Source organism: Chionomys nivalis, chromosome 1, assembly GCF_950005125.1.
Source record: "Chionomys nivalis chromosome 1, mChiNiv1.1, whole genome shotgun sequence".
NCBI classification, from domain to species: Eukaryota; Metazoa; Chordata; class Mammalia; order Rodentia; family Cricetidae; genus Chionomys; species Chionomys nivalis.
In genome coordinates, this window is record NC_080086.1 from 96,762,212 (window position 1) to 96,906,390 (window position 144,179).

Consider the following 144,179-nt stretch of genomic DNA (forward strand, 5'->3'; position numbering starts at 1 on the left):
AACTGCAAAGCTAGCTCTAATAAATAGAGTAACATAAAGGTTATATGCACCGCCATAAGAGTTTTGAAGAAAAGAAGCAGGCCACAGCATCTACCTAAACTGATCTTAAGACTTACTAGAGCCGGGTGGTGGCGGCACACACCTTTAATCCCAACACTTGGGAAGCAGGGAAAAACAAATTTCTTTGAATTCGAGGCCAGCCTGGCCTACAAGAGCTAGTTCCAGGACAGGCTCCAAAGCTACAGAGAAACCCAGTCTCAAGAAACGAAAACACAAAAACAAAAACAAAAGACTTACCCTAATGCCACAATTGTTAAGGGATTGGGATATTGGCACAAGCATAGCAACAGAACATAACAGAAGGTCCATAAAAAGCCACACATGACAAAGACAAAGTTACATAAGACACAGTGTCTGCTTTCAAGAGGTTTTAAGTCTACTAGAGATTATGAGTGAACTAAAAACGATAATGTAGTGTAATAAATGCTACCAGAAGCCAGATAGGGAGCCTCTTACACACCAGAAAGAACCTGGGGAGTTTCACTAGACTAGCTGAATGAAAGAGTGATTGAATTTGCCAGAAGAGAGGGTGAGACAGCTGCATTCTGGGGAGCAACATATGGGCAAGAGAAGAGGCACAAATGGGCACAAGACGGTTGGGTAAATGCATGTTGCTATACAAAGCACTGCAAGGAGTGGAAAGAGATTGCATGGGAACGTGAGAGCTACCACACAAGCGTTGCTGAGCTAAAGGGAGACTGGGATTTGTTCCACAGATTATCAAAGCCGTTAGGGAAATCTGGCACGGGCCTTTGACATGCTCGTATTTGTGTTCAGAAATATTACTCCATTAGAAGGATTAAAATGTGAATTTGGTAAATTAAAACTGGAGGTAGCAAGACCAAGCAAGATGTTACCCTAACTGTTTTAGGTGAGGAAGCACTGGAGGCTTCCCCCAAGGCAAAGGCAATCAGGGAGAGGGAGATGCTCAAAAGCTATATTGGGGGTGGGGGTTGTGAGGGGTGACTGGATGTGGGGTGGCCAAGGAAAAAAGGAACCAGTGACAAATGTTTCTCTCACCTTCTTGGGTTTAGCCTAAATAAAGTTTCTGCCTTCATTTAAAGGTGAAAACCTTCAAAGGTCTCTTTCAATAAACAACCTACCCGAGAGCAGAAGCTGGGGGATAACGCTGAGTAGGGTGTTACAGAACCGCCTGTGCCGTTGTCATGCCACTTACTGAGTCCAATGCATGTTCTCTTTCCTCCTGGCGTCCTTATGCCATACCCACCAAGTACTTGGGAGAACACATGCAAACAGAAGGTGCAGAATGTGATTCTGGCATTGAGTCTCAACTGGGGTTAAAATGAAAGCCCTCTCAACCAGTAAATGAGACATGAGTCCACCCCAGTCCATGCTCCCTTTCCCAGTCATTTTTTTTTTGAGGCCTTCGCTGGTCTACAGATGATTTATCAGCTTCGAGTCCTGCCAAGCTTGAGCCTAGTACTTTCCAGACACTAGACCATAAATGGCTGAAGAAATAATGGGAAAGGAGCAGAGTTGAAAGGCCAGTGGGCAACTGTTTTTCTTTAGCTTTGTCTGGACTGAGTAACCAACCAGCTGGGGTCAGGCCACCCCACCCTTCATTACTCAGCAAGACAACTCATGTGACCTTATCTCTGAGCTGTCCCTGGAACCAGAAAAGTCCTCGAGAGCCCACAGCCCCATTGTACATAGTCTCAAGACCCTACACCACTTATGTCTTGCTAACACATCAGAAGTATTCTACTCTATAAAGTTAGCTTGCTTAAAAGGCTGGCTTTGGTTTTTAAAGGAAGGAAAACAGAAAGCTGCCAACCCTATTGTGATACAGATGGAGGAGGCAATGTTCTGTGTGCTGGCCTAGGTGGTCCCTGAAAACATGGGTTCTGAATATGTGTTGCTAAATCCCTTCCCTGGGGTAAGACATAAACAACATCAACCCCTCTTCCAAGACTCCCAACTTCATGATGAGATAAGATCACAGCAGAGTTCACTCTGAGGATCCAGAAAATTTACTAGACTGACTTACAGAACAATGGAGGTAACCTTAAATCAGTCACTCTGAAAGTCACCCAGCATGAATGATGACTCCCCCATGACCGCGTGGATGGAGCCCTCCTGCAACCCTTCCCAGCTTATATACTTCAAGCCCCTTCCTGAGGCCACATGTCATTACAGCAGAACTGAATACACCCAGTTGAGATACCCTAGTGAGGGCACCATGACTGTCCCCACCCCCTCCTTTCTATGAGAGAAGGTCAAGTGTCAGTAAGCCATGATCTGGTAATCTTTCACAAGTTGGTATTGCTGAACTCATGAAGATGGCTTCGAGGACAGTATGGCACAATGCTATGACAGTGAGGGAACACTGTGGCAGCTACCATACAATCTCTAAGTAACAGTGACACCATGAGGGTTTACAAATAAAACAATCAGTTATGCTAGTTTCTCCCCCCAAATCTCACTCACTTGTTGCTCCCTGATAACACTGAGGTGCATATTTTCACGATTCAACAAAGATGGGGTTTTTGGAAACACTTAATTCTTCCATATAATCTCACTTTTCATAGAATTTCACAAAGTTTTCACTATGTAGACCAGCCTGGCCTCAGATTCACAGGGATCCACCTCCCAAGTGCTGGGATTAAAGAGCTGCATCACCATACAAATGTGGAAGTCATTCTTAACTTACACACTTGGGACCTGTTCCCAGTGGGGAGTCAACACACTCATCTTGAAAGCTTGTTCCAGCTTCTTGCTCCAATCCCAATAAAAAAGGCTGTGGTCACAGCCCTTACCCATTTTGGGGAATCCCTGATGTCTAAGTCAGTGATAAATGTTGATTTAATGTCTATTTATGTACAGCGGGAAGGGCAAAGGAAAGGATCTAAACATATGCATCGGCAAGAGATGTGATTAGATGAGGCTGGGCCCTAAAAGGGGCAAGATCTGTTTGCAAGCTTTGCGTGTTGTTCACGAGACAAAAAAGTCAAGACAGAGTCTAGGAAATGAGAAGCCGAACCAATCAAAACTAAGCGCAGACCAGTCTCAAAACCCTGTGTCTTACTTCAGGTTGCTATGGGAAAACTGCCACCTAGTAAGTAGTCCAAACAGTAGGAAGTTGTGTTTCTATAGTTCTGGAGATCTGAAAGACCTAGACCAGGGAGGAAGCTTGGTGGGTCCTGAAAGACCTAGACCAGGGAGGAAGCTTGGTGGGTCCTGATGAAAGAGCTCTCGTGGGTGTGTGGATGCCAATGTCCTTGCTGCATTCTCCTAGTGTGGAGTAGGGAATGAGGAAGAGGTAGGTGCTCTCCTGTCCCATCTCAAAAGGACACCTTCTCCCGAGGAGAAGGCTCTGCCTCAGCAAATGCCTCAGGTCCTGTCAGCCCAACCTTGCCTTTGTTATTGGTTGACTTTTCATTCTGTTTGCTATTTTGTTGTTGTTGTTGTTTTGTTAATTGTTGGTGGAGGTAAGATTTAGGGATTTGGTTTGCATTCTTGGGTTTTTTTGGAGTAAGGATCTCTGATCACCAGGCTGACCTCAAACTCCTGGCAATTCTCCTACCTCCACCTCCCTAGTGCTAGAATAACAGGTGTGACTCACCAGGCCTGGCCACCATCAGGTCTTAAATTAATGGATGAGTCTGCTAATTCACTGACTTACTCGAATCTCTGGGTTTTTTTTTTTTTAATATTAAAAGGGAATCCGCAGATCAGCTTTCACCATTTGGTCTTTATAGTGTAACAGTGGCTGTTTCCACAGTAGAAAAGCTAAGGAGCCAGTAGCTGTTCACACCATGAGGCTGCCTGTCTCAAGCAGTCACAGTCTGGTACTGAAGGACTCGGAGATTCTAGAGAGCCACTGGCCTACAGCTTACATTGGAAACCTCAGGAGCTGGATTCTGGAGTCGAGGAGGGATGTTCACAAGCAGGAACAGTGGGACAGATGAACACACCAGAGAGACATGAAAGTCTTAACGAGGCAAAAAGTCAAAACCCTCATTTTCAAAGGCCATACTTGGGTTTCCTTGAGTCTTGAATTGGTTTCATTTTGTTTGGGTTAGGTTGGGTTTGTTTGTTTGGTTGGTTGGTTGGCTCGTTGGTTGATTTTTTTTTTTTTTTGGTCTTTTTTGAGACTGAGTTTTTACTCTACAAATCATTTACCCAGGCTAGTATCAAAAATCATCAGAAGCTTTCCCCAGGGCTGAGATTACAGTTTCTAAACTATCACACCTTACTTTGGATTTCAACATGTGGATTTAGGGGATACAAGTGTGCACTCTATATTAGTTATATACGATACCAGCAAAGTTTACTGCCAGCTGAATCTATGCATGTACCTAAATTCTCTAATACTCTTACAGTTAATAGACAAAATATATATTAGTCCAGTTCAATGGATCTTAAGAAGATGAGGTATGCATTATCTCCAAAGCATTCAAAAAATGGTGCTCGACCCTGAAGCTCACTTGTCTTCTTTGTGGAGATTGGCACATCATATTTTTCAAATGGCAAAGATGAGACAAGAGACTGAGATCTTTAAATGATGGCTTGACAGGGAACTGCCTTCGGCGACTACCCAAATAACGAGTGAGAAATGGATGTTTATGCATTAAGCTACTGAGGCTTAGGGATTTGCTTGTTACCACGCTAAAGCCTAGATTAGCCTGACTAACAGAGATAACAAGCAAGAAATCAAATCAGAGGCTTGGGCCTGTGTGCTTACAAAATAGATTTCTTCACTGAGTCAGTGGTTGAACAAGAACTGAGGAAGAATTAAAGCCAGAGCAGAGCAGGCCCGAAGCCAGCTTCCTGTGTGCGGAGTCTCACTTCACTACAGGATTTCTCCCATGGTTCAGGATAGGGGCGAGCTAGCTTGGAGGGTGCTAAACAGCCCATAGACTTGGGGGTGCGGTGAAAGTGGAGCAGGAAAAGTCGGAACTGCACCAAGTTTCAGAGTGGGCTTTTCTGTGTACTACTTGCTACCCTGAGTGCTCAAACACTGTCCCTTTGTCCACAACCAAGAACTCTGAGTGCCACACACTTCTGGTAGATGTAAGAGTACCTATGCTATGGGTGTCATGGGAGAGGGTAGAGGGAAAGAGGGGAGGAGAGTAGAGAAAAATGTATAGCTCAATTGAAACAATAAAAAAAAAGCATTCCTAAGGTAAATCCACCTTACTTTTGTAAGGCTGTAACCGAATATGCCACAAGAAGCAATATAAACAGGAATGGTCTATTTTGGCTTATGGTTTGAACTATGATACATATATAGCAGGGATATCATACATGCATGCATGCATACATACATAGCAGGGAATGCAGAACAGTGGGTGTGATTAAAAGTTTTGCAGGCAGGGGTGTATGGGTGCCTGCTGACATCCCATCAAATCAGGAAACAGAGGACAGGAAGTTGTACAAGACTATAAGGCTCAAAGACCTGCCCTCTAGAGACCCACTTCCTCTAGTTAGCCCCTTCCTTCCCTTCCAAAATAGAGCCACTATCTGGGGACTAAGTGTTCAGACAAATGATCATGCAGAGAATATTTTCTATACAAACCGTAAGTATTCCACTCTGCCTTGAACTGACATCCCAGACATGCTTTGCACTAGCAAGTTGTCCATGTGGTCCACAGCTTCAAATGCAATGTCTGAGTTTGAAAACTCCAAAACACTTTGCAAACTAGGTTTCCTTTGAAAAGACTACTTGCTAACATTAAAAGAAATTAATTAAAGGGTCGGGGCTGGGGAGATTACTTGGTGCAGACCGGCATTTGCTCTGGAAGCATGAGGATCTACATGGGATAGCCAGGTCACACGGAAAAAGCTGGGCATAGGCAGCCATGTTGGTGAGACTATGGGTTTGGAGGGAGGAAAAGTGTGAAGTGCTATGATTATATTATAATCTCAAAATTGGCATTCTTTTTAAAAGCTGGGCATAGTTAGGCATACCTGTGTTCCAACCTGGAGACAGGGGGATCTGGAGAGTTCACTGGCTAGGTAGCCTAGCTGAAGCAGCGAGCAGCGGTTCCATGAAAGCCTATCCCAAGTCAATAGGTGAAGAATGATGGAGAAAACACCCAGAATCATGATCTGGCCTTCATATGTATATACAGGGGCACATACATACTCACATGCATTGCCATGCCACATAACACACACACATGCATATGCACACATGCAAAGAACTTATAGGACTGTTGAACAGAGAAGCCACGTGCTAACATTATGCAAAAATTTGAAATATCTCTGAAGCCAAATAACACTACTGGTTCTTTTAAAAATCTATAGGAAATAGCCCCAAAATGAAAAATATCCCCCCCCCCACGCACACACATCATAAGCTGACTGACTTTGAAAACATCTATTCCTGCCACACACCCGAGGAGGACACCTTGAGGAAACACATGCTCCCGCTGGTTATATCAGATAATTGGCTACAGAGATGGGCTTATCTGTGCTAAACGAGAATTACATGCCCCGGAATTCCTTTGCCTATTGACTGCTGCGCTCATCTTCAGAGACGTTTAACAGAAAAATACATGGCCTCCATAAAATGTTATGCTATTATTGATCTTTTTTTTCTGTTTGTATGGAAGTTCCATATTTCTCTATCACTCGCGGATCAACCTGGTCCTTTTTTTCTGTACCAAATGTGAGAGTAGATCAAGGGCTTCACATCGAATTTTGTTTATGTTCCTCTAAAGGGACATTCTGCTGTTTATTAAGGGAGATTGCCTATGAAAATACAACAAGGATGGCTCTTATAAGTGAGCTACTACCGGAATTCAATTCGCATGCAGCCCTGTACCTATCCTTCTTAAAAGCACCGCATGGTACAGAATAAGATAAAGGATATGAGCTCTGTCACAAAGTAAATCCAGATTTTTAATTTCCAGTTCAGAAACCCATCGGCTCTATGAATCTTAGCACGACACTTCAGCACTCTCGATCCAGGGAAAAGCAGGGTGTCGGTACCCTACGGGATTTTTATGAGACTGGTATACCCACCACATATTCAGTGATACCTTATCAGACGGTCAGGAATGAAAGCATCGTAGTGACCTCGGACTAATGTCTTACAGAACTACTAAGAGCAGAAAGGGACTCGCTCAGCTCAGTGGTTGGCCTTAGAAGCTTTTGAATTCTGCTTCTGTGGTGCTCTGGCCCCCACCACTTACTCTTCTGTCCCAGATTTTATCAAAGACATCCTAATTAGTAATGCCAGGGGAGGCGTTTTGATGGCTAGCTTCCTGGGCCTCCTACAGACTTTGTAGGCTCAGTATTTCTAAGACTTCCTGCCCTCTACACACCCAGGATCCCCTACTCTCTCACAGCGCCAGGTCCAGCTGATAAGACCTTGTTTGCCTCCTTGATTTTACTGTCCCAGAATATTTCCCCAGGCCATTTTCCCTTCCATTGGTATAGTTACAATCATTCCCAGATTTGAACCTCTCAAACTAGACAGACAGCTCCAGTCTTTCCTGACTGGATGCCCCTTGGCTGTCTCATCTTCCATCCCCAGCCCAACCAAACCTTAATTCTGTGAACTCTACCCTAAGTTCACCCATTACCCTTCCTGTGGGTAGAATTACCATCTACCCAGACACACAACAAATAAACAGGATTTGTGTGCTAAGCCTGGTTTCCCCCAGACTCCACCCCTGTGCTTCATACACCTAGAATCAGTCTGCGTTGTGCATCAATATAATACCACCCTGTCCCAGCTTAGATCTTCATCGCAAGCCCCGAGAATCACTTCCCCATTCAGCTTGTGAAGTCTCCCAGTCTCTGAAGACGCAGCCTTCACACAAGCAGAATAAATGGTCAGCAAGAAGGCTACTCCAAGTGTGACCCTCAGACCAACGGCCTGTTTTCTAAACATGACAAAACAAGGAGACTGGGCCAAAAGGCGACTCAACCACATCGCTAAGCTTGCTTCTCGCTCAGCTGACCTTTGAAAATAGCAACGTTTACTTGACGAGACAGGCAGAGCACTGACAACCAGCATTTAGTTCTTCCAGCACTGCCGATTCGCCTTTGGAGTGGGCCTCCATTTCTAAAAGTCTCGAGCCCCAGTAGGTGCTGTAAAACACCCTGATCTGTAGGGCCTCCTTCCCTCACCATTCCTGCCTGTCACTATAATCAGCTCCATCATTTCGGTCTCATCAGTCCAGATCTGTGACTGGTCCTCTCTGTCTATACAAATCACATGACGGGAAGTACTCCATGATGTGTTTTCATCCTTCCTGTGGTCACACCACTGTTATCTCCGTATGCCCTTCCCATCATCACATTTCATCACATGCACATCACAAAGGAGCCTGACATTCTTCTGCTCATGTTTCAGATTCATGCGATCACAGGTCTCTAAGGATCTGGAACTCCTGGAAGACAGGGGATCTGCGCTGTCCTGGTCTTACTTTCTGCTGCTATTTCTTGGAGACTACTTCAAGAAAAGCAAATGATAGAAGAAAGTGTTTTTTTTTCTTTTGGTTTGGTTGGGTTTGTTGTTTGTTTGTTTTTGTTGTTCTCGTTTGCTGTTTTTAGCTTACAGTTCCAGGTCATAGTCCATCAGGGTGCAGAAGTAGAAGCAGGAACTTCCAACTGCTAGTCACAGCGCATCCACCGTCAAGAGCAAAGAGTACTGACTGCATCTGTGCTCATTTCCTGGTGTTCAGCGTGGTCTCTCCACTCTGACACAGGCCGGAACCCCTGCCTAGGGAACGGCACTGCCTACTGCGAGCTGAAACTTACGATGTCAATTAACTTAATTAAGAGAATTCTCCACAGTTACAACCATAGGCCAACCCAATGAAAACAACCCCTCACTGAGACTCCTGCCAAGTGACCCTCTTTTGTGTCCTGTTGACAAAGTCACCATGCCATGCACAAAACGGCTGCTCCAGGGGCAAATAAACTCTCAAATCTCAGTCACTTGACAACATTGAAGTTCATTTCCTGCTCACTGGAGGCCCTGAGCATAAGGAACAGGTGACTATCTCCAATGGCTCTAAGGCATGGACCAGATTCTGCCATTTTGAGATGGCCCTGGCATGTAGGGCCTGGAATTCCTCATTTGGAGGTTGGGTTTTCCCCTGATGATGACAGAGGGAGAAAATGCAAGCTCATTTCAGGAGGCAGGAATGAAGTGGGCTACACCCCTTAGCCAGAAGTCAGCCATGAACTCAGAAGACTAGCTACTCGTCTGGGTTTAGAGGTGGAGAAGAAACTGCTTCCTAAGCACCAAGCAGAGCCCTCCCCACACCATCCCTTGACCTGATGCAATTACCAGTGGTTCTCAGATGACTTCCTTAGTGAGTAAACAGCTGGCCTCTTGGGTTTAAGCAGCTGTTACTTTATTGTACACCAGGTCTGTGTGAGAGAGCAGGGAGAGTGACTGGTGGCATGAACACATGGAGGAGAGCGGCCTTCCACGAGTGCTATCAAAGGCCAAGACAGACACAGGAAGGGATAGGGAAACACAGAGGGGGTGGGGCGGGAAGCGAGGCTCATTCTTTGTAAGGTGAGCCCATCTCTGTTCTTCATGAGGCCTCCATCTAACCTCCCTGGGATTTGAGACAAGTTGACTATATATGAAAAAAAAATTCTAAGGCCCCTCCCTCATCCATCCTTCAATTTATAGGTTTTGTTTCCATGAGCTTAAAGATGAGCAATAAAAAGTCTTACGTTCCATTTCTAATGTCACATTTTTCCATATATTTCAGATCCCGAGAAAAATCTTTAAATGTTCTCGTTAAACCCAAATAACTTTCTCATTTTTTAACTGAAACCATTCCCCCGTAATCCCTTGATTTCAACTTTTTATAGCACCCTCTAAACAAAATGTAAATTCAGAGCTCACATGGCTTAACAAGCATCCCTTTAAAGGAAGAATATTTAATAATACGACCAATTGCATAATCCAAGTTCAGAACGGTATTAATAGAAGATGGTATGAGATTCACCAAAAACATATCACACCACTGGGATGTGAAATGGTCCATTTTAAAAGTTAGAAATACCCACAACCCACTTTTAGGAATGGGATTGAAGCACTCCTTTGTTTATTTCCTGGTTGAAGATAACTATTAGATCTTTGTTACCTAGTAAGTGTAACATGATAAAACAGATCATCAAATGACCCACAACAGATGAGTTGTGGGAGCATGCAATTAGCAACTTTGAGCTCCCAACTTCATGGGATACAGACTCCAGCTGAGAGGACTCAGCATCCTCGTCTTCAGAATCACAGGGAAACAGGAGCTGAGCAGACTGCTGTAACCTTTCCCAAGAAGGCACCAATCTTCCCTTGACCACGTCCTCAGTCCACATACCAGCATCAGGCTCAGAAGACAGGCTTACCATGCTTCATCTGCTTTTTAGTGACAACACAGCGGGATTTATGAAGCCAAGGATCATACCAGGGTTTGCCCTCACCCTCCAGCCTATCACTGATGACATGTAGGTAGTGGATTTTTCCTTACACCTGTGGTCTGACCTGTCTTCTTTTAACCAGCATTCAAGAAGTGCTTTCTTTCTTTTTTTTATTTTTTTATTTATTTTTTTTTGACACAGGGTTTCTCTGTAGCATGGGAACCTGTCCTGGAACTAGTTCTTGTAGACCAGGCTAGCCTCAAACTCACAGAGATCCTCCTGCCTCTGCCTTTGGAGTGCTGGGATTAAAGGCATGCACCACCACTGCCCAGCCCCAAGTAGTGCTTTCTGTGCACCTGTCATTGATGCACCGTAATACTAGTAATACTCAGTGCACTAGCTTGCATTCTTGTTGGCTGCTATAAGGTAGAAAATACACTTAAGACACTGATAAGTTGATTAAAAGATATACCTCAAAAAATACTTACTGAATACCTGCTGATGCCAAATATTGCACTTAGCCTGAGGATTAAGGTATATGAAATAAAGCATCTTAGTTAGACTTACTATCACTGTGATGAAATGCCATGACCAAAGCAACTTGGGGAGGAAGGGGTTTATTTGGCTTGTGGTTCCACGTCATTGTTCATCATTGAAAGAAGTCAAAATAAGAACTCAAACCGGGCAAGATCCCAGAGGCAGGAGCTGATTCAGAGCCTGTGGAGGGGTGCTCCTTACTGACTTGCTCCTCGTGGCTTGCTCCATCAGCTTTCTTATAGAATCCAGGACCTCCAGCTCAGGAATGGCACCACCCACCATGGGCTGGGCCCTTCCCCAGCAGTCAGTAGTTAAGAAGATGCCTTGTCAGATCTTATGGAAGCATTGTCTTAATTGATGCTTCTCCACTCAGATGACTTTATCAAACTGACATAAAATTATCCACCACAAAAATATGTGAATATAATCTGTATAAATAAAGCACTTGGGGCATAGATGTGGTAATAATATTGGCAGGAGGGGTAATACATTATAACAAAAGTATAAAAGCACTTTTTGGGTAGTTGTATGCTTTATAACAAACATATTAATTGTTTTATCTCCATAACAATTATATAAATGATAGTATGATAATCTTCTTTATGCAATTGAGAAAACTACCTCAGAAAGATCAAGTAACTTATCCAAGGTCACTTGCATCAAGTAGTAGGGACAAAATCCAGTAGGTTACAGATATTTGGGCGTATGAACAACATGGAACCAGGAAAGCATCTGCAGAAGAGATGATACTGCTAGCTCTTGCAGAAGAGTAGAGGATTGCAGAGGAAAGAGAAAGCCAACATTTTCCAAGAGGAGACACAGCGTGGGCAAAGGCAATGAGGAATGGGAGGGTGTGTAGCTTTCAGGCTGAAATGTTGGAGGCTGGAGTTCAGAGCAAGGCGAATACAAGGGAGAGAGAGAAAGATACACAGAAAAGAAGTGGACAGAGTTCTGAATCTGTTTGGACTGCCCTGGGGAGTGTGGACATTTGCTTGCAGCAAAGTGATGTCCATTCTGGGCTTCCAGCAAACCGTTTCTTTTTTCTTTTTTTTTTTTTTTTTTTTTTTTTTTTGGTTTTTCGAGACAGGTTTTCTCTGTGGTTTTGGAGCCTATCCTGGAACTAGCTCTGTAGACCAGGCTGGTCTCGAACTCACAGAGATCCGCCTGCCTCTGCCTCCCGAGTGCTGGGATTAAAGGCGTGTGCCACCATCGCCCGGCCCCAGCAAACCGTTTCTGCCATTGTTGTTAAACACCGGTCTCCCCTCAAAACTCTGGCCCTACCCATTTCTCATTTCCATTCAACTGCTAGTGATATTTTTCATTCAACTAATAAACTTCCCTTGAAGTTCTTTCATTCTTTATGAGTTTGTTGGAAATGGTTATAATCTCAAATATTTGCCCCCTTCAACGTGAGTTGAGAGGCGTGATATTGATTAAAATTCATCAGAGCTTAAAATAACAAAAACAGCTGCACATAGACAATCACCACACTTTACAAAGCTTAAGGTAAAATAAAGTTAAAGCCTCAATTATGGGATGGAGTCTCCAGATAGGAATTGCATTTATTGAAAAGAGGTGGAGTCAGGTGGTGAGGGCGCAGGCCTTTAATCCCAGCACTCGGGAGGCAGAGGCAGGTAGATCCCTGTGAGTTTGAGGCCAGCCTGGTCTACAGAGTGAGTTACAGGACTGGCTCCAAAGCTACAGAGAAACCCTGTCTCAAAAAAACCAAAGAAAGAGAGAGAGAGGAAAAGAAGAAAGAAAAAAGAAAGAGAGGGAGAAAGAGAGGGAGAAAGAAAGAAAGAAAGAAAGAAAGAAAGAAAGAAAGAAAGAAAGAAAGAAAAGAAAAGAAAAGAAAGAAGGGTAGAAAGGAGGCTGAAGAAGGGAGAAAAGGTAAGATGAAGCCAAAGATAAAGACAAAGACAAGGGTGGCAGTGTTTGGCTATAAGCACTTTAGAAAAGCAAGTCGGAATTTCAGATAGAGACAATACAAGCAGCTGACGCACTCTAGACCCTCTGTTTCTACCGTGGGATTCTTGTCATTCTAGGCCCGGCTCCCCTTGTCCAGAAAACACCATATGGAATTGTTCCCTGGCCTGGCATAAGGCAATATCTTCTGTGCCCAACGTGTACACCCGACCCCTCTCTTTGTTGGCTTTATATTGAAATTCCCACATAGGGAGTTAGGGTCTGCTACTCACAGGGTCACCAAATAGCCACATATCAGCCTAATCAACCTTGTATTTTATTTACTCTCTTATCTTTAACAAAGGGAAATTTAGTGAATGGCCACCATGTCATCCTATGGTGGACCAGAGAGGAGAGAAGGAGCCAGTTTGCCACATAGGAAGAGTCTGGACATGATCCAAGCAGTTAAAAAAAATAGAACATTAAAAACAACAATTTAAAAATCATCTGTTATGCTGATTTTTTTAAATAATTCCAGACAAAATCGAGCTCTCTAGTCTGGCAGCACACTTCCACTGTAGCCCTGCCCCTTGGGAGTCACTGGGGTGTCCAGCTGATGGCTAGGTTTCAGTGGGATTTAACTTCTCTGCCTTTGTCACGTTGGTTACTGTTACCAATCAAAAACAATTATCAGAAAGCAGTCCTGTCCACTGTCTTCTCCTGAGCAGTGTCCTTCTGAACTTGAGAAAGACTCCACACCATTCTCTGGTTTCAGAAGATGTGTTCAAGGACATCAAGCGGCACTCTAAGCATTCAGGAGGGCAAGCTGCTTTTGCGTGTTTCCTCCGTGTGTATACCGAAGTGAAATGCTAGAAGCTAAGGGCCTTGAATCACTGGGGGAAGGAGTGATTAAACATGGATCAGTCTGACCACAATGTGAACCGCAGAACTCATTCTGTTGGTTGGAAAGGGACCCTCTACTGCACAGGAATGGGTAGGGAGGAGATGAAGTGAAGGAAGAGGAAAATAACTGTTGAATGGATTAAATATTAAATGAATTAAATAAGCCAGTATCCTACAGTGGTTTATACCCATGATCCTCTGAAAATTGTAACTATGGTGTCCACAGCCCATGAAGAACCAGGGGGACATCTGAAAACCATTTTGAATGATTCCAATTTATTTCTCTGTTATATACTGGGGACTAAACCTAAGCTCTTGTATATGCTAGACAAACTAATTCTCTCTCTCTCTCTCTCTTTTCTTCCCTCCCTCACCCCATCCCTTTCTCTCCCTCTCTCATTTGCAAATTACCTGAAGAAATGTCTCTCCCATCTCTCCTCACCCCCCTCCTCTTCCTGCCACCTCTCTCCATTCTCCACCGTAGACTTTAGTGCGAAGGAAAACTTCTAGGCAGCAGATTGGGAGGTGGGTGTCACACTCAGAGCCAACAGCAGATTTCATCTGCGAGGAAGAGGTCTGAACACTCCCAAGTTAATCATTTCTAGCCTTTCCCATCCTTCCTTAATTACATGCTAACTGAATAGCGGAAGAGCAAGTGCCCTGGGAATTCTGAGAGAGAATATCAATGGAACTGAAAATGCTCGGTGACTTGTGCTAGTCCTACTTCAATCAAAATTTTCCCAACTAGTAAAACTAAGGGCCACTTTCAGGGTCCTACAGAAACCTAATACTGTAGAAGGTTCCTAAAATACACACATACATGAAGGTGATCTAAATGAAATCACCAAAGGACAGGACAGCAACTGGACAACTCTAGTCAACAAACAGAGCTTCCGGTACCAGGAATGAATCACCTCTAATTGAGTTGTTGGTCAAAGAGGTCCCAGAGGAACCCCCAAACAACCCAAGATATTGCCTGGGTTATTGCTTGCTCTCCACAAACTTATGGCAAAGACCTATTATTGCTGGAGAAAACACTTATACAATTCATTGAACATGGAGAAGTCAAGCCGGTGCCTAGCTACCTAGGGCCTTCACATCTGCAGCCCAGTGTTCACGGTATTGGAAGGCACTCTGTATGCTGCTGAAGGACAATGGTAAACACCAACCCAGCTCCAGACACTTCAAGCTACAATGATGACCTGCCTGCAGGATAAGCTGATACACCGGCGACACAAAGTTTGAGGGGATAACCAACCGATACCCGGTTTTACTCAAGGCCTACTCTAGAGATGAAACCCATACTTGACACTGTTCATGTGTCCAATATAGGTGTCTGCCTAGTCTTGGAGAGGCCATAGACTTAAGGGAAAATCAAATACTATTGCTGTGGTAAAGACAGACAGACAGACAGACAGAGAAGAAAGAAAAAACCCATTGCAAAAAAAAGACTCCTAATGATATTCTGCTATGCTCATAGATCAGCAACTTGTTCAGCCGTCATCAGAGACACTTCCTCCCAAAGCAAATGAGAATAAACTAAACAAATAAACAAGAATAGAAGTCAATGAGACAGCACACTTTTACACACACAGGAATCCCATAAAAACACAAACCAGAAGCCATACTATATTCACAAAGGATCGGCCAGGTGGGGGGAGGGAAGCCCTGACAAACTCTTATGAGATAAAAAAAACCAAAGATGCCATTGAATTTGTTCTGTGTTGACTGCCTACTGCTGGTTTGTATCCCCAGTTAGACTGCGTTGGAGAAAAGCAATTTTTTTTTTTTGAAAAATGGTTATCAACTGGAAATAGTTTCCGAGTAAGAGATGGGGCTCATGTCCTCTTCTCTCTGCTCTGAGACCCCACCTGGTGTGGACCAAGACACAGGCCCTGAGCGTGCTGCCATAGTCTCTGAGAGTTCATATGTGCACTGGTCCTCCTGTGTTTGGAAGGCCTTGTTTCTTTGGTGCCCTCCATCCCCTCTGGCTTGTATGCTCTTTCTGCCTCCTCTTCCACAGAGTTCCCTGATCCCTGAGGAAAGGGATTTTATGGAGACATCCCATCCAGGACTGAGTGTACCAAGTTCTCTCACTGTCTGTACATTGTCTGGGTGTGGATCTCTGTACTTGTTCCCATCTGCTGGACAGACACCTATTGTGGACACCTGGACAGTGTCAGGTATGTGCTCCATCTGCGGGAATGAGCCTTAAGTAAACTAAGATATTGGTTGGCTACTCCCTGCCTGGGTCAAGGTCAGAGAACCAGAAACGCAGCAGAGCTATAGAACAGCAAACTAGTCTCCCCATCCCTTATCTTCAGTGTCCTAGTTGGGGTTTCTATAAAAACACCATAACCATAAACAAGTTAGGAATGAAAGGATTTCTCTTGCGTACACATTCACGTCAAAGTCTATCATCAAAGGAAGTCAGGACAGAAACTCAAGCCAGGACCTGAAGCAGAAGCTATGGACCAGTACTCTTTTCTGGTTTGCTCAGTTTGCATTTCTTCTATCATCTAGGACCACCTACCTGCGTAGGAGTGGCACCTCCTCCAATGAACTGGACCCACCCACATCAATCTTCAATCAAGAAAATGCACACCAGATTTGCCTAAAGAGAGCCATTTTCTCAATTAAGAGTCTCTCTTCCCAGAGGGAGAAGGGATTATATGAGCAAAGGGATCAAGACCATGATGCAGACACCCTCAGAAACAGCTGACCCGAGTGAGTGGGAGCTCACTGACTCTGGACTGACAGCTGGGAGGGCCTGCATAGGACTGAACTATGCCCTCTGAATGTGGGCGAAAGTTCTGTGGCTTGAGTAGTCTGTGGGGGTCACTGGCAGTGGGACCAGGATTTACCCCCAGTGCATGAACTGGAGTTTTAAAGTCCATTCCCTATGGAGAGACACCTTTCCTTGTGCGGGGAGACCTTGCTCAGCCTCCAGAGGGAAAAGGCTTGGTCCTGCCTCAACTTGAAATGCCAGACCTTGTTGACTCCCTGTGGGAGGTCTTACCCTTTCTGGGGAGTGGATGAGAGAGGGAATGGAGGGGAAGGTAGGGAGAACAGGAGGAGGGGAGGGAAGGGAACTATAGTTGGTATGTAAAATGAAAAAAAAAACTTTTAAATAAAAAAAATTTTAACAAAAGTCTTCCTAAGTGATTCTAGTTTGTGTCAAGTTTATATAAACTAACCAAATAAATCCAGCTTTGAGGGCTCATCGCTTTTAGATTTAGCTTCCTCTATACTACCCACCTAGTTCATTTTTCTTTTGATAAGATTTTTTTTTTTATTTAACCATTTCAAATTATTTTTACACTTTAGGGCAAGGCAATGTGTTTCAGTGCCCTTACCTCAAAATGAAAAGTCACCATTTGATTATCTATGCAATTATGTCTCAATAAAATAAAGTAAATGAGATCATGGTTAAAAACTAAAAATAGGACTCACAAAAGTTAACACTAACATTATTATTATTGAAACATGTTTTATTTTCCTAAAAAAAAAAACTAAAACTGATATTTTTTTGTATGTTGCTCGCTTTATGAAAATGTCACCAGTTGGTACATTTTCTTTAAATCCTACTCTCATTTCTTTATTTTAAATTTTTTATTCATCTTATATATCAACCACAGCTCCCTCTCCATTTCCTCCTCCTGATACCCCCACCTCCCATCCACTCCTCAGAAAGGCAAGGCCTCTCATGGGGAATCAACAAGGACTGGCATGTCCAGTTGAAGAAGGACCAAGTCCCTCCTCACTGCACCAAGGCTGAGCAGAGCATCCACCGTAGGAAATGGACTCCAAAAAGCCAGCGCAGGCACCAGGGATGCATCCTGACCCCACTGCCAGGGGCCCCACAAACAAACCAAGTCACACATCTGTCGCCCATATGCAAAGGGCCTAGTTGGATCCCATGCAGGCTCTGGTCCAGAGTCTGTGAACGCCCATGGACTTGGGTCAGCTATCTCTGACCACTTCACCTAGTTTTGATTCATACATCAGAAAAATGTTCATGAAGCACCAGCCCCATGGCTTGCACATCTGTAGAGGGTGCCAAGGACGTCTTTCCTCAAAGGGGACCAGGAAACTGGGTTTAGATCCCTTACACCGGTGCTCTCAAATCACCCATTTGGCTTCTGTCTCAATGATACTGAGGGTCTTTGTAAATAGATTTTTGTTTTCAACCAAAAACAAGAAAAGCTGAGTTGTGGGTGTGGAGATGACTCAGCTGGTAAAGTACTTGTTATCTATGCTTGAGGACCTGAATTCAGTCCACAGCAGCTAAAAGGCCAAAGCACTGTGGTGTGAACGTGGAACTCAAGTGCTGGGGAAGTGACAAGACCTAACTCCCTAAGGCTCTCCAGTCAGTCAACACAGCCTAAATATTGCTAGGTCCCAGTAAGGAACCCTGGTGCACAGCTCCTGGAGAATGGCGCCCAAGCTTGACCTCCTGCCTCCACGTGCACAGATGTCTGCACATCTTCACTCCCAAACATACACATTTTACACACGCGCACACAAGCAAGAAAGGGGGATTCTGTAGCCTTGTAAAACTGCACAATAATCCTGCTGGAGAAATATGACATGGGCGATACTCATACTGACTGCTCCTCTGAAGACTTGTAGGAAAAATAATCCTAGCAGTTCCAACATCCAGCCGCAGCCCAGACTTATGTGTACCTCTTCTTTTCTTCAGCCACTTTGAAACGCTCAGGGAGTTTTACTCGAGAGAGCCAGGCATTGGGCACTGAGAGGCTCATTCCAGGGCATCTCAGGAAGAGTGGACTGCTTTAAATATTTACAGCTGAGCTAAGACGCAAACCCCACAACAAGGGGTCTGTCAGATGCGTCTTCATTTGTCTGCGGTGAGACACAACAGAGGAAGTAGTTTTCAACTAGCTGATGGCACAAGCCATGCCTGTACCCTCAGTGATCATCACTCAGAAGTAAATAAGGTTTGCATGATGGGCAAGATGTCCCTCCGCAAAGCCTGTTTGGAGTGAAAGCTGCTCTATATTGATGAAGCCACATCCTTGTGGGCAAAAGCGTGAAAGTGTCTGCACTGATTTGAATGAGAATGCCAGCCCCTATAGGCTCCTGTATTTGCATCCTTAGTCCCCGGTGAACCACCTCTTACAATTAGGAGGTCAGGCCTTGTGGGTAGAGAGTGTGCCACTGTGGATGGGCTCGGAGGTTTCAAAAAGCCCACACCAGGTCCAGTCATTGTCTGTCTCTGTCTCTCTCTCTCTTTCTCTTCCTGTATTATGTATCTCTGTCTCTCTCTCTATGTATCTCTGTCTGTCTCTGCTGCTGCTAGCAGACCTGGATATAAAGCTGCAAGGCTGGCAGCTACTGTATCAGCACCATGTCTACCTGCATGCCAGCATGCTCTTCTCTGAAATGGACTAATCCTCTGAAACTATAAGCAAGCCCCCAATTAAACCCTGTCTTTTTATAAGGGTTGCTTTGGTCATGGCATTTCTTCACAGCAATTGAATACTGACTAAGACAGTGTCCTCCCCTCACCCTGGGCTGCTGATTCCAGGATTCAGAGTCTGAGTCACAAAGAACAGAGACAGGGAAGAGTTTGTTGGAGGCAAAAATCATATTGGGGTACAGAAGGGGCCCCGGAAGTCGGAGAGAGTTAGAAAGAAAACAAATACATCGATCCCAAGGAACAAATCTATTGATCCCTCGTTCTCCAGGGAACGTTAGTTCACGAGTGGGTTAACAGAGGCAGAGAAGACATACAGAAAACCAACTGTCAACAAACACCACACTGCCTTGGAGCCCTCCTGGCTTCTATCCCCAGAGCAGAGAAAACCTTCCACTTGGTTATCCATCCAGTGTGTCCAATCAGGATTCTCTTTCTAAAAGCATAGAGACACATAAACTTCTTGAAGGGTTGCCATAACACAGCCAGCATTCTTCCATAATAAGCATGGCCTGTCGCCTCTGGAGATTTTCCATGGGCAGGTCACTTTGCACCAAGGACTACTTCATGGCCAGCTAATGGCTCCTTTTGGGTTCTTCTGTTCAGAACTGATTTCTGATTTTTGCTTGAGGGAGAGTACTTGACCCCCTCGAAGGCATGATGGGAGATGTCTCAGTGGTAAAACACCGACCACACAAAAGTGATATCCGAACATAATATATCACAGTGGTAATACAACATAGTGGGAGCATAACGGGGAAGGGAAGAAGGGAGTAATGAAAGGAGGGAGAGAGCAGGGGGAGAGATTGCATGAAGCTTCTCTATTGATTTTTAGAAACTAATTTAGGGTCTCATGAAAACTGCCTTACTCTTTTACCGAGGGCATGCCCACAATGATCTAATTACCATATATTCACTATCCATAGTGGTGGGTTTCATGGAGATATTTTCATGCTTGAATATGCAATTTAACCATGTTAAATTCACATGCCCACTCTCTTTATTCATAGCCATTCCCCCAGAGAGTTCTGCTTCTACTTTCATGTCCTAAATATCACGTATGATTGCATATATATATATATATATATATATCTTGGACTCCAAAACAAGACAGAACACGACATATTTGTCTTTCTGAGTCTCAATTTTGTTAATATAATCATCTCTAGTTACATGTATTTTCCTGAAGAAAACATAATTTCATTCTTTATCTAAATAAAATTCCATTATGGAGAGTGACCGGATTTTTTTTCTCCATCCATTAATGTATACCTAGGCTTATACCATAACTTGGTTATTGTGAACAGTGTAGCAATAAACATTAGTGGGCAAGAACCTCTGTTCTACATTGGTTAAAGAGCCTGTTAGGTACACACCTACTGTGTTGACTACTTTTATGTCAACTTAACACAAGTTAGAGTCATCAGAGAAGAGGGATCCTCAATTGAGAAAATGCCACCACAAGATTGGACTGTAGGCAAACCTAAAGGCATTTTCTTAGTTGGTTAACTGATGTGGAAGAACCCAGTCCATCCTTAGACTGGTGCTATTGCAGTTCTATAAGAAAGCATGCCAAGCAAGCCATGGAGAACAAGTCAATAAGCCCAATTCTTCCATGGCCTCTGCATCAGCTCTGGCCACCAGGTTACAGCCCTGATTGTGACCCTGCCCTGACTTCCTTCAGTAAGGGCATATGATGTAGAAGTGTAAGGCAAATAAACCCTTTCCTCCCCAACTTGCTTTAGTCATGGTATTTCAGCATAGCTATAGTGTCCCTAACTGTGACACCCAGAAACAGTATTGCTGGTCCATAGGATAATTCTAGCTTCATATTTTTTAGCGTCTTTCATACTAATTGACCTTCCTAATATCAGTGTATAAGGTTCCCTTTGCCCTCTCATCCTTGCCAGCATTTATTGACATTGCCGCCTGGAAGATCAAACTTTCCAAAATGAGTTCTTGGGACACACACTATCCTACAATAGATAACAGCATGAATCCTTGGGACACATATTATCCCACAGCAGTAGATAACAACATCATGGACCATGGGGACACACACACTATCCTATAGCCATAGATAACAGCAAGATGAATCCTTGGGGCACAGGCTATCCTACAGCAATAGATAACAAGATGAGTCCTTGGGGCACACACTACCCTATAGTAATAGATAACAAACAAGGCCAGGAAACCAGCTGAGCTCCAGAAGCTCAGTGTCCCCTCAAGCCTGACTTGAACTATCCCATTGTCTACAGTACCAGCAGCTGGTGTTGCTGACTCTGCACTATAAATGCATCTGCACGTCTGTGTGGACCAGGATGACTCGGTTAAGTTGAGATGTTTTTAAATGCACTTCCCCTCTCCTCATCCAGTCTGGACTAGCCACCGCATTCTTTCATTGTCTCTGTGTGGAGCATGTGAGGAATGGCAATTATGAGATTTTGAAAGATCCATTGGCACCATTAGAATGAAACTCATCTTCCGAACAAAGAAGACTGCCTTGCTTTTGCATACAAATAAAACCTGCACAAAAGCCTGGGCTAGCTCCCATTTTTCTCCTTGGTAGAGTTCCTGTCTTCGAGAAGTGAAATTTATTTTGAGAGATAGCTTTCAAACTTTGTCCTTTGTTGGAAATACCCTGAGCCCTGTGGAGGAACAGATAGTGCCATGGGAGGCTGAGAATCAGCCATGCGTGTCACAATAATTACAACATTTATGCAATGCCTACTGTGTGCTGGGTGCATTTCCTTCATTATATCATTCAATCCTCCAGTAATCCTATAAACTAGGTATTATTGTCATCCCCATTTCTATAAAAATAAATAAATAAATCACAGACACATGCTGTGATCCCAAGCTGCCCCATACCCCACAAACACAGAGAACCTTCTCCTAGCAAGAAAGGGGAGAAGACTTGGGTGGCATTCCCCACTGCAGTGTGCCAGGCCATCGGTGTCTAAACTTCACAGATGGTCAGGCGGGGCTTGCTTTGGGGCTCCCTACATGGACCAATCTGTAAGAGCTAGCAGATGAGGCATCTTTCAGAACGACTTCTTTACAAACCAATGCAATCCTAGCAAACTTCAGCTAAGTGGCAACGTTGAGTATGTTCCTCTGTCTCTGTTAAGCGGTAAGCTTAGGAAATGTCCCCCGACATGAAGGCAGGCAGACAGACCTCAGCTCCAACTGTCTATTAGCCACATGACCTTGGGCAAGGCACTTAGCTTTCTTGAGTCTTACCAGGGCTACGGGAACGATCAACTGATCAACCTAGTTCATATATCATATAGCTCCAAAAGGGGTCCGGAGAAAGGGGGCTTGTGAGATATATCCACCCCACAGGGAAGGACATCTTACCCAAGCCCACCCATGTCGTAGCTGACTCTCAGAAGCTAGCAGCAAGGGCACAGCATGAACATAAGGACTCTACCCAGTCTTAAAGAGTCCCCAGACACTCATTAATTCATTCTGTCACCACAGGATAAGGAATTTAATATTTTGGTGAGTTATCGCTGAAATCCAAAGCCCAGCACTGACAAAATAATTTGGAATGGCAAATAAAAGACAACTAATCTGGCTTTTCCATTAAAGTAAAAGTTAGGAATGATTTAAAAAGTGAGGGATCACCTAAGTCACCCTGACTAAGGACACTTTGACCCATCTATCAACCCTACACATTTAAAACCAGGAGCATTGCATTTTGAGCAAATCATCTGGGAGAAGAAGAAATAAAAGCATTCTTCAACTTAAGTATTTCCTAGTTTTTCTGTTAGTTGTAGTACGGCAAATGCCAGAGAATGAGAGAGAGTACACATTGCTTTGACAGCTTGGGGTATTTGAATATATGACACAAATAACCTGGGACTTGAAAAAGGACAGGAACTCTCTCGCACACGAGATGAGACTGTGGAGCAACGGAGCTGCTTCTAAGTACATCCATCACAGACTTGATTTTTGACTCTTAGGCAGCTGCTGTCTGGGCAGGTTTGCCCTGCAATAAGCTACAGCTGCTTAGAGTTTCGGCAACATCGTGGCTGATAACTGCCTTTCCGCTCTCTTTTCCCATTGAGAGACGCCCCATTGTAGTCGGGGTTTCCATTGCTGCAATGAAACACCCGACCAGAAAGCGGGGTGGGGGGTGGTTTGTTTTACTGCATTGCTGAGCATCACTGAAGGAAGCACAGCAGGAATTCAAACAGGGCAGGAACATGGAGGCAGGAGCTGATGCAGAGGTCATGGAGCGGAGCTGCTTACTCCTTTGCCTCCCCTGGTTTGCTCGGGCCACCACCTGCTTACAGCAGGGCCAGCAGCCCAGGGATGGCACCACCCACCCACGGGCCCTCCCCTCTTGATCACTAAATGAGAAAATGCCTTACAGCTGGACCTCAAGGAGGCATTTCCTTCGCTGAGGTTCTTTCCTCCGATGACTCTAAAGCTTACAGTCAAGTTGACACACATAACTACCCCGATACACTCCCCCAAACTGCAGTCTCTGGTCAGCTTCACACCTCCCTCCAGGATGCACTGCACCCAGTTAAATGGAATTGGGGTAGCTATTCCATTCATGGCTGTACCAACATTGACTAAAGCGCGAAACAATCCCACACCAGTTTGGACTTATTATTAAAAAGGTTATTTGAGGGAAAAAAAACTTACAGAACGCCGTCCTACACGACCACGAAAGGAGTCTAGCCACCGGAACCAGAGTCGGAAGCAAGAGAGGGAGAGGAGGACTGCGGCTGCTTTTTAAAGAGAACGAGACCACGCCCCAGTGGGTTGGTATCTCAAAGGCTATTGGCTGAAGGAGCAGCGGGAGCTCCCGCAGCAATTGAGCATGATTGGACCCCACATCAGATGAGGGCAAATGTGCATTGCTTTTGTTATTTAACTTTTTACTTTGAATATAACTAAATTTGCAGAAACAAAAAGCATTTCTTAGACAATAAGAAAAGTTTCCTTCACCCTGCTTACCTGAATGTTAGCTTCTTACTAACACACACACACACACAAAAAAAAATAAGTATTATGTATGTGGGAAATTTACATGGATAAAATATTATTAATTAAACCCAAGGTCAGTGTCTTAAAGCTGAAAACCATATTGCAATGAAAAACTCATTTCACAGGTGATTCCACACTTAGCAGCTGCATCCACAGGTGAGTGTGCATGATCCAAAAAGAAAAGGACAAGGGCTAGGAAGACAACTCTATGGGAAGCAGGCTTGCTGTGCAAACATGAGGAGACTCCCTGTCTATGAAAGATAGGGAACTCTAGGTTTAGTACGAGCCCCTCCCTTAAAAACTAAAGTGGAATATGACAGGCACACAGGGACAATCAGACAACACAGCACATGTCTCACATATGCATACACATTCACACACACGCATGCATGCATACAGTGAATGTACAGCTAGTTCTTTCTGTGTGGTGCTGCCAGCTTCTAGCCTAGTGACCTGTCCCAGCTGCCTCCCACCAGCAGCACATTGTACCTGCCCCATCCTTCTTGTTAAGGGGTTATGTTGCTACACTTCTGAATCTTCATTCCTCTGATACATATGAAGAAGTATTGTGGGATTTCATTTCCATTTCTCTAATCACGAATGAGTTTGTACATTTTTCATCGCTTGAGAACCATCTGTCCCGCTTTAATTAACATCCTAAGGAATGGCACAAAAGAGACTTGGTCAGAACATCCACTCACCCCAGCTGCACGTAGGCAGAAAGTAAGGATCACGGGTTCTCTGCCCCAAAGGTAGCCCTTGTTCTTCTGGCCCTCTGTCTCGGAGCCCTGGAGTGCACTCTGCTACCAGACGCCAGGCCCCATCTTCTCCCTCAGGAAACTCTGTATTATCCAAGGTAGCTGAAAGTCCAGGAGCTACATTTGGCTTAGATGTGTCAGAACAAAGGGGTTTAATGATGTCCTTAAGAGCCATTGGTGTAGTGATATTCATCTATAATCTCAGCACTAGGAAAGTGGATACAGGAGGATTTGGAGTTCAAAACTACCCTCAGTTACATGGCGAGCCTGAGGCCAGTCTGGGACTACATGAAAATTTGTCTCTAAAAATCAACACCAAATAAGATTTGCTTTTCCTCCATCTCCTAGCTGTGCTTTTCTCTGTCTTATTTAATCAAAGTTTGTTACTTAGTCACTCCTCCACTAACAAGAAAGATTCTCATTGTTAATGAGCCAAGAATAACAGACGGAAAGAATCAACACAGAGATATGATGACTCAGTCGTGATTGAACAACAATTTTCAAAATATAGCAACCCGACCTTGCACCAGGCCGAGGAAATAAGATAAAGTCTAATAACCCCTTATTCTGTCTTCCCAAAACAACTATGTAGGAAAATATCTTTATAATTTGCTGGACATTAAAGAAAACAAAATGATCTTAAGATTCTATTAGTGCCAATAACCAAAACACAAAGGTATTATCATGTTGAAGGAGGTGACTGAAGCTGTAAAATTCCAAGAAAGAAAGCAAGTATGTGTCTGAACTCTTCAAGATACCCTTGCTTTCGTAGACACATACTCTACAGATGTCCGGTTTTTCTAAAGTGGTCTTCTAACTTAACAGTCATATCCTTTGGAGATTTGTCCAATCTGAATGGAAGAATTCTATAATTAATAAATGCTGTAAGCTTAAAATTACTTACTTTAATGGGGGAAGAAAAAAAACATGTCTGGAGACCAGTCAGCCCTGAAAACAAACAAATAGCTTAAAATGATGGCTAGACATAGACGCTAAGATAGAGAGAAGGGAGTCATGCCTCTAAAAGGAAAGATTGATGGGAACGGACAGTAGAACCCAGGCAGGCGATTGTGCAAGTCTGATGTACAGAAATCCCTCTAGAAGAAGTAAGGAAAGTACCCAGAGTGTCATCAGTAAAGAGCATCACACAGAGCAAAGCCATGGTGCACAGAGCAAGCACAGGAACTCCTGAATCACCCTGTGTCTAAAAGCTCAGGTCTCCTTTGCTTCTCTATTGCTGAGAACTCTTTCTCTATAGTAGTGTTTGGGGTATATGAAATCAAACAGAAGGCAAGAGTTGGCACAAGTTCCTGACCCCTACTGCTCAGAAAGATAGACTGTAGGAGATGCACTTTATAACCAGGAGCATAGTAATGGGCTTTTGAAGTTCAATAAAGGGAAAAGTGGGTGAAACCACATCTCCAGGTACCTCAGCAAAGCTGTTCATAAGTTCTGAGGAGCCCTACATGGGCCATTCTCTGCATGGAGTTGCATTCAAAGGAAATGGAAGCAGAATCGTGGTAGCATCAAAGAAAGATGCAAGTCTTTAAAGTGAGAGATGAGCACAGGGGTTCCGTAGAGATTCCTCGCCCAAAACCTTCCCTGAACCGTTTGTACCAGCCATGTAGGCTCACAGCACTCTCAGTCACAAATGCCAACCAAGGCAACCAAAGTAATAATAGACAGTTAACCACTCCCTATCTGCAAACTGGCTCTGCAGATTGAGCAGGAATGACCCAGAGTTCAGATCTCAGTATTGGCAAATCCTGCAGGCACACATGCTATAACACCCTAATATCCTTGTCCTCTGTGGGTTTGCAAATCAACCAGTCATGAAAACAGCAAGTGACCCTTTCATGTGGTTAATTTCAAACATTATCCATCATGGTTATAAAGAGTGATCCAAGATCTAGGTGCTGGGAGTATGTGTCCTCTCACGACAGATGGAGATGCAAAGTTCTCTGGCTCTACTTACAGAGACATTAAATTCTGACGTGAAGGTCCTACGCTCCTGAGTTCCACAAGCCCTGACTGCCTCCAAAAGACCCTGTCAACAGTGACCACAACATTGTGAGTCAGGGTTTCAACATGAGAATTTTTGTAAGACAGAAATATTGTGTCTATAAACAATATGTGTATTATGTGTGTGTGTATATATATATATACATATATATGGTTAGTATATATATACACATACATTGGTTTTTCAAGGCAAGGTTTCTCTGGATATCCCTGTGATGGAGGAAGGTGATTGGCTAATAAAGAAACTGCCTTGGCCCATTTGATTGGCCAGCCTTTAGTTAGGTGGAGTAAACAGAACAGAATGCTGGGAGGAAGAGGAAGTGAGCTCAGATGCAGGGCAGCTCCTCTCAGAGCCAGACACGATGCAGCCAGCCGCCAGGTCAGACATGCTGAATCTTTCCCAGTAAGCGCACCCAGAGGTGCTACGCAGATTATTAAAAATGGGCTAAATTAATACATGAGAATTAGCCTAGAAGAGGCTAGATATAATGGGCCAGGCAGTGTTTAAAAGAATACAGTTTGTATGTTGTTATTTCAGGGCATAAACTAGCCAGGCGACCAGGAGCTGGGGCGGCAGGAACACAGCCCGCAGCTCCCACTACATCCCTGGATGTCCTGGAACTCACTCTGTAGACAATCCCGAGGGCTGGGATTAAAGGCATGCCACTAACACTACCCCACTATAAATAATAATTTTAATTCACAGGGTGGCAGAAGTACTCATTAACCATGAAAGTCCTGACTTAATCTTTAATAGATAAGAATCATTGTAATGATTATTCGCATTGTGTGTGTGTGTGTGTGTGTTGTGTTTACAATCCCAAACCTGCACATGCATGTGGAGTTCAGAAGACAACCTTGGGTGGCCATCTTGCCTTTAGCCTTGTTTGAGACAGGATATGTTTTTGTTGTTTGCTGCTGTTGGCTATGACAGGCTAGGTAACCTGTGAGTTTCTGAAAATTGTCTTTTCTCCACTTCTCATCTTTCTATGGGTGCCCTGAAGATACTGATACATTGTGCCCAGCTCCTGGGGATTCTATCTTAGGTCTGAATCGGTTTGAGCAAACACTTTACCTACTGACTCATGTCCCCAACCCCATCACAGTGTTTCTCTTCTTTAGCATGCTTAGAGTTGATTTTCAAGTAAGAGCAAGAAAGAGAACCTCATGTATAATATGGATCCCCAAAACCCCTCCAGCTGGAGGCAATCAGCACATCGGCTTCTCAGACATGTCTTCCTGTTCACCTACAGCTGGGGCTCAGCACCTTCATCTATGCATTGCCCACCACCATTTCCTGATGAATTCCTCTTGCAGCTTTTGTCAGCTGGAAGCTTTTGTTTCCCTTAGAACCAGAAGAATCTCACTGGGTACAGGATGCTTCTTCTTCGTGTCCACTAAGGCTCCTAGACCTAAGAATGTGAGCAGAACTCGGGAGAAGCGCACAAAGGGAAGAGTCCTTTGTCCTAGGGATGAAGGATAATCTAGTTCTCGCTTTTTCCTGAGAAACAGTGACGCCATATGATACCACTCAGTGTATCTCGGGTTCCTCGTCTGTGAAACACTAAATGATTCTGCAAGGCTTTCCGATGCTGACAGCTTATAATTTTATTTTGAGCTCAGAAAGGGCTGATGGATGTGTTTATTTAAAATTGCTCTGCTCATGTTCCACTCGTACCCTGCAATCCTATGAAGCTCGGTGCCAACCCCGAAGATCTAGCCAGAAACGGAGCAAAGAAACAATCCAGACATCGGCATAGGTTTGGAAAGCAGGGTGTCTGGGCTTCCTCGAGCCATGCTTCTGTCTCTCCATCCCTATAATACATGAAGCGACCTAACTGCATAGGCAGGACCTTGAACACCAGTGGAGAACATCTGCAAACTCAAAGCAGAATTACTCCACAGGACATAGGGAAAGACACCCCTGACATCTTTTTTATTGAATCGCTCTCTCTCTTTCCCCATATTTGGAAGCAAAGGTGTCTACTCATTTCCCACTGTGCTTGCAAAGGAGCTCCTAATGTCATTCCTTTTCTGGGTACCACAAGTAAGCAGTGCCCACCAAGTCCTTCATCAGATTTAAGGTTTTCCCAGTGGGCTCTGAGTCCATTTGTCCTCTACTTGCTGGTTCCGCATACGTTCTACAAGGTTTCCTGAAATAAATGACATACTAATTCAACCAAAATTTACCAAGGGTAATGGTTCACTTTGTCAACTTGACCCAAGGTAGAATAATATGAGAAGAGTCTCAATGAGTAACTGTGTAGATCAAGCTGGGCTGCAGGGGTGAAGAGCAATGTTTTGATCAAGCTAACTGATGCGGGAGGACACAGCCCGGAGTGGCCAGTGCCTTTCTCTAGGATTTGAGTCCTGAACTGTATACAGAGAAGACAAACTGAATAGCAGGCAAAAACGCATGCGTTCATTTCTCTCTCTGCTCTCAGCTGTGGAAACGATGTGAATAACTGTTTTCAGTTCCCGCAACTTTGACCTCCCTGCTGTAGTGGGCCATGTCCTAGAAAAGGAAAGTAAAATAAACTCTCTCTCTCTCTCTCTCCTGAGTTGCTCTGTGTCAGAGTATTTTATCACAGCAATGGAAGCAAAGTGAAGATGCTGAGCTCTTTCTTCCCTTATCCATATGACCAGGGGAGAGAGGGTACCACTGGGAAAATGTGAGAAACCACACTTCAGTTACAGAGTTGAATGATTATAAATGCATGCACTCATCAAGCATGTCATACTCCCTAGGCTTGAAGTTAAAGGTGATCTCATATGACCCAGACTGCCTGTGACTCCCTAGCTGGACCAGTGGTGTCATTGTATGGATGCAAAAGGGGCAGCTACTCATCTTGCCAAGGTCAAAGAGGGTCTCCAAATACTGGTGCTATTCAGGGTGCTTTTCTTGGACAGGGGAAGGGGCAGGGAGGCTCTTCTGATCCTCTCCAGAAGCAGGTTAGTGACTGACATCAGTCACTGGTCACTGGCTCAGTCAGTCTGACGTGTGCCATAGGTGGTAGAGGAATAACGAGAGAAACAGATTTTTATCATTGGGAATTCCATAAAGTCCCTTATTCTGAGGAACAGAGCTTTTCCATAGATGAAGCCTGAGTTTGAGACGGCACAGTACTCCCCACACTGCCAGGTGCTCAAGTGACCTTCAGTCTCTGTTCTTGGTGACTGTCCTGCTAAAGGACCATCCCATCTACATATCCACCTGATCTCTGCCTTTCACTGTTCTTCACACTTGAAGGAGAAATTAAAATTCTGTCGTGTGACTTCCCAAATGCTCACAGGATAAAGATCAGGATGCTAACTCATCAGACTATGTTCAGTCTGCCTGGCCACCTCTCAACCTCACTCATTCCTATTCCCAGGCAGTCACCCCAATCTGACTCAGCAATGCCCTGGCTTCTCCTGCCCAGGCCCTCTGTATGTGCTGTTGCCTCTGCCAAGAACATTCCCCTTTAACTACCGTTAGCTACCTCTTAACTCATAGTCTTCCTTCCATCTGGTTGTGCACCTCACTTCTTGTGGGAAGAATTGTTACTGCATGTTTCTCGTGCCAACAGCGGTCATAACTGAACTGCTTCATTTATATTTACGGTCCCTTGATTGCAGCCCATCTTTGCCATAGAAGAGCAGAGGTCGGTACATTGTTTTGTGCTTCACTCCGTTATCCCGCTCACTAGTACAAAGTGTAATAAATACGAAAGAAGGGGAGGGAAGACTGGAATGTCGATGGCGGCTACAGTGATGTAAGAGGATGCAATTGTATAAGGAAAAGTGAACAAGGAAACAAGAGCAGCAGCCAACAGATGGAAGCTGGAAGAGACCACTGTGAAGCACGGCATAGAACGTGAATGACCAAAGCACAGAAAGAACGGGCAGGCCAGGGGAGATGAGTCAGCCATTAAGTGCTTTCTATGCAAACATGAGGACCTATGTAAGCCTAAAGCCCTATGTCAGATGCTGGGCCTGAGAACGTGTACTAGAATGCTAGTACTGGGAGATGGAGACGGGAGACTCCCACGGGCTGGCCTGCTAGACAGCCTAGCTGAATCAAGGTAATTGTCTCCTAGTATCCACAAGCACATGCACAAGCATACACAGGTACATACACAACACATGCAACTGCATACACACATGCAAGGCAATGACCAGACGATTATAAGGAGAGAGTACAGTTATTGCACAGGTTTCTATGAGTATGGGCACAGATGTATTCAGATGTATTCAGGGGTGAGACTTCAGGAGAGTGGCAGAGGTGAGGACTAGAAGGGCCCATGAAGAGAGGAAGGGAAGGTTTTCACTGCTTCCCATCTTTGGGAAGCTTGAGTTAGCACAGAAAAGCAAAAGTGATAGGGGTAGCCGAGACGGACATTTTTATAGCTGATTTGAATATATCAAAAATAGAAAGAGGGCACATCGGTAAGAGGAAAGGGGAGAAGTAAATGTGTGGTGGAAATGCCCAGGGGAAGGCAGGTGGCTAGTACCAAACAAGATGCAACTATTCTTCAAGGCCTGGAAGACTGTCTGGTCACCAAGCACTTGGTCAGTAGAGAATGAATGAATGAGTGAATGAATGAATGATAAGATGAGATGAGATGAGGTAGGATAAGGTAAGGTAAACACGAACAGACAAAGGTGCAGGATCTAGCTCTGCGATACACTGAGTGCTGTGGTTTGGCTCGAGACCACCCCTCCCACTCCAGGCCCAAATTAAAGGTTTGGTTTTCTGTTTAACACTATGAGGAGATGATGATGCCTTTAAAAGGTGAAGTCTGGAGAGATGGCTCTACAGTGGAGAGCGTCTGCAGAGGGCCCAGGTTTGATTCCCAGCCTCCACATAACAGCACAAACCCCCATCTCCAGTTATTCTTTCTGGTTTGTTAAATACAGGATCATGTCATCTGCAAATAGGAATAATGTAATGTCTTTCTTTCCTGCTTGAATCCATTTTATCTCTTTTCCTTAGCTTACTACTCTAGCTAAGACTTTAAGGAGTGTATTGACTGATGGAGGAGGATCATCTTTCTATCTGTTGCTTTCATCGGTTAATTAATAAAGAAACTGCTTGGCCTCTGATAGGGTAGAATTTAGATAGGCGGAGTAAACAGAACAGAATGCTGGGAGAAAGAAGCCGAGTCAGTGAGTCTCCATGATTCTCCCACTCCAGACAGATGCAGGTTAAGATCTCTCCTGGTAAACCAGCTCGTGGTGCCACACAGGATATTAGAAATGGGCTAGATCAATATGTAAGCGCTAGCCAATAAGAGGCTGGAACTAATGGGCCAGGCAGTGTTCAAAAGAATACAGTTTCCGTGTAATTATTTCGGGTAAAGCTAGCCGGGTGGCGGGACGCAGCCCCGCCGCCGCCTCTCCTATTACAACAATTGACTAAGGGTGGGGATAGTGGGCATCCTTGTGTTGATTTAGCTAAAGTCAGATATGCATATAATAATATTATTATAGTACAGCTGCCATTCCATATGTGGCACACTGCAAAAGATCCAAAGTCCCTAAAGACCCCTAAAACTGTCTTCAAATGCACCATCAGATGTCAAGGATTTAAGTTCAGCTTATGTCATGAAGCCTTACCTGCAGGCGTATTAGTAATTAATAAAATCAGGGGAAGAAAGTAGCATGTTTTCAACTCCGTCAGTCAGATTTCTCTCACTTAGACAAAATAGCTGATTATTTTGGCTGAATTTCAGAGACTTCAGAAGACAGTTGCTTGGAGCTATCACTTTGGACCTTGGTGAGGCAGAACACCATACCAGGGACCATTTGGTGAAACTGAGTGACTCACCTTGTAGCAGTCAGGAAGGTAAAAGAGAGCTAGTGGGGGATGTGGAGAGAGGGAGGGACAGAGGCAGGGAGTGAGGAATCGAGAGAGAGAGAGAGAGAGAGAGAGAGAGAGAGAGAGAGAGAGAGAGAGAGAGAGAGAATAGAGACAAGATATGCACTTCAAGGGCATGCACTCTGTGATCTACGTTGTCCAAGTAGCTCCTCTCCCTGACAGTTTCCATGTCCTCCCTTAATCCATTCAATTATGAACATATCAATGGAGCAATGCATTAATATCATCAGAGATCCCTGTTGCCAATCAGTCCCAGTCAAGTCTTTAGCTGTCAGGAGACATTTTACATTCATACGTAATTAGTGCCTACTAAGTACTTGGTATATGAATTACCTTAACCTTGAGAACTGGACCTTGATAGCCTCTTCCCTAAAGTTGAGGAAAGGGAGACTTCAGAAAAATTAGGTAACCTAATCTTAGCTATCTATTGAGAGGGTGGGAAAACCCGACCCTGAACCACCTGACTCCCAAGGCCCGTGCTGGTTTTATTTGACTCACACACATCAACCTTATAACCACTCTATCATATTCTAAGTTTCTCATCCACAGGCACTGTTTCCTTTGCTCTATCATCAGAGCAACACAGCAGCATAGAGTATAGGCTTCTGTTGTAATAGGAGGAGCGGGGCTGCGTCCCCATCACCCGGCCGCCCACATGGCTTGGCTTAAAATAATTACACGGATGCCTGTATCATATTTCTGTTGAACAAAGGACTTGCTCAAGCCCCTTTCTACGGGGCTGTAGCAGATTGAGCTCAACCCCTGCCAGTTGGGGAACCTGGGGTTGACACGAAAAGACTCCTTAGGGCGGAGCCAAATAGTGATCTAAAATGGGGCCACAGGTAGACTGTAGACTGAGGGAATGAGTGGGAACCGGAGTGAGAAACAGATGATTTGCCCACGACCCAAGGGCAAATGATGGATGAAAGGTGGACTCCAGATCATACCCAGATGAAATGGACACAGTAAGGGGCCTGTGAGGAGAGCTTGGCTTCATTCTGTGAACCTTGTGGAGAGCTTTCGGTTCTTTTGTCATTATGCTGCAAAACTATGAAGCAGGCCCAGAGACTAAGGGTATGGGTAAACATGAGCCCCTTCCTACCAAAGCCAACACCCTTGAGAACCTGGGAAGGGTTTAGAAATCCTACAGACTATATGTTTTTCCTTGGGTTTGCCCTCTTGTTTAGCTTCTTTAGGACCACATATTATAGACTCAGAGGCCCCCTATCCATAGCTAGAAACCAATTATGAGTGAGTACATCCCATGATCTTCTTTTTGGGTCTGGGTTACCTCACTCAGGATAATATTTTCTATTTCCATCCATTTGCATGCAAAATTCGAGAAGTCATTGTTTTTTACTGCAGAGTAGTACTCTAATGTGTATATATTCCACACTTTCTTCATCCATTCTTCCATTGAAGGACACCTAGGATGCTTCCAGGTTCTGGCTATTACAAATAATGCTGCTATGAACATAGTTGAACAAATGCTTTTGTCATATGATAAGGAATCTGGCTATGGGAAGTAGACAAGAGTGCCGGGCAAAAAATTGGAATCTTGGGGGTAGGGTGGGATGGGGGTAAGGGGAGATGGAGAAAGAAAAGTGTGAAGGAGAGGATGAGGGGAACTTGGGGAAACGGGATGATTGGGGATATAGGAAGGTTGGATAGGGGAGCAGGGAAACTCATATCTTAGTTAAGGGAACCACCTAAGGGTTGGCAAGAGACTTGAACTTGGGGTGGCTACCAGATGCCCAGGGCAATGTCCCCAGTTAGTTCCTTGGGCACCTGAGGATAGGGAACCTGAAATGATCCTATCCTATAGCCATACTGATGAATATCTTGCATATCACCATAGAACCTTCATCTAGCGATGGATGGAGATAGAGACAGAGACCCACACTGGAGCACCGGACTGAGCTCCCAAGGTCCTAATGAGGAGCAGAAGGAGGGAGAACATTTACAACGAAGTCAGGACCACGAGGGGTGCACCCACCCACTGAGACAGTCGGACCGATCTATGGGGAGCTCACCAAGGCCAGCTGGACTGTGACTGAAAAAGCATGGGATAAAACCGGACTCTCTGAACATGGTGGACAATGAGAGCTGACAAGAGGCCAAGGACAATGGCACGGGGTGTTGATCCTACTTCAGGTTCTGGCTTTGTGGGAGCCTAGACAGTTTGGATGTTCAACTTCCTAGATCTGGATGGAGGGGGGAGGACCTTGGACTTTCCACAGGGCAGGGAACCCTGACTGCTCCTGGGACTGGAGAGGGAGGAGAAGAGGAGCGGGGGGAGGGGGAGAGGGGCGGGAGGAGGGGGAGGGAAATGGGAGGCGGGGAGGAGGCGGAAAATTTTTTTTTCAATAAAAAAAAAAAAAGAAAAAAAAGAAATCCTACAGACTCCCAGCTATGAGGTGATGCTGTGCCTGTACTGTCTCTTTGAGATCCAGGTACTAGGCAAGAAAGGATAAAGATGAGGATTCTGAGTACTCTGACTCTCATGGATCCTTTTCTCTGTGACACCATGCTTCTTGCACCAGGACCCTTTGCATCTAGAATCAGCCAAGTTGACTCAAAGAAGGATGGAGCAAGTATCCGACCCAGGGTCTTGCTTTCTGCCTAGCCTAAGATTGAAATTGCACATGCTGGAATTGTCATCTACAGAGAGACTCCCCAGCAGCGGTGGAGCTGCTGACAGAACTTATGAATCCATCATTAACTCTTCGGAAACAAGGAGGCTATTTCTTACCGACTCTGGGCAATGAATGTGTGCACCACACATGCTGACAAGCATCTTTCTCAGTTTATAAATACCAGAGCACATGTTCCCATTCCAGTGGGAATAGAGCCCGTTTGCCCGCTGCAGACGAAGCACAATTTCATCAGCTAATTGCTACTGGAGCAGCAGCTCTGCGCGTGCTCTTGTGCATCTGGCTGTACAGTACCATGAACTTCTCAATACAATGCACACTCATGCTGGTGACTGGCAGGATGCTCTTGAAAGAAAAGCTGGGCTCCTATGCTGCACATGTTGCAGGAACCACATGCTCTGTTTATTGATAACTTTTGTTTATTTGTTTTCAGTGATGCACTGAAGTCCACTGGGAACCCAACATATAGCTGTTTCTCTTCTTTGTCTTTCTTTTTTTAAAAAATATTTATTTATTTATTATGTATACAATATTCTGTCTGTGTGTATGTCTGCAGGTCAGAAGAGGGCACCAGACCTCATTACAGATGGTTGTGAGCCACCATGTGGTTGCCGGGAATTGAACTCAGGACCTTTGGAAGAGCAGGCAATGCTCTTAACCACTGAGCCATCTGCAAAGAAAGCCTCTGATGGAGTAATACCAAGTGTTTACAAGAATACACTAGAAGTATGATCTTATCTTCACAACTATGATCCGTTTTATATATTAAGACACAGAAGCTTGGAGAGGTGAAGGGGCTACGCTGAGCCTACTCAGAGAAAAAGAAACACATCTAGAACAGAAATAAAAGATCAAAAGATGTTCTGACCCTTGATTGAGTGATCTTCCCCATCTTTAAATCTATTGCATTTCTAACGTTTTTTTGGTTGGTTGCTTTGCTTTTTAAATCTTTCCAATTCTCTCTACAGTATATATATATATATATATATATATATATATATATATATATATTTAGTTTTTCAAGACAGGGTTTCTCTGTGGTTTTGGAGCCTGTCCTGGAACTAGCTCTTGTAGACCAGGCTGGTCTCGAACTCACAGAGATCCACCGATCCACCTGCCCCTGCCTCCCAAGTGCTGGGATTAAAAGTGTGCACCACCACCGCCTGGCTAACAGTTTATATTTCTATAATGGTATTTGTGATTCTGCTCTCTGGGGTTTTATATTTTGTAATTTAAAACCTGCATCAGTGGCTTTTCATACAGTTAAACCTATTCAGTTATCTTTGTCTTGATGTCTGTAATAATTTCAACAGGTCCTGAGCCTTCATGAGCACCATCTGAGATAAGCTAACTGAAGCTATGTATTATATCATGTAAAGCCATTTATGGATATATACTGTATGCCAAACACTACGCTGGGTACTATAAACAGGCTACCCCTTTAATTTTTTTCTCATTCTTATAAGATGATTGGTATTATCCCTATATACAAACCAAAAATACCGGCTCATAGAGGCTAAAGAACTCGCCATCACTGTGCCCACTGGTGTAACAGAGGCATGACTATTATGGAGTTAACCAACTGCTTTCTGATTGAATTTGAGTTCTGCTTCACAGGAGTACACACACACCTGGTCAAAAGCCCATGGCTGGGGATGCCACCAGCATGAGGCTCCTGCTTTCCTAATAGACAATCAGTCTAACTGCTGTCTTAACACTCACACTCAACCCATAGACTAGTGCCGCTGTCGGCCTGGACCAGAGAAGCTTCTTTCTGCAGGGGGCAATCGCTGATGGAAAGACTCACAAGTGCTCAGATGCTGAGGACAGGTGACAACCGAGTGCTCAGCCCTAAACAAGACATCTGTATTACCCCCTACAAGTCAGGCCAGGAGGACATCACAGAAAATGGGTTAGAGGCTGGGTGGTGGTGGCGCACGCCTTTAATCCCAGCACTCGGGAGGCAGAGATAGGCGGATCTTTGTGAGTTCAAGGCCAGCCTGGTCTACAAGAGCTAGTTCCAGGCCAGGCTCCAAAACCACAGAGAAACCCTGTCTCAAAAAAACCAAAAGAAAAAAGAAAAGAAAAGAAAATGGGTTAGAAAGACTACGAGAGCCAGAGAATGGATATGAGCCCAATGAAATACTGCCTTCTGGACATGAAAGGACCATTACAATCGGGAGCACGCAGAGATCCTTACCTGCACAAAACCTGCACACACAAAAAGACACAGGGGAAGAGGAGAAACTGGTGGGGAAGACAGGAGTCAGAGTGGAGAGGAGTAAGGGTAATGGGGGTGAATATGATCCTAATCAATCCTACTAAATAAATAATAGCAAAGTTTTAAGGAGAACTTGCCCATGATCAAAGAGAGAGCAAATATTCAAATTCAGTTTGTGCTATACAAAAAACTGTGTTCTAATTATCACTACTCCCACTGTTTGTCGTTTCTAATGATTAAGATGCAGAGATGCTAGCGCACCCCTAGAATGCAAGCTGCTTAGTGGTTGTGTTTCTACCTTGAGTTGTCCTCAGCTCTGGACGTAGGAGCCTTTAAAGACATCCAGGTCCTGGTCTCTAGTAGCTGTGACTGTCACCCTATATCACAAAAAAAGTGCAGATGGGATTAAGGTTCTTAGGTAGGAGAAGCAGCAAGGGGGTGTGACACAGAGATGTAGAGACAACTCAGCCATGGAGAAATAGACTAGTGGCACATGGCAGCAGGCCAAGGATGCCAGCAGCTGTTGGAGGCTGGCAGAGGCAAGAAGCAAATTGTCCTCCTAAAGTCTCCAGCAGAAGAGCCACCTTAGTTTTAGTTCCTACATCTCAAGTTCAGAATCAGAAAACAAATCTCCATTGCTTCAAATCACCCAGTAAGTGGTAACTTATTATAGCTGTAATAGAAAATACATAGGCTTGGGGAAGTTGAGAGGGGCTTAGCTGAAGCACTGACTTCACTTGGGTGTTCAGAAAACTGGGGGAACTTGGCACTTTCTCCCTCCTTTTTGAAAAAAGAATGAAGATACTGGACATCAGCTGTGAGGCACGACACATGTGTGCAAATATGTGCACACAAACACACACACAAGAACATGAACACATCAATGTATAATGTGTGTTTGTGTGTGTGTGTTTAAATAAGAAAGAAGAGGAAAGACAGGAACTAGAGCTGTGTCTATGAAATAACTAGATAGTAAGTGTCATACACTGCCTAAGACTAGTAGTCACAATACCACCAAGGAATTATTACAGTGTTCTGTTTTATTGATAGCATTGCAATTTTGTTCAGACCAAGAGAAAAGAATTCTTTACAAGAAGTTCACTCAAATGCTTATGGATCAAAGGATTCTTGCTTCAAAATAAACATGGGAAGGAAGAAGTGTTTATTTCGTACCATGGGAGGTATGAAATAAGTTTCTAATGAACTGACATGACTGCTGAAGTTGGATAATAGGCATGAGGAAGTATTTCATGTCATTCTTGATACATCAAAACATATGAAATTTTCGTAACAGAACGAAAAAGGTGGGGTGGAGCGATAGCTCAATGGAAAAGGCACTTGCTGTACAATCATGAGGGCTAGAGATTGGATCTCTATAAGCAGAGAAAGTATGGTAGGTACCTGTAATCTTACACTCAGGAAGCAAAGACAAGGGACCCTCGGGAAATCTGGCTAGCTGGACTAGCCAGAACTGGTGAGTTCTGACTTCAGTGAGACATCTGCCTCAGGAAACAGAGGATAATTGAAAAGACACTGGACGTCAACTTTGAGACCACACACATATACAATATATGTGCATACAAACACACAAGACCATGCACGCACACTTATACCATATATAAACCTATGTGTAATATTAACTTAAGATGTGTTATGTTCGTTTACGCTGTAGAATATTTGTTTAATGATGCAAAGGTGTATTGCATTCTTTTATTTTGCATTTGTTTAACTGTGAAGTTGTGTTACTTTACCTGTCTAAAACACCTGATTCTTTCTAATAAAGAGCTGAATGGCCAAAGCTAGGCAGGAGAGAGAAATAGGCAGGGCTGGCAGGCAGAAAGAATAAATAGGACAAGGAGAAGAAAGAAGGGGAGGAGTGAAAAAGGAGGAGAGGAGGACACCAGGGGCCAACCATCCAGCCACACAACCAGCCACAGAGTAAGAAGGAAAGAAAGGTATATAGAATAGAGAAAGGTAAAAGCCCAGAGGCGTAAGGTAGATGGGATACTTTTTTAAAAAGCTGGCTAGAAACAAGCCAAGCTAAGGCTGAGCATTCATAAGTGTATTTATTTGGGAGCTGGATGGTAGGCCCCCAAAGAGTTAAAAAAAAATCAAATAAAGTGTGTGTGTATATGTGCATGTGCGTGTACATGTACATGTGCGTGCGTGCGTACATGCGTGTGTGTGTGTGTGTGTGTGTGTGTGTTAAGTAGGAAAGGACAGGAAAAGACAGGAGCCAGAGCTGTGACTATGTTCTAGTATGGACTTGGTCTTTATGTTGCTACATGATCTTGAGCATTTCATTCCTCTTCCTCACTATAAAATTAAGAGTGGTGTGACCTCTGACCCCCTCCAAGCTGCCCCAAGTAGTCAAGTCCCATGGCCTTAAGTAGTGCTTAACCATCTAAGACCTTTTCTCTCCCAGCTCAGCCCTCCTCTCTCCTACTCCCCTAGATGCTCTGGCACCCTACCTGCTAAGGACAAAGTTAGCAGATGCAGCAAACGACCAAGGTCAAGCTACCAGTGATGCGAGAGCAAATCTAAGTCATATGCACCCATGGTTTCTCAGGAAACCTTTCACCCAGCCTGGCTCCCAGAACTCCAGAAGCCATCACTCCTGCTGCCAGACACAGAGGTGGGCAACCTTCTGCAAATGCTTTTGACAGCTGAAGCTTTAAGGTAGCCAACTCCCAGGGCCCCAACGACCGAGAGCAGACCTCAAGGGCTAGGATTCCACTGGCCAAGAATGAAAGATTAAAACTGATTCTTATTATGCAAATCTATAATGTAAACAAAGTTGGAAAGAACAAAGCCAGTTTGGAGAGAATGTAAATTATCAAGTGCACAGATAAGAACTCCCCTCCGGATAAGAACACAAGCCCTGAGTGTTCCTCATTTCCCCATAGGACAGCTACGAGCCATGGGGTAAATAGGAGACTCCAGGCTCACTAGGCTAGCACCCACACTTTGTCTAAGAACTTAAGAAATACTTTTTTTCCTAATAGAAGGCAAGTTCACAACACTAAATTGAACCATATTGAAACTGTTGCTATCCTATATCAGAAATAATAGATATTGACAATTCCATAAGGTACAAACCACCCTTTTCTGGATGTTGGCCAACATTGCTTAACAGTGCCATGAATCAACCCTTAAAAAAATAACAGCAGAGGTCTCCAAGCCCCAAGGCAATGACTAGCGTAGTATGACCCTCCAGATGGGGACAGCAGCAAGTGCTCCCCCAAATCGGTAGAGTTAAATATGAAATTAACACAAGATAGAGAACCGACATGCACATAGCATGCGAGAGACCAAATAGTTGTGACAAAGCAAAAGCAATCAAAACCAGCAGGCCGAGCAATCAAAGCTCTACTACAGCTGCACAGCTGATCCTCCACCAGACAAAAAGGGGTGGGAGGTAGGCACACCGCAAGGTGAAAGATACCGCCACAAAACCAGGGGTTCAGAAAAGGGGAAAAAGAGAAAAATGGAGGAAGAGATTAGCAAGCCATGTATGCAGTGGGAGGCAGCCTAGGAGGGAACAGGGACATTTGATGACACCAGTAAGGGTTTGGTTGCCAATTGAACTCAGCCAGGCTCAGGACAGACACCCCCAAACAGCTCTGGTGTATCAACTCCTCCGGGAAGCTGCCCCCTCCCTCCTTCCTCCTCTCTCACCCTACTCATCCTTCTTTTTCTCTGCCCCCAGGGTGAAGGACTGGGGAGGAGATGGGCCCTTCATGGCTATTCACATCCCTAGTACTGATGATAAAACAAACCAAGCAGAAAGAGTTCATAGAGTAAGAACAAAAAAAAAAAAATTGAGTGAGTTATAAGGTCACAAACACTCCCTGAAACCATCAGCTCAAATGAACCCAGAAACATCATGGAGTTTGTCTGGTTTCCTTTGCTGCTAGCTCAGTCCCTTGGTCATCCTGTGAGATGGGTGTTTAACCACCAAGTCCACTTTTCCAGAGAGAACAGGCCTGTCTCTCTCTATGGGAACGGGGAGATAGGGAGATGTCTGAGTGATGTGGCAAGAAGGGAATGAATGAAGTGAGGGGGTACAGGGGAGCTGGACAGAGGGCCAGAGAGGAGTCCCAGCAGACACTCAGGCCACGGGGTAACCACTGCAGGATGCCTCCGGAGCGCAGGCATGAGCAGTTCAACTTCATAGAGACTCAGAACCTCCCCTCGGCTCCCGCCGGCTGAAATCTACTCAAATTCCCGGAGAACTAGTCTTTTTCACTGTGTCTCCTACTCGGTGCCCCTCAGGGCCTGTTGTAGTGTCACGATTATTCTAGAAATGCCTGTAAATAACTCTGTCTGGTTTCAGGATAAGCAACGGAAAAGTGCACAGGCCAGGATGCGCCTTTGACTCAGGCCCGGGTAAAAAGCAAACTCTGGGGGCACTTGCTGTTCCTCTTCTCTTCCCTCTTCCGGAGCGACCGACAGTTCTGTGGTTATAGCAAATGCGCTACCCCACCCCCGGGGGGCGTGGCAGACTACGTCACCCACCATAAAAACTTACCAAGCCAACCTCAGCTTCTGCATCTTGAAACGAAGGCAGCAATAAACTCTCTAGGTGCTAACAAAATTGCAAGAAGATAAAATGAGATTACGTCAGCAAAATATTCAGGTTTCCTGTTTTTGCTGCTTGATGCCGCTTCTCCTACCATTACTGCAACAATGGCCATATAAACAGGCTTCGGTTACTTCACTATTAGTCAGAAAATCTTTCATAAAACAGGATCCCAACTCCTATTTTTATGCTATAAAACTGTATTTATGACATCAAAAAGGCATTTTGGTTGAAAAGGTTTTCCCAAATGAGTAGAATTCTGACAACACACTCATGTAATAAACATCAAGTTCCGAAGCAAACTATTTCTTTGTGTCTGTCTCAGACATCACAGACATAGTAAGTAGAATAAGGAGTTCTATAGGTTCTGACAGACTATAGATAGGCTTTCAATGAGATGCATCTCCACACATAAAATGCTGCCCAATAAACCCCTGTGGCTTCCCCATTTGAAAGATTTCAGCCAGCCTGCCAGGACCAGTTAGCTTCTTGTTACATCTCCAAAATGGAGTCTGAGGTTCCATTCCCTCCACGTGGGATGGAACTATGCTGTTGGTCTGGCAATGGTTAGTGTGGAGTTTCCATATAAAAGCGGTCATTCCTTTGTCTATGGCCCTTTGAAAATGCTGGCTCATTTTATGGCTGCGGGCACCCCTGCCTTAGAGATCCGGCACTTACTACTCTGCATGATGATGCCCATCTGTGTGTTTGTGTACTCCTCCCTTCCCCCAGGTCCCTTTCATTTTCAAATTTTATCCTGAAAATACAAATTATTATGGAATTCAAACTGCACTGGAAATACCCTAGATAATGTATATCGTTCATTTATATAGCTCAAGCACCTACGTGTTTAATCATTTTAATTACTGTACATGTGGCAGAACAATTTGATTATTAATGCATTTTTTCTACCTGCCTAACATAAGCATCTGGAGCAAAAAAAAAACTAGCATATCATTGGGTATATTCAAAACAAAGCACACATGCACATGCAGATACACATGTGGGGGGGTGCACATGGGTACATATGTATGTAAAAGTCAGAGGACAATCTGGGGCTTCATTCTCCAATGCCATCTGTCTTTTTGACACAAGGTCTTTCACTGTTCTGTGGCTCGTCAAGTAAGCTAGGCTGCCCAGTCAATGAGCCTAACTTTGCAATCACACACATGTAATACCATGCCTGGCTTTTTTTTTTTAACTGTAGGTTCTGAGGCTAGAACCCGGCTCCCCATGAGAGCACATTACTAACTGAGCTATCATCTCAGCTGCCATGAAAACATTCTTGATATCGCAACAGGAGCATTTCCCTTCTGTGGTGGTCGGAATGAAAATGGCCCCATAGGCTCACAGGGAATGGGAGGTGTGGCCTTGCTGGAGTAGGCGTGGCTTTGCTGGAGGAAGTGGGCTACTACAGGAGCCGGCTTTAAGATCAAAGAAGCTCAGGTCTTGCCAGTGTATCTCAGCCTCTTTCTGCCTGCAGAACAAGATATAGAACTCTCAGCTCCTTCTCCATCACCACATCTGCCTGCATGCCGCCATGATGATTCTGGACCTAAATCTCTGAACTGTAAGCCATACCCAATTAAATGTTTTCCTTTTTAAACATTGGTCATGGTTGTGTCTTCACAGCATAGAAACCCTGAGACACCTTCCAATATTTACTGGGATAATAGAATATTTTATTCCGATATTTATGGGATAATAGAATATATTTACTTGACATACAAACACAGCATTCTCCATACTGAATTAGAAGTTTATTGAGCTCCCAATTCCCATGTCTGGAACATGAACATGGATTTACATGCATTGTCTCATGTTGTAGATCTCACATGCATGTCGTCTTCAGTCAGCTGGGCCTCTGCTCTATCGTCAGTAATTTAGAGTTAGCTCAATGTGAGTGAATGGTAAGTACAGAATGATGCATAAGCCGTAGCAATAAATCCTTCCCAATATCATTTACTTTTTTTCCCCAAAAAACCATATTACAACTCTCTCTTGTAAAAAATAAATTTCAGAACAAGGCATTTAATTGACCCCACTTGAGAAAAATAAAGATAATTCTATCAGTTCAGAATTCAGCAATGAATGTCCAACTATGGCTAAAAGGTACACCCTGAGAATTAAATGATTTATTTGAACAAACCCATTAAGGTTTATAAAGCTGTGTTAACCTAATGTCAGGAAGGGACACAAGATATCGGTGCAAATGCCCCTGCTCACTTTGCGGTAGAGTTCTCCAGGGATGCGGTATTGTAAACATCCTCATTGTCTTCGATGCTAGAAGCATCTGTGGAGTCAGGCTCGCTGACCACAATGCCAATGGAAGACAGACTGGTAATGAAGGCATGGACTTGCTGTGCATAAACATCCCTGATGTTAAAGTAAGGTAGCTCGGGACACTTCTCCGGTGGGTCCTCACTGCACTGGTCCACATCCATGTCCTTCTGCTTCTGGTAGTACTTGGAAAACTTGTTGAAGATGATGGTGATGGGAAGGGCTACCACCAAGATGCCACAGATAATACACGTGCTTGCAATGATCTTCCCGGCTAAGGTGATCGGATGGGTGTCTCCATAGCCCACCGTGGTCATACTGATAGTAGCCCACCACCAGCAGATAGGGATGCTGGTGAGACTGGATGCAAGTTCATCCTTCTCCACAGAGTAGATGAGCACGGAGAAAATGGAAATACCCACCGAAAGGAAGAGAAGCAGTAGCCCCACCTCATGGTAACTGTGCCTCAGCGTGGCCCCAAGAGACCGAAGCCCTACCGAATGCCGGGCAAGCTTCAGAATTCGAAAAATCCTCATGAGTCGAAGGATTTGGACCACCTTGCCCATGTTCTCAATGTCCTCACTCTCTTCTTCCTTGGTGTCCACAGCCAACGTAGCATAGAAGGGAATAATGGACACGAAGTCGATGATGTTCAGAGGGTTTTTCCAGAACTTCTTTTGAGAAGGAGCAGCGACCAGCCGGATGGCCAGCTCACCAGTGAACCAGGCGATGCATGCAATCTCTACTCCCTCCAGCACAGGATCATCCACTTCTCCATCCTCATTCTGGAATTCTGACATGCTGTGCACACACATGGCCACGATAGATGCCAGCACCACGCTCAAGGAGGAGATGGCGATGAGCTTGGCCGACAGGCAATAAGCTGGGTTTTCCATTCGAATCCAGATTTTCTTTCGGAGCTGACCAAATCTCAGCTCATCAAACTTCTCCAGCTCTTTCTCAAAGAGAGAGGATTCTTCGAAGGAGGAGTCCGTGCTCACATCGTTGCTTTTCTGGTCCCAGTCCTTGTCATGGCTTTCTTCCTTCCGCTCCTGGTACCGGCTGCTGCAGCAGGAGTCAATGAAAAGCTCATTGATACCCCAGTACTCGATCTCCTGGCAGAAGGAGAACACGCACAGCTCCTCCATGACGTGCAGCTTCCCCGTGTAGTAAAAGTTCAAGACGTATCTGAACAGGGAGGGGTTCCGATCAAAATAGTACTCTTTGTCGGCCACACTGTAGTCATCACACAGCTCCAGTATGGCCTCCTCAGAATGGCAGGTCAGCAGCTTCCCCAGCCTTGTGTGAGGGAACCGCAGAAGGGTACTCTGGTCCACAGACTGCTTAAAGCCCCCCACGTTCAGGTTGACAAGTTCCGCGTCTTGTCCAGGGCGATGGAAAAACTCACCAAACACCATGATGGATAGAGGAGGCAGAGTGCTGGCCAGGAAGGAAGATGCCCAAGATCACATTGCACCTGGAAGGAGCACAAGACAATATTAGCCTGTGCCCAGTCCTGTCCCGTCAGGATTATTTTTAATCTGCCCTTTCCAGAATGATGAGCTGCACTGAAGGCAAAACAGGAAGTGCATTGAGAAGAAGAAAAGCACATTCTGGGGGTCTCTGGAAGGGCTTCAAAAACTTGAGCTTAGAAATCTAGTTTTATAAAAGAAAACCTACAGCATCATTTCATGAAGCCTAATTCCCTTTTCTCTATTAAACACTCAGATTTCATCTTTTGTCTCCTTCTCATGCACTCTCTCTCTCTCTCTCTCTCTCTCTCTCTCTCTCTCTCTCTCTCACACACACACACACACACACACACACACACGGGAAAAGAGAGACACTAAAAAGCAATTTACTTGCACAATATAAACACATCTACAGTCTCGACCCTGATGTTCTTGATAAGTCAGTTGCCGTAGGGCGTGTAGCCTACATCTGTCCATCCTAAACTTAGCTGCCCACGCAGAGAGTGCGCTTCTCTTCTCCACATTTGATCCATGAGAATCAGAGATCAGCTCTTACAAAGACTGTGGGTTTCAACTTTATGCTCCAGCAATGTGCTGTTTTAGGAGAGCCCATTATTTATGTTTGGACACTGACACTCAAGAGGATATAATTATCTCCCCGTAATTAAGCACCTTATATCTTGCAGATATCATTACACTTTCCAGAATAGGGTTTCGGGGCTATCAGTGTGGAAAGAAACCCAGCAAGTTAAACATGCTCTCTGTTTCCTGAAACACACAGTTTCTTCTCCCGTCTCTGCCCTCACCTCATAGTTACCTGCAGAGCATCATCCAGAACTATCGCTCCATTGATGGTCTACACTTGTTGGGCTCATGACTTTCTTTCAGTTCTAACAGCAAAGTATATCAAATCCATTCCTCAGAGAAAAAAATATGAAGGAGAGCTAGAGGAGTAAAGATCTGATTTTAAGTTTAAGAATATGTGTATGTGCCACAAGTGCACCACAGGCCCCCTTGGGAGCCAGAAGAAGGCATGGATGGCCTGGAGCTAGAACATCAGGCAGTTGTGCGCTGCCTTCTATGAATGCTGTAAACTGAACCCAGGTCCTCAACAAGAGCAACACAGCTGATTAAACAGAATGGGAAGGGGAGCTCTCAGCAGAGGGTTGTCAGAGGTGGGCAGCAGGAGGGCTTTAAGGGGACCAGTCCATCAGTCTGGAGAAACTGGATTTTGTTCTGTTGGCAAGACTACAGTGAACTGAGTTCCCATTACAACCTGACGCTGTCACCTACAAAGTTTATGCTCAAGAACCATGTAACTGAGTTACAAGGAAAAAAAATCTATCTCAGTGTTGGTATAGTCACTCATAGCTGTCTTGAATTGCACGCAGCCAACAGACTGCAGGTTGGACATGCCTACAAGTAAAAGGTCTTGACAAGTGTGTTTGTGACCGTGACTTAGACCCACTCAGACTCAGCCTTCTGAGCGCAGTTCATGACACTGTACACGGCCCTCACCATGCTCTTTGGACACCAGAACCATAAGTAAAAACAGCTTTCTTTAAAACTTGAAAACCAGTAATAAAATATCGGTTCTACTGAGGGAAAATTGGAAGACCTTAACGGGGAAAGGTGACGTACATGAGAAAGGGGTGCACAGCAGCAGGGTAAAGCGGGGACGCGAAATGGATGTGCTGGGGGCACTGAAAAGAGAAAGCATCAAGTTTGGAGTCTACAAAACAGAACTGACAGGACACAGCACTTGGTGGAAGAGATGAGAGAAATACATAGGCAGGGTAAAGGAGAATATACTCGCTAATCTACTACCACTTGGGAACAGTAGTGCCATTCAAGTAGACAAAGATAGGGAAGGAACGTCTCCTACGGTCAGCAAAAGCAAAAGAAAAGGTTTGTGATGCTGAAAGAGAGAAGGATTCAGCACAGGTCATGTCACAGCCTTGAAACAGGGCCTCTGCCATCCAGTCCAAGAGAAAGTCCACAGTCGTAAAAAATACTCAGGTGTTTGCCTCCAAGACACAAGCGCTTCATGAAGCCAAAGACCAGGGCATGGCTAATGTATCTTTAATAGATCTGCTGACCCCTTCCAAAAATTCAATTTGCCTTCCTCGGCTTGCTGTTTTTAATTAGAGATCTTCTTTGAAAGGCCTAAGTCAGGGCTGTTGCCTTGGTCCAAATATTTATGTAACGTTAGGTGTCCGCTGGCCAGGGCAGGCTAATGGCACATAGAGTTGGAAAATGTTCCCAGGAGCTAGTTCAGCTAAGCTGACACTAAGACTTTAATGGAAGCTGTCTTCTGACGGATTCTTTTTCATCTTAGCTGTCCTGAAATCCCACAGTGACGTAACGTTTCATGACACCATGGGCATATAAGGGTCCCTTAATCAGGACCTGTAATTCACCTCTCTAGACTCTCCCTAGTGACTTTTCTAAAGAACATGATCATTCATGATGCCCATATTCCCACCATGCCCTTCTGCTTTGTCCTCCCTGGTGAAGGACACCTTTAGTCCACACTGGTAAAGGAAAGGTCATCGGGAAGTCCATCCATCCACTCCACAGAGTCTTGTCATTAAGAGCAACACACGCCATAAAACCAAAGATCTCACGGGGGGGGGGGGGGGCTTTCGAAAAAGAGACAGAAGAAAGCATTGCGGAACCAGCTCTAACACTGAAACTCTAAAGGCAAGTTCGGTTGTGCAGAGTTAGGACTGGATTCCCCGACTGCAATCGGACCCACAGCAGCCCACTTGGAGCAGGGAAGATGAAGTTTCTACCTTTACAAACTGAGAAGCCATTGATAAAGGCACTGGGACTTGTTTCTACTGCACTTACTGACCTTTTGGGACCCTAGTCTATTTGGATGCAAAGCTTCCATGGCCTGGATGTAGGTGGGGGGGGGGTCCTTGGACTTCCCACAGGGCAGGGTTCCCTGCCCTCTCTTAAGGAGGGAGGGGAGGGAGGAGGGTGAGTGGGGGAGCACGAGGGGAATGGGAGGAGGAGAGGAAGTGTAAATTTTTGAATGGAAAAATAAAATAAAATAAAAACAAATTGCTCATAGTTAGAGTCTCTATGTGCAGACAGTCTTTCTTCCAATTATGGCACATCCTTAAAGGCTTTTGTTTTCTCATCCTGGGAATTAACAGATAAGGAAACAAACGCTCTGTGTTGAGAAGCAGAGGCCTAAACAGGGAACTTGGTACTCTCAGTGCTTCCACATTCCTGCTCGCACGCTCAAGATCAGGTGGATAAAGCATGCTACTGTACAGCATCACTCCAAGGATGCTGTATTCAGGCTAGCATTTATTATTATAATTAACATTTTTTTCCTTTATTTTACATACCAACCACATTTTCCCCTCCCTCCTCTCTTCCCGTTTCGTCCCACGACTCCCATTTCCCTCCTCCCCATCCACCCTATGTTTCTATTCAAAACTGGGCAGGTCTCCCATGGGTTTGACTATAACATGACACATCAAATTTGAGGTAAGATTGAGCTCCTCCCCCTGTATAAAGGCTGGGCAAGAATGGGAAGCAGGTTCCCAAAAGCCAGCTAACCACCAGGGACAGGTCTTGATCTCACTGCTAGGAGCCATACAAATATACCAAGCTACACAACTGTCACACACATGCAGAAGGTCCAAGTCGGTCCCATGCAGGCTCCCTAATTCTTGGTCCAGAGTCCATGGGCTCCCATGGGTTTAGGTCAGCTGTCTCTGTGGGTTCCTCTGTTGTGACCTTGAACCCCCTGCGTGGTATAATCCTTCCTCCCTTTCTTCAGGAGGACTCCCAGAGCTCAGTCCAGTGCTTGGCTGTGGATCTCTGCATCTGCTTCCTGGATAAAGGTTCTGTGATGAGAATTAGGGTAATCACCAATCTGATTACAGTAGATGGCCAGTTCAGGAACCCTCTCCACTACTGCTAGGTGTCTTAGCTAGGGTCATTTTTGTGGATTCCTGGAAGCTTTCTTGGTACCAGGTTTTTCCCTAGCCCTCTGTCCCACCCCCAAATTGCCTCTTACTCCCAGCCTGCCCAACCTGCTCCCTCAAGTTCCCATGCCCCCACCCTTGCCCCCAGTTTATCCGAGAGATCTCTTCTATTTCTCCTTCCCAGGGAAATCAATGCATCTCTCTTTGGGCACTCTTCATTATCTCAGCTAGCATTTACTAAAATCCATTCATTTGCTCCTTTCAGAAAACATTTAGTGAATCAAAGGTATACCTCTGTACTACGTGATACAGCTCATGTTTATATACATAGGCAGTTACATACACTTGGCTCTCCACATCTGTAAAGTTCCACACTGGAGAATTCTACCAAGTACAAATCAGTGGGTGAAAGTACTTGCTGTTAAGACTGGCAATGTGATTTAATCCTTGGGACCCACATAATAAAGAGAATCAGCTCCCACAAGTTGTCTTCTGACCTCCATCTACAAATGATGGCATATTTATGTGCACACACTAAATAAATAAGCCCTTTTTAATTAAGAAAAATGCATGTATTCCAGTGATATACACAATGAAAGATAATTTAAATTTAAGGTAAATATAAATTATATAAATATAAAACTCAATTCAAATATATCAACTTGAACACATTTCCATTTTCTTTTATCTTGGCACAGTAAAATGTCAAGAAATATGTTTAAACATGTAAGATTTGGATTTTATGCCCAACTAGTAACATCTGCTTTCTTCTTGCTTTTTTTTCTTTTTGTTTGTTTATTTGTTGTTGGGGGGTTTGGGGGGGTTCAAGACAGGGTTTCTCTGTAGCTTTGGAGGCTGTCCTGGAACTAGCTCTTATAGAGCAGGTTGGCCTCGAACTCACAGAGATCCACCTGCCTCTCCCTCCCGAGTGTTGGGATTAAAGGTGTGCAGTACCACTGTGTGGCCAACGTCTGCTTTCTTAACCATGACAATGTCATCAAGGTGCTGGGTTTCGAGATTGAGGAGATGGCTCAGCAGGTAACGCACCTGCCTGAAAAGCACGCGTACTCAAGTTCAGATCCCAGCAGCCAAACAAAAGCCAGGTGAGTATGGCAACCCATCTGTAACCCCAACTGCAGGAGAAGCAGACATGGCGGATTCCCCAGAGCAAGCTGGCTAGCCAGACTATGTGAAACAGTGATCTCGGGGCTCAACACGAGATCCTGACTCAACATATAAAGGTGAAATTTCATAGAGGAGGACACTTGGCATCAGCCTTGGGCCTCCATGCACACACCAGTGCACATGTACCTGCATATATGAATCACACACATAAACAAGTATATACACTCACACAAACATACACACACATAAAAATACATGCAAAAGAAGGAAGAAAGGAGGGAGGGAGGGGGGAGGGAAGGAAGGAAGCAAGCAAGTAAGCAGTTCAGTGTTTTTGGTTCTGTTGGTTTTTGAGACAAGGTCTCCCTATGTAGCCTTGGCTGGCCTGAACTCACATGGACCAAACTAGCCTTGAACTCATGGAGATCCACCTGCCTCTGCCTCCTGAGTGCTGAGATAAGAGGCCTGGCCCAGAAGGTAATTTTTTTTTCATTTAAGAGTAATAGTATCTTATAATTAGGGAAGTGTGAATTTTGATGTATGGTTGGGAATTAAAACATAGACTAAGAAACTTAAAACTGCACGTACTGGATATGTGCACAGCTTTCTCCTGCCATTGTCCTCTGAGCAATAGAGCAGAACAATGATTGACACATCACTCACAGCATAGGAGGTGTCAATCATCCCCTAAAGACCATGCAAGGCATTCAGGAGAGCATGCATGGGCTTTATGCAAATACTACCCCATTGGTGAGCACCTGAGGATTTGGGTACCCAGAGGGGTCCTAGAAACCAATGACTGTCATTATACAGCGTCTATGTGCACACGTAGATATATAGTGAACCATACATCCACTAAATACAAATACGGAACAACTAATTTATGAGCCATACATAGGTAAATTTTTCTGATTCAAAAATTCTAGTTATGTGAAAGTAATTTTGTATGGAGAACCACAGCAACATAAAAATGAATTATAGGAAAGAATGCCACATACCTCACACGGAAGAGATGTAATGTGCTTAATATATGAAGAGGGCTTATTTTTTTAAGAAGAAAATGAACTATGACAATGTGGGATATGGACAAGAGATGGGAACAGACAGTTCATGGACGAAAACCACACACGAGACTGAAATCAGGAAAATACAAGTTCAACCTTCCTCAGGAGTACATGTGAAAACCACACTGAGGGCTGGAGAGATGGCTCAGTGGTTAAGATCACTGGCTGCTCTTCCAGAGGTCCTGAGTTCGATTCCCAGCAACCACATGGTGGCTCATAACCATCTGTAATGAGATCTGGCGCCCTCTTCTGGCGTGCGGGTATACATGGAGGCAGAATGTTGTTTATATAATAAATAAATAAATCCTAAAACAAACAAATAAGCAAACAAACAAACAAACAAAAAACCACACTTACACATCACATCTAACACACCAAACTGGAGCAAGATCCAGAAGCATGTTGTCTCCATGGAGTGTGAGCCAGTCTATGAAGCAGGCCTCTTCATGTTGTGTTGGGAATCCAAAATGAAGGGGAGCCCCCAGGGAGGGAAACTCTTCAATATGTGACAGACTCGTGTAGGCTTTTACCCTCTAACCTGGTAATCTTGCTTCTAGAACTCTCTTCCTGAAGTTAGACAAGCAAAGCACTTGTGTGTAACTGGAAACAGTCCAAATGTCCATCAATAGAGTGATGTGGGAGGGTCTTCTGTTTTGTGTTGATTTCATTGGTTAATAAAGAAACTGCCTTGGCCATTTGATAAGCCAGTCCTTAAGGTGGGTGGAGTAGACAGAACAGAATGCTGGGAGGAAGTGAGGCAATTGCCATGCCTCTTCTCCCTGGGTCAGACGCGATGGAGCCAGCTGCCAGGTCAGACATGCTGAATTTTTCCTGGTAATTTTTCGTGGTGCTATACACAGTTTAATAGAAATGGGTTAATCAAGATGTGAGAGTTAGCCAGTAAGAGGCTAGAGCTAATGGGCCAGGCAGTGTTTAAATGAATACAATTTGTGTGTTGTTATTTCGGGTGTAAAGCTAGCCATGCGGAAGCTGGGCGGGATGAAAAGCAGGCCTGTCCACCTGCCCGCAGCCCATCACTACAATAGAGGAATGACGGAAAATAAATTATGGTCTACTTCTACACACACAAACGCATGCACGCACACACACAAACACAGTTTAGATGTTTTAGGTAGGAGGGAGAAAGCAAAGCTTAGAAAACAGTAATACGCAGCAATTTATCTAAGAAAGAAGGTCAAACTGGGCCTAAGAGATGGCTCAGCCAGGGGAGTCACCTATCACCAAGTCTTATAACCTGACTTTTGTAGGTAGGTAGGTAGATAGATAGATGACAGATAAATAGATATTTTAATAAAGAAATCAAGAGAAAGTAGTGTAACTATATACATACATGCATGTGTGTATTTACATAGTGCTTATAAAAAAGGAAACAATAGTAATGTAAACAAAAACATAAAATGCCTATAGGGCATAATGTGAGAAAGTAAACTCAGGAACCATGTTAATGTCTACCTAATTATGAGACAAAATTAATTTAAAATGAAACAGACTTTTTTAAAAAATCAAAGATTACTCTATATCAATTTGGTAGCTTAACCTCATATAGATGAATTACTTCAACGAACTGACTGTACATCCTATTGGTGTGTAGTCTAGGACCAAAGGAAATACAATTATTAAAATATTTGTAGCAATCACAGTTATATACTTATTTTTTTCAAAAATATTTTATTATTATTTTATGTATACAGGTGTTTTGCTTGCATGTATGTCTGTGTACCCAGTGTATACCTGGTACTCCCAGAAGCCAGAAGGTTCTTGGAACTGGATTTTTGTGGGTGCTGGGAATTGAACCCAGGTACTCTGGAAGAATAGCCAGTGCTCTTAAGTCTTAATCACTGAGCCATCTCTCTAGCCCTATATACTTATTCTTAAATATTATATATACATAGGATCAAGCACAGGAAGTGTTCTGTTAATGTCCTTAAGCACCCCAAGATTTTAGGTACAAAAATAAAAATGAATATGAATATAAGGATAAAAGAAATTAAATAAAAGCTCTCTGCTCCTGAGTTTGAATTGGAAATGACAGCATAAACACATGATTTACTTTTTGTACATGGAGAGTCTTATTTCTAGCTCTGTCTACCAAGACAAAACAACAACAAGATGAACAAACAACAACGACAAAACAAATAAGAAACCAACCTAAACAGATGACCGTATGATGGAAGCTACTTGGGGGCTCATCTCTCTCTCCTTAAAAGTGAGGTACGTGGTCTCACCTCTACAGGTGTGCTAGAAGTTGAGTTCTCAGCTAAGTCAGTCCCCGCTTGGGAATCACCCTCAGCCAAAAGAGAGCTGCTTCCCAAAGCCAGTAACAGCCAGTGACTTGTCTAGAAGAGGCTTGTTATAACCCAACATCTTATTATATAAAGGTGGTCCACCCAGGTCCAGAGCTCTGTGATTACTAAGTGAGGTTTGTGTTTAAATCCCGCCAAAGTTCGACACCTCGCTTACTGAAGACTTCCTTCCTCACTTCTTCACAGATGCTGATCCCAAAGACGCCTAACAAATTCTTCTATATCTCTGCCTCTATCTATTTTAAAAAGTCCATCTAGAAACACTTAGAGGTATTCTAATTTAGTGAGACTGAAACAAGTAAATACAATTTCTCGCTAAAAGAGCAAGGGTTCCTTGGATGAACAACCAACTCCCAGTCTGGGAATAGAAATATACAAGATGAGCCTGGAATTTCCTTCTATACCAAGAAACAAGGGAGGCAGGCTGTCAAAGACAAGGGAGAGTCAAAAAGATGAAGAAGAAGAAGAAGAAGAAGAAGAAGAAGAAGAAGAAGAAGGAGGAGGAGGAGGAGGAGGAGGAGGAGGAGGAGGAGGAGGAGGAGGAGGAGGAGGAGGAGGAGGAGGAGGAGGAGGAGGAGGAGGAGGAGGAGGAGGAGGAGGAGGAGGAAGAAGAAGAAGAAGAAGAAGAAGAAGAAGAAGAAGAAGAAGAAGAAGAAGAAGAAGAAGAAGAAGAAGAAGAAGAAGAAGAAAAACTAGAGAGACTTCCACCTGCTGAAGAGAAGAAGCATCAGTCTCACAGGGAAAAGCAAAGATCTTCGACAGATTATAGCATATCAAATATGATAAAATTCTTAAGTTCACAGAGATAATTTCCCTGCCGGTGCACATGGGCGTGTTTTGTGTGTACACAGCTGCATGTGTGCACAAGAGTGTGAAAGACAGAAAATGGCCTTACTGTCATTACTGAGCACCAACCAATCACCTTGTCTTTTGAGACAGGCTCTATCGCTTGTGCCTGGAACTCACAAACTTGGTCAGCCTGACTGGCCAGAGCCTCGAGGATCTGTCTGTCTGCATTCCCAATGCTGAGATTACAAACACACACCACCACGTCTGACCTTTTAAAATCGGTTCTAGGGACTGAACTTGGCTCCTCCTACCGGCATAGCGCGCCCTTTGCTGATAATCTCCTCAGCCCCCACAGTAATAATTTTTAAAAAGGAGCACAGTACCTAGCTTACTTTTGGACCCTACTCAAGAACCAACCCACTATTTTGTGAAAATAGAGAGGAATATCTAATACTTTATCCCACCTTCCTGTGAGTATTATACTTTAGAAAAATAATACAAGAATTAATGAGGGAAATTTTTCTTCATAAAAAAAAATCCCAATAATTTGAAAACACAGCAGTGGAAATAACCTAATGGCATAATAGAAAGTAATTGTTTATATTTAAAAATAAGTTGAGATTTTTAAAAGTTGACAGTAACAATTGAAAAGGAGTTGGTGTAACTATACTGAATGTCACAAAAAATAAAATTTAAGATAAAAATTGTTACCACAGTCAAAAAACATTTCTAGTAATAAAAATGCCAATCCATCAAAAGGAAGGCACAAGCAATATAAACATACTTAACAATAGAGCAAAAAAAAAAAAAGATGTAAAAAATAATGGCAGAACGAGGGGGAGAAATCATTGGAATTTCTATATCCCACCTTCAATAACATATGGAACAATTATACAAATATCCACAGGGAAATAAAGACGATTCAAACATGATGATAAGCCAACAAGATCTGACAGAGACTGAGCACTCCAGCTAGTAAGAGTTCTCTCTCTCTCTCTCTCTCTCTCTCTCTCTCTCTCTCTCTCTCTCTCTCTCTCTCTCTCTCTCTCGGACATAGAACACTCTCTAGTACAGACCACAGCAGCTAAGTCATGGAACAGCCTGGATAGATTTTAAAGGGCACTAGCCATCTCTCATCACTCTGACAAACTATTGGAAGTAATCAACTTAAAAAGAGAACAGGTTTGTCTAGCTCACCATTTCAAACATTTCAGTACATCATCACTTGGCCCTGGTGTCTTGGACCTATGGAGAGACAGACAGCACAGCATTGTGGGATAACATGGGTCAGCCTCAAGGCAACCAGGAAACCAAGCCAGTAAAACTGACGGGGGGTGTTAATATAATATCCTCATCAATAGCACAACTCCAGTATACTACCTTCCTACTACCATCTCACTTCCTGACGATGACATTACCTCTCAATAGTTCCATGACCAAGGACCCAGCTTCTATCTGACATATACATGGTCGTTTGAAGACATTCAAGATTCAAATTACAGCATAGACAGATAGATGATAGATAGATAGATAGATAGATAGATAGATAGATAGATAGATAGATGATAGATAGATAGATGATAGAAGATAGATAGATAGATAGATAGATAGATAGATAGATAGATGATAGATAGATGATAGATAGATAGATAGATAGATAGATAGATAGATAGATAGATAGATGATAGATAGATAGATAGATGATAGATAGATAGATAGATAGATAGATAGATAGATAGATAGATAGATGATAGATAGAGAGAGAGAGAGATGATAGATAGATAGATAGATAGATAGATAGATAGATAGATAGATAGATAGATAGATAGATGTACAGATGGACGGATAAACGGACAGACAGAAAAGTACACCAACCACAATGGGATACAATTATACATCAATAACAAAAGAAAATCTGGTAATGATTTTTCAATGTGGAAATAACACTCCTTAAGGACCAATGAGTTAAAGGGAAAATTTTTTTTAAAAATGCAATAAACAAAACCAAAAAAAATCAACAAAATTACAGGGTGCTATAAAACAGTGACTAGGAAGAGCATACAGATTTATATACCTATATTTAAAGAAAGAAAGAACTTATATTAAGAACTCTCTCCCTGAAAACCACAGGAAAAGAGGAACGTTAAGGCTGATTTAGTACAAATTTAGTACAAATAAAAAAAAATGATGATTACACTTGAAATGAATGAAACAAAATAAGAATAGGAATACAGAGGATTCAGAAGGCCAAAAACTGGACATTGTTTTTCCCAAATCAATAGAACTGATCAATCTGTAGCCACACTAACCAAGAAGGAAGGGAAGAAAACTCCAATTAGCAAAACCAGCAGTGGAAGAGGGTATGCCACTCACTGTTGGCCTCCTAGAAGTAGGAAGAATGGTGAGAGCATTCTGTGAACAAATATATTGCCACACTTTAGATAACCTATGATCTAGAAAAAGTAAATTGCTAGAAATAGACAACTTCCAGAATATAACTCAACATGAGAAAGTGAATCTTAATGAGCTTTTAAGATACTTAACTGGCAACTTTACAACTCTGCGTAGAAAAAGCTGAGCATCAAAGCATCAACAGCTCTGTTGAGTCCCATCCCTCCTTAGCATGGATTCTTTTTTGTTGTTGTTGTTGTTTTTTGTTGTTGTTTGTTTTGGTTTTGGTTTTCAAGACAGGGTTTCTCTGTAGCTTTGGTGCCTGTCCCGGAACTAGCTCTTGTAGACCAGGCTGGCCTCGAACTCCCAGAGATCCGCCTGCCTCTGCCTCCCAAGTGCTGGGATTAAAGGCATGCGCCACCACCGCCTGGCTCTTAGCATGGATTCTTGAGCAAACTTTTCCAAAACCACGAAGAGGAAGATGCCCTCCCCAACTCCATAAAGTCAGTACTCCTGTCAGACCAAGACTACACACAGACATGAGAGGGAAAGTCAAGACCCTTGTCTCTATGCATACAGATGCACACATAATCAATACATCACTAGCAAACCAAATCCAGTAGCATGTCCTGGTTAGGGTTCCATTGCTGTGATGAAACACTGTGATCAAAAGGAACATGGCTTCTAACAGTGCATGTAAAGAGCAGTGTGAGCGTAGGAACCCAAAGGCAGGACCTGATGCAGAGACCACGGAGGGGTGCTGCTGACTGTATTGCTCCTTGTGGCTTACTCAGCATGCTTTTCTGTAGAACCCAGGACCACCAGCCCAGGATGGCACCACCCACAATGGGCGGGACCCTCCCATGTCAATCACTAACACCGTACAGACGTGCTTACCATGCAATCTTATAGAGTCATTTTCTCAACTAAGGGTCCCTTCTCTATGAGGACCCTAACTTATGTCATGTTAACATAAAAGCTAATCAGCACAACATATAAAAAGGATTCTACACTTTGACTATTCAGGTTTAGCTAAATGCATAGCTAATTTTTATATGTAAATCAGTCAGGATATTAAAACATACTACCATGTATATAGTCCATTGTCTATAGAAATGCCATAATACATTGCATCATCAAATATGAAACATCCCCGACAAATAACACATACAAACAGGAAGTGCATTGCTGGTCACTTGGAAGAAGGGAGGAGAATTGGGATTGTTAATAGGTATGGATTTCTTTTAGGAGTGATAAAAATATTCTGGATAAGAGAGCCATCTAACCTTAATGAATATAGTAAAAAGAGAATTATACATAAAAGTAATTTTATTGCCTAGATTCTGCATATGAGAATCACTTCTCCACCTGAGCCATCTTGCATGGAGGGACACTCATACAGATGTCTGTAACAGTTGATACTCCAGGGAAAGAGTTTTAGAGAATTTGAATGGACTGGGTCAAGTTCCCAGTTCCCTCCTCCTGGACTTTCTTGCTCTGTTCAACTTCAACTGTCTTTGCGTCCACTTTATATGAGCGTTTATCACACAGTAGTGTCACGCCTTTTGTACCCGAGCCTTCCTCTGCACAAACGCTGAACATCCAGCCCGTCCGCAGCACTTGGCTGTCCTCTCTACACTACAGCCTCTTTTGTTACCTATCCTTGTCTGGTAAAAGACACTCATTTTTATTTGAAAGAATTCACAAGAGCTATTTCTGTTCTCAGGAAGAGCGCTAGCAGAAAGATCTAGATCAGGCCTGGCAAAATTCGGAGATTCCAATGGCCAACCAGTGAAGCCAAGCAAATAAACGGACGGGTGGGGGACTATGAGGCGTTCTTCACAGTTACACAGGGAGACACTGTGCAGCACCCCAGTAACTGGGGGGATTCAAGGTAGACTTACCAGTGTTCATGGAGAAACAAAACTCTGATTTGAATGTAGGATAGCTGAGCTGACCCACTAGGCTTTAAACGCTATACAACTCTAAAGAAATGTGTTTCTGGGCACACTGTGACCTGAGACAGTCTCCTGACAATTCCAGTTCTGTAACAACCATGTTAAGTTAGACATAATAGGACCCTTACTGCAAGAGCAGTAGTGATCTTTCTTCAAGTCCAAAACTGCAAATGTTAAGAAAAAAAAGTGGCGCGTGGGGGAAGGAATATGTGTAACACACTAAGTTGGGTTTTTGCTGTTGTTTTGTTTTTCTGATTTAAGATACTAAGGTAGGGCCTCATGTAGATCAGGCTGACTTCTGACTCACTAAACACCAAAGATAACTGAACTTCTCATCTTCTTGCCTCTGCTCTCAAGTGCTGGGAGTACAGGAGTGTTCCGGATCTGTATGCTGTGTTAGAGATCCAACCCAGGGCTTCGTGAATGACAGGCAAGCACCTTGAACCATCGCCAGAACTTTCTACATCTGGCTTTTGGTATGATCACAAGCTGATGTAACCTTTCCAGACCCATGTTTGTTTCAATTGCCCATCAGATGTTACAATGAGAAGAACCTCCACATCTGTGGGGAAAAAGAACTTCTTTTTCGCTACACTGTAAAATACTTTCCCTTCCTCTGATGACAATGACCGACTGTCAGAGAAACTGATGCAGAAAGTCAGCTCTTACCCTCGTGGTGGTGATGTCACACACTCTGCCCTCATCCTGCACAGTGGAACGTCCATTGTCATCCGAGAACCTTCTCCCTTCTTCCCTTGCTGGGATCTGGGGTGCGCACAGGCATTGAGCGGCTCAGAGAAGAGAAGCGTGTGGTCCTCTGGTTGTACACGACAAAGTGGATGCTGTGAAGTCAAGTCCACCTGCAGAGGAAAGCATCAATCAAGCTGTCACTCCAAAGTGGAAACAAAACCAAGCCATTTGATCCCCAGCTCAGTGCTCTGGGCATGTTTTACTGCTGAGATGCAAACCTTCAAGCCCCATGGAACTTCCGTGGAGGAACTGGTCTTTTCCTGTGATGGAACTATTGCTCCACCGGAACTTACAGACAGAAGGAAGGACTCCTAGAACTTGACTACTGCAAAACGTCTGGAGCATCACATCTGTCACAGGCCATGAAACATCCGAGATAGGCAGGGCACTGGAGTTAGGGCGTCACTCACTTCCCACATAGCTGCTTCTACGAGAGTTATTCTCCTAGCCAATCCATGAAGGTTGAGCTCATAAACTTCGAAATGAATATACTTTAATCCACTTCAGAGGCAAATTTATAAAGGTTACTGTTCTGATAGAATTAATCCCACTGCGACAATTTGAAATCAAAAGATTTTCAAAAACTTGCCAAATTCAGTTCCTCTTTATTCGTACATTGCTATATGTCGCAGATCAGAGATGGTTTCAGGTCCTAATGCAGAGTCCTCCACAAACATAAGGATGTTCCTGCATGGACTGGGGAGTCGAGTTTATGTCAAAACAAACAAAAAGATAACACTGTGCGCTCTCTCTCTCTCTCTCTCTCTCTCTCTCTCTCTCTCTCTCTCTCTCTCTCAGTTAAAGAATGCAAAAATAAAAACTCCCAACCAAGTAAGCCTTGCCTCATGGTGACATTCTCCCATAGGTCTATGCTGGCTGTCAAGCATCTATCCCTTGATTTTTTTTCATGTTTTCCAGTCAACACCAATTCTAAAGGGGGAGCGGGTAGTCATGGAGAAGAAGTAACTATTGATGTTGAGCAGAAATCAGGCAAGAAGTGTCTGCAGCTACATCAGGCATTAAACAAACATTCGGTGTGGTTGAAGAACTTCTAAGGCCCTGGGATCTCACAGGGCACATAGCAACCACTGCAACACCCCCAAGAGCTCACAGGCCCTAGACCAAGTAAACATGTGAAAACAAACATGTCTGAACAAGATCCTGGGGACAGTACAGGCAGAGCCAGGGAGGAACATAGTTTACAAGATGGCCCCAATGGGGACACAGCGCACCCTGTCACTCTACAGGGCTAAATTTCCCTGTGTAACAGCTAGTCATGAGAACGAATCTGAAGTGAAATGCGGATCCACGTCAGCTGAACGCCTCAGGCGGAACTCTTGATAGGAAAGCAGAGAAATCTCTTTATGAGGATGGAGAAGAGGGCTGGAGAAGTTAAAGGCTCCTTTGTCCTCCTCCTGCCCCTCAGCCTACACTTCTTCCTCTCCCCCCTTCTCTTCCCTGCCTCCTGGGAAGACATTCGCCTCCCAAGCAAAGGCAGAAATGCTATAGGGCCTAATCTTTCTACTCGGATACCTTTCAAACTTCAACATCCTTTAAGAGAAAGGAAAATTAACCTGGAGATAATTAACCCCGAAAGCTTTCATACTCTATACTCATTACCAAAGGAAGACAATCAGGAGTACATGGGCTCTCAGCTAGAAGTCCATTGCTTTGGCCCAGTACGGAACTCTCGGGTCTGACCCAGGGACACATGGGGAGGTGAGCCAGGCCTATCCTCTAAACAGAAACCTGTACCCAGGGAGGCCTTACAGTTGATATGACATGAATAAATGACATCCCAAACAGCCACTGCCTCCCTGCCACCTAAACTCGAAATTCGTGTGCCTTCCTAGATTTTTCTATCACCTTAATCACTGTCGAATGATGGAAACTGGGGAGATGGCTCAGCTGGTAAAGCCACTTCCACCTAAAGCATGAAGACTTGAGTTTGATCCCTAGAGGCCACGTGAAAATGCAGGATGTGTTATCCTATCTTTATAATCCCAACAGGCTGAGATGGGAAGATCCCTGGGCAGCCCCCGGTCAATAAGAGCCTCTCCCTCAAAGGAAGTGGTCTGCATTTGTACCAATCCATACGATTCTAAGATCATTTGTGTTCTACATGAACCCAACAAGAAATGATAGCTAGCACTTTCTGAGTCCCCCACACCATGTCAGGTACATTTGTAAGGCTTTTACAAATGTCTCCACAACCTTCAACCACAGCATATGCCAAGTATTATTCTCAATGTAGAGGTGGGACATTCAGTCCCAAAGATGCTACCTGCCCACAGTTCAACACGCAAGAAATGACAGGACCCAGGTTCATCTCACTGTGAAAATTGAAGCTCTTCTAGTTATAGTCAGGGAAGACTGACGAAGGATTGAGGGAAGTGCATCAAACATAACCTCAAGCATCAGACTTGGGGGAAGGAAGTGAGGACTTACTTACTCTCCCCTTCCTGTTTCACAACCCCACCCCTTCCTGTTTCACACCCCACCCCATGTTAGTTGTGCCTACCAAGGTCATCAGGGTTGATAAGTTTGAACAAAGGTGTCGTAGGTTGTGTGAACAGGCTTCTGACTTTGCGATACAGTCCGATCCTGGCAAAAACCCATCACGCTCCCTCAAGGCCCGATTCTCTCTGCAGAATGTCTCTTTTCACAATAACTGAATTATCTTTGCCATTTCCTCCAGCCTGGCTATATTTCCTGATGAGTTCGCTACAGCATTCAAAAATGTACGGAACAGCAAACTCCATTATCGAGGGGACAGGTGAAGAGTAAGAGACGTAGTCGATGTGTCCCTCATCCCGACCCCTGACATCCAATCTTAGAGCCAAGGCCAGGGAAAAGGAAATGGATTGTGAACAGGGACACACGAAGGGCTCTACGGATTCCCTGGCCCTCACCGTAGACATGTAAAATTGACCTGGTAAATAAAGAAGAAACTCCTTGTGGCACTGCAGTACTGGCCTGTGTCCTCTGTACCCACACAGGACTCTGTATGTCCCCATCCCTACCACAACACATTCTTTTGAACTGTTATCTAGACTGAGAAAGCCGCCAGTGAGGTATAGCATCCCACGAGCGATCTTCATGCTAATTATCTCTGTCATACAGCTTTGCTTCACACATTTTGTTCAAACCAATCCCCCTCTCCCAAGCCAACAAAATTAGAGTAAATCAAAGGGAAAAAGAAGTCAATACAGATAACGAAAAGCCACTAGGCAGAGGCAGAGGAGGTAACTGGGCAGGACAATATGGCTGCCAATACTATCACACAGGTCTTTATTTATTTATTTATTTATTTATTTATTTATTATGCATACAATATTCTGTCTGTGTGTAAGTGTGCAGGCCAGAAGAGGGCACCAGACCCCATTACGGATGGTTGTGAGCCACCATGTGGTTGCCGGGAATTGAACTCAGGACCTTTGGAAGAGCAGGCAATGCTCTTAACCACTGAGACATCTCTCCAGCCCCTGGTTTGGTATTCTTAAACACTCCCAAAAACTCCCTTGCACTGACACTAGGCTCCCAGAGGCACTTCCTGGTAAACAGAGACCTGTGCACCTTGCCAACAGGTAACATATAAGCTACGCAGACACTATAATCTCTACCCTTGGGATTTACCAATGCATAGAATTTAGTAAAGCGGAAGGAGGCTTATTTAAGTAAGTTTTGGTGTACGTCTGTGTCTTCGTCAGGGTTTCTGTCGCTGCTGTGTTCCCCTGACAGTGAACAATTTGGGGAGGAAAGGGTTTATTTGACTTACACCTCCACATCGTAATTTATCACTGAAGGAAGTCAGGACAGGAACTCAAACCAGGCAGGAACCTGGAGCAGGAGCTGAGCAAAGGCCATGGAGGGGTGCTGCTTACTGGCTTGCTCCCCATGGCTTGCTCACCCAGACCCACATCCAGGGCTTTGAGTTGGCACACCCCAACATCTACCCCATCTATGACTATGGCCTGTGGGAGCACATGAAGGGCCTGGCCCTGTGGAACTACAGTCACAGGATCTCCAGGACTCAGGGAAACAGCAGGATATTCTAAAGGAGTTTCAGGGGACGCCCAGCACTGGTGGTGTACCGGAAGCCAAAGGCCTTGAACCTGACCAACCATACATTACAGTGAACATCTGCAAGTAACGCTGAGTGTCCAGGGGGTGTCCTGTGTGACACACTGCAACTTCCAATGACATGGAGACAGTGAAGAGGTACGGAAGAGGCAGTAAAGATGGAGGAGCAAAGTGTGGTTTTGTTTGTTTGCTTTGTTTTGTTTTTAGGTAGTTCCTTTAATTTTCTTTTGAGGGGACACTATGGGGTAAGGAGCAGATATGGAAGGACTGGGGTGCATGATATGAAATTCCCAAAAAATCAATTGAAAGAAATTACACTTAAAAGAAATAATGAAATGGTAAATTGTTAAGGATAGCATCTAACATTGACTTCTACCCTCTATCACATAATCATACAGATGTTCATGTATCCACACACTCAAACATGTATGCACACATGTGTACAAACATGCACACACAAATGCACACACACATAAACACACACATGCATAAAGCAAATCTAAGCTGCCATTAACTCTCTAAGTATATGGGACTTAAGTATAATGATAGAGGTTTCTCTCTATGAGAACCTGCCTTGTGTTTCCTAGGACGACATCCCATGCCCATATACTCATATGGCTTCGAGTATATAGCCTGCTTTCTGCAATAACACTGCTCCTACTGAATATACCCACTCCTGGACAAAGTTCTCACCTTGTAGAAGAAACTCAGTGAATATCTTGGAGGGGAAAAAAGTTCAAACGCATGTCAGTTTTGTGGCCTTGCCGCCACTCATCAATCACATACCAATTTTTAATAAAACCTGAGGGTAACAAAATTATAGAAATAATAATGGAAGATGAAATTCCATCCTGCCTGTGTCTTGCTTAACTAATGAGAATTTTCATCCAGTGCTTTGCTCCAATAATATTAAAATATCACAATCAGGCTTCCATAATTGGATTTACTGGGCTTGGAGAATTGTACTGCTATTTAAATCCTCTAATCCAAAGCCATCAGAAGAACACACCTTCCAGTCCATGCTGACAGTGGGTCACCACTAATATCCCTGAACTATGATCTTCCTTCAAATCATCAAATCTCAACAAGTATTTTAATAAGAAAAACTCTTAAATTCACATAAAAAAAAAAAAAACCTCTGATCAGCCCCAGAAAATGAAAGCTTCTCGGGGTCTAATATATTCAAGGATTGAAAATAAATTCATAGACATTCTGGTTTTCAGTGAGTAGCCTATGGAGTGCTTCCTAAAGTGGAGTCTCTAAATTCTTCTTGAGAGATGAGTATAAGTTCCGTTTCTCTCTTGAGGATGTGGAATGAGTGAAGGCGAAAGCATCTCCAGGAGTCCCTAAGGCCTGGAGCATGCGTAACTAAACACCGCCTTCTCTCCTCGGGTTCTGTTTCCAGACAACCTCCCCTGTGGGACAGAGGAGCAGCAGGCACACAGCTGAGTCACCTCCCCAAGACAACCTGGGACAGAAAAGCAGAGACCACCAGGCCAGAAGCTGCCTGGGGAAGTGTGCCCACATAGAGAGATCATCACACAGACACTGACCCCACTCAGTCACCCCTGGTATTAACAGGACTCTTAAGTCACTCTGAGGGGTCTGTGTGACTGCCACCCTTCCACTGGCCTCAGGAAGGAGTTCTTTTGGCTTCATGTAATCAACCCTGCCCAGGGTGGCTGAAGAAAGAGGTTCCCACTGCAGGCAGGAAGGGAAAACAGACCGATTGGAGGCCCGAGATCTTGCACATCTTAATCTTAGCCTGGTCTCTCTCCCTTTTCGTGCTATGAATGACAAACCACGGTGCTGAATCACTGAAGAACAGAGGAAGGGAGAGCCAACAGTTCTGCAGGGTGCAGGGGAACAGTTTAACACGGTAATAGCAGTGCGTGTTTACTGTAGGGAGGCTTTGCCTGGGGGCAGTGTAGCCAGAAGGCCCACCGCTCACATTTCCAATAGCATCCTGTGCAAATAAATCATCAAAGTGTTAAAGATGCGTGTAGGAAGATGTCCAGCGCGTCATTTATTATTCATAAGCTTATGCCAAGAGCCACCTAGATGTCCATCAATAGGCAGACCCTGTAGCCTGGAGACAGCTGTGAAGTATAGCCCTCGGCGCTAGTCAAACTCACTGAGAGAAGGGTAGTAGTAACCTCTGGGATCAGGTGGGCCCTGCTCTGTGGTCTTCCATTCTGGGCTCATTTACTCTCCATCGCTCTCCTGTCTTGGTTTTGAGTTTTAGTTTCTTTGTTTCCGAAGACGGGATCTCAGTATCTGACCCTGGCTGGTTCTTTAGGCCACTCTGAATTCCAGTCTGGCCTTGTCCTTGTAATGTTCCTACTCCACCTCCCAAATACTTGCATTGCAGGTATATAGGCACAAAGAGACACGGCCTGCGAGTAAATGGGGCTTTTGCATTCATTTTACAGGTGGGGAAAGCGGTGAACAAGGAAGTTGCTAACTCTCCTGAGTCAGTGACTACTTTAAAAAAAAAAAAAAAAAAGAATCTCATGAAGACAAAGGCTGACATCAAACTCACTGTCCAGCTTCAGCTTCTGGTCCTCCTGGCCTGCTCTAGGGTGCTCCAGACAGACACCGCCTTACCCTGCTCATCACAAACCCAGACTCTGTGATGGCAGCAAAGTCACTCCCCCTACCAACTGAGCTGCAAACCCACCCAAGAGGCAGCAACAACTACTGCATCATGTCTCCAAGATCTGAGCTCAAGTCATGTTCCAAAGTCATTCTCCTAACCACTACTACAATCGGCCCCGTCAGAAAAGAAGACTGGGATTCACTGTATGGCGTGGTCCTGCTTTGGAAATGGTGCCTGAGCTGACGATAGAGTGACAAAAAAGTCTGTGATAACACACACAAAAACGATGTGTGCATTTTTCCTGGATGATAGAATTTGGCATGATTCTTGCCTTTGACTCTGCATTTGTCAATATTGTGTAAATGTCTTGAAGAGTGTTAAAGCTTATAAAATACTTAGGAAATGGTTACATCAACATGGAAATTTAAAAGGGCACAAGAAGCCTGGGCCAGGAGTTGAACAGGAAGCGAATGAGACATAAACTGGGGCGGGATTTACGGCATGAAGGTAACTTACAGATGTGCCAGTGGTAGGCTCCTCTACCAGGGTGTCCCTGTGTCCTGAGTAGAATCGTCAGCTGCTTTAATTCATTGAAAGATGCTTTACCCCATGGGCTGCCTGGAGAGACAGAGGATGAAAGGCAGTGTGGAGCTCACCCTTAGAGCTTACAGGAGTCAATCACAAAGCAAACAGGTAAATAAGGAACTGCCACAGAAGGCAGAGGCCTATCAGTTCAGAGGGGGGATCATCCCTGCTGGAGGAGGGTGGGAACATTGGGGCCAAACCTCCCTGGGCACAGCAGGTGTGATCAAAGGACACAGGATGAAAGGCGGGTCTAAATGGGGGAGGAAGCTCCTACCAAATCAAGGAAGAGGAAAGCCTTGGGTGGGTATGAAGCGCGGGTAAGCATGGAGTTCAGCCGCGATGGAGCCATGAACTCAAGACCCTGACACAGTTCCTCTTCTTAAAATGTCCAAGAAACTCCACCTGTGTGGCTCACCACTTTCCTGAGCTAGGACGAGGGATGTCCCAGGGAGAGAAAAGTGGCTAACTTGAAGCCATACAGACTCCCCTGAAACAAGGAGTCCATACTGCAGACCTCCAGAAATGCCTATCCATAAGAAAAATGTCAGAAATGGCACACACACACACACACACACACAAAAAAAAAAAAAAATTCTCCAGGCATAAGTGCTGTTCCTTGGATATCTAGAATAGAAATTGCCCTTGGGCACCTCAGTCCTCAGTAATTCCTGGGATCTGAGACGGTCAATGACTAATTTCAGGAGAGCCATCAAAAACACATGCAGGAACAAAACCATGAGCTAGTTTCGATAATCCAACCCTCTTCTCATAGCCTCCTCTGTCCACAAAAGGCAACATAGGGATCTTAGATGGGGTATACCTTGACTTTTACTAACTCTAACTGAAAATGAGTGATTCCATTAAAACAGGCTTCCAGTAGTATTAACAATATGGCACCTGCAGCAATAGACATTCTAGATTAACCTCAGCTCATAAGGGCTGCTGCAGGCTCCACGATACACCACTCAGGTTGATAGTTATTCTGAATTCACAGCAATCACATACCTACTCCTAAGTCTTCTATAATTACTTCGTAAAGAAGCACAAATATTGCTCAATCATAAATTGGTTTTAGTATTTTGATGAATGCATTTCAGTAGGTTGGGAGTCCTTTATATCCTGTGGCTTTTCTGTTTTGCATCTTGTTTTGCAGTTTAAAACACTGTTCCAAAGAATGGTCCGTCACTTTTCTGATGGCCCTCCTTGACTTATTTTAATCATAAAAAATTGTCAGTCTTTAAATATACTTAGGAATTGGGCTAGTTAGGTGGCTCAGTAAGTAAAGGTGTCTGAAGCCAAACCTAAAACCCTGAATTCAATTCCTAGAACCCATGTTGTGGGGGGAAAAAAAACAATTCCCACAAGCCCTCTGATCTCAATATACAAGCCATGGCACACATGTATGGGTGAGTGTCAAACGCATGCACACACACACACATACATGCACTAAATAAAAATGCAATGAAACAAAAATTACAATCTATATACGTACACTGAGAAACACATGCTTTCTACTTGTTTATCTTGTTCATTAGAATTCTTAGTCTCCTATAGACATCACAACACAGCAGGTGCCTGCACCCCCATCTGAAATGTAATAGGCTCTTAAAAATTATTTGCTGAATCAAATGACAAAAGTTTTTGGTGAACTGGCACTTTTCACACAGCTTGGTCATAAACCACTGCCATTCCATGTTAAGTTTTAAAGTTCTCTTACCCCTTAAGTTAAATGAGAGAAAATAAGAAAAAAAATAGCTTATTTATCATGTACTGCAGATGGGAAACACATTTTCCCTTCATCAAAGGCAAGTCAACTGTAATGCACACACACATATACACACATACACACAAACACATACATACACACAAACACACACACATACACATGCATCATTGAATCAAGTGTATTGTCAAACAAATTCAAACAAGTAAAAAATCAGTAATAGGAAATAAAGCCAATAAAAACACACTTGACATTTTGTAGTGAAATTGGTTGACAAAATCATCACACAGAATCTACCTGGCACATCATAAATTAAAATAAGCAGTGTTTAGATTTGTGGCGCTGGTAATAAACCATCACCACGTGGTCACAGATTCATATAAATTCATAGTCACTACAGTGAACTAGAGATGCCATGGAAAGATCTAAGCCAGCAGCACAGGAACACAAAAGCACCTCGTCCCATCTGTCTCCAGAATGGTTTTGTTTTAATAGCAAAAAAAGAAAAGAAAAGAAAAACACTTCTCTTAGAATTCTCCACTAAACCTCACTAGGTCTGGAATCCTCTGATTTTCTTAGAAAACATAGCCAAGGGCTTCAGGTGTGACTCGGTAATGGAGTGCTGGCCAAGCACTCATAAGAACCTAGGTTCAGTCCTCTGGACTACCATAACCCAAAAAAATGTTACTCAAAGACAAATAAAGTACTAAATGACATCAGTCACAGACCTGCTGATGAAGATGTTCTCAGGTCCTTCAGATATGAAACACACACACACTGAAACCTCACAGCAATACACTGGTGTAACTGTGTGTCCGCATGGGTGCATCTATGTGGTCAGAGGCCAACTTTGGGTATCTTCTTCAGGGACTGTCCACCCTGTGTTTTGTGAGAGGGTCTCTTATCAAACAAGGAACTCAACAATCCAGCTAGGCCTGTTGGTGAGTGAGCCCCAGAATCTGCCTATGTCCACCTCCCAGCGCTGGGATTATGTGTGTGCACCACTATGCCCATCACTGTGCCCGTCTTTTTTAACTAGGATTCTGGAGTTTGAGCCTCCATTTGCATACTTGCTCAGTGAACACCTTCCCAACTAAGCCATACCTAGAGCTCTGCAACACAGCTTTCTGAAGTCATTTTCTATACTCAACCTTCACTCTTCTCCTGCGACTCCACATGTGTTTTGCTCCAAGCAGCCAAACCCCAAAGCTGCTTCCCAGTCTACATGGTTGACAGGACAGTGGCATCCGTCACTCTGGAACTCCCTAGGCCCTGCCATTCCCTAACACTAACACCATTCTTAACTGTCCCTCCCTCTTCTCTAATGACATTTGTAAGTCCCTAGGAAATTCTACCTCCTCTGCTCAAATTTTAAATCTAAGGCCACAAATTAAATACCTTCAGGAACCAAGCAGATGCCCAAGATAAGAGGAGGAGGCTCCCTCACCACTATGAGAAGCAGGCTGAGCTCACTCTAGCTCACTACTGTCTCTCACCCATGGGTCTCAGGAAGCCACATCGTCCAATTTGTCAGGAACACTCACAGATCTTATTTTTACAAATTTTTTAAACATTTGGAACTATTGCTGCTCATGCTTTAAGATCATGAGCCAAACCAAAGATATTCATGGCCTGGAAACAACTTCTAGGCTAGCACATGGTCTTCTCTACACCCTAGTCATTCCTAATGACCCCGTTCTGTACTCCTCTTATCTGTGGCCACTTTTGTCTAACCCGCATCTAAAGACAGAGTGTTACAGAGTTGATTTACAGTCTCTGGGTTCTCTCTCTCTCTCTCCCTCTCCTTCTCTCCCCTCTCTCTTTTTTCCTCTCTTCCCTCTCTCTCTTTTTTCTTCCCTCCCTCTCCCCCATTCTTTTGCCTCCCCACTCCCTCTCACACAACACACACACACACACACACACATTCTGGGTCTCTAATCTGCCCCTACTGGACTTCTCTATCTTAATAACCCCCTGGGGCCTTAAAACACATCTCAGTCTTCCAATCGTTCTCTGCTTCCACCACAGCTGAATCGCAAGTTAGACATTCCGAATTCATGTCGGCCAGAGGCAGATATTCTCCTTACCACCCACACCAGTGACACCAAGCCAATGCCAAGGATAAGCGCAGCCATGTTCTCTCACATCTCCACCTTTCTCTGGCCCTCCCTCAGATATCCTGTGTCTTTCTACTGGTTGACCACAGTAGACTTTGACTGTGCCCTTTGCTTTCTGCCCGTCTTCATTCCTTACCCCCAAATTGAAACCAGGGTTGGATTTTGTTACACCCACACACAGTAAGCTCTTCAGCCTTCAGGACAAGCACTAGATACAGAATGCTTAAGGGGAAATGCAGCTTCCCCACTCAGTAAGTAAGTAGTATTGGAAAAGCTGGTTAAGCTGTCTTGGCCTCAGGTTCCTGATTATTAAAGTACAGGTACTAAACACTGACCATACCTCACATGGAACAACTAGGAAGACAAAAGAGGTAAAAGACATAGAGTCCCTTGTGCTTACATAATAAATGATGAACACAGTGCTACAGACATTGTCATCATTCCTTATCCATTGTACTCACCTGCCTCAACCTAAGTCATACCCTAGGACTAATGAAGAATTGCTTGAAATTTACCAAAATGTCCCTGGCTTCTAAGGACTCCAGGTCTCTACACTTGCTTTAGCTGCTCGAAGTGCTATTGTAGGAGGGGGCAGGACTGCCTGCTAGTGTGGCTCCAGCTGATAGAGCAGGCCCACCAGCCCCTACATCCATGATTGTCACTTTGTCGTGGAGGATGAGGGCGGTGTACATGCAAGAGAGCTCAGAGCTTCTCCTCAGCTGGGGCAGCAGCAGTGGTCACTACTTGGCCTATTAGCTCTAGCTTCTTATTGGATAACTCTTACATCTTAATTTAACCCATTTCTATTAATCTGTGTATTGTCATGTGGCTGTGGCTTACCAGCTAAAGTTCCGGCGTCTGTCTACGGCAGGGCTGCATGGCTTCTCTCTGACTCCACTCTTCTTTTTCTCAGCATTCAGTTTAGTTTCCCGCCCCCCCCCCCACCAGCTCTATTCCCCTAGAGCTCTGCTATAGGCCCAAAGCAGCATACAGAGGGAAATCCCACATCAGAGTGCCTGCCAAGACTCAGCTCCATCCTGTTCTCCCTGATCTCAAGTTCCTTTCCTACTCCCCAAACTATGCCTGCTTCACCCCCTACAACCACCAGCCTCTGTCTCCTTCTGGTCGGGGTATTTAATTTACTCTCTCTAACAGAATAATCTGTTTCCAGTGCTCCCCCTTCACTGGAAATTCCACAAAAGCAAGGGGGTCTCATCTTCCTTAAGCTTTGTATCCTTAATGCCCAACAAGAAATAATGAATACAAGAATAAATTAATGACCCATTTGAATTCCCAGATCATACCAGAGAGGCGAGCATATTCATGGTTCACCACTCACTGATGGGTAAGGAAACTGAGGTTCAAAATGGTTGAGTCCAGGGGCTAGAGAATGCTTCGCTCGGTGTGACGTGTTTACCATATAAACATTAGGATCTGAGTCTTGTTCGGGGAACCTAGGTGAAAACGCCAGGCATGGTGCTGGTGGTGTGGTGTGTGCTTGTGATCCCATCTCTGGGAGGTAGCTTGTGAGCCACACAGTTGGTGAATTCCAGGCCAGTAAGAGACCCTGTGTTAAAAACCACGTGCCTGTGGAATGACACTCAAGGGTGATTGCTAACCTCCACACATGTACACATGCACCTACATACAACTGTGCACCCACAGAAATGGACATGCACATGTACATACACACAGAGAGCAGAGTAAGTGAGACCATGCTAAGTGAAGCCATGCTAAGGAAATGAGTAGAAGGAGACATCATTCTGCCCCATTCGCTGATGACTTCTCTGTCCTCGTATGCCAGGCTCTTGTCCCTAAACAAACTGACTTAATCCCCCTAATGGGAACGATATACAGGACTTTTCATCACCATACACTGTATGAGAAGCTACAAAATTCCGGCACAGCACCAGAGATCAACCAAAAGAACTATTCTGCTACCTTAATAAACTAGTGCCAGTAGCCTTCTAACAGGGCCTGTCACTGAACAGTTTTTCTTAAAGGCCTACGTATACATTGCTTATCTTGTGCCAAACCCTGCATGAATTGCTTTGCAGATGCTGCATTAGAACTGTAAGACAAAGGTTATTATTGTTATCCCATTCATTGAATGACAAGACCAGAACTTCAGAAGTTAAAAGCATCCTCAGCCAGAAGAGGAAGGGAGCTGATTCAAAGCCATAAGGAGCAAGGCCCTGTAACCAGTCTGCTGCCATGTAAATACCACTCTGCTGCTTCCTAGCGGTGTGACTTGACATTTCCATAGACAGATAAACAGACAGACAAGTCATAGTTAAGATTTCTATTGCTGAAACAAAACGCCAAGACCAAAAAGCAAATTGGGAATGAAGGGTTTATTCAGCTTACATTTCCATAGCCCTGTTCATCACGGCTATGGAAGGAAGCCAGGACAGGTACTCAAACTCTAGAGACAGGAGCTGACACAGAGGCCCTAGAGGGGTGCTGCTTACTGGCTTGCTCCCCAGTGCTTGATCAGTCTGTTTTTTTATAGAACCCAGGACTGCCAGAACAGGGATGGCACCACCCACAATGGACTGGGCCTTCTCCCATCAATCACTAATTAAGAAAATGCCTTACAGCTTGATGTAAGAAGTACTCTGTATACGTGTTGCTTTTATTGGTTAATGAATAAAGAAACTGTCTTGGGCCTGTGCAGAGCAGAATAGAGGTAGGCAGAGAAAACTAAACTGAATGCTGGGAGAAAGAAGGCAGAGTCAGAGAGAAGCCATGTGACCCTGCCAGAGATAGATACCTGAGCTTTACCAGGTAAGCCACAGCCTTATGGTGATACACAGAATAATGGAGATGGGTTAATTTAAGATATGAGTTAGCCAGAAATACGCTTAAGCTATTGACCAAACAGTATTACAAATAATATGGGTTTTGTGTGATTATTTCGGGGCTCAAACAAACACCCCCACCCCATACAACAATAGCTGGATCTCATGGGACCATTTCCTCAGCTGAGGCTCTTTCCTCTCTGAGAGCTCTAGCTTGTGTCCAGTTAGCATAAGACTAGCCTGCACATAATAGAGAGATAGATGATAATGATTGATAGATAGATAGATAATAGATAGATAAACAGATGATAGATAGATAGATAGATAGATAGATGATAGATAATAGATAGATAAACAGATGATAGATAGATAGATAGATAGATAGATAGATAGATAGATAGATAGATAGATAGACAGATAGATGATAGATAGATAGATAGATAGATAGATAGATAGATAGATAGATAGATGATAGATAGATAGATAGATAGATAGATAGATGATAGATAGATAGATAGATAGATAGATAGATAGATAGATAGATAGATAGATAGATCTAGACCTTGTTACTTCTCTCATTGCTGAAATGAGTTTTCTGAACAAAGCTCCCTATGGAAAGAAAGGTTATTTTGTCTTACAGTGTGAAGAGAAGTCCATGATGATGGAGAAGACACAGTGGCTTGTGTGAGAGACAGAGAACTGAGTCCACAGGCAGGAAGCAGAGGGTGGTGAATCTAGTGCTCAGCTCCCTTTCTCCTTGTCTTCAAGTTCAGGACCCCAGCCCACTGAATGATGCCGCTCACAATTAAGATAGGTTCTGCCACCTCGATTACCCTAATCTAGGCCATTCCTCAAGACATTCCCAGAGGTTTTGCTCACAGATCAGTGGATCTCAACCAGTGGGTCATGACCCCTTTCGGAGGTTGAACAACCCTTCCACGGGGTCACTTAAGATCATCAGAAAGCATGGATAGTTACATCATGATTGATAACAGCAGCCAAATTATAGTTGTACAGTAGCAATGGAAATAAATTTTATGGTTTGGGGGTCACCGCAACATGAGGAACTGTATTAGAGGGTCGCAGCATTAGGAAGGTTGAGAACCCAAGTGTTATATCTTGTCAAGTTGACAATATTAACCATCACAGATAGTAGATACATAGGTACACAGAGAATTAACAGATCAATAATAAAAACCTTCTAATACAGATACAAAGATAGGTGATGGGTGATAGACAACAGGGACTATAATAGTACCTATAATCAGGCATGACTACATAGGCTAAAATGAACATCATATTGATATGAACGTCTGGGGTGCTGTAAGTTCTACATCACGGTTTACTATTTTCATCCCTAAATACTACAAGACCCCTAAGTGACATCTAAATAAGAACTAGAGTCCTAAGAACCTAAGAGTTCCCTGCACTTGCCTGATGCAAATCTGAAAGGCTCCAGGCGTACACAGGAGAAGTCCCTGAACTAAGCCTGTGGAACAGCAGTGTTGGTCCTTAGGGACCCTGTTTTCTCAGTACATTCCAGGCATCCCTGGCTCCATTTCTGCAAAGAACCATCTTGAGTTTCATCCTGCTCCCTTTTAGCTCAGTGGGAGAGGCTAAGGTGACTTTTAAAATGTTGTGAAATAGGCCTTGGGCATCACATACCTCCTCTGGGGATCTACGGACAGATATAACAGGAACTGGTTCGGGCGAACCAACACTAACATCACTTTTTTTTCAAATGGTTCCAGGACACTCCTAAAATCAAAGAAGGTGAGGTACCCCACCTGGAATAAGCATAAGGCAGCCCCCCCCCCAGAAAAAAATCAGAAGTCACTTAGTTAATAGAGCATGTAACTAAAGCGATTCACCTGCCCACCCAATGGCTTCACTGTAGGAAGGAACGGGAAATCACTCCATTGATAGAGCATGTCACTAGATAAGCCCATAAGACCTGCCCACCCAAGGGCTATACTACAGCACAAACAAGAAGCAGAGAGCAGGAACTTCCAGAGAACCCCAGCTGTTACTATCCACCCAGATAACATCCAAGTAAGAACAAATAACGGGTCCAGAGGAAGCAGATATGCAGCAAAATCTCCACTCAACCCTCTCCAAGAAAAGAGTAAAAGCTGTGTAAGGACGAGGGTGTGTGTGAGTGTGTGTGTGTGCGTGAGTGTGTGAGTGTATGTGTGCATGCACGCAAGTGTGTATGTGTGTGTATGCGTGTGTAAGTGTATGTGTGTGTGAGTGTATGTGTGTGAGTGTATGTGTGCACGCACGCAAGTGTGTGAGTGTGTGAGTGTGTGTGTGTGTGTGTGTGTGTGTGTGTGTGATTTCAGCCATCGAGGAACAGAGGCCCCTTTCCAATGTCTCTCAGATCATACCAGCAGAAAAGTGAAAGAAGTCATCATGTTCTCACTAATGCCCGTACCCTCTTGGCATGTAGCCAGAGGGACTTCCCTATACGTAAGTTAAAATGTACCCATATCCTATGTACACCTTCAGGGAAGAGAGTGAACTCAAAGTTCAAACAAGAACTGCTTCCGACTTCTCTGCCCTCAGCACCCACCAGTCTACTTCATGGCCACCCCCATTGCAGCCCCAACAGACCATTTACCGTCACCAGTGACACCAATATCCTCCCATTGGTTCCAAATTGTTGAACCAATTCCCTGTAATGGGAATCTCCTTTGTAGGTAAAGTTTGGGTTTGATTCCCAGCACCCACAAGGTGGCTCACAAACATCTATAACCCCCGTTCTAGGGAATCTAGCACTCTTCTCTGGCACACAAGTGTACATAGACACACATACAAGCAAAATAGACATCAAGTTTTAAATTTCACTAATAAAAAGAAACCAGCTGAAATGCCACCTCTTCCACGTGGTGTCACTACATGCCCTGCTCCCTTCCCTTCCCCCGACACACACAGATCTCAGGCTAAACAGGTAGCCTTACAAATCCACCTCTGCAGAACCCCATTTCCCAGCAATATTGCTGACATTTCATGATATCTGTCTGATTCACAACAGACAAGTGGGAGAAGTCTGGGGAAGATATGACTAAAGGAATGTGCTTCTTTAACAGAAAAAAAAGAAGCCATGGGGGTGGGAGAGATGGCTCAGTCTGCAAAGTGCCTGCCTCTCAAGCAGAAGGACCAGTATTCACAGCAGAAAAAAATAACGACATCATATTGAGTGAGGTAACCCAGACCCAGAAAGACAAATATCATATGTACTCACTCATAAGTGGTTTTTAGACATAAAGCACAAAAAAATCTCAAATAGGAAAATAGGAAAAGTGTATTAGGAAGAATTTTAAACAACCACTGCAAGGAATACATAGGACGGAAGAAGAAAGAAAAGCACACTTAACACTACTGGATCATCGGTGACTCGGCATCTCATCCCATCGCTACATGTTTATTTATTGTCCATGAGTTACCACCAGGTGCGTCTCATAGCTTCACCTGCATATCGCCCCACTCATAAGCTTTCTCCACTCAGACATGCTTACACTGGATGCCTGGAAACTCAAGAGTGTTTTCAATTGAGTGGGATGCCTGAAATTTTGACTTTTTTTTTAATTTATGTATTTTAGGCATTATTTTTGTCTATTTTTAAATTTTACAGGTATAATATTTACAAAATTATTTGATGAAATACAATCATTAAAAGAAAACGACCAGTGTTCAGATCCTAACACACATATAAAAAGCTGAGCACAGCCGTAAGTGCCTGTAGTTACCACGTAGGGAGGTAATGAAAATCCCTGGAACTCAGAAGCCAACTAGTCTAGCAGAATCAGTGAGCTCCAGGTTCAGCCAGAAAACCTGCCTCAAAATGCAAGGTGGAAAATACCGCCATCAATCCCTGGGTCCACGTACGTACAGAACCAACACACTCGAACACACATTCACACACACACAAATAATAATAACAAAATTAAGATTCAAAAAAGAGCTTCCCGGGGCTGGAGAGATGGCTCAGAGGTTAAGAGCATTGCTTGCTCTTCCAAAGGTCCTGAGTTCAATTCCCAGCAACCACATGGTGGCTCACAACCATCTGTAATGGGGTCTGGTGTTATCTTCTGGCCAGCAGGCAGACACACAAACAGATTATTGTATACATAATAAATAAATAAATATTAAAAAAAAAAAAAACAAAAAAGAGCTTCCCTGGTCAAAGTGAGCAGAATAGAGAAGGTTCCTCACTAAGCGACTTCACACAAAACCACCTTTCCTGGGGCTCCAGCAAGTGTGTTAAGAAGTCAAAATTATTTTTTTCTGCTGTGTAATACTCCATTGTCTAAATGTACCACATTTTCCTTATCCATTCTTTGGTCAAAGGGCATTTAGGTTGTTTCCAGGCTCTGGCGATGACAAACAAAGCTGCTATGAACATAGTCGATCACATGTCGTTGTGGCACGATTGAGCATCCTTTAGATATATACCCAAAAGTGGTATTACTGGATCTTGAGGAAGGTTGTTTCCTAATTTTCTAAGAAATCGCCACACTGACATCCAAAGGGGCTCTACCAGCAATGCAGGAGTGTTCCCTTTATCCCACAATCTCTCCAGCATAAGTTGTCATCAGTGTTTTTGGTCTTGACCATTCTTACAGGTGTAAGATGGAATCTTGAATTTTTTAGGAAAATGGATGGAGCTAGAAAACATCATTTTGAGGGAGGTAACCCAGACTCAGAAAGACAATTATCACATGTACATAAGTGGTTTTTAAACATAAAGCAAAGAAAACCAGTCCACAAACCATAATCTCAGAGAACCTAGACAACAATGAGGACCCTAAGAGGGACATACATAGATCTAATCTACATGGGAAGTAGAAAAATACAAGATGTCCTAAGTAAATTGGGAGCATGGGGACCTTGGGAGGGGGTTGAACGGGAAGGGAGAGACAGGGAGGGGAGCAGAGAAAAATGTAGAGCTCAATAAAAATCAATTTAAAAAAACTGCCAGAAAAAAAAAGTCAAAATTAGGCTCGCACACTTTCTGCTGCTATAAAACACCTGAGACCGAGTCATTTTATAAAGGATGGGTGTTTCTTTGGCTCGTAGTTCTGGCTGGGAAGTCCAAGAGCACGGTGCAACATCTGACGGAGCCCTCTGTCTGCATGACAGCCCACGAGGAGTTGCACAGAGTGAACCAGTGTGCAAGGTCATTGCTTTCTTTCTCTACACCAATGCCGTCACAGGGGTTCCATCCACATGACTTCATCTAATCTTATGCCCTTCCAAAGATACCCACACCCCCAAATACCCTCCACATGAGAATGCCAGTCAGCTTTGCCACACTGTTAATATCATCACAATTACAATTTTGCAAGACGGGAATTTTGAGAGTCATATGCAAACCATCATAGAAGTTCCTGTTTCTCCATACCCAGTCTGAGCCCTGACATGTTATGGCATTTCCAGAGGGTTTCAGAAAAATGTTTATTGCTGCTAAACGAAAACAGAGCGTGTTTGCCAAACCATAAATCCTCGGTATATTTACAACAAAATTCTCAGAGGGCCAAGTGTCTTTTGCTGCAGCGAGTTGCCACGGTGACTACTCCGTGCAGTGAAAAACAAGTTTTACTTAACTTGTTAAAAGATACGGTAAAATTAATACGATGGCTTGTGTGGTATCCACACCATTATATAAAAAGAAACGAGGAGGCAATGTGTTTATGCTTCAAAGCATCCACATCCAGGTAGGTGTTGCAAACCATCCTGGAAGGATGCTTTTAATGCTTTGGCCAGTCTGCTACAACTAACTCTACACTTTATGAATATGAAAAAAAATATAAAATAATGAGATCCCCAGGCAGTGTAAGTTAAGAAAAAATTCTTTTAATTTGACTTATTAAAATGAATTCTCATACCTCCTCTCTGCCAACTCATTTCCGATATGCATCTATCCCTCTCTGGGTTTCCCAGCTCTTGATATGAGGAAGAATGAGACAGCAGAGAGCTAGAAGGCAAAACCAATCTGCAGAGTGCTGTGCTCGCCAGCCGGCAGGGACACTGGTGGCTCAAGGCCTAAGCACTTCCTGCCCGTACCACCATATTGCAAGAAAATCTTCACCACACAGAAAACAGAAATGCATGCTGAACAAACAAAAGCCAGGTGCCGCAGAGTAAAATGGGGTGGCTTCCTTAACCTGATTTGCACAGAGGTTCCCATCTGTGTGCTTCCCACTTCAAATACGTAGAAAAATTCACAACCGCTCTGCACTCACCCACTGGAGTCGTTCCTAAAGAAGTTCCCGGAGACGGGGTGGTCAAAGCAGCGTTCACGAGACAAATTTGGATAAAATGGTGCAATGCTCTCTGAGGTTGTCTACTTGTGTCAAATCAGCTCACCAGTCGACAACCGTGAGCACTGCTGTTTCCTTTGTTGTGTTTGTGGGTTCGGGTCTGCAGTGTGAGTGCACAACCCTCTTCCGGTGGTTCCCATGAGAACTGTCCCCCATAGGCTCGGGTGTTTGAACACTTGGTAAACAGCTGTACAGCCTTGCTAAAAGAAGTACATTACTGGGAGTGGGCTTTAAGATTTCATAGTCTCTCCTCACTTCCGATTCACTCTCTTTGCATCACGTTTACGGTAGAAAGTGTACTCTGTCAGCTTCGTGCTCCACCTGCCTGAATCCATGGTTTCCCCCAGTCTCATGGATGCCTCTTCTGGAACCATAAGCCAAATAAACTCTTCCTTCTATAAGTCGCTCTTGATCATGTTATATCACAGCAGAAGAAAAGCAACTGATACTTTGTCTTACAAGATAAAGTTACTTCCTCCTTTCTATACTACATAGCACCCTAGGCCCAGAGCGGAGGATTATTTGCTGAACCTTGCTGGGCCCCATGATCTAATGCCTGCCTGAAAATGGGTTCTGAGCCATTCCCAAGGAACAGACAAAAGCTAAATATGTACTCCAGTGCTCTTAATTCTTTCGATAAAAATGACTGATAACGTTGGGCCATGGTGGCACATGCCTTTAATCTCTGAGTTTGAGGCCAGAACCTAATCTATAAAGTGAATTCCAGGACAATCAGAGCTGTAACATAGAGAAATCCTGTCTCAAAAAAAAAAAAGATTGACAAAATGCATTGTCATATAATGAAACATTTACAGCCATATAATGAAACTGTGCACAGCATCCTTTTATCCTCTTCATTTTACCATCCCATAGGAAAGGAACTAGCTGACGAGGCAATATGTGTAACACCTTCCAGAATGTAAGTCTAGAAGAGCTAGAAAACACTCAGTGTTCATCGCCAAAAAGACACAGCACCACACTGACATTCACTCTCAAACCAACACAAGATGTCTGTAAACCTGCTTAAAGGGCAAAGTTCTCAAAGCACAGAAAGGAAGTTTCATGATGCCACTACTTTCCCATCTTAAGACACTCCCTCCCCACAAAGAAAAACACTGTAATCTTGTCTAGCAACTATTCTTAGAGCATTAAAGATTTTTTACCTTTATATTGTACATGCTCTACAAGTTTCAGAAGATGGTAACAAAGGATAATGGGATTTGAGGAGACAGTAAGAGGATATGGGGGAGATTGGTGGCTTTTAATGGTTTTAGCAAAGACAGGGGTAAGCTAATAGACATGGATGGGTGGATGGATGGATGGATGGATGGATGGATGGATGGATGGATGAAGGTTTGGGATGGATGGATGGATGGATGGATGGATGGATGGATGGATGGATGTGGATGGATGGAGGTTTGGGATGGATGGGTAGATGGATGGATGAAGGTTTGGGATGGATGGGTGGATGGATGTATGGATGTATGGATGGATGGATGGATGAAGGTTTGGGATGGATGGGTGGATGGATGGGTGATAGATGATGGGTGATGGATGGATGGATGGATGGATGGATGGGTGGGTAGATTGATATATAGACAGATAATTGATAGATGATTAAAATAGATATATTATTGATTGATATATACATGGAAGATAGGTAAGAGATGATAGATGGGTAGATAGAATCACAAATACGTAAAGATGAGTAGATTGGTAGATATATGTCAGATAGATAAATGGAAGGACAGATGCTAGGTATTTGCCAGAAAGATGGTATGTGACAGATAGACAGACAGACAGAAAGATAAATAGACAGGTCAATATGAGAGAGAAAATAGATGATAAATTAACACTATTTTATGTGGCATCTTCCTTTATACTTTTGTCCCAGAAGAAATAAATTTTAAAAAAAACAAAGAGGCTCAACCCCAGAACCCAGTCTTACAGCCATTAATTAGCCAGGTAAAATCTAATGACCAAGGTGATCAGAAGGGACCGTTGTTCATGAACATAGGCTAGTGCCACATCCCTGCTACAAATCCATTCCTGTCTTCCTCCTGCCCTCTGGATACACCATAACACCTTGAACTTGGCTTAGAGGCCACAGCATGATCTAGCTGTTACCCCACTCCCCAGGCTCCTCCCAGAAATTCTCCTACAACCTTCTCCCAATGCTTCACACTCAATCTCAGCTTGGGATTCTCTTGCTCCAATCCTTCCTAAATGAATTCCTACTCATCCCTTAGAATGAAATTCTTCTCTTCAGTGATCTCAGGCAGTCCCCACACTTATAAAACTGGCATTATAAAAACCCACAAAACAACCACTGCCTGGTGTGTGTTATTTATTGACCTCAAAGACCAGAATGTGGAAACACACTTGCCAGACCCGAGCACAACCCGAATGCACAAACCACAGCCTTTAACCACAAAGGCTCCCATTTCTTTGGCCAATTATCATTTTTACCTCAAATAAATCATAGGGAATGCTTTTATGTTTACCTTGGCACATGAATCAGAGTTTTAGGAACCCAGACTTTTCCATAGCAGAAGAAAAGGAAAAAAGATGCAAGCACCCAGATCCACTCGGCTGGCTACCTTATATCTGCAAACACTACTTGTTAGTTTGTGTCTTCTTGACCAAAAATAAAAAAGTCTTAACGTACTGGACATGGAGGCTCACATTAATCCCAGGCAGAGGTAGGTGTATCTCTGAGTTTAAGGCCAGCCTGGCTTACATATCAATTTCCAGGATAGCCAGGGCTGCATGGAGAAATTTGCTGAAGAAAACAGAAGAAGGATGAGGAACAGGAGGAAGAGCAAGAAGGAAGAGGTAGATGACACAGCAAATGGATGAAATGGTTCTTTGTATCTATTTCAGTTCTATAGCACTAGCTCACTCTCACTACCTATAACCTTAAATGGATCAATGAGAGCCCTGTCTTTAAGGAACAGCAAGAAAATGGTGACAGTCATGATTGACCTTCAGGTCAGAACATTTTGTTAACCCATTAGTTTTGTATATGTCAACTTGACTGGGTTACTGGGCACCCAGATATTTAGTCAAACAGTTTTGTCAGCGTTTCCATGGGGGTTTTGATTAAGATTAACATTCAGACCAGCAGCAAATTGCCATCCACTGTGTGCTGGCCTCATCAAATAACTTAATGTCTGTCTCTTCCTGTGCACGTGCACGCACATGCCTGCCTTTTCTCCTCCGTATCGGTCACCTTTACCACAGGATACCCAGAACCTAGCATAGTATACATCACCAACCAGGTACTCAAATTCTTGTAGATCAGAGATCTGACCACATACTCTAATGATTAGTTTTAATGAGCATCCAATAGATGCTCTGCTAATGGTAAACAGGACATTTCATTCATTTGGAAGGTCTCCAAGCTCACTGAAGTCAGCTGCTATAAACACGGATTGCTTAATTGTAGCACTGTTGGCTAAAAGCAAGCAGACCATAAGCCTTTATCATTCAACACTTGTGCAATTAAAGGCAATATTTATCCAATATCTCTTCCAAGAAAACCGTGGTCTAAGACTGTGCAGGATTCCAAAGAAAGTGAGGCAACTCCATCCCAAACAAAGAAGAAAAAAACTTTACAATCGAGGCTAGTAACTATTTTTAGGTTATTAAAGATTACTTTGATAATGCGCTCATTCTGAGAAGTTTCAAAAGATAGTGAAGAGTAAGCAGGCGGGAGTTCCCAGTCAGCTTTTGTGTAGCCTTACACATTCTGAGCATTTTACAGTGCTCACCCTAACTCTTATTCCAGCCCTGCTTCCTATAATAGCAGATCCTTGGAAAAGGAAAATAAATAAATAAACAAACACATTCTCTTGGTCCTCTCCTATTTACTACTCCCCTCCCATTGTCCCCACTCAGCACCAGACCAAGGTCAGAATGCAAAAATCAGCTTTCTGGGCTGCTCATCTGGTGGAATCCTCGCCTAGCATAAGCAAAATCTGAATTTCCTTCCCCCGCTCTTCATAACTGGGGCATAGTAGTGGATGATGCTTCTCATCCCAGCACTCGGGAGATGGAGGCAGGAAGTCCATGAGTTTAAAGCTATGGGTCAGCTACATAATAGGTGTGAGGTCAACCTGGGATACTTAAGACCCTGACTCAAAAATGAGAGGAAAGTAAAAGGGGATGGGGAGAAAAGTTGGCTTCAGAACAAAACCCAAATTCAGTCATCTCTAAGGACTCTCAATTGGAAATAAGAAAAAAGTAGGGTAGAAAGGTACAGGGTTTGGAACGAGGAGACATTTGGCTATGTCCATGTGCAAGGCTTGTCCCCTCGATCCTACCATCTCTACCCTGTTGTGATTTATCATAATCAAGATGTCCTGAGGACTGCGATAAGACAAGCCTGTAGAAAGATCCTTCGAACACTAGCTTAGGGAATGTGGTTGTCACTGTGACTCTAACCAGGTATTATGCAGTTAGCATCCTGAGCTATGCGCATATTTACCTTGTGTCTTCAAATCCACAAAGATCACATCTCGGATGCCACCTGCCCTCCGTGCCCGAGGCTCTGAATTTAATGAATTTGATTCAGAGATAAAGTAGTCTATGTTTTTTTCCTAGGCTTCTCATATATTATCTGGAAACAATGGTAATGTTTGCCTAGCTGGTGATTTTTAGGTCCTGTTTACCTTCCATTCAAATGGGTCAGTCAGTAGTTGAAAAGCGACTCAGAAAGACAAGAGCTTTTAAATTCCAATCGTCAAGCTTCCTCTTAAGGTTAAGACACAGAACGTGAAGTCACTTGGTAACCCACTCCTCCTCTGCTGGTCAGCCCACCAGACTCAGTGTGAGATCCCACTGAGGGAAGCCTCGGGACTGGACATACAGCGCAGAGCCTCCCCGTGGCTCTCCAAGCAGACTGCTGCGGACAGACTTCCAGCTCTACATTTCCCTAGCTGGGTGGCTTTGTCTCTCATTCTCCTCATGTAAAGCAGAGCAATGATAGAAGCCTACCTCCTGTGGCTATCCTTGGGAACGAAAGGAGTTAATACGTGTAAAAAGCCTTGATAACAATATTAGCAATCTAAATCTTTGGAGCTAACCGGAAAGATCAAGTGACCTCTGTCAAGGAGCCACAAAGAAGCCTTCACCAGGGTTGGTCGTCCATTCTCTCTGACTCCTTATACATACTTCACACAAGAGGGCTCGGGATGTAGCCCAGTTGGTAGAATGCTTGCCCAGCATACAGGAAGCCCTGGGAACTCCAGCACCATATAAACCAGGCATTGTAGCCAGCATCTGAACTTCCAGTATTCACAGACCAGTCATAAGTTCAAGGTCATCTTTGACTATATAATGAGTTTGAGACTAGCCTGGACTAAAGGAGACACTGCCTCAAACTTTTAAAAGGGATAGGTCTCACTAGTGACACGCTAAGGCTCCACCATCTGGGTACCTGAGAAGCAGGAATAATAAATAACACGACCCATTTTCCTCTCTGCCTGAACATATCCTAGACAGCTAGTGATAGGTTCCCTCCTAGTGAACCTCTATCAGACTCCAAAAACACCTTGAGGACCACCATGCACTGCAAGCTCCCACATCAAGACTGCAGAAAAACAAAGCACACAAGTCTTCCATCTTCACATGAGACAATCCCCAGCAAAGCACTTAGCAGAGTATCCAGCCAATAAATGTCATCTATTTCAAATGTTACCTATTTTAAAAGGAAGAGGAGGAAAGCCCTAGGGTACCTGCTCTCCCCAAGCTAAAACACATCCCAACACCACACGCCACACACTCGAGAGCAGACTGGAGTCTGTGGAAGAGAGAGAAGCCATGCTTTTTCTGTAGAGGGTTACGTCCTCTACAAGGAAGACTTCCTCAGATGGAAGACCAGGATTCTCCCTCTCTCCCCTTCCCAAGAAGGAAAGGGGGAGAAAAGAGAAGACCCTTAGTTGGGCCTTTCTTGGCAAACCAGATGTGAGAGTTACTTTTAACTGTCAATTTGTCACAGTTTAGAATCACCTGGGAGAAGGACTTATGAGAACATCTGTGAAAGACTGTCTCAGTTACAGTCATGGATGTGGGATGACCTGTCCACTGTGGGCAGCATCATTCCCTGGGCTTGGAGTCCTATACTGAATGAGAAACCAAAAAGCTAGCAGAGCCCGCGTAGATATGTGTTAATTTATCCCTCTTTGCGCTTGACTGTGAATATAAGGAGACAAGTTCTTTCAGTCACAGGCTGCTGTGACTTCTCTGCCACAACGGGCTAGAGCTATAAGCCATATACACTGTCAAGCTGAGTCATATATCAGAGTATCAGAAAAGCCCAGAATTTTAACAGTGCTGAACAAATTCAAGACAGTTTTGGACTTCCCAACTTGCTTCCCTAGGCAAACCGCACACCTAGGCTGCCTTCACTCGTGGCTGTGTTTAGGCAGTGTCGGCTTCCACACAAAATCCCATTAATTTCCTTAGCATGGTCACACAACAGGCTTTAGATTCAGAGATCTTAATCGCTTCAGTACACCCTTGTCTCCGTCCCAACACTGACAACTTCCGGTCCTGAAATGACAAACAGTGTAAGAGGAGAAGCAAAGAAGGAAACTGTGAGGCCGGGCTAACTCGGGCGTCCTTCACTGGGGCTGGCCGCGTGCACTCTGAATGAATAGGCCTCCTGAAAGAGCTCGGGACCCAGGGACATAGTTCAAGTCCAGAATCGGCAGATATTCTTGCAAACCAGTATCTTTAGCGGGAGGCCAAGAGCAGGAGGCAAATGCTTGCTTCCTGCTTACCTGGGCAGGTATTTGCAAGAAGTCTAGAGGAGTAACCCACCGTCCTAACCCGACGGTTATGCAAATAGTCTAAGCAAATAAATGCAAAGAGTGGGAAGGCTTCTCTCCAGATTCCCTCCTCACCTGTCTCGCTGCCTTCAGTAGACAAAGCGAAAGAGAAAACTCAACAGCTTGGAAGAACCACAAACCCACTCTCCCAGTAGGACCAGAAGGAACACCTCCGTCCCACTCCTTAAACACCAGGACCCCTCAAGTCACTCTTATGGGTGGAGGGAGTTCTTGGCCGAATTCCGTCTTTGCCAAAGGCCGCTCAAATTAAGCTATCGCCTTGGATGAGACAGGTGTGTACGGAAGGGGAAACCAAGGACGCAAAGGGTACTCCTATCCCAAATCAGACAAGAAGGGATGGGATGGGGAATAGAGGGGCACAAGGGGACATAAGCTCTGCAATGCGAAAGGCGTCCCAGCCAGGCTCGCCGCGGCCCCTGCCGGCAGGTCTGACTAGTTCCAGGCACCTCCTGAAGTCTGATAGGAGCCACCAGCAAAGATGAAAGAAATTAGAGTTCCTGACCCTGAGGCCCACCTCGTGCCACAACTGCGGATTCAATTGCGGGAACTGTGGAGACCATTCCATATGGGCCCAGTGACCCCCAAGCAGCCCCACCTAGAGCGCACTGACTGTTCCCGGGCACAGCGCTGCACCAGGGCAAGAGCCCTGGGTACGCTCTCGCCTGCAACTGTCGTGGGGCGCCTTGTAACACTGCAGGGCAGAGGGGAGGGGGAGAAATGGCAGAGAAGGCGGAGCAGGAGGCCCGGGAAACACTAACATTTGCCAGGAAAGCGCCTCCCCCCGAGAAAGGAAAGGAAGGGCTTCCCGGCTTAGGAAACGCCCCGGGGATGCCCCCCACGCGAGGTGCCGCCTTTCCTTGGCTCACCCATCCTCTACCCTCCAGTCGGTCCTGCACTTCACCTCCTACCCCAAAAGCCGATCTTAGCGCCCTTTCTCAGGCGTCCAAAGAGACCCACACTCGGTTTGGGCAATCTGCAGCTTGCGCAACAGGCAGAGTCAGGTTCCAGCGACGGCAGACTCCCGGCTCCCGGACTGGAGGATGGGGAGGAAGCCGCAAGCCAGGCGCCCAGCAGGATGCAAAGTCCCTAGTCAACAATGACCTGTGAGGTCGTGCACCCGCCACCTGAGCCACCAGGGACCGGAGCAGCAAAAGATGGGAAAGGTACAATAAAGTTGAGGGGTCGCATGGAGAAGTGACACGGACGCACGGGGAGGTGGGAACCCGAGCAGGTACCTGCAGGAGTCTGGAGTCCTGGCGCGTCTGGCTGGCTGGGCTCTGCGACGCCGCCTGCCCGCGCTGCAGGGATCCGGCCTCTCCGCGCGGCCCCGCGCCCGCCGCCGCGGCGGCAGGAGAGCGGGTTAGCCCGCGCGGGTCGCTGAGTCCACGGATCCCGCCCGGCGGGAGCTGGGTGCCTAGAGAGGCGGGCGGGACCGGGCGGGACCGGGCGGGGCCAGCCTCTCAGTCAACGCCCCGCCGCTCTGAGCTCCTCCCGCCGACTGGCGTCCAGCTCTCAGCCAGGGTTCCCCCGGCCCGAGGCGCGGTGCGGCGCTCGCGCACACGGACAGATTTGGATTGAGGGGGTCCCACTACGAGCCCCATGCACCGATGGTTGAACCCAGACACAGCAATGCGAGACTAGCATCGCGATTCAGCACCAAATGCAGAGTCACCTCGGGAGTGTCCCGCCCTGCCCCAGAGGGAGGTCAAGGTCACTTCCCACGCCACCCACCTTGCGCGCCTGGGAGAGAACCGCAGTCCAGCTGAAGAAAAATAACCTCTCCCATGGCAGGAGCAAAATGCCTCTCGAAAGTCGTAGCCAAAGCAACACTTTGCAAAATTGCCAGGGTTTTCTTGAGCTGTTACGAGGTCCCAACTTGTTTTACAACAAAGTGTGAAAGAAGAAACGACCCCGTTTCTGCCACTATTTGCCACCACCCGCTCCCTGAAGATTCATACACAGTGTGGAATGAGATGATTTGTTTCTTTCCTCGACTTACCAAGTCAGAAGAAATGGCTGGACACATGCACCAAGCGTATAAGCAACATAGGGAGAAAGGAAAGGAACTGAGTGGAAAGGGGAGGCATGGGAAAGGGAGTGACTGGGAGATGGCTCCGGCCAGGGTTGAAATAACAACCAAGGACCTCTGCAAGGGCAGCGTGTGGTCCAGAAGACACGCCTGGTCGCTCTGCACTGGCACTGAGCGAAAACACAACCAACAGCCCGGAAGAGAAATGGGACGCGTGGGGACCCACCCCCGCGCTCCCCCTCCCACCCCCAAACTGCAGATTTTTTAAGTTGTGCAGACATGCAACCGTTCCTCAAAGCCAGCTGCTCGGAGTTGTAGGCGCCCAGTGTTCTCAGGGTTCCCACCAGACATCACAAGCTCTGCAGGAGCCCAGCGCCCCTAACCCGGCCTTGATGACAATCACCTCAGACAGGAACCTAGCCAAACCTGGCATCTTTACAGGGGAGGCAAGAGGGATCCACACAAAAGAAGAAAGATGCTTTTCTGACCTCGTAGAAGCACCCTGTGGTGTCTGCGGGCTTTCTGCTAGTTAGTTCCTTCTTTATCAAAAACTATGTTGAGAGTCAGACGGTTTCGAACAGGAGAAGCCTACATCTTATTTTTTATTACATTGTATTTATCTGTATGTGTAGGTGTGAATGCATCCACACCCCAGCATGTGGAAGGGGAACTCGGAGGACAACTTTCAGGGATTGGTTCCCAGCTTCCTGTGGATTGAACTCAGGTGGTCAGGCTTGGGGGCAAGTGTCTCACGAGTCCCTAACTTAGAGGAGAGGGTCCCAAGCAGCTGGCAGAAGACACTGAAAACCCTGGAGACCCTGGCTCAGAGAAGGCAAAATGAGGATGCAGGCCACAATAGAGCCTATTTGGACTTCTGTCCCTAATATCTTCATTGTTTGGTCCCACTCGAGCCTCTTCCTTTGGAGTCACAGGAAACCCAAGGCATTTGTCTGCTCTGCTCTTGCACGTGTCTGTGAAAGGTAATTTTCATAAAAAGTTCACCATCTTTAATCTAAGATCTAAATTATTCTAAATGTTTACATTATATCAGCATCATGGAATCAGTGCTCCCTGATCTCCCCCAGCAGTTAGCTACCCGAGCTTTTGAAAGTAGTGTTTAGCCCCCGAGTCCAGCCTTGTTTGCCTCAGAAGGACAAGGACAAAGCGTCAGTTCGTGGCCTGTGGGGTCCTTCTCCTGAGATCTGGGTGGCACCAGTGAAGAGAAGAGATTGCACAATCAGACATTGTCAGGGAAGGTCCCTTCAGGAGCCAGGCACAGAAAGGGCCAGCATGCTAGAGCAGGGGGTGCAGGAGGCCACTCTCCCTCTCCTCTTCCTGGATCCCCTGTAAAGAAGCCACACAGTCCTTCGGTTCTGGTTTGTCACCTGTAAGAGAAATTCCTTCTTCACCTGGTGCCCAAGTAAAGTACATGAAGCAAGAAGCAGGAAAGTGCATTTGCTCCCGAAAGTTCATGCAGACAGATAAATTCTCTCTCTCTCTCTCTCTCTCTCTCTCTCTCTCTCTCTCTCTCTCTCTCTCTCTCTCTCTCTCTCTCTCCATACCATGAACATATCATACACTCCACATCCGTCCTCCACCCACACAAACCTGTCCTTGATTTTTCTCTCTCAAAGTCCAAATGGCAGAAAACAAACCCGACATCACCCCTGAAGGTCAGACGGTACCAGTTCATCTCTTAGATAGGGACAGGTCTACAGGGAGGAATGAAGATGTTCTCATTTCAGGCAACAGGGAGTGTACACTGGTAACAATGCTCAACATGTTGGTGCCTCTTACTTATCCCCTCCACTCTGTACCCTGCTGCATGAATGTCACTGTACCCAACGGGAGTGCATAAAACACCTCCCTCAAACCACCAGGCTACCGGGGTCTGCCTGCATAAGTGATACCCTATTCCCAATTGCCTAGCCCTTCCCTGCACAGATGGCTGCTTGGACCCCACTAACAATTAAGATCCTCTAGGATGTTCCTTCTCCCTCATGGAGAAGGTGCATCTCCTCTCCACCAGACCTCAGCACCCTGGGCTTCCCCGCTACACAGCCCCTAACAGGCTGACTTTTAACTATCTTCCGCTGGTTAAGGAACTCCTTGGTAACCACATTTCAGGGACCTTCTGGAGGATCTTCATGTTCGTGCAGTGAATGACTGAAGGCTCTGTCGCGGGGCCCACAAGTTCCATCTGCTCCTCGTGGGTACTTCGGTCTTTTGTTTCTATGCTGCCTTTTGCCAGGTAGAAAGAAAGCATGAGCCTTCACAACTCTCATTCTGCTTGGTTGCTGGGAAGCTCAGAACTAAATTTATATAAATTAAATTTAGCTCTTAATTAGCTGAAGAATTCTTGCTACAGATTATTTCAATGATAAGCACGCCTCCTTTATGGAACAATGGTACACTTACCTATTGCCTTTTGGTGTAGTATTTTGCTGTTGTTGTTGTTGTTGTTGTTGTTGTTTAAAGTTTAAAATTTCATGTTCTTAGAGGTCCAAGGACTTGAATTCAAATTCCCCTTTGCCTCTGACAAGCTCGGCAGTATTTCTTCCCTGGCTAGCTCTTTGGATTTGGACCATATGATATTCATGGTCTTTGCCAGCTCTAAAAGCTTTATACTTCTATAGATAAAAGGAGAGAGAGTTTATAAATTCTTAATGAAAGAAGCCCGGGACAGAATATGGCTCAAGTCTCTAGGCACAAAGGAATATACCCCTCAGGTACCTGGAGACGCCCTTCAAGAACCCCAGAGAACCAGTCAAGGTGAGTTCTACAGAGCATAGTGCCCTGACAGAAGGCCTTGGTTAATACACACTGCACTCCCTGGGGAGGGGGGTATCCTTTGCTCACTGGGCCAAACAATGCCCTAAGGTAGTGACCCGTCAGGTGGCTGCACTTGACTTATAGCCACCTCTCAGGCTTTTCACATCTTTCTGTCTGCGTTGCTCAGCCCCTCATCGGCCTTCCCATGTCAGCCATCCTGACCTCTGAGTCTTGGCCTTGCCTCTGCCCTGCTCCTTAATGTTTCCCTTCTGCACTTAAAAAAAAAAAAAATCATACTTCATGTGCAAAGTAAAACCCAGTGTCACTCATCCAAAATGGCTTTCTCTCACTCGTTCTTATGGTGTAGATGGAAACTGTCCCCCAAAACGTTTTTATGTTGAATGTTTAGCTCAAGACCCTGCTGAGAGTTAAAGAACCTTACAGGATGGGTTCTACGCCTTGGGACAGAAAGGAGCCCCCATCCCTGTCTCCCTTTCTCCCTGTTTCCTGCTTCCATGTACATTCCCACCACCATGCTGTTCCACCTTGCCACAGGCCCAGAACACTGAAATGTAAGCTAAACTCATCAGTCCCCTTTAACTCAAGGGTTTTTTTTTCCCCCATGGAAATTACAAAAGTAACTACTACTGCAAAATTGGTTCCAGGAGCAAGGTCAGGGCTGTGACTAAGCCTGACCATGTGGTTCTTAGGACTTCATAAATGGTTTGGGGGGGGGATAATTTGGTAGAACTTGAAGATAGAGGCTTAAAAATATTCAAGACTCGGGGCTGGAGAGATGGCTCAGCGGTTAAGAGCATTGCCTGCTCTTCCAAAGATCCTGAGTTCAATTCCCAGCAACCACATGGTGGCTCACAACCATCTATAATGCGGTCTGGTGCCCTCTTCTGGCCTGCAGGCATACACACAGACAGAATATTGTATACATAATAAATAAATAAATATTTAAAAAAATATTCAAGACTCTTGAGGGTTGTAAATGTAGCTTGAATGTGACCTTTTGTGGAGGTTTGAGAATTTCAGGACTCTGATAAAAGGTGGGAGGAGGGACTGGGCTCACACGGGGCTGCTTTTGTAAACATACGCAATGCCAGTCATCAGGTCAGAGGTTTCCACACAGATTTCAAGGGTCAGTTAGGGACCAAACAATGTAGGACAGCATCAGAGTCCCCAGAGAGCATCTGCTGAGAAGACAACATATAACCTGCAATAGAGATGCCAAGCACATGGAACAACCACCAAGCCAAGTCATAGGCAAGAAGTGGAGTCAGCTTAGAAAAAGACCATGTGGGCTATAGCCACCAAGGCCATAGAGGGGGCTTTTTAAAGCAATACTCAGGAGCTCCCATCATGACTCCACGTACCCTGGATGCGAGACATGGAGCTGCAGGATTTAGTGTTTGCCATGTTGGCTTTTGTTCTTACTTGGGTCTCACCCTTTGGTATTTTCTTACTCCTCCATTTTGATATGAGCATGTCTACTCTGTGCTTGTGTGTCTTGAAATGAAACCTTTCTCCTTCACTCTACAGGGAATCACAGCTAAAGGGGTTCCTTGGGTCTCAGAAAACACTTTGGACTTGGCCTTTTGAGTAATATTGGAACTTTTAAGACCCCTGGGACTCTAGAAAGTAGACTAAATACATTTTGCATGATGAAAAGCAACCATCCTTTGGGGGCCAGTGGTGGAATGTTACAGTTTGGATATGAAACGCCTCCTGAGGGTCATGTTTTCAGCACGTGCTCTCCAGCTTATGGTGCTATTTTGGTAAGTGGTGGAAACATCAAAGATTTTTAAGACAGATAGGGAAAGTCACTGTGGGTATTGCATTGAAGGTTACATCTGATCCCTGGTACCTTCCTTGCTCTGTGCATCCTATTCGCTATGAGATGAACCACCTACTCCTTTACGTGCTATAGCCACCATGATATTCCTCCTCGCTATAGCCTCAGAATCAAAGATGTCAATGGCTATGGACTGAAGTCTTTGAAACCATGAGTGTCTTGGTGAGTGTTCTATTGCTGTGAAGAGACACCATGGCCACAACAACTTTTATAAAGGAAAACATTCAATGGGGGTGGCTTACTTTTTCAGAGGTTTACTCCATTATCATCATGGTAGGACATGGTGATGTGCAGACAGACATGGTACTGAAGAAGTAGCTGAGCGTCCTACATCTTGACTTGCAGGCAACAAGAAGTGGTCTCCGACACTGGGCGTGGCTTGAACATATATGAGACTTCAAAGACCGCCTCCGCAGTAACATATTTCCTCCAGTAAAGCCATACCTCCCATAGTGTCACTCCCTTTGGGGGCCATTATTATTTTAAACCACCACAATGAGCTAAAGTAAATCTTTCCAGGACTGAATAAGTGACTCAACAAAAAAGAGCACTTACTGCTCTTGCAGAGGACCCAGGTTTGTTTGCTTTTTCCAGCACCTTTGTTAGGTGACACAGAGCCATCTGTAACTCCAGTTCCAGAAGATTCAACACTCTCTACTTTCAATGGCACTTGTACCCATGTGATACACATAAACTAATACAGGCACAAACACACACACATAAATAACGACAAACATTTTTAAAGAGAAATCTTTCCCCTCTTGTGTCATTTATATCAGTATTTTGCCCCATCAATGAAAAAACTAACTGATGTCCTCGTGGGAAAAAATGTAATTGTTTTCTCTACTCCTTCCCATTATACCTTATGCAAAACTCATTCAAGTTACCCTCTTGTACTACTGTGCATTTTTTTTTCATTTGGACGGAGTCTCTTGTGTTGAATTGTGGGCTCCTTAAGGGCAGGAACTATGTGATGCCATTTATGTCGGTATCTTCAGAATCCATTACGATGCTCAGTGCACTAAGAATGAAGCAGATGATGGATAGTTGGATAAATGGACCTTTCTGAGACTGCATAGAAAGATTCAGAAAATTGCATATGTTATGGCTGTTAACTTGGTGTTTTTGTGGGACTCCTAACAGTGGGAGCAGGGGTGTCTTTGACTCTTTCACCTGCTCTTGGAATCCTTTTCCTCCTACTGGGTTGTCTCACACAGACTTAATATGAGGGTTTGTGCCTAGTCTTATTGTATCTTTTTTTAAATAATTTATTTATTTTTATTTTACGTGCATTGGTGTTTTGCCTGCATGTTTGTCTGATCTTGGAGTTACGGACAGCTGTTAACTGCCATGTGGGTGCTGGGAATTGAACCCAGGTCCTTTGGAAGAACAGTCAGTGCTCTTAACGGCTGAGCCATCTCTCCAGTCCCATCTTATTGTATCTTGTTCTGTCATGTTCAGTTGATATCCCTGTGCAGCTGTCTCTTTTCTGGAGGCAAATGGAGGAAGAGTGGTTCTGGAGGAGAGGAAAGGGGGACTCAGAGGAGTAGAGAGAAAAGAAACTGTGGTCAGGGTGTATCGTATAAGAAAAGACTAAATCTTAAAAAGAAAATAAAATTATGAAAAAAGTCAAGCCAGGGGCGTCAAAGACCACCAATGTTAACTTCCTAATTTTACCCCCCCCAAGGGAGTTCTGCACCTTTAATAGCCTTCATTTGTGGGCTGGGACTTAGGGTCTAGCTCCTACTCTAACTACAAGAGTGAAGGGTATCTCTAGGACAGAGACTGAGGAACACATCCAAGCAGACTTTCTGCTTTCTCAGTAGCACTATCTACAGTCACTGCCTGAGTGACTGATTCTTCCCTCTCATCTGGAAAGATTCCAATTTTAAACTGAAAGTCCAACATCCCAGGAACGGCACCATCAGTCCAGGGCAAACCGGGACAGTTGGCCATCCTCCTAGGTATATTTCTGTGGAAGATAAAATTTTCATATCCTGGCATTCCATGAGCTGCAGGAAGGCATATAACTGAAGTCTTCGCAGTGGGACATTGGTGGAAATGGTGCGTTCAGTTTCTTGAACATATCCTCAGTGGAAGTGGGGAAAGTCCCTACTCCCTTTAGACTTCAGTCTCTTTGAAATGCAAAAAAGACAGCTGGACATAAACTTGCTTTCTGCATCCACAAGTGAAAGCCATGTAAGAAAGGAAGGCAGCGCAAGAACTGGGTCATCTGAGCCCTGAACTCCATTTAATCAAGGGGAATAAACTTGTATCTTATTTAAATTATTGCTATTTGGAGTTTTATGCTACTCGTGGATGAATCCCATGTATTCCTGTAAGTGTGTGTACATGTTTGTGTGTGTACAGGTGCATGTGCATGTGTGCTCACATTTATGTGGAAGTCAGAGATCAACATCATGTGTGTTCCTATATTGCTCACTACCTCATTTTTATTTTTTTTTTTGAGACATGCTATCACTAAGCCTCAAGCTCACTGATTCAGCTACTCTAGCTGGCCTGTGAGCTGTAGGGGTCCTGCTGTCTCTGGGTTGTCATACATGAATGTTAGCATTTGAGCTCAGGTCCTTAGGCTTATGTGACAAGCACTGTACAGACTGAGCTATCTTTCCCCTGCTGGAGAAATGCATACACTTTTATACGCAGAGTTCTCCTGTCTCAAATAACCAATGCAGAGACTGAATATGAATTATAAATACTCAGCCAATAGCTCAGACTTGTTACTCACTAACTCTTACAGTTAAATTAACCCATATTTCTATTTTTGCTTTGCCACATGGCTCATGGTTTGTTACCTCATTTTTTCACATGTCCTGCTTGCTGGGCAGCTGGCTGGCATCTTTCATGACTCCTTCCTCCTTCTTCCCATCATTCTCAAGTTTGCCTTTCCCTCCCAACTTCCTGCCCAGCTACCAGCCTATCAGCTTTGTAATTAACCAATGAAAGTAATACATATGGATAGTGTAAAAAAGGATTGTTCCACAACGCACTTTTAATTGATCTAAGTGGCAAACTGTCTTTCATCTGACTCTTCTCTTGGGTTCCATTAAACATGCTGGGATGTTTTAACTCTATCTCTAGTGCTCTATGTACAATTACTCAGTCTCATTATTATCATGCGCCTTATCCATACATGGCACCTATTCTCTAGTGATAGATATATAGAAAATTCCCTAAATTCTTCTCCACAAGTAACCCTGGAATAGCCCTGAACACATTACCTTGTATACCTGTGAGAATTTAAGGGAAATATATATCCAGAAAGGAGATTGGTAGTCATAGAGTAAGAGTGTGGTTGATGTGTACAGTAAACCATTTCTATATTGATTGATCAATAACCATGTCCTTCCACCTCTCAAGGATCCTTCTGAATTTTCTACGATGCAGAAACCACAAGGCTAATATCTATACCAGCTAAGGCTGACAGTCCTGTGCTTAATATCTTGATCTTTGTCCATGGGTATTCACATTCTTAGTGTGACCCTCGTGGACTTCAATTTGACATACAACAACCTGATGTGAAAACCTCTCTGAAGACTTCAGTCTGGTTGCTGTCTTATATTTAAGAAATTCTCGCCGGGCAGTGGTGGCGCACGCCTTTAATCCCAGCACTCGGGAGGCAGAGGCAGGAGAATCTCTGTGAGTTCGAGGCCAGCCTGGTCTACAAGAGCTAGTTCCAGGACAGGAACCAAAAGCTACGGAGAAACCCTGTCTCGAAAATCAAAAAAAAAAAAAAAAAAAGAAATTCTCAGAAACATAGAGCTCCACTGGTATGTCTGTCTATATTATTAAGTTGTATTCTGTTCCATCCTACACCAGCTGTGGAGTCAGCAGGCTGATAATCTTCTGGTTGTGTCAACACTAGACATAGATGTCCCGGCATGTGAAGGATGCCAAGATAAGCACTTTGAGGTTCAGTGTAGTTCTGTCCCTGCTAGCTTTCTCTATCTCTCTATCTCTATCTCTCTCCCTGACAATCACTCTCTCCTCATCTGCAGACAGTCTTCCATGGAGATTCAAGTAAGACAACAGTGTTGAGGCCGGGCGGTGGTGGCGCACGCCTTTAATCCCAGCGCTCGGGAGGCAGAGGCAGATGGATCTCTGTGAGTTCGAAGCCAGCCTGGTCTACAAAAGCTAGTTCCAGGACAGGAACCAAAAAAGCTACGGAGAAACCCTGTCTTGAAAATTAAAAAAAAAAAAAAAAGACAACAGTGTTGCAGAAAAATTTAGAGCCATGGAAATGTCTTTTGACATCAAATTTCACATCACGTCAGTGTGGCCTTAAAGCTCTCATTGTCTCCTTCTGTTTGATGTAAAATGAAGACAATGGTGTTATATTTCACATCTAAAATTCTACATGCCACATGGACCTCTTTGAGCTCCCACAGGGACCCAGAGGCTTAACTGTAGGTTTTTGCCTCATGTATGCCTCCCACCCAGAGGGAAAAGCCATCTCTCTGACTAGTTCTGACAATTGGGGCACTGTACCTCCCTTCCAGACAACAGAACTACTTAACAAGTCCATCACCTCTTGGCCAAAGATGAGTTAAAGTAGTTTACCTACTTACCACTGTAAAGCCTGATTCCCAAGTCCTTGTTGGGTCCAGTCTGCTCCTAAGAACCACCATGTGCAGACCTGTGCAACATGTGGCGTCCTTCTTTCCAGGACTGTGAGTGTAAGTGACTCGCCGACTGCCATCAATATCATATGTCCAAAGTCCAGTGTTCTGTGCTCGTCCGTCTCGTGCTATGAAGGCAGAGGAGTCATAACTGGTAGAGTGGGTGGAAAGTGATCAGAACACATGCTTCCGTAGTTGGCCTTAGCTGTCAATTTGACTGAATTAAGAGATGTTTAGAACGGCCGAGATGCACCTGCATGTATCTATCAGGTGTTTCCAGAATGGACTGGCATGTGAGACAGGGACTAAAGGAGAAGGAACAGAGACAGCTCCCTCCAATGGGTTGGGAGCCCAAATGGAAGGAAGTTGGAAGAAGAGGAAGCTGGCATGCACATGGCAACCTCCATTTACTTTCTAAAGGTATGAAGATATCAATGCCAACATCTTCCTCAGACATCAACTATCAAACACCAGCTTCTTTAGCTTCTTTTTCCAGAGTTGTTGGGCCTTGTGAGGCCGTGTGTAACTTCCTGAGCCTAGCTCCAGTTTGGAGACCTATTTTGGGCCATGACTTCTGCATATGAGTGACTCATATGAAACCGGCCTCTGCCCAACCACATCTAACGTGGCAGAATAGTATTGGCCCTTATTCCTTACTCCACCTCACCTCATCCCAAGACTCCCAACCCCCTATCACAACCCTATATAAGTTCCTGCCTAATACAATTAAATGAGATCCTGCTTTTGACGGACTCCTGAATCAGTGTGTTTCTCCCTGGTTGGCCAGCAAGAAGGTCTGGGTCATCAACACTCACCATCCCACTCAGCCTCAGGGAGAGACTGGCGGGATTGGCTCTGCCTCAGTCCTATCTGCTGGAGAGCCCATCACAGAGTGAACTCAACACTAGTGGTGCCCCAGAGACCTTCTAGGTCTTCACCACTAGACTGGGACTTTGGGGGTGACCAGTTTCTTGGATTGGAGCATCTACCATGTTCTCTGCCTCTCTGGCAGGTGGGTGGTTACTACTGACTACCCAGCCTCCTGTGGTGGAGCGGCCCAAGACTCGCCCTGTTGCCCTTGGGATCTCTAATACAGATGCTTATCTCAAATGCATTTTAAAGTTAAGGTGGGTAATATAGATAGAGAACTGAGCCGTTTCCTGAAGCTCATGCAAACCAAAGGGAACACAAATAACTGGATCACAGGCAGAATGTGGGTGTTAGCCAGAGGGTGAAGGAGTGCTGAACCCTGGCTGGGAATCTTCCAGGAGCTTTCTTAATAGGAAAAAAAAAAAAAAACTACCTCCAGTGTTGGTGCATATCTATTAATATCTGCACTCAGAATGTGGAGGAGGGAAGATCAGGAGTTCAAGGTCATCCTTGGTTGTACAGCCAGCAGGAGGCCAGCCTGGACTAGATGAGATCCTGTCTAAAACAAACAAAATAGCTGAATAACTTTCTTGTCATGTTAAAAAAGGAAATGATTTCTCTTTTTCTTGGCACAATGAGAAATGTTGTTCATAACTGAAATGGTAACAACTCAGACAGACTACGTTACTGCATTCCTAGAACCTGAAAGATCTCAGTATAATAAAATGACTGCTTTCTATTCCTACAGTCTCCACAACCTGAAGAAGATGCTAAGTGTCCCAGGAAGCCATGGCAGCTTCAGAAGATAAATTGTCAGGGGCTGGGTGGTGATGATGAAGTGACCACCTAATATTCACAGCAAGTCACCTCATCTCTCTTTGCTACACTTAACTTATAAAATGTGGGTATTGAACTTATTAACATACCAGACACGAAGCTGAAGATGGAAACTCAAGACTCAGGAAGGAAGATTCGGATAACAGACTCCTTCCTATAAGTCCTATAAGAGCTCAGGATTCAATAGCCTGATGTTGTGTGCCACCACCCTGAGTCAGAGAGCTCAGATGGCCTTCAGGGCTGCAGTATTGAGAGATATGGGCATTGTGTGATGTGACAGGGACTGCACACACCACTCAATTTCCATTCTTCTCAGCTGTCTTAGTAAGAGAACACAAGTGCTCACATGTAAACACCTTATGTCCCCCAACCTCTCCTGCCACCGGTATGGCCACATCAGCTCCTACAGTCAGATGTAATTGCTTATGCTTTGTGATACTTCCAAGGAGCCTCTTTTGAAGGAGAAGGTATAAACTTTCCTCCAACTGCCTGCATAGAATACGGTGAGACAGCTAGCATTTAACAGCCGCTGGGGACAATGAGAACAAACGGCACACCCTGAAGATGACATAGTATGAACTAGCAGAATCTGGAGACTTCCCCAATCACAAGACTATTACATTCATGATGCATGCTTCTTTAAAGAGAGAACAAACTGATGATGTAGTTGTGACTCGTGTGTGTGTGTGCCCGTGTATGTGTGTACATGCATGTGTGTGCATAAAGGCCGTTGATCCCAATCTCAATTAATACAGATTATATTTAACATTAGCATTACAAATAACCACTCTTTTTCGCTTCTAATGTTAAGAATTTTTAAATGAAAGACACTTTTAGGATTTACTTTATTTTTAATTATGTATCTGTGTATGCATCTGTGTGTGGGCATATCCTTTAGATCCTCTGAAGCTGGAGTTACAGGCTGCTATGAGCCCCCAAACATGGGTGTTAGGAACATAGGAATTGAACCAGAGTCTTCTTCAAGACCCATACACATTCTTAACAGCTAAGCAAGTTCTCTGGTGCAAAGGCTGTTTTCTTTTTTCTTTTTTTCTTTTTTTTTTTTTTTTTTATTTTTCGAGACATGGTTTCTCCGAAGTTTTTGGTTCCTGTCCTGGAACTAGCTCTTGTAGACCAGGCTGGCCTCGAACTCACAGAGATCCGCCTGCCTCTGCCTCTCAAGTGCTGGGATTAAAGGCGTGCACCACCACTGCCCAGCTCAAAGGCTGTTTTCTAAAGCTAAGACTCCAAGAATGTTTTGAACTTCTAAGATGTCCAGTGCTGTGGTGACGCCAAGCAATGAAGGTATTTTCAAAACTGCCTTTGGTGGAGCCAAATCCATTGAATAGCTTCAAGTAGCTTTATGACAGAGAAATCTGGAAAATTCTACCTTTTTCTGAAATAGCTGGTAAATTTCCAGAACTGCAAATCAGCTGTATAGTACTTAGGTCCATATGTAGTTTTGTGGATACACATATCATGTGCTCCCCACCTTATAATGGGCCATAATCCTAATAAAGACATTGTACATTGAAAATATCATAAGTCAAAACTGCACTCACAAGCCAGTGAGGTGGTTCCATGAATAAAAGCACTTACTGCAGAAGCCTAACGACCTGATCAGTCAATCAGTTACAAGAGTTATTCAACACTGCATTCTGAGTTAGGTTGTGTGTTAGACCAATGAGTCTCAAGGAGTCTCAGCAGGTTCCAGAATCCATGCAAAGGAGCAAACCAGCCCTTGAAAGTTTTTGTCTGGCTTTCACATGTGTGATTGGAATGCATGTACCTACACACATCATAATAATAATAATAAATTTAAATGCATCCAATGCCCCTAATCTAACAAACGTGAAAGCTTCACCCAGCTTAATTTAGGCATAGTCAGAGCAGTTACACTGCCTATAGTTGGGCAAAAGTCTTCCAACACGGTGGTTCTCAGCCTGTGGGTTGAGACTTCTTTTACAAGGATTGCCTAAGACCATTGGAAAACACAGATATTTACATTAGGATTCACAACATAGCAAAAATTGCAGTTATGAAGTAGCAATGAAAACAATTTTATTGTTGTGGGTCACCACAACATGAAGAACTGTAATAAAGTGGTACAGTATTAGGAAGGTTGAAAATCAGTATTCTATCACATAGGCTAAGTCATGATGTAGTTTTGAATAACTCTTGTAATTGATGGACTACAGTAGAAATGGGTGGAAAAACAGGTTCCTATAAATGCATTCTGCATTATCATAAAGTTAAAAAGATAGTCATTTTTCTAGAGTGTTCCTAGGTAGTTACACATACACACTGCCACATCTTAGTATCCATACAGGAGAAGGATCTGGGGGATTTCCCATAATGGCAAAGGCCCCAGATTTTTCTTTCATCAGAACACTAGGCTCTACTGAGTTATTACTTTCAATAACCTTGTATATAAGTCTGTGATTATTAAAAGCGAGAGCTGGAAAGAAAGCTTGGTTGTTGTTTTGACTGTAGAAGTGGATGTGTAGAGACGGACTGGCAGAAAAGCATGAAGAAGATGCTGCCCTCCCACACACAGATTCCAAAATCAAAGGAAGAATCCTCAGAGGATTTGGCCATCATGAGGACCCATCTTTATGGTGAATACTTCCTTAAGAGTAAATTTAGCTCCTACTTGAGTCTGTCCTCTATCCAGGTCTTCTCCTTCAGAGAGCTCATGGGTGGGTTGAGTTACTATTTCTATATTTTGATACCTCCTTGAGCTCAGCATCTAACTCTTTAATTCAGCCTTTTGGGAACCCATTCGAGCTACACAGTGCGCTAAAAACTTGGAGAAACATGCATTCTAACAAATAACTTATCGAGGAATAAATATTGAGAGCTAATTTTCAAAAAAGTACTAAGGGTGACTACCAGAGCTGATACAAATCTAAAACGCCACTTGATACCTGTTAGAACTGTGGAGATCCGGGCGATGATGATGCATGCCTTTAATCCCAGCACTCAGGAGGCAGAGAACTCTGTGAGTTCAGAGGCCAGCCTAATCTACAGAGTGAGTTCCAGGACAGGCTCCAAAGCTACAGAGAAACCCTGTCTTGAAAAAAAACAAAAACAAAAAAGCAAGCAAAAAAACAAAAAAGAACTGTGGGGGAAATCCCAGTTTTCTCACCTCACTCTTTGTAAATAATACTTTCTATCCTCAGAACTTATGAGCAGATAATTCCTAGTACTATTTTGGTAGCATTAAAGGAATATTAAGGATATACTTAGTAAAAAATTGTATCATGAATAGAATCAAACCCCTTAAAAAAGAGCTTAAATGGGTGGGCTCATTCTCTTCTGCTCTTCTACCATGAACATGCAATATGGAAGACATCATTTTGGATGCAGAAACAGGACCCATTGGGACCTTGGTCTTTCCAACTTCTAGAACCATAAAAGCAAATGTGTATTGTTTATAAATTGATCATAGTTGTGTATTTTGTTGTATCCAAAGAAAGAAACAATCTGAAACAGTCATTAAGAAACTAATTTACAATTATAGCTTGTTCTTCATAAGTAGCAGAAATCCATTGACTTCAGGATCATTTCCCAGCTCTCTCATATACAAGCTGAGGAGCTTGCATGACTCAGCTTTCATTCATTAATTCATTCAACCAATATCGGAAGGTCTATTGAGTAGTGAGAAAACTAATTAAAGCTACAATTTTGTCGTAACAAAACGGAGTAAGGGTAATTCTAACCTACGAGGTTTTCTTGAGGCTTCAGTGTCCAGCAAAGCACAAAAGGGAGTAATAAACATGCATTACCCTCCACTTTCCTTCTGAGCCCTTCATAACCAAACTCCTTTCTTTGTGTATAAAGAGTAATTCCTCATAAACAAAACAGATTCCGACTTGGGAAATGAAAATCATCAATATAAATCCGAAATAAACTTCAAGGCATACCCTTCCACTGGTGTAATGAAGTCCCGAGATCTGAGCGGCCTTGCTCAACTATATTTTCATTGTGTATAAACCATTCTGGAGCATACTTGGCAAGCACTGTCGTATGATGACAGAGAGGAACCCTCTAGGCTAGAGGACCAGCTGTGCAATGCCCAAACAAGCTTCCCACCCAGATAGAGGCGCTACACTTTGATTAAAGTTTTCCTCCCTGTCAACAAATGCTTTCTGATATTAGCATAACATCTGGTGCAGTGCAAAAGCCCGAGACTGTTGAATGGGAATTTCAAGGTACAAATAAATTTGTGATTGCTTCCCCGTACCCGCCATCAATGGCCTTAGAGCAACAGAAAACAAACTTGACAACTCCAGGCAAATCTAAAGATTATATTATAGAGTTAAATTCTGTGAACTTATAAACCTTCCTCTCTTTCCCCACGTTCTGTTGCTTCTCCTTTGAACTATGCATGGCCCAAGAAGGATGTTAGTCACTGTGGCATAGAGGAGAATGGAGTGAAGGGGCCACAATGGGCCTCTCTGTGTCCACTATGGCCTGTCTCGGGATGGACCTCCCACTGCTTGACTGTCCTCCTGCACCATGGTTGAAGACTGATATCTGCAAGCCCTCTGGATCTGCAGAAGGAATTTTCTGGACCTTTACAACTCTGACGTCTCTGCTTTTGGTCTATCAACTCACAGACAGTGCCGGAGTGCCACTGCAGAATTCAGAAACTCTCAGCTCCTTCCTTGCCACTGTGTGGGGTGCAAAGCACGCCTTGAGGGTGAGCCATGAGGAAAATACATTCATCACCAGGTCTAGTGCTGGACTCCCCTCCTCTTTGCAGTCCGTGTGATCTCCTTGAAAAGAATTCGGATGAGGCACATGGAGCATAGTGCTAAGTCTATTCCACAGACTGGGCGTGCACAATCTCAAGGGGTAAACACAAACAACAACAGCCCAAGAGTTACATCTACATTTCAGATCCATTTTGTATTATTTCCAAAGCCTCTGGAACAGACAGCTTTTGCTGTTTTCTTCTCCCCGTGATTGACAGGCCCACGTGAACTGATTCGCATCGGGAAAAAGACAATGGTAGCTTCCAGTTCTTTACCAGCCTCCAGCAGGGCTTCCATCTTGTGACCTTCCAAACAATTCCGAATACCAGAGACAGATGTCCCGTTAATGGTGGTCCCGATAATGGTGTAGCTCTGAGCCTTAGACACCTGCGGATGTTTGCCCGGTTCTCATGTCTCTTAATGGATTGTACTGAGATGTGCGCAGTGACTAAAAAGGAGGCTGTGAATTAAGGAAAGGAAAGAACTCAGAATACTGTAGACTCGTGAGCTGAGGAACACCAAGCCCCGCCCCCCCAAGCAATGGCTCATGTGGCATTTACACATCATCTACCTCTTCCATATTTGGGTGTCCCAGGCTTTTTGCAAGCTCGCCCTGTTTGTTATACAAAGTTCAGGTGAAGAGCGGGTTCTAGTCTGTCTCTATCAACTGACTTCTTTTATATGTTAATTTCGTTTGTTTGTCTGTTTGGTTTTCTAGACAGGGTTTCTCTAGACAGCCCAGCTGTCCTGGAACTCACTCTATAGACCAGGCTGGCCTCGAACTCAGAGAGGTATGCACCTCCATACACTGCCCTGTATGTTAATATTGGTATGTTTTCTCCAATCCCTCTTCTCTGCCAATTCTTTTAAGCATGAGTCAGAGGCTTGAAGGTTTCAGTTCCTGGTTGTTTTAATTTTTTTTAATATTTTTAATTTTTATATGTATGGATGTTGACACCTGTGTATCCCTGGCTTGCCTGGTGCTTCCAGAGGCCAGAAGAGGATATCAGTGAGTTCCCCTAGAACTGGAGTAACACAGTTGTGAACCATCCTGTGAGTGCTGGGAACTGAATCTGGGTCCTCTGGTGTGGGCTCTTCACCATTGAACCCTCTCTTCAGTCCACGGTTTTTGGTTTTAACTTTGTCGATAGTGACAAAGGAGTCCACCCCCAAAGGCTCATACTCTCAGTCTCTCATTACAGAAAAACCACTCAGCCACCCTTCAGCTCAAATGTTGTGCTAGTTGCCGACACCTCTACATGATTATAACAATGGAATCCTCCCAACGTAACCTGTGATTTTCATCTTCCTCCCCTTCTGATCAATTTTCTCAGGGCTGAATTCTACTCTTCTTTGCATTGAGCTTAATGAACTCTGTATGTGAAAGCCACTCCCAATTACTCTTTCTTCCATTGTCATTTGGCTGTGCTGATCTTTTTCTGTTAGAGTCTTTTTATGGGCATAGGTTATATCAAGAGTTTATTTTGCGGCCGGGCGGTGGTGGCGCACGCCTTTAATCCCAGCACTTGGGAGGCAGAGGCAGGCGGATCTCTGTGAGTTCGAGACCAGCCTGGTCTACAAGAGCTAGTTCCAGGACAGGCTCCAAAAACCACAGAGAAACCCTGTCTCGAAAAACCAAAATAAATAAATAAATAAATAAATAAAATAAAAGAATTTATTTTGCAAGTCAAAACTGAGACTTGAACTTTTCTTCCCCCTTATTTTCCTATAAAACAACCCCAGTCCTCCATAAGGCCACGGGAGACCTCTGACTAAAGAAATGATTGCATTAAAAAATAAAATTAAAAAAAAAAAAAAAAACCTTCTAGCCAGGCAGTGGTGGCGCATGCCTTCAATCCCAGGACTCAGGAGGCAGAGGCAGGCCAGGCTGGTCTACAAGAGCTAGTTTCAGGACAGGCTCCAAAAGCTACAGAGAAACTTTGTCAAGAAAAACCAAAAAAAAACCAAAAAAAAACAAAAACAAAAACCCCTTCTAATTATCACAGTCAGTGGAGTGTTCATTTACCATACACAATGCCCTGAGTACCATCCTCAACATCACGGGACACCAGGAACGATGGTATTTCTATATAAACCCTGCATTCACAAAGTAGAGCCTGGTAGACCAGAAGTTTCGGTCTGCTTAAATCTCTATCTCAAAACACAGAAAGAAAAGAGAGGGAGGAAGAGAGGGTGGGAGAGAGGGAGGGAGGGAGGGAGGGAGGGAGGGAGGGAGGGAGGGAGGGAGGGAGGGAGGGAGGGAAGGAGGGAGGGAGGGAGGGAAGGAGGTCCACAGCTACTTAGACAAGCCTCTTGCCTTCCAGTCCTGGTCCCTCACAGAGGAAGACCTCTCTTCAGCCTCCGGGGCACCTCAGCCCACACAGCAGAGACATCCGTGGTTGATGGGTATACTGTGCCCAAAGATCATTTCATTTTATTAGATGTCTTGCCTTTAGTATTCTAGATAACATTTTGACTTTGAAGTTCTATGGACTAGAAGGCTGTATAGCCACAAACACCCCATCATGAGAATAGAACAAAATTATCCTATCAGAATACAAACTGAAAATTTTTACTGGAGTTTGGAGTAAAGACCCTGGCTCCAGAAATCTCAACAGATGAGGTTTGGCAGTACCAGCTACAAATGCAATTATTGGGGAAAGGTGGAGAAAGAAAATTTAGTCAATGTGGTCACACTGCAAAAAAACAAACCCATAAAGGTAGTCCCAAATCCAAGCTTTAGGTTTAAGAAGACTTGCCAGGCCGTGGTGGTGCACGCCTTTAATCCCAGCACTCAGGAGGCAGAGGCAAGCAGATCTCTGTGAGTTCAAGGCCAGCCTAGTCTATAAGAGCTAGTTCCAGGACAGGCTCCAAAACTACAGAGAAACCTGTCTTAAAAAACCAAAAAGAAAAAAAGTAAGAAAAGAAAAGACTTGGTTCAGAGAGTGAGAAGCTTGCACCGTTCATCAGCCTTGGTCAAATTGTACTCTGATTGATTATTACCTCAAACTGCACTCTGATTGATTACTACCTCAGTCTCAGCACTGCGAAGTGATTCAAGAAACCCCGACTGTTTGAGAAGACAGTCTAGCTCCCAGGAGGTGATTGTTTCTTCTGGGGGCTGATCCCATGGTGGGGTGATCTGTCTATGGAGCCCTGCAGTTCCTGGAGGTTAAACTTAGTGACTGGGCTATCCTGTGCCTTTGGAAGAAGTCTGCAAGAAAACTGTGGAAAAGCTGACAGTTGGGACATCTCTGTTACCATTCCTTTGTGCCTTCTGCCTTGAAGGGAAGTGAGATGGGCTAGGAATCCCTCGTACTTGTTTTAGATAGATGCTCCTTGAATGGTTAGTGTAGTTGCATGCACAATAAAGCAGGTGGCTGACCCAAAGTAAATGATATAGATTGAAAATGAAGGCAGAGATGCCAGCCTTTTATCCTGCTTTTAGCTCCAGACAGGCCCCAAAGAGAAGTCAGAACCACGCAGCAAATGCAGTTTCTAAATGCCTCTTATAAAATAAAATAACAGGATGAGTGTTTGCCTTGTTTCGTCAGCTCTTTTTCTCTCTATTTATCCAAGCTTTCAATAGCAATGGTAATTGGGCCAGTGAAGATGACTTGCTAGGTGACGGCACTTGCCTCCAAGTCTGATGACTTGAGTTCCATCCCTGGGATAGGCACTGTGAAAGGAGAGAACCACCTCCTCTAAGCTACCCTGTCATGCACGTGCGTGATATGGCATACGCACACATACTTCAGTAAATAAATGGGAGCAGGGAGGAGCGGTAATTACTTTCATAGTCACTGAGTCTATAAGGTTGGCCAGAGCAAAAAGAAAAAAAAAAGTGCAGTCTGGAAAATGAAAAGGGAGCGATTTACCCCCAAAGGATGGAAGCTCAGATTAGGACGTCAGCCATTTCTGTTTTCTCCCAGCCCTTTGTGTTACTAATGAGATGCAAACATGGGCACCCGGTGGTCACTGCTGCTCAGGATGCCAGTGGTGACATCTGGGGACAGATTCTACACAGTTGCTCTTTGTAATCTGTCCTTTGTGACCATCCAGACTGACCTGGATTCTCGTGAACTCGGTCAGCTCTTAAGAAATTACCCTTTGATTAAATTAGCCAGTCATTTTTTCGGTTACTTACAACCAGGAGATTGATCAAATTGGACACTAGAGAGACCCGTTTCTTCCTCTGTACAGCTACCCGCATCTAGCAGACTCTCTGGCAAGCTTTGCATCCTCCCTGTCTTAGCAGGCTGGAACAAATGTGAGAATTATAAACCTAACCTCTTGGCTGTCATTCCTCAGATTCCATCCTCTTTGTTTCTTGAGACAGTATCTCCCACTGGTCTGGAACTCTCCAAGTAGACTAGGCTAGCTGGCCCATAAGCCCCCAGTATCTGCCTCTGCCTCTCCTTTCCCAGTAATGAGATTCCAAGTGCATACTACCATGCCTGGATTATTTTCATGTAGGTTTGAGGATTAAAATCAGGTCCTCACATTTTTTAAAGATTTATTTATTTATTGTATATACAGTATTCTGCCTACATACATGCCTGCAGGCCAGAAGAGGGCACCAGATCTCATTACAGATGGTTGTGAGCCACCATGTGGTTGCTGGGAGTTGAACTTAGAACCTTTAGATGAGCAGGTGGTACTCTTAACCACTGAGCCATCTCTCCAACCCCCCAGTCCTCACATTTTTGAGAAAAGCACTTTACCAAATGAGTTTTTGCCCCAACCCACTTCTATACTGATTTGTTTTCTATTGCTGTGATAATCACCATGGGAAACCAATTCGGGGAGGAAAGGACATTTATAGGTTATAGAGAGTCCATCATAAAGGGAAATCTGGGCAAGAACTTAAGCAGGAACCTGGAAGCAGAAACCAAGCAGGAACCAAGAGCTCCCTTCTCTGACTTACTCAGCTACTTTTTCTTATATGTAATCCTGACCCAAATGCCTAGGGATGGCACACTAACCACAGTGGGTTGAGCTTTGCTGTATCAATTAGCAGTTAAGAAAATGCCCCACAAAGTGGTGGCACACCCCTTTTATCCCAGCAGTTGGGAGGCAGAGACAGGCAGATCTCTGTGAGTTAGAGGCCAGCCTGGTCTACACAGTGAATTCTAGACAGACAGGACTACACAGAGAAACCTTGTCTACAAATTAATTAACTAATTAATTTTGAAAAAAAAAAAAACTAACGTGAAACCTGGCACCAGGGAAATTCCTGGGAATCTACAAGGATGACCCCAGCTAAGACTCGAAGCAGTAGTGGAGAGGGTGCCTGAACTGGCCTTCCCTGTAATCAGATTGGTGACTACCTTAATTGTCGTCATAGAAACTTCATGAAGCAACTGATGTAAGCAGATGCAGAGGTCCACAGCTATGCACTGAGCCAGCTTCCGAAGAACAGTAAAAGAGAGGGAGGAGTGATAGATGAGCGAAAGGGTCAAGACCATGATGGGTTACCCACAGAAACAGCTGACCTGAGCTAGTGATAGCTCACTGACTCTAGGCTGATAGTGGGGGAGTCTGCATAGAACCAAACCAGACCCTCTGAATATGGGTGACAATTGTGTGGCTTGGGCCTTCTGTGGGGACCCTGGCAGTGGGACCAGGATTTTTTCCTAGTACTTGAAAAGGCATTTTGGAGCCCATCCTTTGTGAAGGGATACCTTGCTCAGCCTAGATACAGGTAGAAGAGCTTTGGTCCTGCCTCAAAGTGAAGTACTAGGCTTTGTTGACTCCCCATGGGAAACCTTATCCTCTCTGAGGAATAGATGTGGGGTGTGGGGAAAGTGAGGGGTTTGGGAGGAGAGCAGGGAATGGGAACTTGGATAGGTATATAAAATGAGAAAATATTGTTTTTAAAAAATAAATTAAAATAAAAAATACCCCACAGACCAATGTGATGGAAACGATTTCTCGATTGAGGTTCCCTCTACCCAGGTGGCTCGGGTTTGTGCCAAGTCGACAAAAACTAGTCAGCAGACCACTGCCCCCCCCCAAATACTTTCCCATGTCTTTCTCTGGACAGAATGCCAGGCTCAGGCCTCTGAAATCGGTACTAGTGTATCATACGAAAGGCTTTTAAAGCCACCTAACACTAAGGTAGACTCCTTTCCTAGTCATTCTGTCAAGGTTCATATTGCTGGGGCTAGAGAGAGGGCTCTGCTGATACAAGCACTCGCTGCTCTTGCAGAGGAACTAGATTCTGTGCCCAGCACCTGCACAGACCCTCACAACCATCTGTAACTCCAGGTCCAGGGGATGCAATGCCCTATCCTGGCTTTTAGAAGCAGTAGGCACACACATAGTGCATGCGGATGTATGCAAGCATGCACGTATACACATAAAATTAAAACTGATTTAAAAAGATAAAAAATAACTGAGCATGGTTGGTAGGTTATTTTTAATAACAATAGAGAAGCAAAGGCAGGAAAATTTCTGTGAGTTTGAGGCTAGCCTGGTCTACATAGTGAGTGCCAGGTCAGCCAGGACTGCATAGTGAGACTCTGTCTCAAAATAAGTAAAGTCCAGGCTACTTCTTACAGGTCTAAGTTAATCTCTCTCCAAAGTGAGTCCAAAGGTTCATGCTTTCATTCACCCAACCCAGCCACCTGCCCACCATACCTCTCAACATCCGACCTGCATGAACTAGAGATGAATCTATAAATGCAAATTTATTTCGATATTCAACCGGATTTGATTCCTGTCCACTGCTAAGGGAGAAAACCTTCCAGATCAAGACTCCCTCCATGCCTAAAGGCGTCTGCCACTGATTTGCTGGGAGACTGTGGAATTGTCACTTGTCAGAGAGTGCCAGTCTGTCCTCCTGAGAGGACTAGCACGCAGAAAACGATTTCGAATAGCCCCCTAACTTCTTCTCCATAAAATAAAATTCACAAACATTTCCTGTTCTCAAGTTTCCCCTCAGCCAGATGCTTGACCAAAGCTGGCGCTCCAAAGGAGATCAAAATAGCGCTGCCCACAAGAAGTTACAGAGTCTCCTTTCTTCTTCAGCCACAGATTCGTCTAGTAAGGTGTCTAGAAGTCACCTGAGAACCAACGAGTCAACGCTGAGCAGATCAGTTAGTGTTCATTTGTTGATTGACAAGGATTTTAATTTTTCATATCTTTTGCATCCCAGTTTATGTGGGGAAGTGAATTTCATAAATATATTTGCATATATATAGTTATTTGTTATTATTATCATTACAAGAATTTTCTTGCCAGGCGGTGGTGGCGCACGACTTTAATCCCAGCACTCGGGAGGCAGAGGCAGGCGGATCTCTGTGAGTTCGAGACCAGCCTGGTCTACAAAGGGAGTTCCAGGACAGGCTCCAAAGCTACAGAGAAACCCTGTCTCAAAAAAAAAAAAAAAAAAAAAAAGAATTTTCTTAATCATTTTTTATGGTTTATTTAACTTTATTTTATGTGCATTGGTGTGAAGGTATTAGATCCCCTGCAACTGGATCTTTAGACAGTTGTGAGCTGCCATGTGGGTGCTGGGAATTGAACCCGGGTCCTCTGGAAGAGCAGTCAGTGCTTAACCACTGAGCCATCTCTCCAGCCCCTTTCTTAATCATTTTTATATGTGTGTCTGTGTTGTGGGTCTCTGCATAAGCCTGCAGTCACCCATGGAGACCAGAGGTTCAGATCCCTCAGAACTAGAGTTACAAGACGTTGTGAACCGCCTGACATAGGTACTGGGAACTGAACGAGGGCTCTCTGGAAAAGCAGACTGTGCTGAGCCATATATCCAGCTCCATTGTTTCCCCTTTAATCATTGCTCTGACAGAATGATTCTTTCGAAAGTATTCTCCAAACATTTCATTGGATATACTTACACTAAAAATTTTAACTGTGCATTGTATATACAGCCACATAAGTATACATATACACACGTTCTACATTTTATGCACATATATATTTGTGTGTGTACATATGGCAATTTATCTCCTGTCTGTGCGTATATTTATAGCACATAATATGGATACATCATCACCATATTCATACATAGTCTTAGTTGACTACATTAGTGACTCTCAGGACAGCTCACACATATCCTTCCACCAGTTCTGCCATGTTGCCAAAGATCTCTCATCTCTCCTCAACAAATCTCACTTTTCTCCATATGGAAGGGTGCCCACTTCTAAAAGCATCTGTGAGTCACTGCCCCCATAGGAGATTGTGTGCAGGTAGCTGCCAGATAATTCACACAGGAAAACCCAAGTCCAGGATTCTAATTGAAACATCCATTCTCAACAAGGCTCTGGTGCTGATTATGTGAGCCTTTCTCGGGGTGAGATCCTTGCTTTTCGGCCTCCTGGGCATCACCTTGCTAGAGGCTGTCACTGTAAGACCCTCCATACTCCCTTTGTACAGTGCCCTCGGAATCAGAGATTTGGGGACACTGCCAGGCTTTCAGCAGTTGCCCTTAAGCTCCTGTAATGCGGGCATTTAGTTTTAGAAAGGCCTTTTACAGTTCAGCATAAAGAGAAAAATACCGCCAATAAATCAAGGAGGCAGGTTACTGAGAAAAGCAAGAAGAAGCAGGAATACAAAGATGGGTAAGACAGTTTCTATCTACCCTTGTTGTGCTCCTGGTTGTAGCAGGGAAAAAAAATATCTTTTAAATATGCAAGATGAGTGACTTCTCTCTTCCCAGGTACCCTTCTTGAGATGGGCTATAGGAACAATTCCCCCTGGGGAAAGGCCACACACACTTGGACTTGGGATAACCCAAAGCGGGTGTTGGAATACTAATAGTAACTAACCTTATGGAGCGTTCACTAAGCTAGATTGTTTTTCAGTGTCTGATAGCTATTAGGCACCATCATAGCCCCGGGCAACACAGAGCGGAGTTCCAAGAACAAAGAAGGGCTCAGGGCTGCTCCTAGGATGAAAAAAACCAAGCAAGCAGTCTCTCCAGGGGTAACTCTGGTTGTCCAACCACCACTCCCCTTTTGGAATTCTAGGTATCCAGCCTAGAACAGGAGGTATATAGCCTAGACTGACCTTGAATTCGAAGTGTAGTGTAGACCGCCTTGGCGGGTCAGTTAGTCTAGGGATTGTAACCCGCCTGGCTGGTCAGTTATCCCAGGGTCCCGGAGAGGTGCTATCTGAAAGACATGGGCGGGAGACAGGAAGGAGGCCAAGCAGGGTTTGTCAAAGCCTCCGTTTATTAGCGTCATGGCAGCAGCTTATATAGCCCCTGGATGAGGAATTTGGGGGGGCAGGGGCATGACCAGGGCAGGAAGGGATCTTGCAGCGAGATGGTCCAAGCCGGTCATGAGGTCATCGGCCAGGAGGTTACGATTCCTCGGTCAGGAAGACACACCTAGTTCTCTAGATAGTTGGAATGTGAGGCGGGTTCCGCTAACAGATAGCTCTCTGTTAACAGATAATTGGGTGTGGGATAGGCTCTGTCAATAAAACAGTTCTAAATACCATTGGGGTGTGGGGCTCTCTGCAAATTCCCCAGGGCAATGGTCCCTGCAATAATTTTGGGGGGAAATGGCTTCTGACACTGTAGGAAAGGATGGCCATTGTACCTCCGCCTCCATCTTCCAAGAGCTGGGATTACAGATTCATGCCACCATTCCTAATACTGGAGATAGAACCCAGGGCTTCCTACGTGCTAGGCGGCACTCTACTCAATGAACACCTCCACCAGCACCCCTTCACCCCCCATCCTCACACCCACATTTTCCCCTACTCAGGAGCACCTCTAAGAAACAGAACCGTAGCTTATTCCCTGGCATGGCTTCCACTGACATGCCAGATTTATTGACCTATTCCTGGCCTTATCTAGAGAGGCTGAAGAATACAGGAATAAGGAGAAGGCATGTCTTGAAGTCCAATGGCTGCTATGACAAACTACCATGAACTGGAGAGTTCATAAACAAGAGAAACTCCTTTCTCGCGGCTCCAGAGGCTGGGAAGTTCGAAATTAAGGTCCTGGCAGATTCAGTGTTGGGTGAAGATCCACTTCTTTTTTCATAGAGGACTCTCTCACTTTTCACTTCGGGGAGGAAAAGCAAAGCAGCTCGCCCAGCCCTTTCCTAAGTCACTAATAACATTTATAACTTGGCTACTCTCCATGGCTTCGCTCACTAATGTCCCATTGGTAAGGATTTCAGCGAGTTTAGGGAAGACACACTTTTAGCTGACCCAGGTACACTTGTGTTGTTGACTGTTTTCCAGTATACCTGTACCCGACCCTGTCAGAGGAAAAGCTGTACACAGGAAAGCAAGCAGAGGAGGAGACAGAGATGGGGTACAGAGTCCTCTCTCTAAGCGCTTGGAGTGTGGGTGACTAAGATCAGTTCTGGATCACATATGAGGTTGGCATTATACACAGCCTAGTTGAGCTGATTTGAATAAATGAATGAGATCTGCATGGCTACAGAACAGGAACTGACTGTGTCCCAGCTAAGGTTGACTGCTGTAAAGAGTATCCCTGTTCCACAAGGTAAGTAGGAGCCTTGGGCTTTGTCCTGTCTCCCCAGCAGAATCTGGCAGGAAGCTAAGCCAGGGGTTCATGAAGGCATGCTTGATTCCACCATTCGGACCCTAGTCCTTGTCTGGCTCCTCCTGGGCCTTTGCATTGTCTTGGCTAATGATTCCCTTACCCCCCCACACACACAGGCAGAGTCACACGCGCATATGCACACACACACACACACACACACACACGCACGCACGCACACACACGCACGCACACACACACACACACCGTCTTACTCTGCAGCAAGGTGATTGGTTCAGATGAGTTCTTCTCACTCCACAGAGTGAAGCCTGTGTGGATCTCTCTCTCACACACACCCACGCACGCACACACGCACGCACGCACGTGCGCGTGCACACACACAAACATACACATTGTCTTACTCTGCGGCAAGGTGATTGGTTCAGATGAGTTCTTCTCACTCCACAGAGTGAAACCTGTGTGAATGTCACAACGGGTCCCCTCAGGGCACCACTTTTGCCCTCACTGAGGCTCACGGTCACTATCCCCAGCTTTGACTTTGCCCTGTCAAATGATTCCCTTTTTTCTTTGGGGAGTCCTGGGAAAACTTTGCAACCTCTCGGGTAAACGGTTTCATGTTTCATATATGGCTGCTCCCAGCTTCTCTGGCAGAGGACCTCAGGCTGAGAGACCCGTGTGGTGTTGGCCTATGGACCGCCTCTGTAACTGGGTGAATAAAGTGACTTGTGCTTTCCCATTCTCAAGTTCTTTCCCCTCTAGGACCCAGGCCTCCAGCTCGCTGTTGCAGGAAGGAGGGAAAGAAAACACAAGCATTTATGGCGACTGTGGGAGGTACTTTAGTTGGTAACTTCTCTTTGTTTTTGTTTTGTTTTGTTTTTGTTTGTTTTGGGGGGTTGTTGTTATTGTGTTGTTTTGCTCTGAATTGGTCACTCTTCCCTGGGCACCACTAGCAGGTGGTGTGTGACAAGTGTCTTCTCTACAGAGACAAAGGGTAGAAATAGGAGAGTCACTGGCTCCTAGCTGTTGCAAACTTCAGGAAAGGAACTGCCCCTACCTTCCCCTTTTGACTGTGGTGGGAGCTTCAGGTCTAGATTCTCTACTCTCCCTTCTCCATCTCTCCCTGCCTGTGTAAGTATCTTCCTGCCTCCCCATGACACCCAAACTCCAAGTCCCCTTGGAGGGAAACCTACTTACCTACCAAGGGTCCCCTGTCGTTGCCAGCATGTCCGGGAAAAATCAACATTCTTCTCACCCCAAAGGTCTATGTGAAGCATCGTTCCCTGCCTCGTCCCCTTAGACCGACCCCGCCAGACCTCTTGGTACTTTCTCCAGTAACTGGGTTCTGATTACTGCTCTGCAAAGTCACAAACTGGCGGCAGCGTATTTTTGCCACCAGATGCCAAGCTCGCCTTCCTCTCACCTCCTCCCTTAGCCCTAGGTATTTTTCTTCCTCTGTCACTCTCTTTTCTTTTTCTTTTTCCTTTTTAAAAGATTTTTCAATGCACTCTTTTCGTTTTCTTTTTTCTTTTTTTCTTTTCATTTTCTTTGTCTCTCTCTTTTTTTTTTTTTTTCCTTTTCTTTTATTATGCCTTTGGTTTGGGGCTTTTTTGAAACAGGATTTCACTGCGTAGCCCTGGCTGTCCTGGAATTCACTCTATAGACCAGACTGGTCTCCAACTCACAGAGATCCCTCCCAAGTATGGGATTAAAGGTGTGCATCATCACCACCCAGCTGTATTTTGATTTCATAATTTATTCTTATTTTAGGTGCATTGGTGTTTTACTTGCACTGTGTCAGCCTGCTGGATTCCCTAGAACTGGACTTACAGACTATGAGCTGCCATGTGGGAGCTGGAAATTACAGTCAGTGCTCTCAACTGCTCAGCCCTCTCTCCAGCCCCCTCACTTTCTTACAGTGCATACAGCACAAGAAAAGGTCACTCAAAAAGGTAAGCCAAAGCCTGGTGGCTTGCCACTGGGGCCACAACACAGGTGGAGAAAATTCACATGCAATCCTAAAGGAGACCGTATTATAAAGGTAGACTTGACCTTGAGGCCTTTTAAGCTCTGAAGCCCACCCACTTGGGTAGCCTGAGCCGACCAGTTGGGCTCCAGCCTCTGCGAAGTGCCTGCTAAATGCCATTAGAGAGCCACACGCTCCACCTGGTGGCCAGACTCTGCCATTGGTATCTGCACTGGATTGAGGTATTTCGTTAACTGACTCAGGATGCTGCCTCTGTGTAGCCCTGGTCCTAAAACTCACTCTATAGACCAGGATGGCCTCAAATTCATAGACATCAGCCTGCCCTTGCATGGCAAGTGCTGGGATCAAAGGCAGTTACAGACCAAGACACATAATACTGAGACATCATGTTGGCTCGTACCAGCTCCAGCACTAAAGATTATGAAATATTTGGTTTCCTTCTCTGATTTACAAAGCAGCAACTCACATGAAATGTTGAAGTGTTATTTCTTGAGGCCAGTCCCAATAGACTCATTTTTTTACATAGTGAAATTATTAAGACTTTATTACCTTTAAGGTTTGTTTTACTTTTTGTGTACGAGTGTCTTGCCTATATATATATGTACATGCACCATAGTGTGCATAGTATCCATGGAGACCAAAAGAGGGAGTCGCGTCCTCTGAAACTGGAGTTAGAAAAGGTTATGAACTTCCAAAGGGGTGCTAGGAACCAAACCTCATCCTCTGCAAGAGCAACAAGGGCTTCTAACTACTGAACCATCTCTTTAGCCTCAAAACTTTATTATTTTAAAAATCATGTGCAGCTGGTGCACACCTTTAATCCCAGCATACAGGAGACAGAGGCAGGTGGATCTCTGTGAGTTCGAGGCCAGCCTGGTCTACAGAGTGAGTTCCAGGACAACTATGGCTGTTTCAAAGAGAAACCCTGTCTCAAAAAGTCAAAAAATATATATGTATATATACATATGGGGGGCTGGCTTGTGAGCGTGTGTATGAGTGAAGGTGTCCACAGATACCAACAGAGGGTGTCGAATCCCCTGGAACCGGAGTTAAAAGTGACTGTGAGCCACCATAGAATGAGAGCAGGGAACGGAACTCAGGCCCTCTACGAGAAGAGCACGTATTCTTAACCATTGAGCTGTCTGTCTCTCCAGTTCCAAATGTCACTAAAATGGGAAGTAATCTATCTTAGTTAGGGCCTTATTGCTGTAAAGAGAAACCTTGGCCATGGCAACTCTTATAAAAGAAAACATTTAGTGGGGGCTGGCTTACATTTTAAGGGGCTGGCTTTACATTATCATAATGCCAAAAAGCATGGTGGCATGAAGTCAGACACGGTGCTGGAGAAGGAGCTGAGAGTTCTACATCTTGATGTGCAGGCAGTGGTAGAAGACTGTGGACCACACTAGGCATAGCTTGAGCATATGAGACCTCAAAGTCCACCTCAACGGTGACACATTTTCTCCAACAAGGGCACACCTACTCCAATAAGGCCACACCTACTAGTACCACCCTCTACAGTCCGAATGTTCAAACACACTAGTGTATGGGGGCATTCCTGATTAAACCACCACAGTACCTTAAAGATAAGAACTCACCCGTTCTTACACATTGAACACAGTATACCAAGTTCCAGGAAGAAAACTATGATCAAGTTTCTGCCCTGATGCCTACTTTTCCTCAGAGAAGTGGTTCTCAGACGTTCTCACGCTGTGATGACCCCCAACCATAAAATTACTTTCGTCACTACTTCATAGCTGTCACTTTGCTGTTATGAATCATAATGTAAATATCTGATGTGCCAGACATGTAAGCACTGTGAAAGGGTCATTCGGCCTCCAAAGGCTTCAAAACCCACGAGTTGAGAACTGCTGATTAAGACTCATTAGCAGGCTTTTTTCCCGACATCTTAGGGAGGCTGCAGTGGTCGTCGCCACTCTCCGAACTTCATCATGCCGCCCAAGGATGACAAGAAGAAGAAAGATGCCGGAAAGTCGGCCAAAAAAGACAAAGACCCAGTAAATAAGTCCGGTGGCAAGGCCAAAAAGAAGAAGTGGTCCAAAGGCAAAGTTCGGGACAAGCTCAACAATCTAGTCCTGTTTGACAAGGCTACATACGACAAACTCTGTAAGGAAGTTCCCAACTATAAACTTATTACTCCAGCCGTGGTCTCTGAGAGACTGAAGATTCGTGGTTCCTTGGCCAGGGCAGCTCTTCAGGAGCTCCTTAGTAAAGGGCTTATCAAGCTGGTTTCAAAGCACAGAGCCCAAGTAATTTACACCAGAAACACAAAGGGTGGAGATGCCCCAGCTGCTGGTGAAGATGCATGAACAGGTTCAATCAGCTGTACATTTGGAAAAATAAAACTTTATTAAATCAAAAAAAAAAAAAAAAAGACTCATTAGCAGAACTAATGTTACTCTTTGAAGAACAGGATGCTTGGTAAAGGGCCAAGACCCAAAGAGAGAAGTTTGTCACAGAAAAGTCTACGGTGACTTTCTCAAATATGTAAGATTTTCAAACTTGCAATGCTAAAACTTTTCATTTCAGCTTCAGTCGGAAACTTAGCCAGTTGTGATGTGGGATTTCCCTCTGTAAGCTGTGATTACCATTAATGAATAAAGAAACTGCCTTTGCCTGGTGATAGGGCAGAACTTAGGTAGGCGGGAAAACTAAATGGAATGCTGGGAGGAAGAAAGCAAAGTGAGAGAGACACCATGGAGCCGCCAGAGACAGATGCTGATCAGAACTTTACCTGGTAAGCCACAGCTACGTGGCTATATACAGATTAATAGAAATGGGTTAAATTAAGATGTAAGAGTTAGCCAATAAGAAGCTAGAGCTAATGGGCCAAGCAATGATTTAATTAATACAGTTTCTGTGTGATTATTTTGGGGGTTGAGCAGCTGGGAACGACCAAGCAACCTCTCTCCTCCCACACAGTTGAACTCAGTTGCTGTAGCTGTCGGTTTTCTCGGGGTAAATTCCCCTGTGTCCTTGAGTCACATTGTCTGTGTGAGACATCACATCCCTGCATCTTCTGGGTCCTGATCTGGAAGATGGCAGGATACCACCTGATGGACTGCCCTTTGAAAGATCAGTTCTCTTTAGTACAGGAGGACATAGTACTCCTTCTGTGATTTGTCCTTACTGTTTCCGCCTCTGTCATGGTTGTCAGGACACTTGTCTGCCTGATATTTCATCTGTCTCCCTTCTCTTTTGCTTTGTTATTTGCAAGAACGTGACAAACCAATATAATCACGTGTAAAGTAGAATTTCATTTGAACCATCAAAAAGATGTAGTTTGTTCTAATTTCTCTCTTTCTGGGGGAAAAATAACTTGACTATGGAAAGGCAGAAGTTTTGGGGAATTATTGTTTTCAGGCTGTAATGTGTCTTTGTTATAAAGTGTGTGTATGCATATATATATATATATATATATATATACATACATACATACATACATACATACATACATACATACACTTCTGGCTCGCAGGCCAGAAGAGGGCACCAGATCTCATTACAGATGGTTATGAGCCACCATGTGGTTGCTGGAAATTGAACTCAGGACCTCTGGAAGAGAAGCCAGTACTCTTTTTTTTTTATTTTATTTTTTGGTTTTTCGAGACAGGGTTTCTCTGTGGTTTTGGAGCCTGTCCTGGAACTAGCTCTTGTAGACCAGGCTGGTCTCAAACTCACAGAGATCCGCCTGCCTCTGCCTCCCGAGTGCTGGGATTAAAGGCGTGTGCCACCACTGCCCAGTGAAGCCAGTACTCTTAACCACTGAGCTACCTCTCCAGGCCCTGCCAGGTGATTTGCTTTGATGAACCTAGAACTCAGGCCTTCTGTGTCCAGGTCAATGTATTCCTTCATTTATGCCTATGTAGGTGTATCTTTGGGGTATGGAGCTGTAAAGAAAAGAGATAAGGCTTCTAATTCTGTATTACTTGTGTTTAGGTGGGAGGAAAATACACACCATTGTATCTGAGACTAGAAAGCCACAGGAAGGAGAGAAGTTACATGGGTGCAGAGGACAAGGCTCTGTGGAGCCACATGTGAGGAGAGTGAGGCGTGCTGGTGTCTTTGGAGATTGCTGAAGCATTCTGGGTATGTCCAGGAGGCAGCAAAAACTTGGTGGAGCTGGAGGAGGGTGGAGGGGAAGGTGAGATTTGCAGTGCCCTTGTCCCTTATTCTTTGGAATGGCTGCCCTGCTCCTTGGAGGATCATGGTTGTCTACTTGAACTCATTTGAACAGTCCATCCCCACAGATCATAATCTTCAGCTGAGTCTTCAGCCATGACTCCTACTATCCCCAGAATTTGGGCCCCACTGTGGTTGCTGTCTATGTTTGCTCTCTAGAATCATGCAAGCATTTCTCTAGGCGGCACAATGTATATGGCCTGGTTTCCTAGATGCTCCCTGCAAACTGACAAATTCTATTTTAGTCACAAGATCAGGTCTTCTGAGTGTCCATATGTGGGGCATAAACACATGGCATTTCAATAGTAGATGCTGCCTTGGATCCTTTTCCTCTTGCCGTGGTAAAAAAATGCCCTAACAAACAGCTTAAAGAAGGAAGGGTTCACTTCGCTTCCCAGTTTGATGGTACCTCCCATCGTGGCAAGGAGTCAGAGTGACAAGGACTTGAAGTGGCTGGTCACATCATATCTGCAATCAAGAACAAAGGGATGGATGCTGTTGCCTCACGGGCTTTTGATGTGGGATTTCATTGGTTAATAAAGAAACTGCCTTGGCCTATCTGATAGGGCAGAATTTGGATAGGCGGAGTAAACAGAACAGAATGCTGGGAGGAAGAGGAAGTGAGCTCAGACGCCATGCAGCTCCTCTCAGAGCCAGTCGCAATGAAGCTCCAACCCAGGATGGACGTAAGCTAGAATCTTTCCGGTAAGCGCACCTCGTGGTGCTACACAAATTATTAGAAATGGGCTAAAGAAAGATATGAGAGTTAGCCAGTAAGAGGCTAGAGCTAATGGGCCAAGCAGTGTTTATATGAATACAGTTTGTGTGTTGTTATTTCGGGTATAAAGCTAGCCGGTGGCCAGGAGCCAGGCGGGACGAAAAGCAGGCCCACAGCTCCCACAACAGACTTTCTCCTCTTATTTTCTAGGGCCCCATCCCATGAATGGTGCCACCCATCTCTGCCAATCAAACTGGCATGGTCCCTTATAGATAAACCCAGGGGCTCACCTCTTCAGTAATTTGAAATCCTGCTAAGTTGATGATCAATATTAACCATCCCAGACACTGTCTAACCGCCATCTATCAGTTTGGAAATTGATCATCCTGCCCAAAGAGCAACTGTTGGTCTTGCAATAAATAGCTTAGCTCAGGTCTGCCATTCAGTCTGGTACCTGAGAGCAAGCATATAATAGCACACCGTCTTTTCCAGCCACCTTACGTGACCCTGAAGAACCAACCTTCTGATTTGCATCTTCTCTTATTGTATGGACTTCCTGCTCTATTGGAGGAAACCTAAAGCATATTACAGGTCCAGAAATGAGATTCACAGCCAAACATCATTCCTTCATTTTTCCAAACTCGCAAGACGGTACACAAGTAATGTTTTTCAAGGCATGTACCAGAACAGTTGTGGCTATCCGAGCTAATCTTGTGACTTGGAACAAATTCTTCAGCTGCATGCCTCTGAGTGACACATCATTCAGTCCGGCCCTCTTCTCTAGTGCTCGTCCATCCTACCATTTAGGAAGAAGCTCTGTCAGTGCTCTGATAGCAATGAAGTGAAATGTGGAGCTCACAGTCCCTCTTCAAGCCATCACTAGTCTATTGTCACAAGGAAGCTCAGGCTTGGAGGTGCTGCATTGCTGCCCGGCTCATTCAGAACCGTAACAACCAGAAAGCAATAGAGCTTGCTTTGAAACGCAGGTCTGTTATTCCCAGCAGCTTGTATCTGCCACCCTATTTATCAGTCCTGTTGGAAGAGAATTTTCATTTAGTGTCTTCTGTGGCAGCTGAGAAGGCCTCTGCCCCACCCCTAAACAGGGGTGCTAGGAACTGAACTCTGGGTCCTCTGGAAGGCCAGCAAGTGCTTTTAGCCTCTGAGGTCTTGAAAGAGGTCTCCAGCTGCACTTATTATCTTTTTCCTTCAAAGATTTTGTAATAGTGTATACCTAACATGAAGTCTTTTCTTTACAACCGTGTGTGTGTGTGTGTGTGTGTGTGTGTAACTATGTAACTATGTAACATCTTCTAAGCGGTTACCATCTTCCAAAGATTTAGAAACCCTGGATCTTATAAGTTGCACCTTTAATCTCAAACGCTCTCATTTCAGTCTGGTAACTCACCCTGGTGTTGCTCAACCAATAGTATACAAGGAGGGTGCCTAAGTGAGCAAGCACGTTAAGACAACAACAACGTGGGCTGAGGAAATACCCGAGCAGCAAAACCTCTGCTTAGCATGTGGCAGGCTCTGGGTAACACTCAGTAAATAAAAATAAGCAAATAAGTACATAAAGGCAGTGGCCTCTATTTGACACCACAGAAACAATCGATGGGAAATAGAATAATTATAAACAAAATACGACATTGTAGCACATACCTGTGGTCTCAATATGGGGAGGCTGGGGGATTGGGAGTGTTGCAAGCTTGAGATTAGCCCATGCAAGGCCCTATGTTTTTAATTATTTCTTTAACTTTTTAAGAAGATAGAAATTATCTAGGGGGTCAGACAGAATGTTTATAAAGGGATATGTGTAAATTTCTGTTCCACATCATTTAAAACTCATCAGTGACTGCAAGAGCTCTGGCCTAGAGCTCATGGGATGTCTGGAGCTATTTCAGCCTCACAAACAAAACTGTTCTTGCCTCACGACAGGCTGGGCTCAGCAGGGCGACTGTTACCTCACATCAGAACCATCGCCTGGAATGGAAGTTAACCCTGACAAGTCCCAGCTGCAATTGCACCAGGGCACAGTGACACTGGAACTCACAGCCCTGAAGAAAACATCCATTAAAGCTGCTTCCAGGATGCCTCTGCACTGACGTGTGTGCCCTCCTCCCACCGTCTTGCCCACAGGCACTGTACCACAGTGAGCCTAATAAACTCTCAACTCTCGCCTTTTCCTCTTAGTGAAGAATTCACTAGGTTTGTTAAGTAACTGGCCTCCTAGACCCCTGCCATCTCCCAAGGTAGAAGGCTCTAGAAGTCAAGTATGATTGCTGTCGAGATGAGTGTACGGTGGAAAGTTTGGTTTTGTTTTCTATTTTTCCACACAGTTTGAAACTTTTCGTTTTGATGTGTACTCCATTGGTTACATTTTTAATGATTTCAGAATCTCTATATTAGAGAAAGGACAACAGCTCCTTATCGGCATTGATCCTGGGTTTCTCTGCCTCAGTTGTGAATCTTACAGTGACCCATCTCTGACATCTTGCCATTTCCCTACACATCCCATTGGGCAAGAAAACATACGCCACCCACTAACCTCCCATAAGCGTGCTGACCACACTTTCCGAGGAAAAGCTAAAGTACGATCATTTGTGAGAGCCCCTAATTGGAACGGAAGAAATTTCACCTACTCCAGCAATCCCTGAGCAAGGAGCTTGCCACTGGGAAAGCAAGCTCTGCTTCTCTGTTTTGCAGAAACGTACCTAGGTTTTATAAACCATGTGGGTTGTGGAGACTCGCTAAGTAGCTTCACCTCTGCACTCTTCCCTGAACCACGCGAGTTGTCATGGTCTCTGCTTCTCAGTGAGGGCCTTAACGCTGGTACTCTAATCTGATACACATCGTTTTACCCAGTGACAGGCAGGATACAGCCCACCCATCTAACACCGCACTTGAGCCCAGGAGCGCCAGGCACTAGAGGCTCAAGCTGGTTGCACTCCACACTCTGCTCGTTGCTGGCTATAGTCCTGGACCAGGTTTGAATAACGCATTCTAATCACCACACCCAACCACCTCCAGAAAGAAATCAACTGCTGAACAGGTTCTTTGAGCTTTGCTACTCACTGAGACCACCGTGGTGGCCGCTTAAACCTGCAGTTCCAATGACGTGCAGGAGGGGGCGCGCAAGCCGCGCGAGCCTAGATGCCTGCAACTGCGAAGGCAATGAACTGAGGCTTCAAAGAGTGGGGTTAAGGCTTCTACCTCCAGGAGCTCTGCAGCCAAAGAAAAACACACGGGGTGGGGGCACCAAGGAAAGAGCAGACACCTCGCACTCCCATTGGCAAGGGGTCCTTGGTTTTGTCAAATCAACCTGGGGCTGAGAAGTGGGGGCCTCAGTTATTCCTTCCTTTTTTTTTTTTTTTTTTTTTTTTGGTTTTTCATGACAGGGTTTCTCTGTGGCTTTGGAGCCTGTCCTGGAAGTAGCTCTTGTAGACCAGGCTGGTCTCGAACTCACAGAGATTCACCTGCCTCTGCCTCCCAAGTGCTGGGATTAAAGCACACAACAAATGAACAAAAACACAGCTCTAACCTTGATTCCCTAGCACTTTGTGTTGCTTAAGAGAGTCCACCCCAGTCCCTCTGGTCCCCAAGGGCGTCCTTTGGCTCCTCCAGCCTTTTTAGTAGGAGAAAAACTGACCCTGGGGACCTCGGACTCTCCCTTGTGACAGAGAAAGGTGGGCATAGTGGGATAGACTCCGAGGGCCGCTTTTTGAGAGCTGAGAATCCGGAAGTCTGGCGTTATTAGATGGCGCAAACTGCTGAGGCATCCATACTTAAATCTGTGGAAAGGGTCACCCATGGAGATGCGGGAGGTGTGGACACTGTCTTCTGAGAGCGGGACACAGGCACGGGTTCCTCCCCCCGGTGCAGGGCTAACAACAGTCAATACCTGAGCTCACCAGCCAGCCCTCCCACTCATGAGTCCGGGTTAAGCTCGGAGGATTTAATCATCTAATTTAGAGGCAATGCTTCTGATAAAGAAACTATGTAACCAGTTTTTGCTTTGCCTTTTTGTTTGTTGGTTGGGGGTTTTGTTTTGGGGGTTTTTGTTGTTGTTGTAGGGTTTTTGGTTTTTTTAAGACAGGGTTTTTCTGTAGCTTTGGAGCCTGTCCTGGAACTAGCTCTTGGCCTCGAACTCACAAAGATCCTCCTGCCTCTGCCTCCCCCGAATGCTGGGATTAAAGGCCTGCGTCCCCATTGCCCAGCTTTGCTTTTTAAAGGAAAATGTGTGTCCTACTTTTTAAAAAGAATACTTTTTACTTAAACTTTGAAAACTTCATACGTTCATAAGATATATTTTAATTATACCTATTCACTGCCATTTCCCTCCAGCTCCTTACCACTTACCCCATCTCCCTCCTTACTCCCCTACTCCCCTCTCTCTTCCTCTCTCTCTCTGTCTCTGTCTCTCTCTGTCTCTGTCTCTCTTTCTGTCTCTCTCTGTCTCTCTCTCTCTCTCTCTGTCTCTCTCTCTCTCTCTCACACACACACACACACACACACACACAGCCACCCATTGGAGAATGGAAGACCAATGGCCACAACCCCAAAGTCATCAACTGACAGTAGCTTCGCAGATAAGGGTGGAACAGGGAAGGGGTTCCCTGTTGTTGCTGAAACTCTGACTTGATCTTACATAAGACTCTTAACTAGCCAAGGGCGGCCCAGAAAGCTTTCTTCTCCTCCCTGGGACAGGATTTGCTCATCTGTAAAGTGGGGGAGGGGGGTAACTTGACTACCTCTCAGCCTTGGTCAAAATGTCAAACTAGAATGGGAGTCACACTGTTGTTAACTCTCCATACCCCACAAAAATAGGTGTCTTTTTTTAGTTAAGAATAAGTTTCTGTTTCCTAAACCTGACGTAAGCTGCAAAGCATGTTTGCAACCTGCACTGAACTTGTGACCCCATGATGTATGACTACCCTTTGCCTTGTTGAACTCATGACCTCGTGATGTATGACTGCCCCTTGCCTTGCGAAATATGTTTTCAGGATACCTTGATCATACCGCACTACCCATCCGCTAATGTATGACTCCCTTTTCACTTGATGTATCTCCTAGCTTTTACTCTTACCTTTCGTTGCATTTTTTTTGTCTAGCAGCCAATTATCTCACTCCTGTAAACACGCTTACAGCTGTTTCCCATTAATCTTACCCCATCAGAGGGACCTCAAAAAACCAGTGTCGGGCTGCTCTCTAAAATCCCCAGCTGTCTCCACCGCGGGTACCGACCCCTCGGGTGCTCCTCAGAATTCACTTGTTTCTGCTGCAGGGGTTCATCCTTCCAGCGCCCGTACCCTCTACAATAGGTACACTGGTATCTTTGTAGCGGGATTTCTGTTGAGAGCCGCAGGATTATACAGTGTTGCCACTGTGGCTTGTCCCACATTTTTGCCCTTTGGTCTCCTTTACTGTCTCGGTTGTCAAATACCTTCTGGGCTATTTCTAACAGCTCTGACCTATTCTTTCCTGAGAATCGTCTAGCCTTTACATATGTCTGGCGCCGACTGGATTACAAAGGCCAATTTAATCGTTTTGAGATTTGCCTTGTCTTCCAGATCTGTAGGTGTGTATAGAAGAGAAGCCTCCAGGAGGCGCTCTAGGAAAGCTGAAAGCCGTTCGTCTGGCCCCTGTTTTGCTTCAGCTACGTTAGACACAGCAGTAGGCAATCGTACATCATGGGGTCACGAGTTCAGCCAGGCAAAAAGTAGTCCTATGTCAGTGGAGGTAATGGTGTCCACCTCCCAGCCGTGGAAGGTCAGGATGTGGCCATTTGCCCCGAAGTGAACATCGCAGAGCGCAGTAACATCTTTTGTACAGGCTTTCCCAGAACACTCAAAACTGGGTCCATTTATCCTTCCTTACTGACTTCTCCGGCTCAGTCATTCTGCTCTCTGCTAATGTTAGAGCAGAAAAAACTCCAGTTCAAGAGAATAGACTCTGGCCTGGGGAAGAGCTCACATTTCAGTCAGGAAGCTAGGTCCCGGGATCGGGCACTCTGTCTCTCCCCTGCAAACTTAAGCAGGCTGAGACAAGTATCAGTTTATGAATTTTTGTTCAGTTAATAAATATGTCATATTCACAGACCCTCAAAAGTGACAATGGCTCTCTCAGCTTGAATCTCAGCCCTTTTAGTCTGCATTAGAACTCACCCTGGGCCTTCTTCCTCAGCTCTTATCTACACCACAACAGGCCTCCTGCTGATTCCTAAAACTGAACCTTTGTCCTTATTATCTGGCCTGAATACTCCTCTTCCCCAGCCGGAAGGCCACACAGCCTTCTAGGTTCAAGGGCATTTCATTCAGGAAGCCTGTGACCCAACAAACAGCCCGTGAAACAGAACTGTCTCCCTCTGTCTTAATCTGTTCCAGCTGTTACAGAAATGCCACAGACTGAGCAATCTGGAAGCATCATAAATTGATCACTCACAACTGTGAAGGCCGGGATGTCCAAGATCACAGCACAGCACAGCACAGCAGGGTATGGTGAAGGACCGTCTCTGCTTCAAGATGATGCTTTGAAAACTGCATCCTCAAGCTGGGTTTGTTGCCCTGTGCCTTTAATTTCACAGTTGGGAAGCAGAGGCAGGATGATCTCTGCAAGTTCAAAGCCAGTATGGTTTACACAGTGAGGTTCAGGACAGCAGAACTATGTAGTGAGGCCCTGTCTCAAAAACAAACGTGGAAGTATAAAAGCTAAATCTTCAACGTAGAGGCATAGAAGATAAAACCTTTAGAAGATGACTAAGCCAAATGGACACTGTCCTAGTGTGAGGGGTTAGTGACGGACAGAAGAGACTACACACAGCTTTTGCTCCTTTCTGCCCTTTCCTTTCCACCACGCGAAGGAGCAAGGCCCTCAGCAGACTCTCGAATGCCTGTGTCGCGATCTTGGCCTTCTCAGCATTCAGAAAGGTGAGAAGTAAGCTCCTGTTATTCACTCAGTACCCAGTCTCCAGTATTTTGCCACAGCAGCAGAAGTAGCCTATGACCCCAGGTGTGATGAAGAAGAGGAGGGACAGACATAAAGGACGCAAAAAGTGAAACTAGAAAAACAGCACTTGGTGGTTGCACCATGTGGACCACAGCCTCAGTGTTCATGACACACAGACTGTTGTATCCTAGGCCAAATGTTCCCATACAAAATCAATCAGTAACTACCTGAGTTAGCCAGTGGGTGGGGCTTCTCTCAGGCCAAAGGTCAGCTGCCCCACAGCTTGACAGTTGCGGTTGCTCAAGCCTTATCCAGTCCATTCTTGCTCGCGTGTGCATTCTCTGTTCTCTGCTCCTCCAATCTCTGTGCTTCAGCTGAACCAGTCCAGGGGATTCCTAAGGACTGGAATTTTTCCAGATCTTTAAGCATTTGAGACACAGTTTACCCAGAGGAGGATGCCCTTGGCTCCATTGTGTGTCCAGACACAACCTCAAGAGCTTCCTACTATACAGTGAAGTCTTTGGGGTGTCCTGCATTGGCCTGGTAGCATCTTGTCAAGTCTCTCTCTCTCTCTCTCTGGCAGTTGTAAGCATCTATCCCTGCATGCACAATGCCGCGCATAGGGGCAGGATGGAAGCTAGCATCTGATTCCCTCTTTCCTAGTCCACGGCTCTTACCATCATTAACATCCTATACTTTCTGACCGAGCAACTGATCCTCGACTCTCTCCCCAAACACAGGTCTTTTGGTACCTGCCAGTATCCTTGGAACTTCATCTACTCTCATGTTTGCTTTCCCCACGAGAAAGCAATTAAGGCATACAGTAAAAGGAGAGGTAGCAGCCTTCGGGGAGTATAAATTCTTTTTTTTTTTTTTTTTTTTTTTTTTTGGTTTTTCGAGACAGGGTTTCTCTGTGGTTTTGGAGCCTGTCCTGGAACTAGCTCTTGTAGACCAGGCTGGTCTCGAACTCACAGAGATCCGCCTGCCTCTGCCTCCCGAGTGCTGGGATTAAAGGCGTGCGCCACCACTGCCCGGCGGGAGTATAAATTCTTAAATCGTGGAAAAAAATTAAATTCTGTTCAAGAATTTAAAATTGATCCCTTACAAGAAGTAGCTGATTGACCTACCTGTACATGTGTATTGAATAACCTGAAATTTCAGAATGGATAAATACAAAGTCCACCTTGAAAAAATGAACTACGGAGTGTAGTGATATTTCATTTTTATTTTAATAAATAAAGTTTGCCTGGAGATCAGAGAATAAAATAGCCCTACTGGTCAGCCTTAGAGACTAGGCAGTAGTGACACACACCTTTAATCCCAGTGGCCACACTAGTTTGCCATAGAAACCAAGAAATAGTGAGGAAACAGCTCTCAGACACAGTCTCATTCTGAGGCTCCTGGAGGCAGTACTGTCATTTCGGACAGAGAGGTAAGAGCCAATGGCTGACTGTTTTGCTTTTCTGACCTTCAGGTTGAACCCTAATATCTGCCTCTGGGTTTTTATTAAGCGTACTACAATGACACACATTCTGAGCATGCCCTTAGGGACAGTTTAGGCCACATTGACTGTCTAACTTAGGGTTTCTATGGCTGTGGTGAAACACCATACCCAAAAAGCAAGTTGGGAAGGAAAGGGTTTATTTGACTTACACTTCTACATCATACTGTTTACCCTCAAAGAAAGTCATGACAGGAATTCAACAGGACAGGAACCTGGAGGAAGGAACTGATGGAGAGGCCATGGAGGGGTGTTGTTTCCTGACACGCTCCCCATGGCTTGTTCAGTCTGCTTTCTAATAGAAGCCAAGTCCACTGCCCAGGGATGGCCCCAACCACAATGGGCTGGGCCCTACCCCATCAACCACAAATTGAGAGAATTCCCTACAGGCTTGCCTCTAGCTTGAATTTATGGAGGCATTTTCTTAATTGAGATCCACTAGCTTGTGTCAACTTGACATCAAACTAGCCAGTAGGCTGGATTTTCTCAAGAGATTATCTAGTTTATGGGTGGGGGGGATATGATATGATTCAGAGTTTAAAAACTTACGTGCTGGAGCCAACTCTGTCACTATGAATAGGCGTGACATTTCTCACCCTAAGCCATGAAAATGAACAGAGCACTCTCCGCTCAACCTCAAGCAAAGAAAGGTTTAGGTTAGAATTAAACTGGATTGTGTGTATCAAGTACTTTGTGACAGGTAAGACAACAGAAGCACACCAGGTATAAAGAGATAACTAGAAAGAATGAAAGAATACTCCCACTCCACAGTGTTTGGAAAGAGAGAATAAAGGATAACAATTAAAATGTGCCCTTGGAAACCCAAACATGGCTTAGTAGGTAAGAACACTTGTTCCTGAAGCATGAAGACCTAAGTTTGGGTCCCAACACCCACATAAAAAGTCGAGAGTTGTTGTATGCATACTGTTTTAGTTGGGGTTACTATTGCTGTAATGAAATACCATGATCAGACGCAACTTGGGAAGGAAAGGGTTTATTTCACTCACAACTCCATATAGCAGCTCATCATCCAAAGCAGTGAGGGCAGGAATACACAGTGGGCAAGAACCTGGAGACAGGAACTGATGCAGAGGCCATGGAGGGGTGCTGCTTACTGGTTTGCTCCTCATGGTTTGCTCAGCCTGCTTTTTTAGAGAACCCAGAACCACCCACCCAGGAATGGCCCCAACCACAGTGGGCTGAGCCCTCCTCCAACAGATCACTAGTTGAGATAATGCCTTCTTCTCAATTGAGTTTCAGTTAACTTTAGCTTGTATCAAATTGACCTGACACCAGCCAGGACACAGGACACATGCCTATAAGCTCAGCACTGTGGGAAGAGAAGATAGGACACACACACAAATAGTAATAATAACAAAATAAAATGTTCTCTAATAACTTTGGGTACCAACTCAAAAGTTTCACCAAGTGAAGGCACAACCTGGGAAAGATAAATGCTGAGATCTTTCTATGCTGGTTTTGTCCACTGCTACCTAGTTTGACCATATATACTTAGTACTAATGAGAAAACAGGTTACACAGACCTGGGTGGAACTTGGCTCTGCACCTGCGATGTGGCTTTTAGCAAGGTTGCTTGGGGTGTGGGTAACTGCTTCCTAACGCTGGCCATGGAGATGAAAGGAAAGATCAATAGAGTCTTGTGGACAGTCAACCTGACACCTCAGATAATGGATCTACACGACTCTGTGAACTAGAATATAATAACCCATTTGGTTCTTTCAAAAGCACATGTGCAAAGTCCCTGGCCCCGCCCCTCCCGGGTCTGTCCAATCATTTTAATGAAAGGAAACAGAAGTCAGCAGAGTTTGTGTGAAGACTATGACAGGCAGAGGGGAAGGTCAGCAGTGTCCATACCCAGTGTTGGAGGCACAGACCTGAGTTCTAGGGCGCCTGCTGTAGCACAGGCTCTCGTGCTCCACAGCAAAGAATTAGACCAGGGACGCCTGGTTACAAATAGGGAGACACTTCATTAAAAATGATAAAATAACTGGGCAGTGGTGGTGCTCACCTTTAATCCCAGCACTCAGGAAGGTGGAAGCAGGTAGATCTTTGTGAGTTCAAGGACAGCTTGGTCTACAGAGGGAATTCCAGGAAGAAAACCAAACAAACAAACAAAAAGAGGGAAAACACCCCTAAGAATGGGACCCCCCCCCCAAATCCTTGGGCCATAAAGTCCTATAAAATTCATTTAAATAGCATCCTCCAATAATCCAATAGGGAAGGGCTTCTAGTCTCTCTCTCTCTCTCTCTCTCTCTCTCTCTCTCTCTCTCTCTCTCTCCTTCTCTACCAAGAGACAGATAATTCTCCATATGCCCCTGACCTTGCCCTATCCATCTCAGAAGTCCTTGTGCTTTCTTCTTCCTTGGAGTTCAAGGTTTTGTCTGGGACCAAAATATCAAGATCAAATCCTTCCTAGTAAGGGCACAGAAAGGTGCTGCTAGTGTCTGCATCTCATTGGCCCATCAGACATCTTCTTGGGTTCCCAGCAGCCATGCGGGAGGGAGAAGAGAAGCAGGAGGGTACAGAAGGAAGAAAGAGAGGGGAGAGGAGGAGAAGGGATGGTGGAAGGAGAAGAGCTAGCCAGACTTGGTTCCTTTTAAGTCATAAAGAGTTGAGCCCAAAGGGGTCAATGCCCAAGACCAGCAGAGAACCCCCATTCCCTCCTCCAGGGACTGGGAGATTATATGCAAAGCTCTTGCGGTAGGATCTCAAGGGCACACATTTTTGCATGTGTCTTCTTTTGCAGTCTTCCTGGTATTTGCTGCAGTACACAGGATCAAACCCAGAAATCATCTGATAGTGAAGTTATCTATACAGCTCTTGCTGGTTTTTTTTTAGGTATTTTTTAACACACAGGAATAATTCTGCCAAACTTGTCAATTTGCACGCTGCCCCCCATCCCATTCCACCCCCACCCAACCCACCCGCCCACACACTCACACCCGGCTTTGGCTTCTCGGCTGCTGTTCATCATCTCCGGCAGCAGAAGTGCAAGCGAAACAAAAGACCTCAGCCTCTTGTGGATTGTGGAACACTTTATTGAACACAAGTGAGCAGATGGCAGATTTCAGCTTTCGATTAAGACTCTAAACTCCAGCAAAGGAAATAAAAGAAGATTCTGTGGGAGCATGAAAGGAGAGGGGCAGAAGTTCAAAGAGAAATAATTCAGAGCCGGAGAGGAAACGCTTCCGTGGTGAGAGAGATGGGGGGGTGGGGGCCAGAGGCAGGAAGCAAGGGACTTCAGCCTTGGCTGAGAATGCTCCCAGAGCCCAGCCAAGCTCACCCAGCAAGCTGGGAAGGAGGGCGGTAGGACAGCAGGCCAAGAGCTCTGAACTCTGCAGTTGAGCCATGAGCTCAGCATGAAGCGTGCTACTGGCTAACCACAGGCCTTTGCATCACTTATCCATCCTAAACCTCAGTTTCCATGCTCCCAAGGTAGGAAACTCAATATCCACCTCCAGGGCTGTTAGGGAGAATCGTGTCAAAGAGTCAGTACGGAAATATGGATCCTAGCCAGACACAGACACATGGATAGTGTTTCCATAGTTCTTTCCTTCCCCAAGCACCAGAAATAGCTTAGCGCTCTTCTGAAGCTAGGCCTGAGCCAAGTGCATTGAGCCACTCCCCAGAGGGATCAGGAACCTCCTCCAGTTCTGTTCCCTACAAGGGAGGCCCCTTCTCAGGGAAGGCCTGCAGCAGGATCAAATGCCCCCAGATCTTTGCCTCTTCAGAATGGAGTTGTGTTGCAAGCCAGCAGCAGTCTGGGGTGATCGAGGGCAAAGCTAAAGGCCACAGGCAACTTTCCAGAAAGTCCAACTTCTCCTGGTTTTTCAGATGCCTCTTCCTTAGAAGTTCTTGATCTTAAGCCCAACTAACAAGTGACAGTGGGACTTTGAGGGTCTCTCTGTCTCTGTCTCTCTCTGTGAGGGGGTAGATTATACGTGTGTGTGCGTGTGTGCATGCGTGTGTGTATACAACATGCGCACATAGATGTATGCACACGTGTGGATGTAAGAGGTGAATGTCAAGTGTCTTCCTCAGTTGTTTCTCCATTTTCTTTTTTTTTTTTTTAATTTTCTATGGTTTATTTAACTTTATGTACAATGGTGTAAGGGTGTCAGATCGCTGGAACTGGATTTTCAAACAGTTGTGAACTGCCATGTGGGTGCTGGGAATCGAACCTGGGTCCTCAGGAAGAGCAGTCAGTGTTCTTAACCGCTGAGCCATCTCTCCAGCCCCTCCATTTTATTTTTAAGTCAGAGTCTATCACAAAAACCCAGAGCTCACCTGTCCAGATCTGGAGCTCACCCGTTCAGTCGTTTTGACTCACTAATGGACAGCAAGTTTTTCTGTCTTCACCTCTCCAACACTGGGATTATAGACTTGAACCATCACACAGGTTTTTGTTTGTTTGTCTTTTGTTTCTGTGTGAATACTGGGGATCTAAACGCAGGTCGTCAAGTTTGCACTTCACTGACTAGGCCCTGCCGCAGCCCCTCCAGGGCACATTTGAAAGTAAAAGCAGGAACCTTGTAATTCATTTGCATTGCTTGATCCCCAGGACAAGCAAAATTTCCCAAATTATTGATCATTCTTAATATTGAAGTCATAAATTCAAAAGTCAGGGGCACATGGTTCCCACTTGTTTAAATCAGAAGGGAAAGGTAGTATTTGATCTCAAATTGGTTTTGAGCTCAACTGGTTCTCTCCAAAACCTGCTTTTTTCTAACATAGGGCGCAGCATATTTGCACTTGTATACAAGCACACACAAACACATGCATGCACATGCTATCTCATATGAACATGTGCAGAGGGCAAAGTCCCTAGAGAAAAATTTTGATAAAGATCAAACTTTTTATGTTTCTTCTTCAAACACCAAAAAATTAATGCATAAGAAACTGTTGATGATTCATATAAGGAGGAAGGCATTTTTATCACCCAGCCCCAACACTCCACTACCCTTTCAGAATAAAACATACCATTCTTAGGTTATAAAACCACTAGTCACAAGAAAAGTTAAATTTTACCTAGACACAATTTGTAGCAAAATTAATTTCAGTTGTCCTAAAGATCCATGAGTTTAAAATGCAGCAATAAACGTAATTGAAAAATTAACCTCTTGGAACTAGGAAAGGCTAAACAAAGGGGGGAAAGTCACTCACATAAGGCGTAAAACAACAACTAAAAGATTTGGTCATATAAAAATGAAAAACTTTAAAGAGCAAGATATAACTTAATCCAAATTATAAATATAAGGCAACATGAGACAAATGTAAAAGGGACCCCAACCCCACCAAATTATTAGGAAATATTTCAACCCTTCTAATGTACTTTTTCAAAGAAGATGATACTCCAACTGAAACTTTGCAAAGAATGAAAACTGCCACATATAGAAGAGATATCCAAATGAATAATAGTCTCATAAGATCAAAGAAAAACGTTCCATCTCAACTAACAAATGGATAAATTAAAGCTAGCACCATGTTGCCACCGCATCTGCCCATACCAGTTCCTGAGGATGTGACTAGCCAGTCATCATGTGGGTCTACCCCATAATATTTGTGGAAATAGAAATAACCACAAACTTTAATGAAAGTGATCAAATTTTATTAAAATGTGAAATAGGCACACGTTCTGACCTAGAAATACTCTTTCTGAGGACTTCTCAGATGAAGTTAAAAATTAGGGCTTTTATCTCTATTTGACAGGGCATTTTTTTTTTTTTTTGGTGATGAAATAACCCAAAACAACTGAATATCATTCAGAAGGTGCTTCGTTAAAGAAATTATGTATAACCTGTGCTGGAGAGTATTGTTGGACTGGGAAAGCCTTGCTTTGATTTTCTCGTCTATAAAATCAAAATAATAGGGGTACTTAATGACACATATATACTTATGCAAATTTACAACACTTGCTCAAAATCAGAAGTACAGAAATAAAGATGATCCTCAGAGTTTATTTGTATCATCGAAGAAAAAAATAAGAAGTTAAACATGACATTGCAAACACAATCACCACTTTTTTTTTTAATTTTTGCAATTAAAAACAAGAAAAAGACCAAAAAGGGGGAAATTCAACAGGAAACGCAAACAGAATATTGAGTCACTAAAGACAAACGCTCATGGTTATAGCCACAACAAGGAAAAGGCAGTGTCAGGAAAGAACTTCCTTAAATTGAAGCTCCTTCGATATGATGATGTCTTCTGTATTCAGAATAACCAAGCGGGCTGCTACAGACACCCAGCAGGACAGGCACCTGAAAGAGGGTGGTGACTGTGTGTGGAGACATATCAGGTAGTAGGGGACATGGGGTAAAAGGAGGTTACAGAATGGAGGGGGTTTAAGGTAGGGCAGCTAGACCTTGTCGAGGAAATTCCTTTAGAGAGATCAGAGAAAGCTTGGGCTATCATCCTGACCTTCTCATTTATTTTCTATGGAGTTCAAATTGACTTTGTTTTAAACCAATCTCTTCATGGAAGAAATGAATATTTCTTCGTTGAAGCAATGAGATCATGTTCACATCAGGCCTGGGACTAAGAGCTCTTGCTCTCTAAGATCAGCTTCTGGCCATCTTGTGGTGCTGGGACCCTTCCTCTCTTCCTTTCTTGCATTCCCCAGCAGTCTGTGCCCACCCTCCTTCCTTCCCAGGCCTTAGAGCGGAAACTCTGGTCTTAGGATCTTCAATATCTTAACTGAGTCCAGCCTGCCTGCTTGTGATTTCCTATTTATTGTGATACAAATTCCTTCTGCACTGAAATGATTTCACTCCTAGAAAAAAAAAAGAAAGCATGCTTGCATGCTTTCAAGCATTTAAATACACACACAGCAGGAGGGAGGGAGGGAGGGAGGGAGGGAGGGAGGGAGGGAGAGAGAGAGAGAGAGAGAGAGAGAGAGAGAGAGAGAGAGAGAGAGAGAGAGAATTGAGAGAGCACTAGCTTCTTACTTGGCACAATCTTCTAAATAAGAATCCAAACGTCACCGTAGATCATGTACAAAATACGTTTCGTTCCAAAAGAAAGAAAACTCCCAACACCAAAATGGTAGAACATAGTTGTAGGTATTTAACAATATCAAAAGGAGTATATTTAAACTATATTGACCTTTTAAAATACCTTTAAAAGACACAGGACAAAATAATCTGTCTCTTTGCAAAAAGCCAAGTCACTGGAGACACGATGAGATTATCCGGAAGTGTCTTGCTTGCCAGCAGGCGACTGTCCACTCCAGCAGGTCAGATGGAAGTCCCTTTTAACTTAGATCACCAGATTGCCACAGTAAGTGTCCACAGATAACTCTATGTTATTATCCTGGAAGACAAGTTCAGAGTCTTCAAAATTCCTCTATGACTGTTCATAGTTCGAGAATGACCAGGATTACCCAATGGGCAGAACTCACACGCTCTGGGGCCTGGGCTCTCTCCCACCGCCATTGAGGAGGTCTGTGAGTTCTGCAATGTACTTGATGGTGTACTTGAGAGTCTGGATCTTGGTGAGCGGCTGGCCTCTCTGGCTGTAGACAGGGGGCAGGTAATTCCGGAGTGTGTGGAGGGCGTCTGCCAAGGTCCGCATCCTGAGTTTCTCTCTCTCGCTGGCCTTGCGTCTCCGCTGGACAGACATCTTGACTTTGCTGCCCTTCTGACCTTTGAAGCCACCAGCGGCTTGTAGGTAGGCAGGTTGGAAAGCTAACATGCTGTAATCCAGCTCTACCAGGCCACCAGCCCCGTGGCTGCTGTAGCCATCGCTGCCTCCTGTGCTGGCCCCACCGTGCCCACATGGCAAGGAGACCCCAGAGTAGGACTCCAGAGAAGGAACTGGGGAGAGGCTCTGAGTGGGGGATGCCTGACGCAGCTCCAAGGGCCTGGCTCCGCTTTTCCAGTCCCAGGAAGCCAACAGGCCAACGGTGTCAGAAGAATCCAGGCCATCTTCCAGGTTGAGGAAAGTCTCTCCCAGGTTGTCCATATCCCCGAAGCAGCAGTGAAAGGACTCCTTGGCAAATGTGAAAGAAAGTTTTGCCGCCCTGGCCAGAGACCAGCTCTCTTTTATGATGGTAGGGGATCAGGAACAAGGTGGCAAAGGGGCCCCTGGTAGAGGGAGTTCAAAGGAGGAACCAAGGACCAAGATGGAAAATGAACTCCTCAGGTGTCACCTTCTTCTCATTGATAATTAGCATCTTCCAGCTAAAATGTCTTTAAACAGACCGGCCCTCCGAGAGAAGAAAAAAGGAATTATCTTGTTGTAACTAAACCAATTAAGTCTGCATAACCAGGTTTAGCATCGTCCTGTGGAACTCATTAATGGGGAGCCAAAGAAAACAAACCAGGGCATCTGCAGCAAGGAGGGGCTCCTGGGGGCCTTTGGTCCAGGAGCCCCCCACCACATACACACACACATACACCTCAGGGATATTTTAGAGTAGATGGGGTGATTGTTGGAGAAGCATGGGGCTGGGACAAAGCAAGTCCTCTGAGCTTTGATTCCCTCCTGTGTCAAATGCAGGCAATAATGACTCCTATTTCCTGAGGCTGCCATGGGCTAGCATGCAGAAGATTCTGTTGGATGCTTACTTCTTTCTCCACTCTAGGTTAACTGTCCCACATTTAAAAAAAACTATACCTACCCATAGAAGGACAAACTAGCACATTTAGTAAACTGGGAGTCTTAATGAGCAGGAAATATCCTTCTAGAAGCATAAGGAAGAAAAAAGCAAGCAAACAAACAAATAAAACAAAGCAGAAAAAAACCCTTGCTTTAAATGGTCACACTGGAATCCCTGTAGCAAGCAGACACCCATCGAAGACAGAACACTCCTTAATGTCAGGAATTTGCAGGGGTACCTGGCTGGCACTTAGCCTGTTGAAGGGCTTTTTTAAAAAAAATCCAGCTGCCTAGTCACACCTGGGTTTTTTTTTTTTTTTTGAAATGTATAGAGGAAGTGTGAAATTAACAAGAGAGTCATTTTCCCCCTCCACCTCTCCAAATGCCACCAAATGTGTTAAGTTGGATGGCCTTGCTAGTTAGCTTCATTTCCTATATGCTCCCATAGATGCTCACTTTGGAAAAGGAGCTCCAGACTCCCCCATTTGTCCCAGGCACGATGCTTATTCTCTATGCAACTCATTGTTCAAGAGAATATCGGCATCAGAGTCAGCGGCACCCTTTAGTTTCACAAGGACTTGTCCTTTAGCATGGGTATTTCAGCCCTTTGCAATTGTTAGAAAGAAATGTCAAGAACCTAATTAGAACACTTGTGGTATTTTTTAATTAGTAAGGCTCAGGAAAAAAAACATCCGAAGCATGTAATCCGGGGGAAAATACGCTTAGCTTTACCATTTGCTGAAAGACACGGAGTCAAGGTCCTGGGCGACAGCGTTAATGATATACAGGAAATGTATTATTTTATTCCTTCTATTTCTCACTCCCTCTCTCTCCCTTCCGCTCTGCCCAGAGTGCAGTGGAATTTTTCCAAGAACTTCTCATGTGTTATAAGCGACCTTCAGATTGAAAAATTCCAGCATTGTATGCATGAGTAGGCTGAGGTTCCCAGCGCTTAAGAGACTTGGTAGCAACCCCCAGTGGGAAGTGGCACCCTCAATAGAAAGAGGCAAATCCCTATAAAACTCCCAACACCCATTATTAAAAAAAAAATTAACATTTCTCTTATGCCAATCTATTGTGAGAGATGCAGGCAGGTGGCCTTTGTGTGACTGAAGGACACAAGGTGGCCCCGGTGGCCACCACCAGAGTCAGATTATAAAACCATTTCTCTTCTAAACCTTCCGGGTTTTCCCCCTTCCACAGCTTCTTTTGCAAGTCACAATTTCTTGAGCTTTTCCTTCATTTTACAAATTTCATTTTATTTTATTGTTTTTCTTTTGTTTTGTTTTGAGACAAGGTCTCTCTGTGTAGCCCTAACTGTCCTGGAACTCTCTCTATACAACAGTCTGGCCCCGATCTCAGAGATTCATTTGCCTCTGCCTCCCAGTGCTGAGATTAAAGGCGTGTGCCACCACGCCCAGCCTAGATTTCATTTTCTAAATGAAAAAATGTCCGTTAAATCTTTGGTTCACGTGGGCAGGGAATGGCTAGCAGGCTTGCCTAGCATTTCTGAGGCCCTGAGGTTGAACCTTCAACACGACATGAACTGAGTGGTTGTGCACACTTGGCAACCCTAGTACTCAGGAGAAAGTAGAGGCAGGGGGATTAGAAGTTCAAGGTCCTGCTCAACTACACATTAAACTCAAAGACAGCCTAAGATTCATAAGAGCCTGCCTCCCACAAAAAACGAACAAAGGTCTCTTGGTGTATTAGAGACTCTCGATTGAGGTTGGTTTGATTTTCTAGTCATACCGTCAGTGCGAGCAGCTTAGTATCTTGACTATACTGCCTCTGACCCTAGTCTCTAACAATGTTGACCCCCAAAAGTGTATTGTTAGAATGAGGAAGTGGCCTTGCTTCCATGTTCTTAAAGGGCACTTTTCCCTTCTGATGAGAAGCAATGCTGGCCCAGACTCAACTTTGATCTGGCCTGTCTCTACAAATCATTCTTTGCTCAATTTGAAGAAAACTAAAGATGAAACACAGTATGATACTGCTAAAATTGGACTGCCTAGCTTTGGCTACATGATACCAGCTGCTTTTTTTTTTTTTTCATTTTTCTTTTTCTGTTGTGTGTTTTAATGCGGAAAATTCATTCAGTCTAGATGGGGCCCAAAAACCCAAGTGGAGAGTGTACTGCAGACAGAGGGTGAACCATGACTCTTCTCCTTTAGAGTAAATGTCCCGCCCTCTCCTGGTTGTATGTGGTGTAATTTGGAAAATGGAATTAAGCCCTGGCTTGTCTTCTACATGAAGAGCTTCTATCGAGCTCCTTCCTGGCTCTAAAATACAATCAAGCCTGTCACTGCAGTGTGAACAGACTCAATTCAGAGAATACCATAACAACAGGAAAGCTGAGGGAGCATGGAGTCCATACTTCTGTCTGCACTCAGGGGAGGCCGGCTGTATGCAGGGCCACACCAAAAAAAAATGGTGGCAGAAATGGGAACAGAAGATCCCAAACTGCCTGGCTTCAAGAACCATCTTTTTTCTTTTCTGGGAACCGATGAGGGTTACGTGCTAAGTTTTCATGCCAAGTAGCCGGCCTACCTCCCACAGAGTGAGTAACTGGGATAAGGTTTTCATATTTGATTTAATGTCCGTTACTCATCTAGCATTTGTAAGTGACTGTGACAATGATCATCACTGACTATCTTAATATTACCAAGCTTCATAAAGAAAATAATAGTCTCTCTATGGAAATTATCTGTTTCAAATGCACTGACATCTCCATTCTAGGTCGCGCCAGGCAAATGGCCATGAACGATGGCTCAAACGCAATGCCTGTCCAGTGAGAAACAGCACAGAATACAACTTGCATGTATGGTCCAAATTTTACTGTGCTTCCACCTTAGAAACTGTGTTATGCGCGTGACATAACCGCTGTCAGTAACTACCAGGTACAACGCCTGGTTCAAAGACCACCCTCTGAAAGATGCTGCTCCTGCCTGCGCCAGACCCCAAATCTCTACCATTCTCCAACAAGCAACACTCAATTTGGCCTCATCTTTCTGCCTGCCGTTCTGACACTGTATTCCTATAGAGCTGAGGTTCTCTCTGGCTCATGTTGTATGTTTTCTGTTGTGCTGGGGGCTAAGGACAGAACGTAAGTCAAACAGCTCTGGTCTTCAGCAAATGTATAGACCAAATAAGCATCTACCTGGCTCCTCGAAGCATGCTGAATCTGACAAAATAAACAACCAGACATTCCATAAATGGGACTATGGAGAATTAATCGTATCTATGTGCAATATTATCCCCACCAGTCCTGCTCTGTGAAGAAGAGATTGAGACGCAGAATTACTCAGTAGAGTTTCTTCCCCAACACAGTCTATCTGAAGTCTGATGTTCCCGGGGTTAGAATTGACTCAAGCCTGGCTAGTAATCACTGGTGTTGCTGCTTCCCGGGGGCAGCTGGAGGTATCAGACTGGCAACTCCTGTAGAACTCTTGAGGCAGGCATTCAAACTTGATAGGGAACTTTGAAAATATAAAAAGACTAGCATGGGTTTGTACAACAGGCACAGAAGAAACACCTGGGATTGGTCGGTGCCTGAACACTCTAAGAACTGAACAGATAGGTAGCAGTCCCCCTCCTTGGCCACAGTTTCATTTCTGAGGTGTAGTCACCCACCATTAACTTTGAATTAAATATTCAAAGGAAAATTCCAGAGATAGACGTATCTGAAGTTTCAAATAAATACCACTGACACTAGTACAAAGAGCTATGGTATCATACTACTCTCCTCCACCTAGAACTTGGGACATCTCTCTTCATCTCATTGTGTCGGAGCATCTCAAACTATCACACGAAGAGAGGTAAAATATAGCACAATGCGATAAACTGAAAGAGAGAAAACACATTCCCCGTGGGTTACAGTATAATATGTTGCTTATTACGTACGCTATGTTGTTCTGCCTTTTTTTTTTTTTTTTTTTTTTTTTGGTTAATACTCTTAATCTCTTACTGGGCCTAATGTATAAATAAAACCTTAACCTAAGTGGGATAAAAGCATGTATTTATATAGCTTGTACATACGGAGTTTGGAGATAGCTCTAAAGTCTTGGACATCCACTGTAGTATTGAAATAACTCTAGACATCTAGGGAGGCTGTGAGAGTCAGTTCAGACTGCTCATATTTCTAGATTATATGGACAAGTCACACACCCACACGATTACTTTCTGCCCCCAAGAGTGAACAGGCCTAACAGCTTGATGCTTGTACGGGAGCCACACTGTTCCTACGGCCATTCTTATGGTAATCCCGGGCATGAGAATAGTAATAACCCAAATAATAAATTTCTCTAGTATTAAGTTCTTTATCTGTTTTACTTCATAAAAACTAAGGCTTAGGAAAGTTGCTCTGTGTGATGAGTTTGAGGGACTGTTTAGACCTAGGCAGTCAGCTGGGCGGTGGTGGCTCACGCCTTTAATCCCAGCACTTAGAAGGCAGAGGC

The 144,179-nt window shown here is 44.5% G+C and overlaps 3 protein-coding genes across 4 annotated transcripts; 1 reads left to right on the forward strand and 2 right to left on the reverse strand.

Annotated features, from left to right (window-relative positions):
* Positions 1-44,005: 44,005 nt before the first annotated feature.
* Positions 44,006-89,296, reverse strand: Kcns3 (potassium voltage-gated channel modifier subfamily S member 3). 2 transcript variants are annotated; one of them, XM_057772672.1, is made up of 4 exons: positions 88,720-89,296; positions 67,598-67,699; positions 60,319-60,509; positions 44,006-46,059 (listed from the first exon to the last, which is right to left on the reverse strand). In XM_057772672.1, the coding sequence occupies exon 4, from the start codon at positions 45,998-46,000 to the stop codon at positions 44,525-44,527; it is 1,476 nt and encodes a 491-aa protein (XP_057628655.1). In that variant the 5' UTR covers positions 46,001-46,059; positions 60,319-60,509; positions 67,598-67,699; positions 88,720-89,296; the 3' UTR covers positions 44,006-44,524. The 2 variants fall into 2 exon arrangements, with proteins under 2 accessions (XP_057628655.1, XP_057628645.1); XM_057772662.1 differs by lacking the exon at positions 67,598-67,699.
* Positions 89,297-119,640: 30,344 nt separating this feature from the next.
* Positions 119,641-120,121, forward strand: LOC130884782 (40S ribosomal protein S25). Its single transcript, XM_057785963.1, has one exon. It carries the CDS (start codon positions 119,694-119,696, stop codon positions 120,069-120,071), a length of 378 nt encoding a protein of 125 aa, XP_057641946.1. The 5' UTR covers positions 119,641-119,693; the 3' UTR covers positions 120,072-120,121.
* An 18,398-nt stretch (positions 120,122-138,519) lies between these two features.
* On the reverse strand, positions 138,520-139,086 carry Msgn1 (mesogenin 1). Its single transcript, XM_057755305.1, has one exon. It carries the CDS (start codon positions 139,084-139,086, stop codon positions 138,520-138,522), a length of 567 nt encoding a protein of 188 aa, XP_057611288.1.
* Between the last annotated feature and the right edge of the window lie 5,093 nt (positions 139,087-144,179).

What these genes read in the sequence shown, in the direction of transcription:
- LOC130884782 (XM_057785963.1), top strand. Translation starts at nt 119,694, where the DNA reads ATGCCGCCCAAGGATGACAAGAAGAAGAAAGATGCCGGAAAGTCGGCC.
- Kcns3 (XM_057772662.1), bottom strand. Translation starts at nt 46,000, where the DNA reads ATGGTGTTTGGTGAGTTTTTCCATCGCCCTGGACAAGACGCGGAACTT.
- Msgn1 (XM_057755305.1), bottom strand. Translation starts at nt 139,086, where the DNA reads ATGGACAACCTGGGAGAGACTTTCCTCAACCTGGAAGATGGCCTGGAT.